This window comes from Mobula hypostoma, chromosome 7, assembly GCF_963921235.1.
Source record: "Mobula hypostoma chromosome 7, sMobHyp1.1, whole genome shotgun sequence".
NCBI classification, from domain to species: Eukaryota; Metazoa; Chordata; class Chondrichthyes; order Myliobatiformes; family Myliobatidae; genus Mobula; species Mobula hypostoma.
The window spans coordinates 171,773,468-171,917,646 of NC_086103.1; the positions used below are offsets into that span (position 1 = coordinate 171,773,468).

General features: G+C 43.2%; 1 protein-coding gene across 5 annotated transcripts; it reads right to left on the reverse strand.

Moving 5' to 3' along the window:
* Positions 1–20,386: 20,386 nt before the first annotated feature.
* On the reverse strand, positions 20,387–102,143 carry asmtl (acetylserotonin O-methyltransferase-like). Of its 5 annotated transcripts, none has more exons than XM_063054582.1 (14): positions 102,095–102,143; positions 96,572–96,680; positions 81,374–81,505; positions 70,766–70,813; positions 68,936–69,000; positions 65,968–66,032; positions 60,824–60,932; positions 50,206–50,623; positions 47,069–47,240; positions 40,948–41,132; positions 36,813–36,930; positions 33,692–33,835; positions 30,587–30,709; positions 20,387–21,586 (listed from the first exon to the last, which is right to left on the reverse strand). In XM_063054582.1, the coding sequence occupies exons 2-14, from the start codon at positions 96,662–96,664 to the stop codon at positions 21,372–21,374; spliced, it is 1,887 nt and encodes a 628-aa protein (XP_062910652.1). In that variant the 5' UTR covers positions 96,665–96,680; positions 102,095–102,143; the 3' UTR covers positions 20,387–21,371. The 5 variants fall into 5 exon arrangements, with proteins under 5 accessions (XP_062910652.1, XP_062910656.1, XP_062910653.1 ...); XM_063054586.1 differs by lacking the exon at positions 102,095–102,143 and adding an exon at positions 101,999–102,017; XM_063054583.1 differs by lacking the exon at positions 102,095–102,143 and adding an exon at positions 101,022–101,087.
* Positions 102,144–144,179: the final 42,036 nt, after the last annotated feature.

Consider the following 144,179-nt stretch of genomic DNA (forward strand, 5'->3'; position numbering starts at 1 on the left):
AGAAGGATGAGGCGGGATCTCATTGAAACATTTCGAATGTTGAAAAGCCTAGACAGGGTAGATGTGGAAAGGATGTTTCCCATGGTGGGGAGTCAAGAGGGCACAGCCTCAGGATAGAGGGGCATCCATTTAAAAGAGGGATGCAGAGAAATTTCTTTTGTCAGAGAGTGGTGAATTTGGGGAATTTATTATCGCAAGCAGCCGCAGAGGCCAGATTGCTAGGTGTATTTAAGGCAGAGATTCATAAGTTCTTGATTGGACACAACATCCAAGGTTATGGGGAGAAGGCTGAGGAGGGGAAATAAAAAGATCATCCATGATTGAATGGCGGAGTGACTCGATGGTCCAAATGGCCTAATTCTGCTCCCGTGTCTTGGTCTGGTCAAGGTGGTCATTCACAAGAGCAGTCTGCGGGCAATTGAATTTTCTGCACAAGCCAACTGCCTGCCTCCCTTCCAACAATATGTCCTTGCCCAGGTGTCCCTGGAAGAGGAATATGCGCCTGGTAGGCATCTCAGGATTGAGTGTGCTTTGGGCGATGTCCACATTATAACTTGAAATTGTAAATAATATTATAAAGTACTGTAATTACTGAATAAACTACCTTTGATTTACAGCCTTTAGAATACAGCCCAGACAATGCAGGGAAAGCCCACACTCAATTGAGCACCTCTACAAGGAGCACTGCCCATCAAGGACCCCCACCATCCAAGCCACGCTTTCTTCTCGCTGCTGTCAGAAGGAAAGAAGTATAGCAGCCTTCGGTTTGACACCACCAGGTTCATGAACAGTTTTTACCCTTCAAATATCAGGCTCCTGAAACAGCATGGATAACTTTACCCACCTCAACGCTGAACTAATTCCACAACCTATGGACTCACATTCAAGGACTCTGCAACTCATGTTCCCAGTATTATTTATATATTATTATTTTTTTTTTTTGTTTTGCACAGTTTGCTCTCTTTTGCATTTTGGTTGATGGTCTGTGTGTAGTTTTTCAATGATTCTATTGTATTTCTTTGTTCTACTGTGAATGCCCAAAAGAAAAAATGTTCAGGGTAGTATATGGTGACATTTATGTACTTTGATAATACATTTACCTTAAACTGCTTGAACTTTTTAGAAAAAGGAAAAAAAAATAGATGCAAAGGGTGACTATCTCCAAGCTCTAGCATGCAAAGCCTCCCCCCTGCCAAGTTACACACCACTCGAATTTAGGAATACACTTAGTGGCAACTTCGTGAGACCCTCCTGTATATCTGCTCATTTGTACAAATACCTAATCAGCCAGTCATGTGTCATGCAATTCAATGCATAAAAGAATGCAGGCATGGTCAAGAGATTCAGTGGTTCAGACCAAATATTAGAATGGGGAAGAAATGTGATCGAAGTGACACTGACAGTGGAACGATTGTTAGTTTCCGACAGGGTGGTTTGAGTATCTCTGAAACTACTGATTTCCTGGGATTTTCGTGCACAACAGTGCCTAGAAATTACAGAGAATAGTGTGATTCAGTCAGTGGCGGAAACACCTTGTTATTGAGAGATCAGAGGAGAAGGGCCAGACTGGTTCAAGCTAACAGGAAGGTAACAGTAATTCACATAACCACACGTTACAACAGTGGTGTGAAAAAGAATATTTCTCAATGCATAACAGATCAAAACTTGAAGTGGATGAGCTACAGCAGCAGAAGACAACAAACAGAGATACCATACACTCAGCGGCCGCTTTATCAGGCACCTCTTCCCTTTTTCAGTGGAAATAAATCGTCAAAGTCTCTTCCAACAGACCAGCGGAGCACTGCAGCAGTTTATGGCAGCTTATCACCACCTTCTCATGGACAATTAGGGGTGCTTCCCTTAACAGAAATGTATGGATCCCAATTTTTTTAATATCTAAGCCTCGAAAGCCTCCTCCACTGTCACCATGAACCTAAATACACCCCTGCCTCCCTTCAGAGCCACAAATGGAGTCCAAGGTAACAAAATAAGATAGTGAACTCCAGCAATAACTATTGCTTCAGTAAGGTATCCTGCTTAAAGATGTTTGCAGATGAGGGAAGAGATGATTAAAAACGGTGCAGAAAATAAGACAATCGACAGCATCAGGTAAAAAAACTTGACTCCCCTCATAATGAGTTAAACCAATTCTCCAATAGGTTTGACAATTGCCTTCCTCTTCACACCCTCCTCAGCACACCAGTCCAGGTGCCGAGGCACCCACGCTCCCTTCTGCCCCCTCCAGTTCAAACCATGGATGCACAACACAGGCTACCACTGTCTATGTCCCATCCTTGCCCTCACCTACCATCCACACCTCCACATACCAACTGCTATTGTCCCAACCCTAGAGAGGCTGGTCCTGGCTCACCTTTGACCTCTGGTCAGATCAGCCCTCGATCTCCTGCAGTTTGCCAACCAGCAGGACATTGGAATCGACCAAGTTGTCATCTACCTGCCAAACAGAGTCTACTCCCATTTGAATAAGCAGGGCAGTACTGTGAGGTTCATGCCTTTTGGCTTCTCAAGTACCTTCAAAACCATACAGACCTCATTACCGGCGGGAAAGCTCCGTACAATGCAGGTCAGCACTTCCATTGTATCCTGGATAATGGACTATCTGACTTGCAGACCACAGTTTGTGCGGCTTCAGAGCTGTGTGTCAGACATGGCCATAAGCAGCACTGGGGCCTGTCTCCTGTACTGGCTCCCTTCCTGTTTACCCTGTATACCTCGGACTTTAGATACGTTACTTCACTGAGTCACGTCATCCACAGAAATTCTCTGATGACTTAGCAATTGTTGGGTGTATAAAGCGGGGATGGGAAGATGAATACGGGGCCCTGGTGGAGGACTTTGTCAAATGGTGCAAGCTGAATCATCTGCAGCTCAACATTAGTAAGACAAAGGGGATGGTGATGGACTTTAAGAAGACTAAGAGTGCACTGCTCTGTGTTACTATTGATGGTGAGGATCTGGAAGTATCTGGGGTGCACCTGAATGACAGACTTGAGTGGAGCACCAACATAGAGGCTGTGTACAAGAAGGGCCAGAGTCACCTCTACTTCCTGAGAATACTGGGGTCCTTTGGAGTATGCAGGCCTCACCTACACATGTTCTACCAGTCTATAATCGCTAGTACAATCTTCTATGCTGTGGTGTGCTGAGGCATGGCATCAATACGGGCAATACCAATAGGCTCAATAAAATGATTATAAAGACTGGCTCTGTTATAGGAGTCAAAGGGGACACACTGGAAGCTGTGGTAAGACAAAGCACCCTACAGAAGATCCTGACAATTCTGAACAATGTTTCTCACATTCTGCATGCCACCTTGGCTGAACAGAGGAGCACTTTTAGTAATAGACTAAGACAACTACGTTGCTCCAAAGAGCACTATATGAGGTCATTCTTACTCTTGGCCATTTGGCTCTATAATGAGTCAACCTATAGACAGGAAAGTGATGATCCTCTTCTGTTAGATTGTTTGTGGTAACTTTTTTTGTATTCTTTCTTACTTCTCTTCTAATACTGGTATACTATATATCTGTGCACTTGTAACACTACTTTGACACTGTAATTTCCTTTGGAATCAATAAAGTATCTATCAATACTGTTATATTGTATGCAGATTATACTGCAATGACAAAGCTTTCATCTCAATATAGGAACATAAGAAACAGGAGTAGGAATACACCACTGAGATCATGTCAGACCAGAATTAGATGTCATAGGTCAAAGGGTGAAAGGTGAAATGCCAATGGAACATGTGAGGGTGGTGAGAGTGTAGAACAACCAGCCAGTGTAAGTGGTGGATGCACATTCGATTTCAATGTTTAAGAGAAGTTTGGATAGGAACATGGATGGGAGATGTGTGCAGGGCTGTGGAACAGGTGCAGGTCAATGGAACTAGACAGAATAAGTTTGGCATGGACGAGACGGACAGAAGGGTCTGTTTCCGTGCTCTATGACTCTACCTGGTCCTGCAAGTCTGCTCTGTCATTCACAAAGATATTGGCTGGTCTGGCTGTGGACCCAGCTCCATCTACCTGCTTTTCCACTATAACCCTTAATTCCCCTACTATGCAAAAAACTGTGTCTCAAATATATTTAATGAGGTAGCTTCTACTACCTCCCTGGGCAGAGAATTCCACAGATTCATTACTCTCAGGGAAAAACAGCCCTCCCTCATCCCTGTTATAGATGTACTCCCCCGAAACTTGAAGACTTGTCATAACTTTGACATAAATCAGATTGAACCTCACTAGAAGGCATATGAAGCAGAATGTCTCTCCTGCGCTATTTGTAAATGTGCAACAGTATCCACACAAATTGACCAAGTGTCACATGAAAGACCCTTTGTAAGTATTAAGATAAGAGTAGGTGATTCTGGTAGCAACACAGACATTGCAAAACACGAGACAAACCTTTGAACATAAGCCATCAATTTGCTAGCATCTCGGTTTCAAACGGTCTCTCGGGTAAAGACAAGCCCATTAGTTCCATTTTATGTATGAAGGCATTGACAATTGCTGTGGTAACACGTTTCTTGTGCAATGACTCTTACAAATATACTGTCAACAATGTTTCATTTACTTTTATTTAAGAAAGAGGAATACTTAACAATATGGACAAGGGGTGCGGGGAAGAAAAATCAAATTATCTGCTGTCACTTGTTCCAACATTTCAGTTCAGTCCCAGCAGGGTTAAGGGTTACCGCACTATCAGTGTTTCCCAGCAGTGTACCATCTCTTGGGACATCATTAAATCCTCATATCATGCATGCTTTATTACCCCCTCTCACCCACACTCATGTTGCTTTTGGGAGCAGGCTTGATGGTTTAAAAATTCTAGCGGGATAACAGAGAGACAATGTTTGACAAGAGAGTAGATTTCAAAAATTATGGTTGTTATCGGTAGATATCCTGGCAGATAAGGGGATAGGTTAATGAACACAGCATAAAAACAGATAGCACCCCGTGGAAGGAAAAAGCACATTAAAAACCCGTATGTTTGAAGAAATGAAGATACAAGAGACCCACTGAGTTCCTGTGCAACTTTACTGCTGTATTACAAGAAATGGTTTCAATGAAATCAGTGTTCGCAGTTCTGATCACCTACCTACAGAAAAGATATCAGTAAGAATCGATGGCTTTGTGGCCAAGTTTGTGGACGATAAGAAGATGGGTGGAGGGGCAAGTAGTGTTGAGGAAACAGGGAGGCTGCAGAAGGACTGAGACAGATTAAGAAAATGGGAAAAGAAATGGCAGATGCAATTCAGCATCGGGAAGTGTATGGTCATGCACTTTGGTAGAAGGAAAAGAAAGCACAGATTATTTACCAAATGGGAAGAAGATTCAAAGGAGGGTTACAAAAATGATTCCCAGAATGAAAGGCATCAGTTTATGAGCGTTTGATGGCTCTGGGCCTGTACTCGCTGGAATTTAGAAGAATGAGGGGGATCTTATGTAAAACCTATCAAATGTTGAGAGGCATAGATAGAGTGGATGTGGAGATGATGTTTTCTATAGTCTAGGACCAGAGAGAACAACCTCAGAATAGAGGGATCTGCTTTTAGAATGAAGATAAGGAGGAATTTCTTCAGCCAGAGGGTGGTAAATCTGTGGAATTCGTTACCACAGGTGGCAGTAGAGGCCAAATCATTGGATATATTCAATGGAGAAGTTGGAAGATTCTTGACTGGCAGGGCATGTAGGGACACGGGGAGAAGTCAGGAGATTGGGGGTGATGGAAAATGGATCAGTCATGATGAAGGTGGAGCTGTGTGGCCTCGGTCATAGTGAATTACTCCCATTTTAAATGTTCATTGATCTCCGTCTCTAAGAAGGCACAGAATAGTTTTTTTTTAATGGCACAGTTGCAGTCAAGTTGGTACAGGAGGCCTCACATAGGCTGGGGAGCATAGATTTTAAAAAGGAGCTGTAGTGGGATTTCAGCTTTTTACAGTGGCACAGACGGTTGGATTGGAGCAGGAGGCCTCGTGCAGGTTGGGGAAAGATTTTTTTAATAAAGGAACTTTGAAGTGATTTTGGCTTTTTTTGGTGGCATAGTCACAATTCATTAGTAAGGGCAAATAAAAATAAAGGAGCAGCCAATGTTGTAACAGTAATTATGTGAGTGGACCAGTGTTAAGAGTGGAAAGCTTTGCTTATCAGGCTTCAGTGAGAATAGGCTTGGGTGAGGAAAGTATCTGGTAAGTTTATTCTTCTTCATTCTTCATCTGTTAGGGCACAGTTAGAGCAGGGAGCATGGTTCCAGCGGCTGTGTTGTGTTCTTTGTGTAAGATGTGGGAATTTTGGGAGACCTCCAGCCTCCCGATTAACCACATCTGCACCAGGTACACCAAGCCAGCTCTTCAGAGAATGTGGTAAGGGACTAGAGATGCTCCTTCTGCTCATACGGGAATCTGAGATGATAGATAGGAGCTACAGGGAGCAAATCACACCTGAGATGCAGAAGGTAGGTAAATGGATGACTGCCAAGAGAGGGAAGAGAAATGTGTAGCCAGCCTGTGGTCATTCCCCTCAGTAATAAGAATACTGTTTCAGATACTGTTGAGGGAGACGACCTACTGTTGGGGGGGTGGGGTGGAGCGCAGTGACTGCAACTCTGGCCCTGTGGCTCAGAAGGGTAGACGTGAGATTGAGGATGCGATAGACACAAGCGGATGGTATGTTCCCTCCTAAGTGCCAGGGTCATGGATGTCGCACATTGGGTCCACAACATTTTAAAGAGGAAGAGTGAGCAGCCATAAGCCTTGGTATATATTGGCAACAATGACATAGTTAGGAAAAGGGAGGTGGTCCTGAAGAGAGAATTTAGGAAGCTAAGTAGAAAGCTGAGAAGCAGGATTTTCCAGGTAGTAATACCTGGATTCCTGTCAGTGACAGTGTGAGTAAGGGAGGGAACGTCGACTCAGACCAGTTTGGGCACGTGGCCAAGTGGTTAAGGCGTTCGTCTAGTGATGTCAAGGTCGTTAGTTCGAGCCTCAGCTGTGGCAGCGTGTTTGTGTCCTCGAGCAAGGCACTTAATCACACATTGCTCTGGTGTCTGTGCGAGGAGTGGCGCCCCACACAGACTTCCAATCTGCACCTTGTAAGGCATGAAAATGCCCGATGCAGTGTAAGAATAGAATTATTTGTGTGTCTGAGAAACTGGTGCAAGGGGCAGGGTTTCAGATTTCTAGATCACAGGTATCTCTTCTGGGGAAGGTATGACCTTTACAAAAGAGACAGATTTGCTAGAGCTGTTGGGTAGGATTTAAACTATTTTGGCAGGGGTGTGGGAACCAGAGTGACAGAGCTGAGAATAGGGTTGTTGGTTTACAAGCAGAAGCAGTGTGCAGTGAGTGTCAGGAAGGACAGGCAGATGATAGGGCAAAATTGCAGTCAGTGGGATCAGTTGTATTGTAAAATGGGGCAAAATCAAAAAGCTCAAAGTTCAAAGTACATTATACAATCTTGAGATTCATCTCCTAACAGGCAACTACAGAACAAAGAAACCTATAAAAAAGACCAACGAACACCCAAGGTGCAGAGATAAAATGGACAAATTGTGCAAACAATAAAAGTAAGCAGACAGCATTTAGAACGAAAGTGGGTCCTCAAACATGAAGCCTAGGGCAGCTGAAGCAAGCCGCATCCTCAGCTTCGGTGCAGTGCAGAGACGCGCAAACGTTGTGGGGCAGTTAGCGGAAACGACTTGACCATTGCCTCTGGTCCGACACCATGCCATTTCAATCCATCTGGCTTTTCAATCGTCCAAATGTCAGGTTGTTCCTCACTCTAAGACCCAGCCCATTATATTGATATGCTCTGGGCCTGCAGCGCCGCCCCCCACCCCCCACCACTGCCTTGTTTCAGCTCATACACAACCTTTCCAAATCTGCCTGATTGAGCAAACCTCACTTATCGGTTTGGGTGGATGGGCCTTGAATCTGCCTCTCCTCCACCCCAGCTGTGCTCCCCTCTGCTTACCTCACGTATGCCTCGACCTCATCCCCACACACTGCAACCCTTGACTCAGCCTTGCCTTCACTCACCTTTTCATTGTTTGCAGTGATCATTTACCATATGTTTTTAAGGAAAAATTGTTAGTAATAAAGTATTTAGCTGTATTCCTTGTTTTGTTATCTACCAGTAAGTAGTCGCTCGCCTTCAGCAGGGCCACAGTACTGAAGGGGTGATATTTGAATGCACACAGTATATAGAATAAGATAGAATACCTTTGAGTGCAGTTAGAGATTGGCAGGTATAACACTGTGGACATCCCTGAGCCGTGGCTGAAAGATTATAGTTGGAAGCTTAACATCTGAGGCTACAAATTGCATTGAAATGACAGGTAGGTAGGCAGAGGGGGTGGTGTGGCTCTGACAGTTAAAAAATGAAATTAAATCATTAGAAAGAGGACAGGTAGAATTGGAAGATGTAGGATCCATGTGAGTAGAGTTAAGAACAAGTAAGATAAAAAGACCCTGATGTGAGATATTAATAGGCCTCTGAATAGTAGCCAGGATGTGGGCTACAAACAACAATGGGAGATAGAAAAAGCATGTCAAAAGAGCAATGTTACAATTGTCATGGGGGATCTCAATATGCAGGTAGATTGGTAAAATCAACTTGGTGCTGGATTCCAAAAGAGGGATTTTCTAGAATGACTGTGAAATGACTTTAGAGCAACTCGTGGTTGAGCCCACTAGGGGACCAGCTATTCTGGATTAGGTATTGTGTAATGAACCAGATTTGATTATGGAGCTTAATGTAAAGGAAACCTTTGGGGTAAGTTGTCATAATATGATTGAATTCACCCCGAAATTTGAGAGGGAGAAGCTAAAGTCAGATGTGTCAGTATTGTAAAGGTTATTATAGAGGCATGATCAAGAGAAAATCTGCAAATGCTGGAAATCCAAGCAACACACATAAAATGCTGGACGAACTCAGCAGAAAAGAGTACAATCAACATTTCAGACCAAAATCCTTTGGCAGGACTGGAGAAAAACAGCTGAGGAATAGATTTAAAAGGTGGGGAGAGGGGAGAGAGAAACACAAGATGATAGGTGAAAGGTAAGGGGGGGAGGGATGAAGTAAAGAGCTGGGAAGTTGATTGGTGAAAGAGACAGAAGAGCATGGAAATAGAGGCATGAAAGAGGAGCTGGCTGAAGTTGATTGCAAAGGGACACTAGCAGGGATGATGGCAGAATGGCAATGACTGCAGTTTCTGGGAGCAATTCAGAAGGTGCAGGATAGATACATCACAAAGAAGATTTCTCCAAGCATAATAACATGACATGGCTGACAAGGGAAGTCAACGCCAAAATAAAAGAAAAAGAGAGGGCATCTAATAGAGCAAAAAGTAGCGGGAAGTTACAGGGTCGGGAAACTGAAAAGCCATTAGGCAGGAAAAGATGAAATATGAAGGTAAGCTAGCCAAAAAAGAGGGTACCAAACTTTTTTTTCAGATATATAAATTGTAAAAAGAGAGGTGAGAAGATATTGAACCACTGACAAATGACCGTTGGAGAGGTAGTAATGGGAGACAAGGAAATGGCAGATTAACTGAATAAGTATTTGGCATCGGTCTTCACTGTGGAAGACACTAGTGGTACGGTGGAAGTTTGAGTGTTAGGGGACAGAAGTGAGTGTGTTTGTGATTACTAGGGAGAAGGTGCTTGGGAAAGGTCTGAAGAAAAATAAGTCAGCTGGACCAGATGGACTACACACCACGGTTCTGAAGGAGGTAGATTAACAGACTGTAAACAGATCAGTAATGATCTTTCCAGAATCACTAGATTCTGTTGTGTTTCTGGAGGACTGGAAAATTGCAAATTTCATTCCAAGAAAGGAGGAAGGCAGAAGAAAGGAAATTATAGGCTAGTTAGCCTGTCCTCAGAGGTTGGGAAGATGTTGGAGTCAATTGTTAAGTGTGTGGTTTTGGAGTACTTAAAGTCACATGATAACAAAAAGCCAAAGTCAGCATGATTCCCTTATGGGAAAATCTTGCCTGACAAATCTGTTGGAATTCTTTGCGGAAATAACAAGCAGGATAGACAAAGGAGAATCGGTGGAGGTTGTACACTTGGATTTTCAGAAGGCCTTTGACAAGGTGCCATACATGAGGCTGCTTAGCAAGATAAGAGCCTGTAGTATTACAGGAAAGATCCTACATGGATAAAGCAGTGGCTGGTTTGCAGGAGGAAAAGAGTGGGAATGAATGGTGCCTTTTCTGATTGGCTGCCAGTGACTAGTTGTGTTCCAACAGGGGTTGGTGTTGGGACTTCTTTTTACGTTGCATGTCAATGATTTAGATGACGGAATTGATGGCTTTGTGGTCAAGTTTGTAGACAATACAAAGATAGCTGGAGGCACAGGTAGTGTTGAGGAAGCAGAGCGGCTGCTGAAGGACTTGAGATAGATTGTGAGAATGGGCAAAGTGGCAAATGGAATACAATGTCAGGAAGTGTATGGTCACACACTCTGGTAGAGGGAATAAAAGCATAGACTATTTTCTAAACGGAGAGAAAATTTAAAAGTCTGAGGTGCAGAGGGTCTTGGGAGTTCTCATGCAAGGTTCCCTAAATGTTAATTTGCAGATTAAGTCAGTGGTGACGACAGTAAATGCAATGTTTGCATTCATTTCAAGAGGACTAAAATACAAGAGCAAGGATGTAATGTTGAGGAACACACACAAAATGCTGGAGGGGCTCAGCAGGCTGAAATGACGACTGCACTCTTTTCCATGGCTACTGTCTGGCCTGCTGAGCCCCTCTAGCATTTTGTGTGTGTTGCTCGGATTTCCAGCATCTGCAGTTTTTCTCTTGTATGTAATGTTGAGGCTTTATAAAACACTGGTAAGTCCTCCCTTGGAGTATTGTGAGCAGCTTTGGGCATCTTATTTAAGAAAGGATGTGCTGAAACTGGAAAGGGTTCAAAAAAAAAGATCATGAGAATGATTCCAGAATTGAATGGCTTGTCATATGGAGAATGTTTGATGGCTCTGCTCCTTTACTCACTGGAATTTAGAAGAATGGGGGGGGGGGAGGAGGGAGATATCATTGAAACCTATTGAATACTGAAGGGCCTACGTGGAGTGAATGTGGAGAGGATGTTTCCTATGGTGGGGGACTTTACAACCCTCTACAGCTTTTTCTTCGATCCGGTGCATTGGCACCTCCAAACCAGATGGGCAGGGCCGGACTTTAGGCAGGGCTGGACTGGGCTGCAGCCCAGGGGCCAGAGCTGCAGAGGGGCCCAAAATAGGTAGCTATCATCATGGCGGACAAAAAAAATATGAGAGTGGAGCACAGAAAAGAAAAAAAGAAACAAGTAAAAGAGGACCGTGAGAAAGAAGCATTAAAAAAGACATTGAAGTTGACAGAACTTTTTAAACCTGTTCTCGATGATGCAGCAGTACCATCGCTCTTGTCACAGTCTGAGACCGGTGGACAAGTGGAGACTTGTTCAACAGATAGCGCTAGCACCAGCGTTAGCACAGGACCACCGTCCTTGCCACAGTCAGCAGCTAACGTTGAAGAGCCAGAGAGCATGACTTTGGGATTCCCGACCACAGAGGCCTCTGAACAGCCAAGTTGGGTCGCCATTAATGTTAACGTTACCGCTACTGAGAATCCTCACAGCATTGATCCTGCTCACTGGGGAAAGGAAACGTTAGACGATTCAGTCAGAGCATACTGGGCTAAGAAAGGGCCGGAGTCCTGTCAGAATACGGATGTGGATATCAGAGCTTCGGAACGAGTATACAAACAGCAGTGACCTTTTTTCTCCAAATTTCACTTCAAACGCAAGCTCGTAAATGGTGAGTACATATCAAGGCAATGGCTCTTATATTCCACTTCCACTGGCTGTGTGTTTTGTTTTGCATGCCGCATCTTCAGTGATGGTAACTGTCAGTCCATCTTCGACTCTGGCTTTAGCGACTGGAACATGCTGCTGAGCGCATAGGAGAGCATGAAAATAGGGAACACCACAGGAAAACGACACTGACCTACGTTACACTAGCACCTGACAGTGGAAGAATAGACACAGAACTGCAAAAACAGTTCGAGTCAGAGTGTGTCTACTAATAAGTGGTCTTTACTCTGCAAGCCACACAGCACAACAATAAGTTAGTATGTGCTAGATCTCATTTTTCAAAAAGATTGTTGGAGTATTGTCAAGTTTTCTAGTTTGCCATAGCACCATCTTTCTTGGCCTTTTTGTCTCTCATTTCCATTTTACTTTCTCAGAACATACGGTTGAGAAAAATACCAGATAAAAATGCTTTGGCATTGTTTGAGAAATAAGGCCTATGGTATGTGCAGCAGTAGCTAAATAAAGATTTAAGATTGGGTACATCATACTTCGTCTCCCTCATAACTTTACTAAGCCAACTAAGCCTAGGTCAATTTTTGAGTGCTTTAGATGCTGTCCTTCAAACTAAGAATCTGCATTACTTTCTGTCCTCACTCTTAAGGCCTGTAAGTTTATAGGCTAAACCAATGCCTTGGTCCACAGCTTTGATATTTAGACCAGTATGTCCTTCGCTCTTGCTCTTGCCTTTTTTCGCTTGGTACAGCAGCATTTTAGGGTGTCGGCAGGGGCCCATCAGGGCCTCCAGCCCTGCTAAATCTGGCCCTGCAGATGGTGATGCAACAAGTAAGAATGTTCTCCACAGTACATTTGTAGAAATTTGCTAGTCTTTGACATATCAAATCTGATCAAACTCCTAATGAGGTAGATGAAAGGTGTTGTGTATGTGGCCTGTTTACACAACTAAGTTATTAATACAAACGCTGAAGATGGGAACTAAGTTTCATGGTTCTTTACCGGTGGAGTCCGAACTTTGACACACACATACACATCAATATGCATCTAATAGTGCATGCAACAACATGTTACTACAACATAAAGTAGTCCCTTGTTATAATGTAGGCTATACAGTACACTCCTCCCCTTTTATTTTAACAGTGTATCAACTGATTTTTTACTGGGGCACTATGCTAAACAAATATGTTTACCCTTAACATACAAACGCCTACCATTTGTTTACAAATTATAACAAAGTAACTTAATAATATCAAATTATAACAAGCCTTCTTTTTCTTTTTTCTTTACTTTTGGCTTAAGACCCATTTAGAACTCAAGTCTCTGGGGAGGTCATCTCTGCCTCTCCGGGTAACATCTGTCCTGAAATGTTTGCTTTAGCAAATGAGTCTCCACAGGTACATCAGATGGGTCATCAGCACTGATAACAGGCTTATCTGTAGATGAGGCTGACGTGGGCACATCAAGAGTGTTTGCTTCTAAGTCAGGGGAGTCCAAGCAAGGTGTTGTTGTGTTTTTCACCTGAGTATTCAGGAATTGGTCCACATGACGTCTCCATACGTTCTCTCCCACCTCCACCGTATACATCAGTGGCCCGTCTATGGTGGAAATTATACCCGGCTGCCACTTTTCAGCCCGGTAATCACGTGCAAGAACTGACTGTCCCACACTGAAGCTCCGTGTTGACTTAGCATTCAAGTGTTTGAACTGTCTGTTGTCCACATCACGTCATACATCTGGTTTGAGAAGATCCATGCAGGACTTCAGGTTCCTGTTCAGAAACACCATCGCTGGAGTCTGACTAGTGGTTGTATGCACTGCATTACGATAGGCAAGGAGGAAGTTGTCTATCCTGTGTTACAGTGGTCGATTTTCGCTGTCCATTGCCTTGATGGCTTTCTTGAAAGTCTGCACAAATCTTTCTGCCAAGCCATTTGTGGATGGATGGTAAGGGGCAGATGTAAAGTGCTTGATTCCATTTTTCTTCACAAAACCTTGGAATTCTTCAGAGACAAATTGTCGTCCATTGTCTGTGCATATTTGTTCTGGAATGTCATTCCTGGCGAATACGGCCCTCAGAACTGTAATGGTCTTTTCTGATGTGGTTGTCTTCATTTTGATGACCTCTGGCCATTTGGAACGTGCATCAATAGCGATTAAAAAAATAGAGTCCATGAATGGTCCAGCAAAGTCGATGTGCACTCGTTGCCATGGTGATGAGGGCCACTCCCATGAGTGGAGAGGGGCTTGTGGTGGTGTGTTCTGAGTCTTTTGACATCCAGAGCAGTTCTTGGTCAAGTCCTCAATCTGTTTATCAATTCCTGGCCACCACACATAGGCACGGGCAAGAGTTTTCATTTTCATGGTACCCAGGTGCCCCTTGTGCAGTTCCTCCAGCACTCTGGTGCGTAGCTTGGGAGGAATCACAACTCGTGAACCACACATTAGAGCTCCCCGACACACTTACAACTGCTCCTTCCTCACTGAGAAGGCTGGAAACAGTGTGTTACCATGCGCTGGCTATCCCTTTACCGTGATGTCATACATTTTTGACAACATAGGGTCATTGTGTGTTTCTCTTTCAATGAGACTGCTTGTCACTGGTAATTGTTCAACTATTGTTGTGTGAAAGACCGCTGCTGAATCCATTTGTGTAGTTATCTCTGAAGTCAGCAGTGGTAAATGTGAAAACCATCTGTGTTGCCATGTTGCTTGGTCCCCTTGTGTTTAATGTCATACATCTGACCTCCTAAGAAAAGAGACCATCACTGCAGCCTTTGTGCTGTCATCACTGGAACGCCTTTTCTTGGGTTGAAGATTGACACGAGAGGCTGATGGTCAGTCAACAGGGTAAACTTTTGACCATACAGGTAGTGACTGAATTTCTTGACTCCCCGCACGAGGCTTAGGGCCTCCCTGTCAATCTGTGCGTAGTTGTGTTCAGCTGAAGTTAGTGTTTTTGAGGCAAAGGCTGTTGGTCTTTCTGAGCCATCTGGAAACGTGTGCGATAACACAGCTCCGATCCCATGGGGCGAGGCATCACAAGCCAGTCGGATTGGTAAGGAGGGGTCAAAGTGCGTGAGCACCCCTTCTGAAGTTATGAGTCTTTTAGTTTCTTGAAACGCTTTCTCACAGCTCTCAGTCCACTTCCATTGTGTCCCTGTCTGTAACAGTGCATTTAGTGGGTGTAGGACTGTGGATAGGTTAGGCTAGAACTTGCGGTAATAGTTCACTAGTCCAAGATACGCTCTCAGCTGAGACACATTTTCAGGTGGTGATGCCTTAAGCACCGCTTCTATCTTGTCTTGAGACATGTGTAAGCCATCCTTGTTGATCACATGCCCACAGTATGAGATTTCCTTTTTGAAAAACTCACATTTCTGTCGATTAACTCTGAGCCCATATTCTCATAATCTGGTGAGCACTTGTTCAAGGTTAGAAAGATGTTCGTCGTCATCTTTGCTGGTGACAATGATGTCATCCAGGTAACACTGAGTCTCTGGAATCCACTGCAGGACCTAGTCCATTGCCCTTTGCCAGATTGCAGGAGCTGATGCTATCCCAAACACCAACCTGTTGTACTGGTAAAGTGCTTTGTGTGTATTTATTGTCAGGTATTTCTTGGATGAATCATCGATTTCCATTTGGAGATAAGCCTGGGCCAAACTGATTTTTGTGAAGTGTTCCCTTCCTGACAGGGAAGCAAAGATGTCCTCAATACGAGGTAGAGGATATTGTACTGTGAGGAGAAGTGGGTTAACAGTCACTTTAAAGTCTCCACATATGCGCACCTTGCTTGGTTTTCCTGGTTTTGTGCTGGAGGTTTTCTTCATTACTGGAACAAGAGGCATGGCCCATTCACTCCAATCCACCTTTGACAGGACCCCAGTCTGCTCCAGATTTTTCAGCTCTGCCTCTGCTGTAGGACGGATTGAATATGGCACTGGTCTGGCTTTGTGAAATTTTGGACATGCATTTTCCTCAATCTCAATCTTTACCTTCATGCCCTGAAGTGTTCCTATTCCTTTCATGAACACTTCCTCAGAGTCAGCAAGTATTTGTGACAGTCTCTCAGATGTAGCCTTGCTGCCCTCCTTTGCGGACACAACTAGTGCCTTGATGGTGTGCCAATCCAACTGGATTTTCCCGAGCCATTCACATCCCAGCAACGGTGGTCATCCATTTTTCAATACATGGAGGTTCAGCTTCTGCTCTGTCTCTGTAGGTCACTGTCACTTTAATTTTACCTTTGAGACACACTCTCTGTCCTGTGTAAGTCTTTAGCAGTACTTTAGTTCGTTTCAGAGGTACGTGAGAAAACAGTCGTTTGTAGTCATGTACAGAGATCAGTGTTAAAGCTGAGCCTGTGTCCAATTCATTTTCAGTCTCACGCCTGCCACTTGTGGAGTGATCCATATTGCTCTTCGATCATCTGTCTCTTTCATGCTGTGGAGCTGCAGACAAGACAATTCACTTTTGTCTGAGTCATTTTCATTGGAGCTGTTTTCTTTCATTTTGTGTACGTTGTTGTATTTTCCTTTCTGCGGTTTCATGTTTCTCTGTATTTTGTTCTTTTTCTGCTGTTGCATACTCTGCCAGTGTGGCCCTGTTTGCTACAATTTCTGCATTCTTTGTCTTTAAACCAACAGTCATCAGGGTCATGTGACATGTTCCTACAATGGTAACATTTCTTTCCTTCATTTCTGTTCGGTGACATTTTATTTGTAGCATATTCCAGAGATTTTTGTTGTATCTTTGAAGCACCCCGTGCTGTTGTTTCCAATGATATTGCAATGTTCAGCGCCTTTTCTAAGGTATTTTTCACACAGGAGGTTCTTCTGTGTGGTTTCACAGTGCATGCCACACACTAACCTGTTGCTCAATGCGTCTAATAGACCAGCTCCAAATTGACAATGTTCTGATAATTTACGCAACTCAGCACAATATTCAGAAATGCTTTCATTTTTGGTCTGATTAAGTTTGTGAAATTTAAATCTTTCAGCAATGACCAGTGGTTGGGGTTTAAATGCTGTTGGAGAGTGTCTCCTCATGAACGTTTTGTCAGCTGGCTTTTCAGGGGTTAACAAGCTCTGCAGCAGCCCATATGTTTTTGCTCCCAAAACATTGAGTAAGACGCTGGCTTTCTTTTCATCATTAACACCATTAGCATCACAATATAACTTCACTCTTTCAATGTAAGTTACCCAATTTTCAATGCTACTATCAAATACCGTAATGGTTCCAATCATCACCATCTTTGTTGTGTTAATTTAGTCCCCTTTCTCCTTGTTTTCCTTTTAGCTAGCTCCTTGCAGTCACTGCATGTTCCACTTGACTCACACGTGCTAGCATGACGAGTGCACTCCGTCTAGATGCGTGTGTCGCTCCTTTCAATCTCCCTTCTCTCTCTTCTCCTCCGAGTGTCGTTTCAACTAAAACACGACGTTCCGATGAGATGTAGGTTCATAATTCTCGACGCCAATTTGTTGTGTATGTAGTCTGTTTACACAACTCATCATCATCATCAGGTGCTATGCCCAGTTTGAGCTTTGACTGCCATGGCCCACACACTCCTGTTTCGGGTCAAGTGGATCAATTCATTGGTATTCATTTCCAGTTCTCTGGCTGCTGTCTCCATCATCATTTGTCTTTGCCTTCCTCTTGCTATCTTCCCTTCAATCTTTCCCATAATTACCGTGCATTCTAACTCCTCTTTCCTAATCACATGTCCAATGAAGTCACGTTGCCTTTTCATGATCTCATACATTATTTCTCTTTTTGTGCTTGCTCTGTACATGATATCCTCATTAGATATTCGTTTCATCCATGATATTCTTTGCATCCTCCTCAAAAACATCTCTGCTGCTTCAATTCGTTTCCTTATGTTACTAGATATTGTCCAACATTCTGAGCCATATAACATAACAGGATAAACGTAACACTTCAGTACTCTGAGGCGGGTTGTCATGCCTAGTTTAGAACATAGAACATAGAATAGTATAGCCCAGTACAGGCCCTTCGGCCCACAATGTTGTGCCAACTCTCAAACCCTGCCTCCCATATAAGCCCCCACCATAGATTCCTCCATATACCTGTCTAGTAGTCTCTTAAACTTCACTAGTGTATCTGCCTCCACCACTGACTCAGGCAGTGCATTCCACGCACCAACAACTCTCTGAGTAAAAAACCTTCCTCTAATATCCCCCTTGAACTTCCCACCCCTTACCTTAAAGCCATGTCCTCTTGTATTGAGCAGTGGTGCCCTGGGGAAGAGGCACTGGCTATCCACTCTATCTATTCCTCTTATTATCTTGTACACCTCTATCATGTCTCCTCTCATCCTCCTTCTCCCCAAAGAGTAAAGCCCTAGCTCTAGTTTAGTGTTGGTCAGTATACTCTTCATTCTCGTAAAGGTGTTTTTTGCCATCCCTATTCTTCTTTTGATATCCATGTCGCACCTGTCATCTGATGTCACCCAGCTTCCTAAGTAGCAAGAGTTCTATACTTGTTTTGTGTCTTCCCCGTTTATTCTCAGCCTGCAGGTAGGATTCTCCTTTTTTCTGGCTATCACCATACATTTTGTCTTTTTGCAATTGATACATAGACCCATTTTTGCACTTTCTTCAACAACTATATCAATTAAGTTTTGTAGTTCTTCCTCCGTACTTGCAATTAACACAGTGTCATCTGCATATCTAAAATTATTGATATTTTCACAGCCAACTTTGATTCCCAAGATGTCTCTTATTTTTTGTAATATTGTTTTACTGCACACATTAAATAAATCAGAGGAGAAGACACACCCTTGGCCATCGCCTCTCTGGATTTTCATAAACTGACTCACTTCTCCATCTATTCTTACAGCGGCAGTTTCTTCCCAGTACAGATTTCTGATTAGGTGGAGGTCTTTCAAACCTAGATCTAGTTTCCTGTAATATTTCCAATAACTTATTGTGCTTCACTTTATCAAATGCTTTTGTGTAGTCGATAAAGCAAACACATCTTTTTGCACTTGAATAGCTCGATCTAATAGTATCGTTAACATCAATATCGCGTTTCTTGTTCCTTTGTCTTTCACAAAACCACATTGTTCTTTACTTATCTCAGCTTGTATCTTACTTTTAGCTCTTGTCATCAAAATTCTTAGAAGTATCTTAGTGATATGATTCATTAAACTGATGCTTCTATGCAATTCACATTCCAGGTTTCTTAGGAAGAGTGATAAATACTGATTTTTTCTTCTCTTCTGGTATTATTCCAGTCTCATAAATGTCATTGATCAAATCAGTAAGTTTTTCAATTACATAATCTTCAAGGGCGATAATTTGTTCTATTACTAATTCATCAGGACCTGCTGCCTTTCCTTTCTTCATCTTATTTATTGCATTATGAACTTCAGATTTTAAAATACTTGGACCTTCAATGTTCTTAATTTCTGCTTTTTCACCTCAATCGTCTTCAAACAATTCCTGAATATACTCAGTCTATCTGTTCATAATCTCATCTTTTTCCATAATAATGGTACCGTCCTTTGCTTTCAAACATCACCTGAAGAACAGAGGAGCTTTTTACCAGTGATATTCTTGATTTGTTGATGTAACCTTTTTGGATCAGTAATCGGGATTCTTTCTAATTGCTCACATTCCTGGTTTAACCATTCTTCTTTGGCTTTTTGACATAAACTTTTAACTTTTTTATCTAAGGACTTATAGTCTATAGGATTTGCTTTCTTCCGTCTCCATTCTTCGATTAGATTTTTGATTTCATCTGTCATCCATTTATTCTTCGTGCTTTTTTCTTTTTTAGGAATCACTGACTTTGCTGATTCTACCAAGGCATCCTTTAGAGAGTTAAACTTCATTTCAACATGATTGCTATCATCTTCAACAGATTCTATTTCTAGACTTTGAAATCTATTCCTTACTTCAACTGTAAATTTTTGTCTTTGAGTTTTCTTTAATTAATTGCAAGTAGTCAAGGGATTGTTCAGGTTTTTACTTCTTTAGTTTTTTAAGTTTTACTTTTACATGATGTATTACTGGGTTATGGTCACTACTACAGTCAGCACCTGGACATGTTTTGCATTGAGTCACTGAGTTTCTAAATCTTTGGTTTATAGTAATAAAGTCAATTTGATTTCTCATGTTATCACCTGGACTTTTCCAGATCCATAAGCGTCTTGGATGGTTTTTAAAGTAGGCATTCATAATGACCTGATTATTCATCTTGCACCATTCTACCCATTTCTCACCTCTTTCATTTCTTTCCCCGAGTCCAAATTTTCCTATGGTATCAAATGGTTGTCCTCTGAACCTAACAAGGAGCACTCTTTCTGATATTGCCCAATGTCCTAAAACACTTTTTGCCATGTTTTCATCCATAAGAATTCCTACTCCATTAGTATGGGATGCTCCACAAGAATAAATTAGTGTTTTATTTCTATTCTGACATGTTCCAGCACCTGTCCAACAAATTCCGCTAATTCCCATGATGTTTACACAACTAAGTTATTAATACAAACGCTGGAGACGGGAACTAAGTTTCATGGTTCTTTACTGGTAGTGTTCAAATTTTGACACACACATACAGATTAAAACGTGCCTAACAGCACATGCAACTACGTGTTACTACAACATAAAGTAGTCCCTTATTATAATGTAGGCTATACGGTACAAAAGGGAAAAACAGAACCACAGGATATAGTGCTGTATTTTCACAGAAGGTCAGTGCAGGCAGACAAAGTACAAGGACCACAACAAGGATGACTGGGATATAAAGAATTCATCTTTTAGTTTATGAGAGGATTGTTAAAGAATCTGATAACGATGGGATAGAAGTTCCTCTTGTGCCTGGTGATACATGCTCTCCCACTTTTGTATCTTCTGCCCTACAGGACAGGAGAGAAGAAGGAATGACCAGAATGGAAGGGTCCTTGATTATTCTGGTGGCTCTCCTAATGTAATTAAACTCTGAATGAAGAACTGAGTTCAGGGGTCAGAGCAGTGTTTCATACAGCTTCCCATCACTGGCACAACTTTCAATACAGATTTCATGCGTAAAGTTTTAGGTATACGATTCCATGCTGCAATGGCACCTGGTGTGTGGCTGCTTCATTGTTCCAAAGACAGGGCTATGCCCTGATCTCTTGTGCTGTTTCTATGGGCATTTTTACCAAAGGCACTCCGTGTTTCCTCCCACATCTCAAAGATGACCTGCGAATTTAGCGGGCAACTGTAAATTACTGCTGGTGTAGTTGGGTTGTAGGAGAATTGGAGGGAGTTGATGGTAAATAATTGGAAGAATGGGATTGATATGATTGTATGATCTCCATCTGTGTTACATATGGAAATATGAGAACAAAAATTAAAGTTTAAACAATTATTTAATAAGGAATTAATATTACAAAATGTGCAATTTTGAAAACACATTAACTAAGTTGATTGAATTTTATAGCCCTTCCCCATTGGGTACCAGAGGCGAACATAATTAAAGGCCAACCTTGAAAAGCTTCTGCAATACGTAGATAGAAATCTAATGCTTTTTGCAAAAAATGGCATCCAGAAGGGTTCCTGTGTGTTTGATCTGAATGTTTGCGAAGCCATGTTTGTGCAAGAGTTTCCTGTACTCTGACCCACTCCTCTCCTTCCCGTCGCTCTGCATCATCATACTGAGGGCCTGCAAGAGAGCGCTGCACGGTTTGGTCCTCCGATCGTACAGCACAAGCTCCATAAGGAGAAGGCTGCATCCTGGAAATCCAGAGAAGATTGTGTTAGTAATCAATCAATAAAATCTAACTACGGCCTAGAAAAAAACAGTATAATACAATTAGCTAGGTAAAGGAAAAAAAGAAAAATTGCATTTTCTCTGGTACAGGAGTATGAGAAGGATCTCAGATAAAAAGGGTGTTAACATTGGCAAAAAAGTAGGTACGTCTGTGCTTGGAAAAGGAATGGTAGGTTTTAATTGAACAGTTTTTTAATTAAACGACATGGAAAGAGAAACACCAACTCAACTCATCACTCCCAATCTAGTCCCATTTGTCTGTACTTCGCCCGCATCACTCAAAACTCATCCTAATCAAGAATATGTCCGAATGTCTAGAAATGTAATTGTACCTGCCACTACCATTTGCTCTGGCTGCTTATTCCAGTGGTCTCCAACCACCAGGCCGCAAAGCGTGTGCTACCGGGCTGCGAGGAAACGATATGATTTGGCGACGTGACCGTGTTGCTGACTTGCCGGTTAGCGCCTCCTTGTCCAGGCTCTTGGCGGCAGAAATATTGCCAAATGTAACTGACCAAAAAATATTTTTCTTAAAGGAAAATATTTTAGAAACAGGATGGTATGTAATTTTCGTGCAGATAATTTTAGCATGTAAAAAAGACAGGAAAAAGCAAAAAAAACACAAATGAATTTTCCGACGCCAACCGCATTGAGAAAAAGCCAGATTTCTGGGATTTGACGCCAGAAAACCCAATTTGGTAACCCTGTAATGATTCAGCTGCACCTTTCCTCATTCCCTGTCACGCCCACTGTTAAACTTGAACACACGCAAGGTCATTACACACATATCATCCATGTCAGCACAGGAAGAAGATAAACTCCTTCAGCTTGCAAATGACGGCGGGCTGAAAAGTATCTTTGACATAACATCTCTGCCGGCACTCTGGATCAAACTTGGCCCGAAATGTCGACTGTACCTCTTCCAATAGATGCTGCCTGGCCTGCTGCGTTCACCAGCAACTTTTATGTGTATTGCTTGAAATTCCAGCATCTGCAGATTTCCTTGTGTTTGCATCCCTGATAATGCTGTTCACCCTGCCCAGGCAGTGTTTATAGTAGATGTTCTCAATGGGGGGCAATTGGGTGCCGATAATCCGCTGGGCAGTTTTCACCACACGCTGGAGTGCTTTGCAGCCCAATACGGGACAATTGCCATACCACACTGAGATGCAGTTGGTGAGTATGCTCTCAATGGTACAGCGGTAAAAGTCCGTCAGTATCCTGGGACAGAAGTGAGCTTTCTTCATGCTCCGCAGGAGATAAAGGCACTGTTGCGCCTTTTTGATCAGGATGGAGGAGTTCAAGAACCAGGTGAGATCCTCGGAAATGTGGATACCAAGGAATTTGAAGCTTGATATACTTTCCGCTACAGTTCCGTTGATGTAGATGTGGACCGTGAGTGTGACTCCTGGCATGCCTGAAGTCCACAATGATCTCCTTGGTCTTCTGGATGTTAAGGGCCAGACTGGTGTCGGCACACCACGCAGCCAGGTGCTGGACCTCGTCCCTTTAGGCCGTCTCGTCATCTCCTCTGATCAGACCAACCACTGTGGTGTCATCTGCGAACTTGATTATGGAGTTAGAACCATGTACAGGAACGCAGTCATAGGTGAAAAGGGAGTACAGAAGAGAGCTCAGCACACAGCCTTGAGGCACGCCGGTGTTCAGGGTGAGAGTGGAGGAGGCGAGGCTGTCTAACTTAACTGATTGGGGTCTGTTAGTCAGAAAATCCAAGGTCCAATTGCAGAGGGATACGCTGATACCAGTGATCAGCTTGGAGGGGATCACAATATTGAATGCCAAACTGAAGTCAATGAACAGCATTCTGACGTAAGAGTTGGGGCTGTCCAGGTGGGTCAGGGCAGAGTGAAGTGCCGTGGAGATGGCATCCTCTATTGACCAGTTAGTGAAATAGGCAAATTGATGGGGGTCCAGGGTAGAGGGCAGACAAGATTTCAGATGTGATAGAACCAGTCTCTCAAAGCACTTTGCAATGATGGAGGTGAGTGCAACTGGACGGAAGTCATTCAGGCCCGTGGCAGTGGAATGTTTCGGCACTGGCACGATATCTCTGTGAAGCGGAACAGTCTGGACATAACAAACCCTCTTCCAGTATTGCTGTCTCCCATCACCCCTCGATGGGACTGTCTTGTTGCTGGAAACAAGCCCAGGGCTCCCACTGATTCAGACATATTGGTGTGTTGCAATGATTTTATATGTTCATACGTGGAAAACATGCGCTGTGTGTTTAATATCCTAATGTTACTTAAAATGTTATGATGCTATTGACTTATAAGTGACATAATTGACATCATTATATTCATGCCAGGAAAATATGCACTGTGTGTTTAATATCCCAATGTTACTTAAAATGTTATGATGCTATTGACTTATAAGTGACTTATAATTGACATCATCATATTAATGCCAGGAAAATATGCGCCGTGTTTAATATTAAATTTATTAGATAAACCCTTTTAGAAACAAAATTGAGTTTATTAGTCACTTATAAGTGACTTATAGTTGACTTATCACCTATATTCCAGACGTGATTAACACCCCCCCTGCCCCCCGATGACCGGTCCACAAGAATATTGTCAATATTAAACTGGTCCGCGGTGCAAAAAAGGTTGGGGACCCCTGGCTTATTCCAATGTACCCACTACCCCCTGTGGCCCTCTTCAAATGCTTCCCTTCTCACTTTAAATCTATGCCCTGTAATTTTAGCCTACTCTGCCCTGAGAAAAGGTCTTTGACCATTAACCCTATCAGTGCCTCTCATGATTTTATAAACCTCTTTCCTTTAGCCTCATTCGCTCCAGGGAAAACAGTCCGAGTCTGACCTCATAAATCTAGTCCTCTAGTTCCACAATATCCTTGTGAAATATTTCGGCACACTCTGCAATTCAATCATATCTTTCCTACAGTATAGTGACAAAAACTGAACATAATACTCTAAGTTTGGTCTAACCAACATCTTGTACAGATGTAATCTGATATCCCTACACTGTTGTACTTAGTGCCCTGACTGACAAAGGCAAGCATTCTTCACCACCCTGTCTATGTGTGTCGCCACTTTCAGAGGAATGTGTGCTTGAACCCCAATGTTTTCTGTTCTGTAACACTCCCAAGGCCCTGTCATTCACTGTGTGTGGCATTGTCTTAGTTTAACTTCTGAAAAGGCCTCACTTCGCCCGTGTCCAAGTTAACTTCCATCTAGAACAAGAGAAAATCTGCAGATGCTGGAAACCTAAGCAACACACACAAAATGCTGAAAGAACTCAGCAGGCCAGGCAGCACCTATGGAAAAGAGTACAGTCGACATTTCAGGCTGAAACCTTTCGGCATGACTGGAGAAAAAAAACAGGAGTAGATTTAAAAGGTGGGGATTGCTCCCTATGCGACTCCCTTGTCCATTTGTCCCTCCCCACTCATCTCCCTCTCCCAGTTTCACCTATCACCTCGTTTCTCCCTCCCCTCCCCCCCACCTTTCAACTTTACTCATCTTTTTTTCTCTAGTCCTGCTAATGACCCCAACAGACTCACGGGTGAAATGTTACCTCACCTGTAAGGACTTTATGGAGCCTTGAATGATACTGAGGGAGGTGGTGTAGGGGCAGGTGTGGCACTTGTTCCACTTGCAGGAGGGGATCAGTGGGGAGGGACAAATTGACAAGGGAGTCGTGTAGGGAGCGATCACTATGGAAAGCAGAAAGTGGGGGGGATGTGCTGGATGGTGGGATCCCGTTGGAGATGGTGAAAGCTTAGGAGAATTATGTGCTGGACACGTAGGCTGGTGGGGTGGTAGGTGAGGACAAGAGGAACCCTATCCCTGGTAGGGTGGCGGGAGGATGGGATAAGAGCAGACATGTGTGAAATGTGTGTGTTGTGTGTGTTAAATTCCATCTAGCATTCTTTTGGCAACTTTCCCAAACGACCTAGATCCTGCTGTAACCTTACAATATATACCGAATGGTCTACCTTCCACAATCTGCAATAACAAAAGAGAGCTTAAAAATGTAGTCAAAATCATAAATCTTTTGGAATTACATGACTGTAAATAGGTTTAGAACTTTAATTTGATGAATTATAATATCAATCCAAAATAGTCCAAGAAAAGTATTAATTTGATTCCTAATTCATTCCCACACTTATTATCTTTCTCCTTTCTGTATTTTCTCTATTTCATCTAATTCTTTTTTCCATTCCTTCACCCTTTCGAACTTTTGAATTCCCCAGCTCAATCAACCATGCTCACCTCTGGCCCTGAGAAAGGCTTCCACAGTAGTTTTGTAGCAACAGTGCTCCCTATTCCCAGAGATTTTTTGGCTGACTAAGCAGTTAGCAGTATTGAAGAATTCTCAGATAGCAACCAGATGGTAAACAAAAACTCAGAAATAACATTTTTACAGAAAATAATACTCTGACTGAACCACAAAAATAGGACTAATGCATTCTAGACACTAGAATACTACAGCACAGTACAGGCCTTTTGGCCCTCGCTGTTGTGCCAACCCATATATCCCTTAAAAAAAATGTACTAAACCCACACTATCCCATAACCCTCTATTTTTCTTTCATCCATGTGCCTGTCCAAGAGGCTCTTAAATACCCCTAATGTTTTCACCTCCACCACCATCCCTGGCAAGTCATTCCAGGCACCCACAACCCTCTGTGTAAAAAACTTACCCCTGATGTGTCCCCTAAACTTCCTTCCCTTAACTTTGTACATAACCTCTGGTGTTTGCTATTCGTGCCCTGGAAAACAGGTACTGGCTATCCACCCTATCTATGCCTCTCATAATCTTGTAGACCTCTATCAAGTCCCCTCTCATCCTTCTACGCTCCAAAGAGAGAAGTCCCAGCTCTGCTAACCTTGCCTCATAAGACTTGTTTTCCAATCCAGGCAACATTCTGGTAAATCTCCTCTGCACCCTCTCCATAGCTTCCACATCCTTCCTATAATGAGGTGACCAGAACTGAACACAATACTCTTGAGTGTGGTCTCACCAGAGATTTGTAGAGTTGCAACATGACCTCTCTACTCTTGAACTCAATCCCCCTATTAATGAAGCCTAGCATCCCATAAGCCTTCTTAACTATCCTATCAACCTGTGCAGCGACCTTGAGGAATGTATGGATTTGAACCCCAAGGTCCCTCTGTTCATCCACACTCTTAAGTAACTGACCATTAACCCTGTACTCAGCCTTCTGGTTTGTCCTTCCAAAATGCATCACCTCACACTTATCCAGATTGAACTCCATCTGTCACTTTTCTGCCCAACTCTGCATCCTGTCTATGTCCTCTTGTAACCTTCAACCACCTACAGCTCCATCCACAACTCCTCCAATCTTCATGTCATCCGCAAACTTACTCACCCATCCTTCTGCCTCTTCATCCAGGTCATTTATAAAAATCACGAAGAGCAGGGGTACCAGGACAGATCCTTGCGGCACTCCACTAGTCACCGACCTCCAGGCAGAATACTTTCCTTCCACTAGTACCCTCTGCTTTCTTCCTTTAAGCCAATCTTTTATCCAAACAGCCAAGGTTCCACTGATCCCATGCCTCATGACTTTCTGAATGAGTCTCTCACGGGGGACCTTGTCAAATGCCTTGCTAAAATCCATGTAGACCACATCTACCGCCCTACCCTCATCAATTTCTTTTGTTACCTCTTCAAAAAACTCAATTAGGCTTGTGAGGCACAACTTTCCCTTCACAAAGCCATGTTGACTATCCTTGAGTAAACTGTACTTCTCCAAGTGCTCGTAGATCCTATTCTTAAGAATCCTTTCCAATAATTTGCAGATCACCAACGTAAGACTCACCGGTCTATAGTTCCCAGGATTCTCCCTATTACCTTTTTTAAATAAGGGAACTATATTTGTCATTCTCCAATCCTCCGGCACCTCCCCTGCAGCCAAAGAGGATTCAAAGATCATAGCTACTGCTCCAGCAATCTCTTCTCTCACTTCCCACAGCAACCTGGGGTACATCACGTCTAGCACTGGAGACTTATCAATCTTGATGTTTTTAAGAAGATCCAACACTACTTCTTCCTTAATCTCCACATTGTCCAGCACACAGGCCTGTTCTATTTCGACCTCACCCTGATCAAGGTCCTTTTCACTCATGAATACTGAAGCAAGGTATTCATTTAGGACCTCCCCAACCTCCTCTGCCTCCAGGCACATGTTGCCTTCTTTATCCTTTAGTGGCCCCACCTTCATTCTTGTCATCCTTTTGTTCTTCACATACGCATAGAACGCTTTGGGGTTCTCCTTAATCCTACATGCCAAATGCCTTCTCATGCCCCCTTCGAGCTCTCCTAAGTCCTTTCTTAAGCTCCTTCCTGGCTACCCTGTATTTCTCATGAGCCCCTCCTACTTCCTGCTTCTTATATTTAACATCTGCTTCCTTCTTCCTCTTGACGACTTGTCTCACGTGTTTTATCAGCCACGGTTCCCTTTTCCTACCATTTTTTCCTTGTCTCAGTGGGACAAACCTGTCCTGAATCCAGCACAAGTGATCCCTAAACTTCCTCCACATTACTTCTGTGCTTTCACCCTTGAACATCTGTTTCCAATTTACTCTCACTAGTTCCTACCTCATCCCTTCATAGTTAGCCCTTCCCCTGTTAAGCATTTTCCCATTTTGTCTGTTTTTATCCTTTTCCATAGCTATGCTGAAGCCAAAGGAGTTGTGGTCACTCTCACCAAAATGCTCCCCCGCCAAGAGGTCTGCCACCTGACCAGGTTCATTCTCCAGAACTAGATTCAGTATGGCCTCTCCTCTCGTCGGCCGGTCCACATACTGTGTCAGGAATCCTTCTTGAACACACCTGACAAATTCAGCCCCATCTATCCCCCTTGCAGTCAGGAGGTGCCAGTCAATATGAGGGAAGTTGAAATCACCCATAACTACAGCCCTGTTTTTCCTGCACCATTCTAAAATCTGCCATTCTAAATCTTTATTCGGTTTTGTATAAAGCATTTTTACCATTTTTCACAGCAGACTGTGTCCATCAGATTACTTACTGACAATTGTTTTCAAGCCTCTTTTAAAAAAGTTAAGCTTGACATTAACAATTGCCTTTAAATTCCATTACCAGATCCATTTCTTGCATTCACTGATAACTTTGTTCTTTTACTGGTCTGTTTTTAATATTTTCCCCATTAGATACCCATCTCTATCAAGATTATGATGCCTGCTTGTTAAGTCCATCCAAGGTACAGAAACAGTTAAGCTGCTCCACAGCACAATGCAACAGAATACGTAAGATAAATGTGCTGTTCTACTTGTACTTGGGAAACTATTGCAGATTTGGATGTGCAGGGTGAGAAACATTGCCCAGAAATGCCAGGATTTTCTGTAGGGTTCTTTGTTCTACTACAGCCTCCAGTGTGTCCAGCTGGACTCCCATAACAAGCCAGCCTTTCTAATCAGTTTATTGAGCCTGTTGGCATCACCCACGTTGATGCCATTGCCCTAGCACACCAGCACATAGAAGATTGTACCGGCAACGACAGACTGGAAGAACACGTGAAATAGAGGCCTGAATACTCTAAAGGACCTCAGTGTCCTCAGGAAGTAAAGGTGACTCTGGCCTTTCTTGTACACAGCCTCGGTGTTAGTTAAGGTTATCTTCTTTAATTCAAGAGCCTGGTTGAGGGGAAATAACTGTTCCTGAACCTGGTGGTCTGAGTCCTGAGGATCCTGTACCTTCTTCCAGATGGCAGAAATGACAGGAGAGCATGATGTGGATGGTGGGGGTTCCTGATGATGGATGCTGCTTTCCTGTGACAATGCTCTGTTTAGATGTACTCAGTGGTGGGGTGGGCTTTATCCACGAGGGACTGGGCTGCATCCACTACTTTTTGAAGGATTTTACGTCCAAGGGCATCAGGGGTGCAGTGCTAGCCGGAGCGCACCGGAGCGCGTCTGGCACCTCTTTAAGAAAAAAACCGAAATAAATGATAATTAGGTGCTTTCCAGGGTGATTTGAGTATCTCAGAAACTGCTGATCTCCTGGGACTTTTATGCACAACAGACTCTGGAGTTTACAAAGAATGGTGCCAAAAACAAAAAAACATCCAGCGAGTGACTGTTCTGTGAGCGAAAACATCTTGTTAAATCCACTCGCTGGATTTTTTTTTGTTTTTGGCACCATTCTTTGTAAACTCCAGAGTCTGTTGTGCCTAAAAATCCAAGGAGATCATCAGTTTCTGAGATACTCAAATCACCCTGAGCGGTACCTAATTGATTAGCTTGTTTATTGTGGCTTTTTTTTAAAGAGGTGCTGGACGCGGTCCGGCTAGCACTGCACCCCTGAAGGGCATTGGTGTTTTCATACCAGGCTGTAGAATGACAAACAACCATGTGCAAAAGAAACCAAACTGTGCAAATAAAAATAATACTGAAAATGAGTTGTTTAAAAGTCCTTAAAAGTGAGTCAGAATCATTTCAGAGCTGTGGTGAGTGAAGTTATCCACGCTGGTTCAAGAACCTGATGGTTGTAGGGTAATAACTGTTCCTGAACCTGGCGGTGTGGGACCTAAGGCTTCTGTACATCCTTCTCAATAGTAGTCGCGAGAGGAGGGCATGGCGTAGACGGTGGGTCTTTGACGACGGATACTGCTTTCTTGTGGCAGCATTCCATGTAATCTTTTTCAATGGTAAGGAGGGCGTTTCCTGTGATAGACTGGGCTGTATCCACCACTTTCTGCAGCCTTTCTGTTCACTGGAGTTGGTGTTTCCATACCAGGTCATGATGTAACTAGTTAGGATACTCTTCCCCGTGCAACTATAGAAGTTTGTCAAAGTTTTTGGTGATGTGATGAATCTGCGCTAACTTCTCAGAGGGTAGACCTTGAGTGGGGAATGGCACAGGTGTGGAGCTGATAAAAAAAAGAATAAAAACAACTTTCAATATAGAAGAGATGCTGAAACACCGTATTACCTGGTTTGCACATCTGAGAGAGTCTGCTTAATAGGAGATTAATCTTGTCTTCTTTCCAGAAATGAAGAACATTTACGAGAATGTAAAGTTCAGCCTCTGGTATGTCGTCTGTGAAGATGTCTCCTTTTGATCAGAACAGAGAAAACAAAAAGAAATATTAAAGTCTTGTCTGAGCAGTGGTGCATTTTTAACATTCCCCATTTTATTTTAGATTTCTAGCATCCACAATATTTTGTGCTTGTTTTACATTGAAACTATATGCCTATACATTGAATCTCACCCATCCTTCTCCCCACAAACACTAATTGAGTGTTGTGCTTAACTCTGATGCCTAATCTAACAATATGAAACAAAACAAACTGCTATGTTGGTGAAATATAAGACATAGGACTAGAATTAGTCTATTTAGCCCATTGAGTCTGCTCCGCCATTTCATCATGGCTGGTCCAGTTATCCAGTCTCCTGCCATCTCCCTGTATCCTTTGATGCTACGTCCAATAAAAAAACGATCAATCGCTGCCTTAAATACACCTAACGACCTGGCCTCCACAGCTGCCTGCGGTAACAAATTCCACAAACTCACAACCTTCTGGCTAAAGAAATTTCTCTGCATCTCTGTTTTAAATTTATCTAAGAAAAGATGTGCTGCACTGGAGAAGCTATAAACGAGGTTCATGAGAATGATCCCAGGAATGAATGGGTTAACATATGAGGAGCATTTGATAGCTCTGGGCCTGTACTCAATGGAGTTTAGAAGAATGAGGAGGGATCACATTGAAACCTATTGGATACTGAAAGGCCTAAACAGATTGGGTGTAAAGAGAATGCTTCCTTTAGTTGGGAAATCTAGGACTAGAGTGCATAGCTTCAGAACTGAGGGAGGTCCATTTAGAATAGATATGAGGAAATATTTCCTTACCAGAGGGTGGCGAATCTGTGGAATTCATTGCCACTGAAGGCTAAGCAGGCCAAGTTACTGGGTACATTTAAGGCAGAGGTTGACAGGTTCTTGATTTATCAGGGCATCAAAGAATATGGGGAGAAGGTGTCAGAATGAGGTTGAGAGAGATAATAAATCAACCACAATAGAATGACAGAGCAGACTTGATGGGCTGAAAGCCCAATTGTGCTTCTAGTTTTTATGGTCTAAAGGTGAAATATTTAAAGGGAACCTGAGGGAGAACTTTATCATTCAAAGAGTACTGAGTGTGTGGAGTGAGCTGCCAGCAGAAGTAGTGGATATGGGCTTGATTTCAACATTAAGAGAAATTTGGATAAGCACATGGATGGGAGGAGTATAGTCCAGATGGGACTAGGCAAAATATTAGTTTGGTATGAACTGGATGGGCCACAGGGCCTGTTTCTGTGCTGTTGTGCTCCATGGTGAGATCTTGCGAGCTTTCTCTTGTTTGATTTAGGGTTAAAATCGTATGTTCATTCTATTTCCTGTCACACTTCACAAGTCTGTGTCACGTTTGTTAAGATGTAATATAATAGAGAAAAATATTATAGTGTAAATCTAAGGATAACTAATTATTAACTAGCATCAAAGTTCCTCATGAAGATTTGCAGCATCTGCAGGATGTCAAGAATTCTATTGCCATTCACCGTTCTGTGCCTTCTCCCATCCCGCTCCCACGCAAGTCGAGCCACATGGCTCCAGCTGCCCTGCTGTGCAAAGGAAAGCTTGGCTCTTCACACTATTGGCTTAACCCTTGCCCTGCCACAACTTCCACAGCACTCCAGTAAAGTATATTTGGGTTGCCATCTTTTTAATTCTCTCAGGTGAGCTCAGAGGACTCCAAGGCACTATTCCAAAGAGCAAGGACTGTACTTGATATTTTCTTCCCAATCAATATCAGTAAAAGGCAAATGACATGGTTGCAAATGACAGATCAGGAACATTACTTCATTTTTATGATTTATTTATTGAGATACAGCGTAGAACAGACCCTTCCAGCCCTTCGAGCTGTGCCAGCCAGCAATCACTGATTTAACCCTAGCCTAATCACAGGACAATTTACGACGACCACTCAACCTACCAACCGGAAAATCTTTGGGCAGTGGGAGGAAAATGCGCACTCAGAGGAAACCCACATGCTCACGGGAGAATGTAGATTCCTTACAGACAGTGGCGGCAACTGAATTGCAGTTGCAGGTACTGTAAAGTGTAGTGGTAATCACAATGCTAAATCAAAAGTCTTCCTCTTTGCACTACTGTACAAGTCTTGGTCTATAACTGGAAATGCAATTCAGATTGTAAAATGTTATTTCAGGATTCTGTTTGGTAATCCAATTGTGTGATAGAATCAATTTATGAAAACCATAGAATACAAGAGCAGAATTAGGCCATTTCGCCCATTAAGGCTGTTCAGCTATTCAATCATGCTTACTCAAGATTCAAGCTAGTTTATTGTTACTCTTCAGTAGACAAATGTAAAGGAGAACAAAATCATTGTTACTCTAGAACCAGGGGAACTGTTTCTCTGCCACAGGAAACAGTTGAGGCCAGTTCATTGGCTATATTTAAGAGGGAGTTAGATATGGCCCTTGTGGCTAAAGGGATTGGGGGTATGGAGGGAAGGCTGGTACAAGGTTCTGAGTTGGATGATCAGCCATGATCATACTGAATGGCAGTGCAGGCTCGAAGGGCCGAATGGCCTACTCCTGCACCTATTTTCTATGTTTCTAGATCAGAAGAAGCATAGAAAAACACAATAGCATACAGAACACAATAGAAATACATAAAATTAGCTTATATACAGTACATTGACTGTACATGCATAAAGCAACAGTAGATACAGGAGTATCTGTACATAAGGTGACTGAGAGGAAATGATAAAGTAGTGGTGGTGGGTGGATGTGTTGATCAGCATGACAGCTTGGGGGAAGGAACTGTTTCTGAGTCTGGTGGTCCTGCTGTGGATGCTGCGTAGCACCTTCCCTGGTGCAGGTAGGACAAACGGTCCATGAGCAGGGTGCGTGTGATACTTCATGATATTGCTGGCACCTTTCTATATATGTCCTTGATGATTTAGAATCAAGTTAGAAAAGCACTTGAAACAAAAAATGGGAAGAAAGCAAGCAGTTAATATTCTTACTGACCTTCTTTGAAAGAAATTCGACTTGAGCTTTGATTTTTTTGCTGGAAAGGTTTAAATTTTTCCAACAAGTTTGATGAATGAAAGACCGTGAGTACCATATCTTGATATGCATTTGCCATTTCATAGGCCAAAGCTCCAGTAGTTTCTGCAATATAGAAATATTTTTATCAAAATTACAGAAAAAAATAGCTAAGATATACCCTCTTCGCTATCTAAAAGTTCACCTAGATTTATGTAGAAAATTAGTCTTTCAACATGATATAAGGCTCTAGCACGATTCTGTGAGAGTTGGTTAAAACTGAATTTCTACACTATAGTTAATATGGCCAGTTTTGCTTAGTTGGCATTACTTCTTCGAATCATACTCTTCTTCTCCCTGCGTAGCCTTCAAGATATGCTGATACCTCCCATAGAGCCAAAGAGTTATACAGTGTGGAATCAGACCCTTCAGCCCAACTTGACCATGCCTGTCCACCCAGTTATATCTCCTCAAACCCTCACCTCCCACTTAGTTTCTATCTTCTCTGGTACTTAGTCTTGAACCCATGCTCAGGCCTCTAATCAATGCAAAGAAGATGGCAATGAATCTGGTAAAAAAAAAATTCTGCAAGCCTTCAACACATTAAAGGAATTTTAAGGCATGAACATATGATACTAGAAGTACTTGACTATAAATAAATGAACAACTTCTTAGAATAAAATGCAGCAGGCCATAAATCAAAATAAAAACAGCTCCATCTATAAACTATGGATACATTGACCTTATTAGCTTCTACATGACTTACAAAAATTACATCATAGAATGAAGCTCAGATAGCATTAACTCCACTATTACAATTTTTTCTTTGCTAAGTGCCAAGACCAGTCTAAAACAGAATTCTTGGAGGGAGACAAAAATCTACCTGCTCCATTTATTAAGGCAGTGGTCCCCAACCACCGGGCTGCAAAGCATGTGCTCCCGGGCCGCAAAGAAACGATATGAGTTAACTGCACTCATTTCCTCATTCCCTGTCATGCCCACTGTTGAACTTGAATGCACGCGCGGCCATCAGTCGGTCATTAACCTACAACTACTCGATGAGTAAAAAACAAACATCGCTTGAGAGTTTCTTTGGAAGAGATGGTAGGGGACATAAATGGCCTAATGATGATGATAACGCAGAAACAATTGAGGCCAAGACTGCAGAAAAAAAGAAAGCTTCCTTTAACAGAAAATACAACAAGTCATACGTAAAATATGGCTTTATTGCGACTGGTGACTCGCACGCTCCAAGCCCCCTGTGTGTGATATGTAGAGACAAGCTGTCTAATGAGGCAATGAAGCCCTCAAAACTGCTTCAGAAGTTCCAAGCACCCTGCACTTAAAGACAAACGCGTTGAGTTTTTTGAGCGGAAAAAACATGAGCAAGTGGGTCAGAAACAAGTGCTGAGAGCCACCACTTCTACAAATTCTGCTGCTCTGAGAGCGTCATACTTAGTGGCTAGCTGTATTGCAAAGGCTAAGAAGCCTTTCACTGTTGGTGAAGAATTGATTCTGCCTGCTGCCAAGGACCTGTGCCGTGAACTGTTGGAAGAAGCTGCAGCTAACAAGATGGCACAGGTTTCTCTTTCAGCTACCACAGTTTCAAGGAGAATCGAGGACATCGACGCACAGCTGTTGGCACGGCTTAACAAGTCTGGTTTCACTACTCAAGTCAAAGAGGTTGCTCCTTAATGCCAGTCTACACACTGGGAAATGCTGGCTCGCCAAAAAATGTCACCTGATCTTAACAGCGTTTTGAGTGACATTGTTGAAGTTCAAATCAAAGTAAAAGCCCTTAATTCACGTGTGTTTGAGCAGCTTTGCAAGGAAACAGATGCAGAGCATAAACGCCTTCTCCTACACACTGAAGTCAGGTGGTTATCAAGGGGGAGAGCCCTGGCCAGGGTTTTTGAGTTAAGAGAGCAGCTACTGAGATTTCTTTCAGGAAAAAGTCACCACTGGCAGCACACTTCAGTGACGAGGAGTGGATAGCAAAACTCGCTTATCTGTGTGACACCTTCAACCTGCTCAATGAACTCAATTTGTCACTTCAGGGGAGAATGACAACTGTCTTCAAGTTGGCAGATAAAGTGTTTGCTTTCACAGCCAAACTGGAACTGTGGGGATGGCGAGTGGACAGGGGCATATCTGACACGTTCCCAACATTAGCTGGGAATTTGGTAGAGACTGAGGCTGCACCGTCCTTCTCACAGCTGGTGTGTGATCACCTAACTTCGCTGTCGGCTGAATTTGAGTGTTACTTCCCAACCGCAAATGACTCAAGACGTGCAAAGGAATGGGTCCGTGACCCACTTGTGAATGTCCCCGGTGAATCATCCATGTCAGCGCGGGAAGAAGATCAACTCCTCAAGTTTGCAAATGACGATGGGCTGAAAAGTATGTTTGACATAACATCTCTGCCAACATTCTGGATCAAAGTCAAGGCTGAATATCCTGAGACAGCCACGAAAGCACTGAAAATGTTGCTTCCATTTCCAACATCATATCTCTGCGAAGTGGAGTTTTCTGCAATGAATGCAACGAAAACTAAATTGCAGAATAGACTGGACATAAGGAACCCCCTTATGACCTATAATTGACTTATCACTATATTCATGCGAGGAAAATATGCACTGCGTGTTTAATATTAAATTTGTTAGATAAACCCTTTTAGAAACAAAATTGAGTGTATTAGCCACTGATAAGTGACTTATAGCTGACTTATCACCTATACTCCGGCCATGATTAACACTCCCCCCCCCCACTGCTCCGCAAGAATATTGTCAATATTAAACCGGTCCGCGGTGCAAAAAAGGTTGGGGACCCCTGTATTAAGGTACACAATGAAATATCAGTATAAAAAGTTTCACCTCACATTCTATTTTCTCTGTTTTCTTTATCAATTTCTTGGTTATCCTTTCCTGAATTATTTCAAACTGCTAGATAATCTTCAGGTTTACTGATGATTTTCTTTCTTTTCAATTCTTATCCTTTGTTAAGCTCTCTCCAAGATTAGTCTACAACAACATTCTTAGGAGGGGGACAAAAATTTACTCATTTGTCATGAAGGTACATCATTATATTTTTAAAAATGTCATACCTCCTAAGTCACAAGCAGTTTTAAATGACGAAAGATCAAATGCCCTGACAATGTCCTTCCCAACAACTTTGACAACATTGTTAATTGCTGACATTAGAGACAACAATTGTTCTGAATTCTGTTGATGGAAAATTAGATGTTAATGTAGCACATTAAAATAAGAAATGAAACAAATAATTAGCCAAGTGGTTAAGTGACAATAGGAAAAAACATTCAACTAGTAAATATACACAACATGGCACTTTCTGTAGGAACCAAGACCAAATGAAGTCTTGAAGTGAAACTGCTGGAGGAAATGGTTTATACAGATATTTGGTTTATTACTGTCACATATACTCAGTGGCTACATTATTACGTACAGAAGTGGAGCTCAATGTGGTCTTCTGCTGCTGTAGCCCATCCACTTCAAGATTCAACATGTGTGTTCAGAGATGTTCTTCTGCACACCAACGTTGTAAAATGTGGTAACTTGAGTTTCTGTCACTGTCCTGTCAGCTTGAACCAGTCTGGCCATTTTCCTCTGACCTTCCTAATTAACAAGGTGTTTCCACCCATAGAACTGCCCTCATTAGATTTTTTTAATTTTTACCTCCTTTCCCTGTTAACTCTAGAGACTGCTGTGTTTCTGAGATACTCAAACCACCCTGTCTGGTACCAACAATCATGCCGTGTTCAAAATCACTTAGCTCATATTTCTTCTCCATTCTGATGTCTGGTCTGAACAACTGAACCTCTTGTCCATGTCTACATGCTTTTACGCATTGAGTTGCTGCCACATGCAGATTACACATTTGCATTAAAGAATAAACTGGTCACTGAAGATACATCAAGGTAAGAGTGGAAAACTGTATTTTGCATACTCTGCAGAGATATTGACCCAAGCATAAGTACATCTGGGTAGTATAAAAGGAAAGCAGTAACAGAATGCAGAACATAGTGTTACAGCTACTGAGAAAGTGCACTGGCTGGTAGGTAGTAGGCAGAGGGTCACAATGGCATAGTTTGTGAGATTAAGAGTTCCACTCTTATAACAGCAGGTCAGAAGGTTAGTGGCATGACTTGTCAAGCTTTTATATCTCTTGTCTGACATAAAGGGTTTGGGAGGAAGGGGCAGAATTGATCAGGGTGGGATGGGTCTTATGTTCGCTGTTTTGCCCGAGGCAACGGGAAGTGTATGCAGAGTCACGAAGAAGAAGCCAGTTTTTGTAATAGACTGGGCTACATTCACAACTCTTTGCAATGTCTTCCATACCAAGCTGTGATGTGTCTAGATAGGTTGCATAATTTTCTCTTCATCTTAAATCCATATCATATTAAAATTTGTAATATGTTTAAAAACTAAACTGGCCCTTGAAAACAAGGCATTCTGTACAAAACCCTCTCACCATCAGTGGCACTACAACACCTCTACTGAGGGGAAGACAGAATTAAAGCCGCCCAAGTTTCCTTGAACAGGTTTTCAGATACATACTGAAAATGGTGGCTTTAATAGTAGTGGGAAAAGTAACCGCTTTTAAAGAATCCACTACCCAAGTGCAAACTCCAAACTCACAACAGTTATAAAGCTCATTTAAGTTTACAATGTAATGAGATAAGCAATGCTACTACTTCCTCTTAACAATGACCTAAATCTACATTGATTATATGCCAAGTGATCTTTATCATCAACTTAGTTAAATCTTCAAAATGAAATGATAGAACATAGAGCATTGTAGCACAGTACAGACTCTTCAGCCTACAATTGTGTGCTGATCTTATAACCTGCTCTAAAGATCAATCTAACTCCTTACTCCTACATAGCCGTCTGTGTTCCTATCATCCATGTGCCTGTCTAAGAGTCTTCTAGATGTTCCGAGTGTATCTGCCTCTACCACCACCCCTGATAGGGCGTTCCACGCACCCACCATTCTGTGTAAAAAAAAACTTACCTCTGACATTCTCCCCCCCCCCATATTTTCCTCTAATCAAGTTAAAATTATATCTCCTCATTACCTGTAAAATATTTCCAATACACACAAGTTTTAATTTTAGGTAGGTGGAATAATAAATATTTTACTTTCGAACGTAAATTAGAAATCCAAGTAGATTTTGTATTTAAGTGAACAATCACGTTATAATGGCTTTCTCCATCACTGATTCTGAGCTGAGAGGTACACATGTCACCACCCACCAGTCAGACTTCCGCAATCATATAAACAAGGATTTCTGCAGATGCTGGAAATCTAGAGCAACACACAAAAACTGCTGGAAGAACTCAGCAGGTCAGACAGCATCTATGGAAATGAACAAGTAGATGACATTTTGGGCAGAGACCCTTCTTCAGGACTGGAAAGAAAGGGGGGAAGGCACCAGAAGAAAAAGGTGGAAGGAGGGGGAAGCAGAATAGCTGGAAGGTGTTAGATAAGGCCAGGTGGGTGGGAAAGGTAAAGGGCTGGAGAGGAAGGAATCTGATAGGAGAGGAGAAGGGGAAGGAGGAGAGGCACTATTTCCCTAATCAGAATTAATCAGATCATAGAATTATCCAATTAATTCCATATCCCTAGTTTACCCCATGTGCAATCATGCTTCCTTCCAAATTACTCTTACAATATTCTTTTGAAAGCTAATGTAACATCCTGGTTAAGATTTTACTGCTAATGTTGTAGGGTATTTCTCTTAATGATTTTCTGTAGAAGCAGTGTGGTCTGCTGGCAGTGTCTGGGTTACCATAAAAAATAAGGGGTTGTGATGTTCATACTTTGGAATGTAGTGTCATCCAATCAAATGGTGGAATTGGGAGAAGGTTCTAGATAACACTGGGCGGGAAGGTTTTTGTGATGGACACTGGGGTGGGTCGAGGTCTTTTCGTTGTGAGATGGAGAAAGAAGAAGCTCGAGAAAACTGGCCGTAGAATTTGATCTGATGGGAATGCGTGATTTGATGGGAGTCCAAGAGGGGAAATCCTACTGGTGATCAGTGAATAGGAGTTGGTACCATGAGTACATCAGATACATCAGCTTTTGGAAGATTTGAGCTCGAACCTTGAGCACATTTGACTGTTTTAATTATTGTGGGCCCTTTTGTTTTTTTTCTTTTTTTCCCTTTCTTCCTTAATAATGATTTGATGAAGTTAACATTCATAATTCTACTTTCTTTATAATGTATGTAGTATATGGTCTGATATTTCTTGCTTGCTGACAGGTGATTGCATGCGGGCAGTAGTTACACAGAATTCAGACAGATCGTTGTTCAGGTGGGCGAGACATCCCAACTTCCCGCCCGGGTTTGGTGGAACCCATGTCATATCGACCCTAGACGTATGGCGTCTGAGAGAAGTGGATTTCTCACTGCTACGGCTGGTGGCTGTGAGCCAGAGGTAAGCCTGGTAAAAAGGGGTTTCACTAATATTAATTTACTTCCATAAATATTTCAGGCAGCAGTGTGATCATAACAACTCACGGCATTGGGAAAAAAATAATCTCATTGTGCTTCAGACCCTAGTTATAACCTTACCTGAAAGAAAACATTTAGAGACCTACAATACTTATATCAGTACTGCACTGTCATTAAGTCACCTCTTTAAAGAATCCACTACCTCAATGCAAACTGCAAACTCACAATTATAAAGCTCATTTCAGTTTATAATGTAGTGAGATAAGCAATACTACCAGCTATTTCATCTTAACTACAACCAAAATCTATGTTGGCTGCATGCCAAGTGATCACTAACAACAAACGCAAGCTTTTTTTATTTAGAGACACAGCACAGTAACAGGCTGCTCCGACCCATGAAGCCCCTGCTGCCACATCATACCCATGTAACCAATTAACCTACTGACCCATACGCTTTTGGAATGAGGGAGGAAACCAAAGAATCCAGAGGAAACCCATGTGGTCACAGGGAGAACCTACAACCCCTTTACAGACAGCGACGGGAATTGAACCCTGGTCACTGGAGCTATAAAAGCAATACAGTAACCACTATGCCACTGTGCCACACAAACCATCAGACTTAAATCAGTGGTAATAATCAACAGTTTGTTAACAATGACTCACCCTCCAAAGAGATTTCTCAACAGTACAAGATTGATGGTGTGGAAACATGTGCCCAATCATACATGGAAAGTCAGTTCTGAAAAAAAACAAGGTACTTTACCTGAAATAAGTCTTCAGCCTTTCCCCCAGGAGCTGATAGGCAATGACCTGGTCCCTCTTTAATGGCTGTATCCAGATGAGTGAAAAGTGGCCAAATGTAGTCATTATTATAAAGAATATAGTCACTCATGGAATTTGCAGAGCCTGATACCAGGAACATGTTGGCAAATTTTGTGTTCTTATATACTGCAAAAGCAAATTTAAAGAATACAGAAGCAGGTTATTTTGTTTTTCAAGGTACCAAAGCTTTAAAATACTCCACACCTTTTTTTTTACATACAGACCACACAGAAATTTATGGTTTACTGTAATCTATTTCCAAGGAAATATTCAAAACTGTTTTCAGATTAACAGACAACTGGTACGTGCAATTTTGAGAACTCTTTCATTAAATCATTGGTTGCAAAGGTAATTTTTAAACATGAGGTGATATCTGAGAAATGTTATTATGGATCCCATCACTCAGGTCATGCCCTGTCTTCATTGTTACCATCAGGAAGGAGGTACAGAAGCCTGACGGCACACACAACGATTCAGGAACAGCTTCTTCCCCTCTGCCAACCGATTTCTGAATGGACATTGAACCCATAAACACTACCTCACCACCTTTTTATTTCTACTTTTTGCACCACTTATTTAACTATTACATTTTACACACATGTATTTACTGTAATTCACAGTTCTTTTCCTATTATTATGTATTGCATTGTACCACTGCTGTAAAGTCAAAGTCAACAAATTTCATGACATATGCCAGTGTATTAAGTCTAATTCTGATTCTGGACAGCAATGTGACTGCCTCCATTTCAGCAACCTGACTTGGATGCTGAAGTTTAGAAGTGAATAGAAAACTGCAGGTGTTGTAAATATAAAATGAAAACAGAAAATGCTGGAAATACTCAGCAAGTCAGCTGACATCTATTGGAAGAGCAACAGAGTTAATGTTTCAGATGAAAGATCCTAAGAACACTGAGGCTGTCTACAAGAAGGGTCAGAGCCGTCTCTATTTCCTGAGGAGACTGAGGTCCTTTAACATCTGCTGGACGATGCTGAGGATGTTCTTCGAGTCTGTGGTGGCCAGTGCTATCATGTTTGCTGTTGTGTGCTGGGGCAGCAAGCTGAGGGTAGCAGACACCAACAGGATCAACAAACTCATTCGTAAGGCCAGTGATGTTGTGGGGATGGAACTGGACTCTCTGACAGTGGTGTCTGAAAAGAGGATGCTGGCTAAGTTGCATGCCATCTTGGTCAATGTCTCCCATCCACTACATAATGTACTGGGTGGGCACAGCAGTACATTCAGCCAGAGACTCATTCCTCCGAGATGCAACACAGAGCGTCATAGGAAGTCATTCCTGCCTGTGGCCATCAAACTTTACAACTCCTCCCCTGGAGGGTCAGACATCCTGAGCCAATAGGCTGGTCCTGGACTTATTTCCTGGCATAATTTACATATTACTATTTAACTATTTATGGTGCAACTGTAACGAAAACCAATTTCCCCCGGGATCAATAAAGTATGACTATGACTATCAGAAAAGTGTCTTCAGAATAATTGTGAGTAAGGATCTTTGACTAGAAATAGTAACTCTGGACTTTATAAGTTCTCCCTACAACTGTACATGCTCAAATCCTTCACACGTTCCAAAATATATGATGGCTGGCACTTATTTAGCCACTGTAATGCACTGTAACACATACAAAATGGTGAAAAAGCTCATCAGGTCAGACAGCATCTGTGGCGAGGAATAAAAAGCTGACATTTCGGGCCAAGACCCTTCATTGGGACTGTAATCTACTCCAGGTGTGGGTGAGAGAATAATAGGGAGTGGGTAAGCACAAGGTGGAGAATAGGTCCCAAAGAAATAAATGGGGTGGATGAGATTGCTTTCAAGATAGGCACAGACTCAAAGAGCTGAACGGCCTCTCTCTCAACCAAAAAGAAATCAGAAAATATGGGAACTGAGAGAAAAAAATGGGGCTGTGTTCACTTCAGCAGAAATACAAAGTATGTACAGTGTAATGGGAACTCCTGAGAGCAAACAGTGATTTTATCTCCTGCTGGTGGATAGGTCAATACGTTTATAATCATTTAGGCAATCCTAAGGTCACTGCATATTTGGACTGCTGCTGATATTAGGTCACAAATATCAGCCGTGGTCCAATTATGAGGCATGGAAATGTGAAAATTAATCAAAAGCATTATCAAACTTAAGCATTAAATGCCTTTAAATATTGTGGTTACTGTGAAGACACAAATGATAATTTCTTTAATTTTTATATTAATGAGTATCAATCTGAAGACACTAGAATTAAATTTATAAAAACAATACAATTTCTCCCCTGTACTTCCTCAACAGTTAACTTCACTTTCTCAATATCTAAAAGCAATTTAGGCAACTTTAAGTTGTTTATATTAATTTTCTCAACACAGTGCTGCAACTAATAAGAACTGCTGACTCACTGTATCAGTGAATTAGTTTCGACGCAGACCTCTGATGCTACCTGTGTGGAATTTTCAACTTCTTTTTGTTGATTTGCCTAAATGGTCTGGTCCAAGGATTTGGTAACCACAAGACTGTCCAGAAGTCATAAAGAGGTACAGTATAGAAACACACCCTTTGGCCCAGCAACTCCACACTGACCATCAATCACCCACTTTAACCGTCCAACATCATTTCCACTCCCCACATTTTCTTCAACTTGCCCCAACTTCTACTAGTTACCTGCACACTAGGGGCAAAGTCCTCTAGATTTGGGGGTTCAGCTCAGGGCTAACAATCCTGAACGGTCAAACAAAATTGTACAAAAACAGGAATAAAGAATCTTTCTATATCTGTGTGACGGTATTCCTGAGTCTCCACGTGGGACTTGGATGACCGACAGTAGTGAAAACAGAGAGAAAGCTACTGTAGTGATGAAAGAAGCCCTGAACACTGCCAAGATCAAGACCAAAATTGCTTTTGATGGACAAGGACAGGCAGAGAGGGAGGACCTGTTACGCTAACTGCAGTGCAACGGGTAGTAAGGCTAAGGGGCAATTAATCTACTAACCCATATAGTGGTGCTATAAAGTTTGTAAACCCTGTAGAATTTTCTCTATTTCTGCATAAATATTACCTAAAATGTGATCAGATCTTCATGTAAGTACTAAAACTAGATAGAGAACCAAATTAAATAAATAACATAAAAACATTATGCTTGTTCATTTACTTAATGAGAAAAATGATCCAATATTACATGTATTTGTTAGAAAAAGTATGTGAACCTTTGCTTTCAATAACTGGTGTGTACAGCAATAACCTCAACCAAATGTTTCCAGTAACTGTTGATCAGTCCTGCACATCACCTTGGAGGAATTGGTGAACGCAGCAGGCCAGGGAGCATCTCTAGGAAGAGGTACAGTCAACGTTTCAGGCCGAGACCCTTCCTGACGAAGGGTCTGGGCCTGAAACCTCGACTGTACCTCTTCCTAGAGATGCTGCCTGGCCTGCTGCGTTCACCAGCAACTTTGATGTGTGTTGCTTGAATTTCCAGCATCTGCAGAATTCCTGTTGTTTACCTTGGAGGAATTATTGTCATTCCTCCTTATAAACTGCTTCAGCTCTGGGATGTTGGTAGGCTTCCTTGCATGAACTGCTTGCCTCAGGTCCTTCCACATCATTTCTATAGGACTAAGGTCAGGAATTTGACTCGGCCATTCCAAAACACAAATTTTCTTCTTTTTAAACCATTCTGTATTAATTTATTCTTGTCTTTCAGATCATTGTCTTGTAGCATTATCCAACTTCTATTAAGCTTCAGGTGACGGACTGCTACCATGACATTCTCCTGTAAAATGTCAATACAATTTGGAATTTGTTGTTCCCTCAACGATTGCAGGCTGTCCAGTCACTGAGACAGCAAAGCAGCCCGAAACCATGATGCTCCTTCCACCATGCTTCACAGTTGGCATGAAGTGTTGGTGTGGTATGCAGTGATCTTTTTCCTCCAAACATTGCAATGTATATTTCTGCTAAAAAGTTCAACTTTTGTCTCATCTGTCCACATAACATTGTCCCAGACGCATTGTAGAACATCCAGGTGGTCTTTTACAAACTTGAGACGTGCAGCAATATTTTTTTTTGGTGAACAGTGGTTCCCTCCATGGAGTCCTTCCATGAACATCATTCTTGTTCTGTGTTTTTCTTATCGTGGACACATATATTTGGGTTCTTTTTCAACTCCTTCAGCATTATTGCACTTTGTGCTCTTAGAGTGTTCTTTGCAGGATGTCTACTCCAAGGGAGAGTAGCAACAGTATTGAGTTTCTTCCATTGCTAGACAATTTCTCTTACTGTGGACTGATGAACACTGAGGTCTTTAGAAGCCTTTTCTAGCTTCATGCATCTCTATAATTCTTCTTCTCAGGTCCTCTGAAAGTTGTTTTGATTGAGTGATAGTGCACACAAACAAATCTTTCTTGAGAAAAACAGGTTATTAACCTGACTGGTGCGTCTTTTTTTAATAAGGTAGGGCACCTCTACAACCCACACCTCCAATCTCATCTCATTGATTGGAACACCTGATTCCAAATAGTTTTCATAAAATGCACTGCCCCAGAGGTTCACATACTTTTTGCAACAAACACATGTAATATTTGATCATTTTTCTCAATGAATAAATGAAACATTATAATGTTTTTGTGTTGTTTATTTAATTGGGTTCCCTTTATCTAGTTTTAGGACTTACGTGAAGATCTGATCACATTTTAGGTCATATTTATGCAGAACTAGAGAAAATTCCACAGGGTTCACAAACTTTCTAGCACTACTGTACATCTTTGGGAAGGAAGAGTAAACAAGAACACCTGGAGAGAATGGGCAGGGCCACAGGGAGAACATGAAAAATATACATAAATCTGTATCATTACTACAATGAATGATTCCTTTGAGATAATTGGTTGAATTCTGCTGCTCCTCTGACTTTCAACTCCATCAACTGATCCTCATTGAGAAAATTGGGTACACATGAGAACGTGTGCAAAAGACATTAGAATGCAGTTCATTTCACAATTGTAATTGCTCCTTTCATGAATTTTTGCCAAGTTTTGAAAAAAAAATTGAGGTGGAACAGTAGAAGTTTCCACATAAAATGCATGTAATTACTTGCAGGACCAACGAACATCAATAAAGCTTTCTCCGGCAAGTAAAATTTTGCTAGCTTTCCTCTCCCCAGTTTTCTCTGCTTTTGGTCCTATAGAGTCACAGAATCATAGAAAATTACAGCACAGGAACAGGCCCTTTGGCCCATCTAGTCTATGCCAAACCTGTAGCCCTCCTTACCCTTACCATCCATGTACCGATCCAAATTTCTCTTAAAAATTGAAATTGAGCTCGCATGCACGACTTGCGCTGCCAGCTCGTTCCACACAATCACAAACCTCTGCATAAAGAAATTCCCCTCATGTTCCCCTAAACTTTTCACCTTTCACCCTTAATCCATGACCTCTAGTTGTAGTCCCACCCAACCACAATGGAAAATGCTCGCTTGCATTTATCCCTCAACCTTGTATATCTCTATCAAATCTTCCCTCAGACTTCTACGTTCCAAGGGATAAAGTCCTAACCTATTCAATCTACCCTTGTAACCCAGGTACTCCAGTTCACGCAACATCCTTGTAAATTTTCTCTTGATCCTTTCAACCTTATTTACTTTCCTGTAGGTAGGTGACCAAAAATTAGGAGTACTGTTAATTTTAATTTCTTTTTCATATGCTCAAGTACATGTATGCACAGGAGCAATTAAAACAGCAGCAACAGTACAGGCACATAACATTAGAGGTGCATCATGTAGGAGAAATACATAACTATATATAAATTATACAAGAATTGTATGAGAAAGACCGTAATTTGAACCAAAAAAGCAAGATTCATTGTCTTGTAAAGTGCTCATTGTGTTTACAATATTATACTATGAAAGCACTCTAAGGAAGTGTGTTCTGCAAAGGACTTCATACATCTCCATTTTGTTTCAAAGATACAAACATCCACACGAGACAGGTGGATTAAAAATCAAAGACAAATGAAGACAAACTTTACACAGAACCCAATCAACAGAAGCATGGTTATTTGAAAACTTACATTGTGATGTTCCTGGTGTTTTATCTAGTAAACCAAGTGATACACAGGCATCTAAGAGACGCTCTGTCGCATCCACTGTTGTCTTTAATCTCTGAGCAATGTCTGAAGTTTCTAAGCTTCCCTGTAAGCTCAATATATCAAATACCTTCAGTTTGGTAGCTGTGAATAAGACCTGCAGGATAAAACCACAGCAGTCACCATCAGGTAAAAGTTAGTACTGTAAAAAATCAGAAGAATATGTGAGAAACCTAAATACAACTACATATGATAAAAAAAAGGTACAGTATAAACACAGAGATTCTGAAGATGCTGGAAATCCAGAGTAACACACACAAAATGCTGGAGGGCTGTTTATTCCTCTCCATAGATGCTTCCTGACCTACTAATTCCCTCCATCATTTTGTGTGTATTACTCTGAAAACAACATTGCATCACATGAGAAGGCTGTATTTACAACGGTCCCATTTAAAATGCATCACAAGGTTAACAGATGGAATTTTGACCGTACAAACTTCAATAGTTAATGAAAGTCTGAAAATTAATTTCAATGCCAACATAAACAATTGTGGCCCAATGCTATTTAAACAAGGGGTGAAATATTTACCCTGTATTTCTTTTTTTTGGGACTACTTATTTATTTGTAATTTACAGCAATTACACATTTATGCTCTGTGCATTTCTACTAAATAAGAAATTTCACATTATGGAAGTTAGTGATATTAAACCTGATGCTGAACATAAAAAGCAACAACAGACCTAATGCGCTAAACTGTTGAATGAACATTTTGCTTATTTGCTTTTGACAATAGATTTCTTCTTGATGCTGAACGTGAATTTTGTCACTGCAACAATTGCTGAAAGCCTCCCCAGAAACCATGAATTTGACAATGCCCCATGAGCGAACAAAACTCTCGTCATGGTGGGCAGGGGCAAGTTTGTGAGAGCAGGGTCTATGTTGGACATGAACATCAGTTTCTTCAACTTTGGGTAATTTCTTCCAGCCCACTCTCACTTTTTCATTCCCCATTCTGGTTTCCTTCTTACCCCTTCTCGTCTCCTCACCACCCTCTATTGCCTCTGCTCCTTCCCTTTCTCCCAAAGTCCACTCTCCTCTCCTATCAGATTCCATCTTCTTCAGCCCTTTACCTCTTCCACCGATCACCTCCTAGCTTCTCACTTCATCCCTGCCTCCACCTCCCTACTTTATCTCTCACTTGGCTTCACCAATCACCTTCCAGCCTGTACTCCTTCCCCTCCCCCTCAATATTCTTATTCTGGCCTCTTTCCCCTTCATTTCCAGTCCTGATAAGGATCTTGGCCTGAAAGGTCAACTGTTTATTCCTCTCCATCGAAGCTGCCTGCTGCACTCCTCCAGTATTTTGCATGTGCTGCTCTAGGTTGTAGTGGTGTTCACATGTAGTGTGTGCACAGTCACACTCTGTAGTTTTATTTTAATTGTACATAGAAGAGAAACCATTGGTCAAAAGCAAAGGGTTAGCTGACTAACCCTAAAATTACCTTGGACTATATGACTATATGTTTTTTCTCTGCCTTAACCTGTATAAAGATATTTTGTTTATTTTGTTGTATAGTTTAACCAATGTTAATTTAAGCAACACACACAAAATGCTGGTGGAACGCAGCAGGCCAGGCAGCATCTATAGGAAGAAGTACAGTCAACGTTTTGGGTTGAGACCCTTCGTCAGGACTAACGGAAAAAAAGAGATAGTAAGAGATTTGAAAGTGGGAGGGGGATGGGAGACCCAAAATGATGGGAGAAGACAGGAGGGGGAGGGATGAAGCCAAGAGCTGGGAAGTTGATTGGCAAAAGGGATACAAGGCTGGTGAAGGGGGAGTATCATAGGACGGAAGGCCTTGGAAGAAAGAAAGGGGAGGGGAGCACCAGAGGAAGATGGAGAACAGGCAAGCAGTTACTGTGGGAGGGAAAGAGAGAAAAAGAACTTTTTTTTATGGGGTAAGAAGGGAAGGAGGGGCATTAACGGAAGTCAGAGAAATCAATGTTCATGCCATCAGGTTGGACACTACCCAGACGGAATATAAGGTGTTGTTCCTCCAACCTGAGTGTGGCTTGCTTGAATTTCCAGCATCTGCAGATTTTCTCGTGTTTGCAAATGTTAATTTAAGTATATATTTGCTTTCATTTATCAAATTTGTACTGTATTTTGTGGCTGCTGAAGATAGCTAATTTTCATGGCATTTATATCCTGGGTATGTACTTTCTTAAACAATGAATCAATTTGACCTTATCATCATTGTGTGCTGTGTTGTATGACATGGTTTATTCACCATGATTGTTCTTGGCAAATTTTTCTGCAGAAGTGGTTTGCTATTGCCTTCTTCTAGGCAGTGTCTTTACAAGGCAGGTGACCGCAGCCATTATCAATACTCTTCAGAGATTGTACATTTGGCATCAGCAGTCACATAACCAGGACTTGTGATGTGCAGCAGCTGCTTATACGACCATCCACCAGCTGCTCGTATGGGTTCACATAATGTGACTGGCAGGGTGGAGTGGAGGCGCTAAGCAGGTGCTACACTTTGCCCAAGGGTGACCTGAAAGTTAGCGGAGGGAAGGAGTGCCTTACACCTCCCTTGGTAGAGACGTATCTCCACCCCACCACTGATCTTACAGAAGTCTATAAAATAATGAGGGGCATAGGTAGTGTGAATGGACTGTATTTTTCCCGGGGTTAGGGAATCAAGAACTAGAGGGCATACTTTTAGGGTGAGAGGGGAGAGATGTAATGGGAGCCTGAGGGACAAATTTGTTCAGCCAGAGGGTGGTCAGTATATGGAGTGAGCTGCCAGAGGAAAAGGTTGATTCAGGTACAATAACAAAATTTAATAGATACATGGACAACAAAGGTAAAGGGATATGGGCCAGATCAGGCAAATGTGATGAGCATAGATGGCAATCTTGGTTGGCATAGACCAGATGGATCGTTTCTGTGCTGTATGACTCAATGAAATTATCAAGAACTTGAACTTAAAAATCAAAAGCTCTAATTGAACTCAGAAACATTTTCTGCACATGAATAATGCATTAAACAATGAGGTCAAGTCAAATTACTTCAATGCCGTCAAAATAAAATCCATTCACAGTTTAATTTCTGCACCTTTGATGCTTTGAAACCATCCACTAGGTCTGCAACTTTATGGAGGCACTCGTTCATCTCAATGTGGGTAGATATCCTTGGGAAACCATGGTGCACTTCCACCAACTCTTGTGCCTTTGCAGTAACGTTTGGTAGAGCTGAAGCCGAACCTTTTAGTGTCTCGTCCATCGGTGCAGTTTCGTCAGATTTCAGACTCATTTCTGCAGCTACGTTCTTCTTGTGGTTGACAGATTCACTCTCCAGATCACTAGGCTTGGTGTTACTTGCAATACACTGGCTTTCTAGTGAACTATAGATTTCATCCAGCTTCTTGCAGAAGTGATTTAGGGGAAATCCCACCACGTTCAAAAAGTCCCCATGAACGTATTCCACTAACATTCCGCCAAGTGCTTGAATTCCATAGCCACCTGCCTTGTCCCTTAAAACAGAAGTAAAACAGTGGTAATATAATTGACTGCGTAGAATTAATCAGAAGCAATGCGGCTGAATCAATTGAATACAGGGGAAAATAGGTAAAACAGGACAGGAAGATTGAACATGAGATGAAATGGTACATTAAATGATATTTGACTCCCTTTCAAACTGATCAAATTGCCATCTCAAAATCACTACTGTACTGTTAATCTGGAAAGTAGATAGACCTATAATTTACAATGGAATAAATATAAAATGACAGATCTAACCACAAGTCTAAACAAGTGAAACTAGGTTTCAATGTCTGATAGGAGGAGGATTTTTGCTGCCCAAACATACCACCCCACTGTTTACAGAACAAAAGTATATATTTTTTAATTGTAGGAAACATTTGGAGAGAACAAATTTTGCTTAATGATATGGTTTAGAAAAACAAATTTATAATCAACCAAATTTAAAATGAGATATCTAACTGTAGGCTAAGCAAGTGAAACTAAGTTTCAAGCTCTGAAAGAGCCTCTTTTTAAGACAAAACAAAATGAATATACTTAAAAAGGAATTCTATAAATGCAGGGAGCAAATTTCCAAAAAGACATAGTTTTTATATAAATAAAAACAGAAATTAGAACAAACTGTGATATAAAGAGTCATCAATCTGAAGCATTAGCTCTACTCTTTCCATAAATGTAGCCAGATCCACTAAGATCATCCACCATTTTAGTCATAGTAGCCATAGCCATACTTTATTGATCCTGGGGGAAATTGGTTTTCGTTACAGTTGCGCCATAAATAATAAAGAGTAATAGAACCATAAATAGTTAAATAGTAATATGTAAATTATGCCAGTAAATTATGAAATAAGTCCAGGACCAGCCTATTGGCTCAGGGTGTCTGACCCTCCAAGGGAGGAGTTGTAAAGTTTGATGGCCACAGGCAGGAATGACTTCCTATGACGCTCTGTGCTGCATCTCGGTGGAATGACTCTTTGGCTGAATGTACTCCTGTGCCCACCCAGTACATTATGTAGTGGATGGGAGACATTGACCAGGATGGCATGCAACTTAGACAGCATCCTCTTTTCAGACACCACCGTGAGAGAGTCCAGTTCCATCCCCACAACATCACTGGCCTTACGGATGAGTTTGTTGATTCTGTTGGTGTCTGCTACCCTCAGCCTGCTGCCCCAGCACACAACAGCAAACATGATAGCACTGGCCACCACAGACTCATAGAACATCCTCAGCATCGTCCGGCAGATGTTAAAGGACCTCAGTTCCCTCAGCAAATAGAGACGGCTCTGACCCTTCTTGTAGACAGCCTCAGTGTTCTTTAACCAGTCCAGTTTATTGTCAGTTCGTATCCCCAGGTATTTGTAATCCTCCACCATGTCCACACTGACCCCCTGGACGGAAACAGGAGTCACCGGTACCTTAGCTCTCCTCAGGTCTACCACCAGCTCCTTAGTCTTTTTCACATTAAGCTGCAGATAATTCTGCTCACACCATGTGACAAAGTTTCCTACCGTAGTCCTGTACTCAGCCTCATCTCCCTTGCTGATGCATCCAAATATGGCAGAGTCATCCGAAAACTTCTGAAGATGACAAGACTCTGTGCAGTAGTTGAAGTCTGAGGTATAAATGGTGAAGAGAAAGGGAGACAAGACAGTCTCCTGTGGAGCCCCAGTGCTGCTGATCACTCTGTCGGACACAGAGTGTTGCAAGCACATGTACTGTGGTCTGCCAATCAGGTAATCAAGAATCCATGATACCAGGGAAGCATCCACCTGCATCGCTGTCAGCTTCTCCCCCAGCAGAGCAGGGTGGATGGTGTTGAACGCACTGGAGAAGTCAAAAAACATGACCCTCATAGTGCTCGCTGGCTTGTCCAGGTGGGCATAGACACGGTTCAACAGGTAGACGATGGCATCCTCAACTCCTAGTCGGGGCTGGTAGGCAAACTGGAGGGGATCTAAGTGTGACCTAACCATAGGCCGGAGCAGCTCCAGAACAAGTCTCTCCAGGGTCTTCATGATGTGGGAGGTCAATGCCACCGGTCTGTAGTCATTGAGGCCACTGGGGCGTGGCGTCTTCGGCACAGGGACGAGGCAGGATGTCTTCCACAGTACAGGAACCCTCCGGAGCCTCAGGCTCAGATTGAATACATGGCGAAGTACTCTATATAGCTGAGGGGCACAGGCTTTGAGCACCCTGGTACTGACATCATCCTGTCCTGCAGCCTTGCTTGGTTTGAGACGTTTCAGCTGTCTTCACACCTGTTCAGCTGTGATGCCCACCGTGGTGGTTTCATGTGGGGGAGGGGTATAGTCATGAGAGCTGGGTGGGGGACTATGAGGAGGGGTAGGAGGGGAGAGTGGAATATGTGTTGGTTGGGGGCCGACAACAGATGGCTCATGTGTGGGATGGGCAGGGGCCACAATGTTAAATCTGTTAAAGAACAGGTTAAGTTCATTGGCCCTGTCCACACTGCCTTCAGCTCCTCTGTTGCTAGTTTGCCAGAACCCAGTGATGGTCTTCATCCCCCTCCAGACCTCTCTCATGTTGTTCTGCTGGAGCTTCCACTCAAGTTTCCTCCTGTACCTGTCTTTAGCCTCCCTGATCCGGGCTTTCAGGTCCCTATGAGGCCCTCAGCTCCTCCTTATTTCCATCTCTAAACGCCCTCTTTTTAACGTTCAGGATGTCCTTAATGTCCTTTGTTACCCATGGCTTGTTATTTGAATAACAAAGGACAGTTCTTGTTGGAACATTGCAGCCCACACAGAAGTTGATCAGTGATGCACTCTGTGAGCTCATCAATATCCTTTCCATGTGGCTCACAGAGTGCCTGCCAGTCTGTCACCTCAAAACAACCCTGGAGCGTCTCATAACCTCCTCCAACCATTTCCTCACTGTCCTCGAGGTTGCAGGTTTACTCTTCACCAGAGGCACGTAGCAGAGTTTTAGGTGCACCAGCTTGTGATCTGACCTTCCCAGTGGGGGGAGGGGAGAGGAGCTGTATGCATCCTTAACGTTAGCGTACATCAAATACAGAGTCCTCTCCCCTCTGGTTGTACAGCTCACGTACTGCGTGAACTTGGGCAGTGTTCTAGCCATGGTAACCTGGCTGAAGTCACCCGAGATGGTAATGAGGGCACTTGGGTGCTGGGTTTGTAATCTGGCTATGGCGGTGTAGATAATGTTACACACTGACGTCGGGTTGGCAGAGGGAGGGATGTACACAACAACCACAATTGCATGCGAGATTTCCCTTGGCAAATAATATGGCCGGAGTCCAACAGCAAAAAGTTCAATATCCGGGCTACAGACACGTTCCTTGATCGTAATATGCCCAGGATTACACCATCTGTTGTTTACCAGAACAGCAAGCCCCACTCCTTTACGCTTACCGCTCTCGGTGCAATTCCGGTCAGCTCAAACGGTCTGGAAGCCCTCTATGGAAACACTTTGATCGGGTATGTCCTTGTGTAGCCACGTCTCAGTAGAGCACATGACACTGCTCTCCTGAAATGTTCTCTGACTCCTGACAAGCGCAGTCAGTTCGCCCATTTTATTCCCCAGTGATCTCACATTTCCCATGATGAGAGAGGGGAGACACGGCTTATAACTTCTCTTCTCCATAAGCCTCTGTTGTCTCGACCTGGTCCTCTTCCCTCGCCTTTTTGATCCCTCTCTGCATCCTCTGTGTGTTTTCCTCCAGATTTCAGCCGGTCTGTCCGCTGCTCTGTTCGCTAAACCGGCGGGCATGAGTGTAATCAATTGGTCCCTGGAATAAACAATACAGCCATCCTGCTGCCACGCTAACGAGAACTGTCCGAATGTAACTAATTCCAGTGCTAAAAAAGCAAGTTAAACTCTCTCCACCAGCATGTTACTGAGGGTGCAACTTGAATGTGTTACCGGGAGAAAAAAAAATACAACAAATAACTAAGTTAAAAAGTTTAAAAGTAAGAAACTACAGAGCAACTGTAACCGGCTGCATGCACGACCGGCGCATGCGCACAGAGATTTTCAGTGATTAGTAGAATTTCAGTCATTTTACACCAACAGAATGAACATTATTCAGTCCTGTAAGCACTGTTAGAGACCCACACGTAAATTTGGAGATTCAAGTGACTGAAGATGCTGGAAACAAAATGATGGATGAACTCATCTGGTCAGGTAGCATCTGTGAAGGGAAATGGACAATTCTGGCTGAGATAAATCAGGACTTGAAAGGGGCTCAACCCAAAATATTGACTGTGAATTTCCCTCCACAGACGCTGCCTTACCTAATGAGTTCTTCCAGCATTTTGTTTATCACTCAGCAGGTAAATATTCCCAATTAGTAACTAACTGTGAATAGTGTGGAAGGTTGTCATAGGTTGCAACGGGACATTGACAGCATGCACAGCTGAGAAGTAGCAGATGGAGTTCAATCTGGACAAGTGTGAAGTGATTCACTTTGGAAGGTCGAATTCAAAGTCAGAATACAGGGTAAATACAATTGGAGTTCCGAGTTCAATTCTGACGTCTGTTAGAAGTTGTATGTCCTTCCTGTGAGCATCCGGGTTTCCTCCAGATGCTCTGGTTTCTTCCCACATTCTACAGACATACTTGTTAATAGGTTAAGTGGTCATTGCAAATTGCCCTGTGATTAGGCTAGGGTTAAGTAGGTGGATTGCTGGGTGACATGGCTCTTTGGGCTGAAAAGGCCTGTTCCGTGTTGCATCTCTATGTAAATAAACAAAATGCCATGCCTTGTGGAGGACAGAGGGACCTTGGGCTCCACATACATAGATCACTAAAATTTGCTTCGCTAATTAATAGGGTTGTAAAGAAGGCATATGATGTATTAGCCATTAGACAGAGATTCAGTTCAAGAGCCACAAGGCAATATTGCAGCTCTATAAAACCCTGGTTAGACTGCATTGGAATATTATGCTCGGTTCTGGTCACCGTATTATAAGTAGGATGTAGAAGAGAGATGCAGAGGGTGCAGAGGAGATTTACCAGGATGCTGTCTGGATTAGAGAGCATGTTTTAGGAGGTTGGGTTCAGTGAGCTAGAGCTTATCTCTTTAGAGCAAAAGAAGATGAGAGGCAACTTGATAGAGGTGTACAAGGTGCTAATAGGCAGAGGTTAAGTGGATAGCCAGACTTTTAGTGGATACCAAAGAGCATCATTTCAAGGGGATTGGAGAAAAGTATATGAGGGATGTCAGAGGTATGTTCCTTTACAAAGAGTGGTGGGTGCATGGAACACCCACCCAAGGGTTTTGGTAGAGGCAGAGTGGTTAGGGGCAGAAACTCTTAGAAGGGTTAGATTAATCTCAGAGTAGGTTAAGAGGTAGGCACAACATTGTAGGCTGAATGGCATCTAATATGCTGTAATGTTCCATGATCCTACTGGGTGTCAAGCTAGTTACGACTGTTGACTTGCTCTAAGGTAATACATTCAATGATTCACCATTATACATGCATAAGGATTTGATGTAGGAGGGAGGGAGAGCACAGATTTTTGGATCATTAAGCTCTTTTCCAGATAAGGTGGGACCTGTACAGAAGGGATGGTTTGCACCTGAACTGAGGGGGACTAATATACTTGTGGGCAGGTTTGTTAATGCTGCATGGTGGAGTTTAAACTACAGTTGCAAGGGGACAGGACCCAGAGTGCCAGAAGTTGTGGAGGTAGATATTGGTAAGACCTCAAACTAAATTAGGAATCAAGAGATTGAGTATGGAGCAACTAAGTGTCCTGTGCTGCATATATTTCAATGCAGAAATATTGTAAGGGAGACGGATGATAATGCTGAAGATGAGGTAGCTGGATTACAAACTGAGGCAATGTGTAGTGAGGAGAGGCTATTGACAGGGCAAAATTGCAGTCAACAGGATGAGCTGCAATGCAAAAGACAGTCAAAATCAAAAAGGGTGAATACAGGACTGAAGGTGTTATATTTGAATGAGAGAAATATAAGGAATAAGGTAGATGAACTTGTAGCACGGTTGCAGATTGGCATATATGATGTCGTAGGCATTACTGAATCACGGCTGAAAGAAGATTATAACTGGGAGTTTAATGTCCAAAGACACACATCGTATCAAAAGGACAGGCAGGAAGGCAGAGGGGGGCGGTGTTGCTCTGTTGGCAAAAAAAAATCCAATCCTTAGAAAGAGGTGACATACAGTTGGAAGATGTTGAATCATTATGGATAGAGCTAAGGAACTGCAAGGGTAAAAAGATCCTGTTGGGAGTTGTATACAGACCCCCAAACAACAGTAAGGATGTGGTTTAGAAATTACAATGTGAGATAGAAAATGCATGCCAAAGGGGCAATCCTACAACAGTCATAAGAGATTTCAATATGCAGGTAGTTTGGGAAAATCAGGTTGGTGCTGGATTCCAAGAGGGGGAATTTCTAGATTGCATATGAGATGGCTTTTTAGAGCTGATCATGGTTGAGTCCATTAGGGGATCAGCTATTCTGGATTGGGTGTTGTGCAATGAACCAGAATTGATTAGAGAGCTTAAGGTAAAAGAACCCTTAGGGGAAAGTGATCTAATATGATTGAATTCAGCCTGAGATTTGAGAAGGAGAAGCTGAAGTCAGATGTATCTGTATTATAGTGGAGTGAAGGGAACTACAGAGGCATGAGAGAGGAGTTGGCCAGAAATGATTGGAAAAGAACACTGGCAGGGATGACAGCAGAGCAGCAATGGCTGAAAATTGGTAAGCAATTCAGAAGGCATAAGATATATACATCACAAAAAGGAAATAGTATTCTAAAGACAAGATGCCACAACCACAGATACCAAGATAAGTCAAAGCCAACATAAAAGCCAAAACACAATACAAATCCTCTTGGACCTTATCAAAAACTCCAGCACTACAATCACACTGGTGTGTCAATGAATTGTTAAAGGTGAAGGTGCCTGGAATGCACAACCTGGGGTTGTGATAGAGTCAGACAGATTAGAAACTTTTAAGAGACATTTAGATAGCCACATTCATTTCAGAGAAATGGAAGGATATGGTCTTTGTATAGACAGAAGAGATTAAGTATGTTGGCTATTTAATTACTAATTTGAATTGGTTTGGGGTGTATGGGGTGTCAGGGAGGGGTAACACCTCAGGTGGGGGAACATGTCGCGTCCTTTTCATGGCGGTTAGTCCACCTTTGGTCCCCACTTGGCACTCAGCTCTCACCTGTGGCTCCCCATAGCTGTTTGCATGCGACAGCGGCCACACCCCGGGCAATGGCTTAACAAGCCGGCTAAACCAGGTGAGGGTAGCCGACGGGTCTCAAACCCTCTGTGAGATAGGGAGTCGTCTATCCCAGCATGTGAAGACAGACTCCGGCTGATTGAGCGGACGAGACCAATGGAAGGTCCAACGGTCAAGAAGGCAGTCTCTGCAAGCGTTGTGGAATATGTAGAGCAGGACTAGACACAGGAGACCTCCTGGTCATCCACTGTGCCCAGTCCTATCTCCAGCCGTCTCAACTCTGTCTTGCCACTGGATCCAGATGGGAATTGGGAAGAGAGAGTGAGGCTGATGCTGCACATTCTCCCTCATTTAAATCCAAATCACGCGCTAACCGAGGTCCTCATCGACGTTGACGATGGACGAACACTGTTAATTGGTTTGGCACATCATTGTAGGCCAAAGGGCCTGTTCCTGTGCTGTCCTGTTCTAGGTTCTCTTACAACTCTGGTTACTATCCACAGTTGTAATACAACATACTTTTTAATTTGGAGGAAGGCCAACTTTGATGGTATCAGATAGGATATGACAAGTGTGGATTGGGACAGGTTGTTTTCTGGCAAAGGTGTATTTGGTAAGTGGGAGGCATTCAAAAGTGAAATTTTCAGAGCACAGGGTTCGTGTTCTTGTCAGAATAAAAGACAAGGATAACAAACTTAGGGAACCTGTTTAGGAATTCTTGGTTTTCGAGAGATACTGAAGCCCTGGTTAAGAGAAAAAAGGTGTACAGCTGGTACAGTACATGCAGGTAGGAACAAATAAGGTACTTGAGTAGTATAAGAAATGCAAGAGAACACTTCAGAAGGAAATTCGGAGGACTGAAAAAAAGCATGAGGTTGCTCTAGCAAAGTGGAAAGAAATTCCAAGGAATTCTACAGAGCAAAAGGATTGCAAGGGACAAAATTTTTCCTCTGGAAGATCAGAATGGTAACCTATGTGTGGAGCCAAAAGAAGTGGGAGATATCTTAAATGGATTTATTGCATCTGTAATTACTCAGGAGACAGGTACAGAGTCTATAGAAGTGAGGCAAATAGGCATCAACTTCATACACCCTATACAGATTGCAGAAGAGGAGGTGTTTGCTGTCTTGAGGCAAATTAGGGTGGACAAATCCCCAGGGCCTGACTAGGTGCTCCCTCAGACTCTGTTTGAGGCAAGTGCAGAAACTGCAGGGCCCCTAGCAGAGTTATTTAGATCATCCTGAGAGTGACAAATGAGGTACTGGAGGATTGAAGGACAGCTAATTTTGAATAAGAAAGACACTAAGGACAAGCCAGGAAATCATAAGCTGGTGAGCATGACATCAGCAGTCGGAAGGATAATGGTAGGTAATCTAAGGGATCGGATATATGAGTATTTGGACAGGCACGGACATAGACAGCATGACTTTGTGCATGGTAGGTCATGTCTAACCAATCAGAGTTTTTCGAGGAAGCTGCCAGAAAAGTTGATAAAGGCAAGGCAGTGGAGATTGTCTGTATGTCTTCAGTAAGGTATTTGACAAGGTCCTGCATGGAAGGTTGGTCAAGAAGGCTCCCACTTGGCATTCAAGATGAGGTGGTAAATTGAATTAGACATTGGCTTTGTGGGAGAAGCTAGGGAGTGGCAGCAGATGGTTGCATCATTGACTGGAGGCTTGTGACTGGTGGAGTGCTGCAGGGATCAGTGCTGGGTCTGTTGTTTATTGTCATCTATATCGATAATCTGGTTGATAATGTGGTTAACTGGATCAGCAAATATGTAGGTGACACCAAGATTTGGGGTGTAGCGAACAGTGATGAAGGCTATCAAAGCTTGCAGCAGGATCTGGACCAGCTTGAAAAGTGGGCTGAGAAATGGCAGATGGAATTTAATGCAGACGTGTGAGGTGTTGCACTTTGGGAGAACCAACCACTGTAAGTCTTACAGTGAATGGTAGGGCGCTGTAGAGTACAGTAAAACAAAGGGATCTGTGAATTAATTGAAAGTGGTATCACAGGTAGATAGGGTTGTAAAGAAAGTTTTATTACACATTGGCATTCATAAATCAATCTATTGAGTACAGATGTTGGAATGTTATGTTGAAGTTGTATAAGATGTTGGTGAGGCCTAATTTGGAGTATCGTGTCACCTACCTATAGCAAAGATGCAAATAAGATTGAAAGAGTGCGGAGAAAATTTCCAAGGATGTTACTGGGACTGGAAGAACTGAGTTAAAAAGAAAGATCAAATAGATTAGGACTTTATCCCTTGGAACATAGAAGTTTGAGGGGTGATTTGATTGAGGTATACAAAATTATGAGGGATTTAGATAGGGTACATGTAAACGGCCTTTTCCACTGAGTTTGGGTGAGACTACAACTAGACGTCATGGGTTAAGGGTGAAAGCTGAAATGTTTAAAGGGAAGATAAGGGGAAATTTCTTCGCTCAGAGGGTGGTGAGAGTGTGGAACGAGCTGCAACTTCAAGTGGTGGATGCGATTTGGATTTCAACATTTAAGATTAGTGTGGAAAAGTACATGGGTAGGAAGGGTATGGAGTGCCATGGTCCAGTGCAAGTCGATGGGACTAGGCAGTTTAAATGGTTCAGCATGGGCTAGATGAGCTGAAGGATTTGTTTCTGTGCTGTAGTTTTCTATGACTCTTTAAATCCAAAATACTTCTGCAGCGTTGGGTTTGAACACTTTGTATGAAAGTGCAAATCCATTACTGGATGTTTATTTTGGATATGTAAGCAGATAACAAGCGATAGTCGATGTGAACCGCTGAGAAAATTTCAGTTGCTCTTTCCAAGAATTTTATCCATGGTTATTGACCATGTAAGCAGCTACATGGAATGTGCAGACACAAGGCATCAAAATTATCGGAAATACATTGTCTTTTGCCCAAGAATGGAAATAAAATCACTGCAATAATGTGCTATACAGTACACTAATTCTGGTCATATACGTCTGCTGCACCTACATTGGCTCACCGCTGTGTACGTATTCCCAAAGAAGTTCCTCAGACAATTCTGAAAACTTCACCTTTGTTTCTTCATAAAAAACCGTAACATTGGTCTCCAGCTGGTTTCCTGGAACAATAATGTTAGCTTAAGTTACCTTGTTAAAATTTACAATAAAACCATAAGATATACGAGCAGAATTAACCCATTCAGTCTGTTTCTGTGCTGTAGTGTTCTGTGACATATAATAGCTGCAAGCTCTGTAATAACTTGGGAGGTAATATATTGTTTTGTAAATCTAATATGTAACATACTGCAGGGGCCACTATCATTGGAGGATATACAAAACTCTAGAATAAACCAGTACCAAGTACAAAAGTATAAAGGGATAATTGCCTTTCAGCAACAATATCCAATAGAGGAGATGGTCGAGAGGTTAAGGCTATGGACTGGTGATCCATTGTGCTTTGTGCACGTGGGTTCAAATCCTATCCTTGAGAAGATTTAAGACAGATGAGGAGAAACTGTTTTTCTCAGAGAGTGGTGAATCTGTGGAATTTAAGAAACAGTTGGATAGGTTTTTAGAACATAGAACATAGAATAGTACAGCACAGTACAGGCCCTTTGGCCCACAATGTTGTGCCGACCCTCAAACCCTGCCTCCCATATAACCCCCCACCTTAAATTCCTCCATATACCTGTCTAGCAGTCTCTTAAACTTCACTAGTGCATCTGCCTCCACCACTGACTCAGGCAGTGCATTCCACGCACCAACCACTCTCTGAGTAAAAAACCTTCCTCTAATATCCCCCTTGAACTTCCCACCCCTTACCTTAAAGCCATGCCCTCTTGTATTGAGCAGTGGTGCACTGGGGAAGAGGCGCTGGCTATCCACTCTATCTATTCCTCTTATTATCTTGTACACCTCTATCATGTCTCCTCTCATCCTCCTTCTCTCCAAAGAGTAAAGCCCTAGCTCCCTTAATCTCTGATCATGATCTATACTTTCTAAACCAGGCAGCATCCTGGTAAATCTCCTCTGTACCCTTTCCAATGCTTCCACATCCTTCCTATAGTGAGATGACCAGAACTGGACACAATACTGCAAGTGTGGCCTCACCAGAGTTTTACAGAGCTGCATCATTACGTCGCGACTCTTAAACTCTATCCCTCGACTTAAGAAAGCTAACACCCCATAAGCTTTCTTAACTACCCTATCCACCTGTGAGGCAACTTTCAGGGATCTGTGGACATGTACCCCGAGATCCCTCTGCTCCTCCGCACTACCAAGTATCCTGCCATTTACTTTGTACTCTGCCTTGGAGTTTGTCCTTCCAAAGTGTACCACCTCACACTTCTCTGGGTTGAACTCCATCTGCCACTTCTCAGCCCACTTCTGCATCCTATCAATGTCTCTCTGCAATCTTTGACAATCCTCTACACTATCTACAACACCACCAACCTTTGTGTCATCTGCAAACTTGCCAACCCACCCTTCTACCCCCACATCCAGGTTGTTAATAAAAATCACGAAAAGTAGAGGTCCCAGAACAGATCCTTGTGGGACACCACTAGTCATAATCCTCCAATCTGAATGTACTCCCTCCACCACCACCCTCTGCCTTCTGCAGGCAAGCCAATTCTGAATCCACCTGGCCAAACTTCCCTGGATCCCATGCCTTCTAACTTTCTGAATAAGCCTACCATGTGGAACCTTGTCAAATGCCTTACTAAAATCGATAGTAAGGGAATTAAGGGTTATGGGGAAAAGGCAGATAGATGGAGCTGAGTTTACGGACAGATCAGCCATGATCATAATGAATGGCGGGGCAGGCTCGATGGGCCAGATGGCCTACTTCTGCTCCTATTTCTTATGTTTTTATAATCTGGCGCTTTATTGTTGCCGAGGGAGTTCAATGAGGTTTCAAGCGAAGTGGCCAGACCGGAGGCCAAGAAGCCTGGAGACAGTGCATGAGCTTATGATCAATTCTATTCTCACTGAAATCACCAGTTAAAGCTTCGAGGGAGATTGAAATCAATGAGGAGAAAAGCAGAAGGCAAGTGGGTGGTTCAGCACCATTTGCCTGTGTTTGACCAGTCTCACTATCCCTCTCATACGCTGCTGCCAGAAGAAGGTGCCGGCATGTGAGACTGGTCTCACTCTCTCGCTGTTCCCGGAGGAAGGTGCCTGCGTTTGACTTGTCAGTCTCTAACTTTCCTTCTCGGCCAATGCTGCTGGAGTATGAGGTCTTGGGCAAGGGTTAAGCAACATGGTTTGTAGATTGATCTCTGTAGTTCATGTTATGATGTGTTTCTGGTTTCTGATTACTCCTTTTTTATTGCTATTTTGTGCAATTTTGGTCGGGGCAGACTGGCTATGCAGCCTGCAGTCAACAAGCAACACAGTGCTAAATTCAACTGAACTGAACTAATTTGAATATTCCTAAACTGTTTCAGTGACTTTCTGGTTTGATGTTTAGTATTGTGCATTTCTTGCAATTTTTTTTGCCCTTTGCATGACTTGTCCTTTTTTATATGTGTTGGTGTTTGATGTTTTTTCTTTGAACGGGTTCTGTTTCATGGCTGTCTGTGGGATGACGAACCTCAGGGTTTATACTGCATACATACTTTGATAATAAATGTACTTCAAAACTACTTTATAGTTGTTAGTGAGAAATAAACAGCAAGATAATTCTAAACTGTTTTGCTCAATATGGATTCAAGCATTTGGGCTTGGAGATGCCAGAAATGGCCAGCATTGAAAATGAAATGATTTCACTATTTCAACAAGTTAGGAACTATGAAGAATTTGAAGGTATTGACAGTTATGTTGAATGTTGCAATGAAAATAAAGATTTGGAAGATGCAATCGTCGAAAGCATTGTATGGAGGTCATCCATCACCTGCACTAGGTGTCTGTGCTGATTTTGTTCATTTACAGTTGATCAAAAGAAAACACTAGATGAATTCTAGATGAACACTAGATGAATTCCTCTGTCGTTAACTACTAGGAACTAACAGAATTTTATAGTACTGTAGTAGTATTGGTAGTGTTCTAATTTCTTCTGTATTTCATTTACTGTAAATATATAATTCGTTACTTCAGTTAAATGGTAGTTTGTTTTTTTTTAATATACCTTTTTAACTATATCCATGAAACTTCAGCTAATTGGGGCAGCTGCTTAATTAGGTCAAAATGGACAGGTTCCGATGTGTCCCAATTAACTGGAATCCACTGTATTTGGGCAGATTACCCAAACACAAATCAGAGAGAAACATTTTATAAAATATCTTAAATGAGAAGAAAGGGGTAGGGAGGTAACGAGGTTTTGAGAGAGTTCCAGAGTGTAAGACTTTGGTAGCTGAAGGCATAGTTGCTGCTGATGTAGCAAATGTATCAGTGAGTGATCCAGAGACTAAAATTAGAGGTGACCAGATAGCTGGGGGCTTGAGCTCAAGGGGAATCAGAAATAAATAGGACAGAATGGATGTTTTAGTTATACATTCCTGAGGTCGACATCATTTGAAATATTGTACATGACAGTACAGAGTGAACTAGTAAATATACCACTATATTAGGTATACTTGCTCGTTAATGCAAATATTTAATCAATCATGTGGCAGCAACTCAATACATAAAAGCATGCAGACATGGTCAGGAGGTTCAGTTGTTGTTCAGACCAAACATCAGAATGGGGAAGAAATGTGATCCAAGTGACTTTGACCATGGAATGATTGTTGGTGTCAGTAGGGGTGGTTTAAGTATTTTAGAAACTGCTGATCTCCTGGGATTTTTGCGCACAACAGTCTCAAGTTTACAGAAAATAATAAAAAGATTTAAAAAGAAAGAAAGTTTACAGAAAATAGTGTGAAAAAAAATCCAGTGAGTGGCAGTTTTGTGGAGGGAAAATGCCTTGTTAATGAAAGAAGTCAGAAGAGAATGCTGCTTCAGGCTAACAGAAAGGTGACAATTGCATTACAACAGTGGTGTGCAGGAGAGCATCTCTGAATGCCCAAAACATTGAATCTTGAAGTAAATAGATGGGCTACAGCAGCAGCAGAGGACCACACCGCGTTCCACTCCTGTTAGCGAAGAATGGGAAACTGAAGCTTCAGTGAGCACAGGCTCAGCAAAACTGGACAACTGAAGACTGGAAAAAATATGACATTGCATGATCTAACAAATCTCAATTTCTGCTGTGATGCGCAGATGGTAGGGTCAGAATTTGGGACAAACAACATGAATCCATGGATCCATCCTGCCTTGTGACAATGGTTCTGGCTGGTAGTGATGGTGTAATGGTGTAAGGAATGTTTCCTTGGCACACATTTGTTCTTTAATAGCAATTAAGTACTGCTTAAGCTCCACGTTGTACTTTACCATGAGGAATTCAGGCTGTTCTGGGGAAAAGGCCAATTTGACCCAGTACTAGAAAGACCTACCTTATAAAATGGGTGCTGAGTGTATACTTCCCTTGGAACAGCTTAACATAAATTCACAAGATTAATACAATGCTAATAGATCTAGATTAGGAGGGCAGATCACACCAACATGATTTGTTATTCTTTGTCAGAATGTAGTCCACTCAAGCAGCTAAAAAGATGGAGGGCAAAGGCATGACCATCTATGGTTCTCCAATGTTTGTAATACAAATTCTCTCTAATCTAAATAAAAACCGAAATGAAATATACCCTGATTTTATTTCAGAGAAAAAAAACCTGTGCTTGCACTACTGGCTTCAAGCACTGGTTACAAAAAGAATATAAAGTTATATAAACATATATTTAGTACTCATTAATAGATTCAGATGACTAAAATGGCATGGATATTATGAATAGAATTAGAAACGATTGGGTGAGATTTGAATACTTCTGTTACTTCACTCAGAAACTTCAATGGACAGAACAATAGATTAGTTAGGTAGTGGTATCAGGCTTATTTGTGGAGCAACGTCAAGTAAATAAAGTGGAAATTAACCAACTAAATAAGCTTCTGTAAATCCAACTAATAATTGATTTGGTTCAGCTATGCAGACAAGTATGGGTAGGTATATTAAAGATACAAATGAACTACAATTCAATGTATGCATCTAAAGTATTATTCTCAAAGCATAATTTACTTTAAAAACAGAAAAATATTCAGAAAACAAAAATAAAACCTTACCACTTTTGCAGAGACATTGGACAATTGCAACTCCCGTGAAAACACTATGTTCATTATTGTTGAGTCTAAGAAAAATACAGCAAATACACAAGCTAGTATATAATTTCCATACTTTGTACAACCAGAGCTTTATACCTTACAAACTAGTAGTACATCTCCATATCTAATCTTTATAGTTTGACATAGTCAAGCAACCCAAACACTTTAATTCCCCTCCTCCACTGTCCATCACGTTCCATTTCAAAATGGAGCACTTCTACAATCGTTTTTCCTTTCATCCAGTACTCAGCTACAAAATTCAATGGATCTATCCTATTCTCCTTTCTGCACATATTACCCTGGCAAAAGGTTCCACATACTTCCTGAAAACACCATGCCTTCCTTTCCACCTTCAGCCCCTGCTGCTTCTGCTGTCAAGTATTTTTAATGTTGTAGATCCAATCTTCAATCCACTGCAACTTCTTGTACGTGTCCCGGACAAAGAAGTGGGCAGGAGAAATCATTGTACTTCCCATTCTGCAAACTCCCTTTTCCAAAAGCTCCCTTCTGGAAAGCACTATAGGGCTGTTAAAAATAAAACTTCACACCATCTTAAAAGTTTCTTCCCCCACACAGTTAATTTGATCACAAATTCTAGTTAGTCTCCCCACCCCCTTCTATTTATTACCTCAATCTCTGCACCATAATCCATTTGTATAATGCTGTTTACATTGTAAATCCGTGCTGGTATTTATGTACATTTTATTCTTTATCCATACTTTAACCTCTAACTTTATTTTTATATAATTCTTTATAATTATTTCGTAGTTTTATTTTTTTTTAATTGAAATACAGCCTCTCAAGCCACACCACCCTCAATCCCCAATTTATTCCTAGCCTAGTAACAGGACAATTTACAATGACCAATTAACCTACCAATCAGTACATCTTTGGATTGTGGGTGGAAACCAAGGCACCCAGAGGAAGCCCACATGGTCATGGGGAGAATGTACAAACTCCTTAAAGGCAGTGGTAGGAATTGAACTCAGGTCAACTGTACCGTGTGTCATTGTGCTAACCAACAGGCTACCATGCCAGCCTAAAGAGTTGTATGTGGTGCCACCACACCACAGCAAATACCTTATCCATGCAAATGTATATGGTAATTAAGGTTGATCCATGATCCTTCCTTTCATCACTGGGAAGGACAAAGCCATTATTCTTAAAATCTTTCTAAAATTACATATGGCATACTTATATGACCCATCCTGGTCACTATTTCAGGTTGCGAACTTGTCACTCTAGTTAAGTCACATCTGACCTTTTAAATCTACATCCAATCAAAAGATAGTCCACTTGGATTTGTTTTATTATTACTGTCACATGTACCGAGCTACAGAGAAAAGCTTGCTTTGCATACTGTGTATCCATACATATCAAATGACACTATTGAAAAATCCATTCTCACCTCAAAGCAGACAAATTTCAAGGTTGTATAATTTATACATGCTTTGATAATAAATGTACTTCAAATCTTTGAATCCATCTGTTAATGAAGGCCTCAACCAAGCCTTTGTAGATAAAGGCATGATCAAACCCAAGTCTTGCTGGGCAGTCTTTAACATTCTCAAAAGCAGCTCACTCATAAATCATAGAACATAGAACAGTGCAGCATAGGAATAGGCAATTCAGCACACAGTGCTGTGCTGAACCAGCTAAAAAGGAAATCAAAAACACCCACACACTAATCCCTCCTACCTACACACCATGTCCATATCCTTCCATCTTCCTTACATCCACGTGCCTTTCTAAACATCTCTTAAAAGCTCTTGATGTATTTGCCTCTACCACCATACCAGGCAGCGCATTCCACTCATCCACTACTCTCTGAGTAAAAACTTTACCCCTCACATCCCCCCCTCACCTTCATTGCATTCTCTCTGGCATTAGACATTTCAACCCTGAGAAACAGAAACTCACCTTCCACTCCATTGATGCCTCTCATGATCTTGTAAACATCTATCAGATCTCCCTTCAGCCTCTGGTGCTCCAGAGAAAACAACCCAAGTTTATCCAGCCTCTCGTGATAGCACATACCCTCTACACCAGGCGGCATCCTGGTAAACCTCTTCTGCACCCTCTCCAAAGCCTCCACATCCTTCCTATTGCGGGGCGACCAGAACAGTATGCAATACTCTAGATGTGGTAGGCCCAGAGCTTTATAAAGTTGCAACATAATCATAATTCTGAATCCAAACAGCCAATTCACCACAGACCCCACGCACTTTAATCTTCTAGATCAGACTCCCATGAGGGTCTATATCAAATGCCTTACTAAAATCCATGTAGACAACATCCACTGCCCTACCCTCATCAATCTCTCTTGTCATCTTGTTAAAACCCTTTTCAGATCAACCAATCTCTTTGATTGAAATCCACCTCTTTTTCAACCTACACTGGCAGCCATTTATTCTGATTCATTTTAGAATTTTGTTCTCTCTTTATCTGCCCCTTTATAATCTCTACAATTGACAAACTCTTTCAAAACGATTGCGAGAATGTGGCAAGTGTGCTTACGGCAGGTTGATCAGGCAGTGAATCGATTTGGCCTCCTACGTAAGGAGGGCTCCCTCCCTCTTTTTCGCACAGGCAATGGAGTGGATATGCTTTTGTCCCATCGGGCCCAGTTTTGTCGCTGCATTTACCGTTCCTAACATGCTTCAGTAAAAATTGTTTTATCATACAACTTCGTTGTCGTTCTTGTTCTGCGCATACGTAATATTACAAAAATATACTGTCTTTTTTTAAACTAACTTTAATCTATCTGGAAATCAAAACTAACAAAAAAATTATAAGTTTTATCCTTTGCCTGGTTATTTTTTTCACCTCATTTGGCCTGCCATCTTTGCCCATATAAATCATCTTGAGATACATCAATGTCAGATAAATACAAATTAATCTCCTATCTTCAAGCAGAAAAGAAACTTACTTCGATAGCATATTGTACGCAACTTGCTTATTTATGGGTTTCTCGAGAATTTCGCCATGAAAACCCTGAAAAAATGAATATAAAGATTGAAATCGCATCTCCAATCAAGTTAATTATAAACTCTAAGAGAGATCACATTCACAAATCAAATGCCTGCAGATATTGGAATCTGGAGAGAGAGAAAATTGTTTATTTATTAAGATAAAGCACGCAACAGGCCCTTCTGGCCCTTCGAGCCGCCCCACCCAGCAAGCCCCTGATTTAATCCTAGCCTAATCACAGGACCATTTACAATGGCTAATTAACCTACCACATCTTTGGACTGTGGGAGAAAACTGGAGCACCCAGAGAAAACAGACACGGTCACAGGGAGAATGTGAACTGTCCACACAGGCAGCAACTGGAATTGAACCCGGATTGCCTGGACTGTAAAGTGCTGTGCTAATTACCACACTACCATCGTATCTGGAGGAATTCAGCAGGCCAAGCATCTGCTGTAGAGGGATATGGTCAGTTGACGCTTCATAGTCATTCTTCCACACTAATTCAGAAAAATATTTATACTTTGACTACGGACAGTAAAGAAAACACAACTGACTAGGGACAGAGTTTGTCCATTCAATCAATATCATTTATATTACAAACACAAGAAATTCTGTAGATCAAAGTTGCTGGTGAACACAGCAGGCCAGGCAGCATCTCTAGGAAGAGTTACAGTCGACGCTTCAGTCCGAGACCCTTCGTCAGGACTGTCGATGAGTCCTGACGAATTGTCTCGGCCTGAAACATCGACTGTACCTCTTCCTAGAGGGGTCCTGACGAAGGGTCTCGGCCTGAAACGTCGACTGTACCTCTTCCTAGAGATGCTGCCTGGCCTGCTGCGTTCACCAGCAACTTTGATGTGTGTTGCTTGAATTTCCAGTGTCTGCAGAATTCCTTGTGTTTGTGTTTTTAAATTCTGTAGATGCTAGAAATCCAAAGCACCACACATAAAATGCTGAGGAGCTCAGCAAATCAAGCAGCATCCATGAAAAGGGACAAACAGTCAATGTTTTGGGCCAAGACACTTCTTCAGGACTGGAAAGGAAGGGGGAAGGTTCCAGAATAAAAAGATGGGGGGAGGAGAAGGGGGCTAGGTGACACCAGGTGTACGGGAAAGGTAAAGGGTTGGAAAGGAAGGAATCTGATTGGAAAGGAGAGTGGATCACAGGGAAAAAGGAAGAAGGGGACCCAGTGGGAGGTGATAGGTAGGTGTGAAGAGATAACAGGCCAGAATGGGGAACAGAAGAGCGGAGGGGGTAGGAATTTTTTTTACCAGAAGGAGAAATCGATATTCATGCTATCAGTTGGAGGCTACTTAGACGGAATATAAGGTATTGCTCCTCAATGTTGAGGATAGCCTCATTGTGGCCCAAAAGGAGTCCATGGACCGACATGACGAAATGGGAATAGGAATCGGAATTAAAATGTTGGGCCACCGGGAAGTTCTGCTTTTGGCATTACAGACAGTGTAGAAGTCAAAACCCTGATTTTAGCTGGCGTTATAAAGAAATGCAGTAACCACTACATTATTATCTATCCACTGCTTTGACAGAAGATTTGAAAAATAAGTAAATTAAATTAATCCTTATCCATATCTTTCCTTCAATAATCATCAAACAGATTAATTAGAAAGGAATGCAGAAACTGTTTCTACTATTACAACAATTAAGTCATAATTCTTTCAATACTGGTGCTAGGCATTTACTCTGGAATGGAACTGTAACAATTAAAATGACCTATCTACTCTTCAGGGATATTTTTCAGGCCATATTTTCTATGTTTGCTTACCACAACAGTGTCTGCGCCAATAACGATGTCTGGAGTCTTGAAGTGTTTCTGTTGGAGAAGTAAAATGGAGACATTCTTACTGCACAAAATTGATGAGGTCAAGATCGAAGAATATGGAAGTGAAATTTTACTAAACATATTTTGGAATAAACAGATTTTTGATGCAGTTTTTAAAGAAATAGTACTTGGATGCAGCAGAAGCCAACAAATGAAGCTATAGTGCAGATTGCTAGATGAACAATTCAAGATTCAAGGTTGTTTATTTTTATGCTTCAGTATACTAGCGTAAAGGAGAACAAAATGATTGTTACTCCAGATACTATACAGCATAAAAAACACACAATAAGCATAGAAACCTTCAAGAGGACCACAGCCTTGTCGTGGTTTGGAGGTTTGCATGCTTCAATGAACCGGAGATCTATGTTTGCTAGAATCAGGGCTTTATGCTTTGGCTCCAGATTCAGGGGTTCAGCTCAGGGTTAAAAAACCTGACTGGTCAAACAAAATTGTTACGGAAACAGCAATGAAGAATTCTTATACATCTCAGTGTGATGGCATTCCTGAGTCCTCCACCCTGGACTTGCATGACTGGCAGTAGTGAAAACTGAGAGGAAGCTAATGATGCGATGAAGGAAGCCCTGAACATAACCGGAGCTGGAGACCCTTCATTGCTGCACCTACATGCCAGCCGCGTAATGGGGAGTACGTAAGCCGAAAGAACGCAATAACATTACTCAGACTGATTGTATGAACATAAAGTGATGCTAGGTGATGTGAACGTAGTTGTGGTGGAGTGGGTTAATGGGTGAAGGTGTGGATCAGTCTCATGGCTTGGGAAAAGCTAGTTTTTGAGTCTCGTGGTCCTGGCGCGGATGCTGCGTACCCTCTTCCCTGATGGTGTCAGAGTCAGAGCGCTTCACCGGAGGCAGGGTGGCACGGTCTACAAGCTGGAGCCGATGCTGCCCCCACCCCACCAACTGTTTGCTCAGCAGAAGACAAGCAGTATTGTGTTTGATTGCAGACTGCCGCAATATTCATGGACTCTGGGTCTTGGACTATATCTTTTTTGTGCGACTCTATTTTAATGATATCTTATATGTGCCATATGTGTCTTGTGCTGTGTATGACTGTTGATACTGTGTTTTGCACCTTGACCCCAGAGCAATGCTACTTCAATTGGCTGTACTCATGGGTATTCATGTATGGTTAAATGACAATTAAGCTTGAACTTGATGGGAGTGGGGCAAACAGTCCGTAAGCAGAGTGGGTGGGATCCTTTGTGATCTCACTGGCCTCTTTCCAGCAACTTTCTGTATACATGCCCTTGACGGCAGGCAGGTTGGCATCGGTGCTCTAATCTTAGACAAAATCAGAAAATGATGGAGATACTTTGTAGGTCAGGCAGCAGCTATATGGAAAGAGTTTCAGATTATAGAGTCATAGAGCAATCTCACTGATACAGGCCCTTTGGTCCAACTAGACCAGGCCATCCATGATGCCTACCCAGCTAGTCCCAATTTCCCATGTTAGGCCCATATCCCTCAAGTCCCCCAACCATGTACCCCTCCAAGTGCTTCTTAAATAAAACTATTGTGCTTTGTCTGGCAGCTCTTTCCACATACTTACCAACCTCAGCATGAAAATGCTGCCTCCTCTAGTCCCTTGTAAATCTTTCCCCTATCACCTTAAATCGATGTCCGCTGGTTTTGAACTTCACTACCCTGGGAAAAAGATTGTCACCATTCACTTTATCTATGCCTCTCATAATTTTAACCATTTCTACAAGGTCTCCGCTTACTTTTGCAGTTTAGTAGAAGGAATAAATTTTCTAAACAGGAAGCAGATTTGGGAGTCCTGATGCAGGATCGAAGATAGATTGGGAGACTGCTTCACTGGGCGCCTTCTCTCCAACTGCCAGAGAAAGCAGAATCTCCCAGTGGCCACTCATTTCAATTCTACTTTCCATTCCCATTCCGAAATGTCAGTCCATGGCCTCCTCTACTGCCACGATGAGGCCATGCTCAGGTTGGAGGGGTCACATCTTATATTCTGTTTGGGTAGTTTCCAACCTGATGGCATGAATATCGATTTCTCAAAATTCTGGTAATAGCACCTCCCCCCTTCACCTCCTTCACCATTCCCCATTCCTGTATCCCGCTCTCACCATATCTCCTTACCTGCTCCACCCCCTTTCCTTTCTTCCATGGTGTTCTGTCCTCTCCTAGCAGATTCCCCCTTCTCCAGCCCTTTATCTCTTTCATTAATTAACTTCCCAGCTCTGTAGTTCACCCTCTTCCCCACTCCCAGTTTCACCTTTCGCCTACCACCTTGTACTTCTTCCTCCCCTCCTCCCACCCTTCTTACTCTGACTTCCTTTTATTCCCCAGTCCTGATGAAGGGTTTGGGCCCAATACATCAACTGTTTACTCTTTTCTATGGATGCTGCCTGGCCTGCTGAGTTCCTCCAGCAGCGTGTGTTGCTTTAGATTTCCAGCATCTGCACACTTTCTGGTGTTTGAGTCCCTCGAGGTTAACTTGTAGGCTGAGTTAGTAGTGTAATCCCCAGGTTCGGCCAGTGCCGTTAGTCTAGGGAAGACTGTCTCTGGCCCTGCCTAACGTGTGAAATTTGAGGTGCAAATCTCTCATTTGTCTGGATGCTGTGTGATTTGTTCCCATTACAAATCAGCACCACAAATTAACAGACAGTACACCATATGCAATTAAACGATTTAGCTTTATAATTCTCAATTTGACTAAAGGGTTAGTAAAGTAAAACAAAAAGAAACGGGCCCATTTTAACGGAACAGTCTAACGTTGCACAAGTTAGAGCTCACGCTGTCCCTTCCGCTGGTCCTCCACTGACTTCCCCGGGCTTCGTTGACTTCCGGCCCCACTCCAAGTACACTCCTTTCTGAGGTGTATGACCACGCCTTTCTGGCATCTTCTCTCTCCATCCTCCGCCGAACAAAAGGCCCAGATCCCTTTGGTGTGAGCCACACAGAACGAAAACACACTCCCCTCATTGGACGGCTCACATTCCAAAGCCCCCGTCATCTCTAACCATAACCCAAACACTACTCCTACAGAAAGACCATTACATTAACAGTGAAACCTTTCCCAGGGTGTTACAGTAGCAAGAAAGTCAAATATAATGTTAGCATTCATTTCAGAGGACGAGAACCTATGAGCATGGATTAATGCTGAGATGTTATAAGTCACTAGTCAGACCACATCTGGAGTATTGTGAGCAATTTTGGGCCTTATATCTAAGAAAGAATGTGCTGCCATTGGAGAGTCCAGAGGCTAATGAGAATGATCCCGTGAATGAAAAGGTTCATGTATGGGGAATGTTTGATAGTTCTGGGCCTGTACTTACTAGAGCTTAGAAGAATGGTGGGGGTGGTGGAATCTCATTGAAACATACCAAATATTGTAAGGCCTAGATGGCGTGGATGTGGAGGGGATATGGAAATAGTAGGAAAGTCCAGGACCAGAGGGCATAACCTCAGAATAGAAGGACGTCCCTTTAGAACAGAGATGAGGAGGAATTTCTTTAGCCAGAGAGTGATGAATCTGTGGAATTCATTGCCACAGACGGCTGTGGAGGCAAAGTCATTTAAAGTGGAGGTTAATAGGTTTTTGATTAGTAATGGTGTCAAGGTTTATGGGGTGAAGGTGGGAGTGTATGTATGTATGGGAGTGGGTGTATGGATGGTTCAGAAGGTTAATAAATCAGCCATGATCAAATGGCAGAACAGACTTGAAAGGTCAAAAGGTCTATTTCTGTTCCTATGCATTATGTTTTCATTCCAGCCTAGCCTAAGCATACCTCTCCCTAAAACTCAGGCCCACTGGTCCTGCCAACATCTTCATAAATCTTCTCTGCACTTTTCCAGTTTAACCACATCCTTCCTGTAACAGGGTGACCAAAACTGTACACGGTACTCCAATGGCAGCCAATGATTTATGCAACTGCAACATCACATCACAACTCCTGTGTACCCTTTCCGTTTGAGCCTTAGCTGATCACAGTGCCAGAGACCTGACAGCTGCTGCTAGCCCTTGAAAGATCATTCCCTACACCCTTCACCTTTCACCTAATAGTATGCAAAGACTTTAATCAATTTAACTGAGAATTTCTATTTGTGAATCACATGCTCCTTTTTTAATAGCAGAGCCCAAAAAACAGGGAATATTATAAAGCCTGATAAACTAAAAATTCAAAACCTGAAATGTCAGCAGGTCAAAAGAATTCATCCCCCTTTGCTCACTACTTAGTTGAACCACCCACCTCTCACAGCTATTACAGCCAGCAGTCTTTTCGTACAATGGGATGGAGCAAGATTTGCCCATTCCTCCTTGCAAAATTACTCAAGCTGTACCAAGTTAGTTGGGGATTGGCAGTCATACATGGGGATACATGGGTGTTTCTTTGTTTGGCAGTCAGTGGTGAGCAGTATGATGCAGGAGTTGGTGCTGGGCCCACACATGTTCACGATATACATTAATGACCTGGAACTGTGTGTAATGTATCTAAGTTTGCTGATGACACTCAACTGAGAGGAAAAGCAAATTGTGCAGACAATACAGAGAGTCTGCAGAGAGATATAGATAGGTTAAGTGAATGGGCAAGGGTCTGGCAGATGAAACATAGAAACATAGAAAATAGGTGCAGGAGTAGGCCATTCGGCCCTTCGAGCCTGCACCGCCATTTATTATGATCATGGCTGATCATCCAACTCAGAACCCCGCCCCAGCCTTCCCTCCATACCCCCTGACCCCTGTAGCCACAAGGGCCATATCTAACTCCCTCTTAAACATAGCCAATGAACTGGCCTCAACAGTTTCCTGTGGCAGAGAATTCCACAGATTCACCACTCTCTGTGTGAAGAAGTTTTTCCTAATCTCGGTCCTAAAAGGCTTCCCCTCTATCCTCAAACTGTGACCCCTCGTTCTGGACTTCCCCAACATCGGGAACAATCTTCCTGCATCTAGCCTGTCCAATCCCTTTAGGATCTTATACGTTTCAATCAGATCCCCCCTCAATCTTCTAAATTCCAACGAGTACAAGCCCAGTTCATCCAGTCTTTCTTCATATGAAAGTCCTGCCATCCCAGGAATCAATCTGGTGAACCTTCTTTGTACTCCCTCTATGGCAAAGATGTCTTTCCTCAGATTAGGGGACCAAAACTGCACACAATACTCCAGGTGTGGTCTCACCAAGGCCTTGTACAACTGCAGTAGTACCTCCCTGCTCCTGTACTCGAATCCTCTCGCTATAAATGCCAGCATACCATTCGCCTTTTTCACCGCCTGTTGGTAAATGCGAGGTCATCTACATTGTTAGGAAAAATGGAAGATCAGATTATTATTTAAATAGTAAAAGATTGCAGCATGCTGCCTTGCAGAAGAACTTGGGAGCACTTGTCCATGGATCGCAGAAGGCTGGTTTGCAGGTGCAGCAGGCTGTCAAGAAGGCAAATGTAATATTAGCCTTCATTGCTAGAGGGATTGAATAAAAGAGCAGGGAGGTTATGCTGCAACTGTATAGAGTACTGGTGAGGCTGCATCTGGAGAACTGCAGGCAGTTCTGGTCTCCTTACTTGAGGAAGTATATACTAGCTTTGGAGGCGGTACAGAGAAGACTCAGCAAGTTGATTCCAGAGATGATGGGTTTAGACTATGAGAGATTGAGTCACCTGGGACTGTACTCGCTGGAATTCAGAAGGATGAGAGGAAATCTTATGTTGTTTCTACTGGTAGGTGATACGAGAATTAGGGGACATAGCCTCAAGATTTGGGGGAGTAAATTTAGGTTGGAGGTGAGGAGGAACTGCTTTTTGCAAAGAATGGTGAAACCCTGCCCGATGAAGCAGTGGAGGCTACCCGAGTAAATATACTTAAGACAAAGTTGGATACATTTTTGCATAGTAGGGGAATTAAAGGTTATGGGGAAAAGGCATGTGGGTGGAGATGAGTCCATAGTCAGATCAGCCATGATCTTATTGAATGGTGGAGCAGGCTCAACGGATCAGATGGCCGACTCCTGCTCCTACTTCTTATGTTCTTAAGGACAGGAATCTTGAGGTCTTGCCAGAGACATTTGATCAGGTTAAGGTCAGAACTCTGACTGAGCCACCCAAGGACTTCAATTTTCTTCACTTGAAGCTACTCCATGGTTGCTCTGGTAGTGTGCTTTGTCTCACTGTCCTGCTGAAAGACTAACTTCCTCCCCAGTTTAAGCTTTCTGGCAGAGACTAGCAAGTTTTTATCCAGGATCATTCTGTATTTAGCAGCATTCATCTTTTCATAAATCCTGACCAGATTTTGAGTCCCTGCTGCTGAAAAGCATCCCTATAGCATGATGCTACCTATCTCCACCATACTTTATACTAGGGATGGTGTTATCTGGCTGATGCACAGTATTAGATTTACACCACATGTACCACTTCGTGTTGAGGCCACAAGGTTCCAACTTAGTCTCATCCGACTATAAGACTTCTCCCACATCTTTACAGTATCTTCTAAATGACATTTTGCGAAGTCCTTAAAGGCAAGGGTATGTTTTCTTCAGCCAGAGTTTCTTCCTTGCCACACTTCCACAAATACCCTTTTTCTGCAAAGCCGTAAGAGATTTCGGAGCCATGAACTTTATCTCCAGTTGCAAACAAAGAATTCTGCTGCTCACTCAGTATGACGGATGGTATCATAATTGCTTCTCTTACAAGTGCCCTTCTCCAGTGACAAAGTATAGAGGGATGGCCTGACCTAGGCAGTGTGGCTGCGGATTCATATTTTTTCCACTTTTTCACGATGGACTGCATTGAGCTTCAAGGTATGTTCAGTGCCTTTGAGATGGTCTTGTATCCTTCCCCAGATTTGTGCTTCTCTAATTATCATTTCCCTGACTTGTATTGAAGGCTCATTTTTGGGTTAGTCCATTGAAAATGTACCATATTGTTGGGCCTTACTGAAAGAGGGGGCATTTATTCTTATGAATTAATTGAAAATAGATGATCCTCCAATTTTCTGCATCAACAAATTGTGTGAGTTGGTAAGGTAATACCTGTATATTGCACCTGAGGAAAGTTAGTTGTAGGAGCTGAATACTTTTTCAAGGGACTTTCTATATACATAAATATAACTGATTCTGAATCTGAATTGATGAGTGACCACCAGGAAAAGTAAGATATAATAGTTAAATTAAATAAGTAGTGCAAAAATAGAAATTAAAGATTAGTGAGGTAGTTCTCATGGGTTCAATGTCCATTCAGAAATCTGATGGCAGAGTGGAAGAAGCTGTTCCTGATATGTCAAGTGTGCGCCTTCAGGCTCCTGTACCTCATTCCTGATGGTAGTGTTATAAGGATATACCCCTTAGTAATAATGATCAGGGAGGCAGATAGAGAATCTGTATGTACCAACAAGTAACCTTTATTGTCTCAACAAAAAAGCATGTGGGTTGGCAAGCTAACAACATGTGTGCACAGCCACTAGGATTCCCTAATCCTTCACGAACAGTCAATGAAGAGAAAAGGTATTACCTGGGAGAGGAGACGATGCTGCCAGGCATTCCTTGTGGTCCCAATCTCACTTGTCCATAGGCTCCTTCTCATCTGCGAATATTGGTCTCAGGAGAATTATCGTTGTCTCGTATTTGAAGCTCCTGACTCTTATGGTGTTCCTCAAGAGTACAACTAATGCATCTCCATTCCATTGGCTCAAGGTCACCCGACCTACCTGGGTCACCTTCATATGGGCTCTAGTCCAGCATTATTCTACGGTCTCCGACCCTCAGCCTCGTGTCTTTGTTTCTTTCAACTCTGACTGGTTCAAACCAGCCAATCTAGGTGACCCAGACACAGAGTCTAACGAGATTACAGGTTGCTTCTCCAGCAGGCCCGCCATGATAGATAATAAATAGTCTGAGAATGGTCTCAGGTTTAGCCGGTTAAGACACAGAGTCTAACGAGATTACAGGTTGCTTCTCCAGCAGGCCCGCCATGATAGATAATAAATAGTCTGAGAATGGTCTCAGGTTTAGCCGGTTAATAGCTGAAACTCCTTGTGTCCATATTCAACTGCTCTGATCAGATTATCCTAGAGCAAGAATCAGTTCATCAGAGTTCACAAAATTGGAAGAGGAAGGGTGCTGCAAGGACAGTCTCACAAAATGACCATCTCCACCTCCCTCAAGCAGATAGTAAGAACAACAATTGTTTTGTCTACTTCCACTTTCCTTATTTCATTCAAGTTCACTGATTTGTAGACTGTAGTTCTTTCTGGCCAACAGAAGCAATGAGAACAAGACATAACCTGAGTGATTGCAATCCTTAATGAAGGATGCCGCCTTTTTGAGGCATCGCTCCTTGAAAATGTCCTGAATACTACGGAGAATAGTGTCCATGATGGAGCTGACTAACCTTACAATTCTCTGCGGTTTATTTCGATCCTGTGCAGCAGCCACCCCTCCCCCATACTAGACACTGATGCAGAGTTACAATGCTTTCCATAGTACATCTGTAGAAACTTGCCAGTGTCTTCGGTGATATACCAATTCTCCTCAATCTCCTAATGAATAATAGCCGCTGTCTTGTCTTCTTTATAGCTGCATCAATATGTTGGGTCCAGGTTAGGTCCTCAGAGATATTGACACCTAGGAACTTGAAGTTGTTCACTCTTTCCACTTCTGATCCCTCTATGAGGACTGGTGTATATTCCTCCGCCTTATTCTTTCTGAAGCCCACAATCAGTTCTTTAGTTTTACTGACGTTAAGTGCAGGGTTGCTGCTGCAACAACACTCAACTAGCTGGTATATCTCACTACTGTACACCCTCTCATCTCCATCTGAGATTCTGCCAACAATGGTTGTTACATCAGCAAATTTATAGACGACATTTGAGCTGTGCCTAGCCACACAGTCATGGGTATAGAGAGGGTCGAGCATTGGCCCAGGCCCACATCCCTGAGGTGCAGCAGTGTTGATTGTCAGTGAGATATCAGTGTTATTTCCGACCCACACAGACTGTGGACTTGAGTTCATCAGCACTATCAGAAGGGAAAGAGATGGGGAGATCTGTTCTAGAGGATGTTTTGGTGAACATAAAGGCTGGGGGAATGGAAGGCAAAGACAGAGTGAGCCTTTGCCTGGGAGAGGCAAAAAGGGCTCAGAGAAAAGAAGGAAAATGAATAGGGCCACAAGCACGCTCAGCTAAGCTGAAGGAGAAGCCATTAACCAAGAGGGAGGAAAAAAAACAAAAGCATTCCGGAAGTATTGGTATAGAAAATAAATTTAAACTGTACTTTGGTGAAACTTTATCTTGTGGCTTTGTTGGTTCCAAAATTCTGTGTCCTTTTGACAATCGAAAAATTTCACTTAGTCACTTTTGAGCTGCTTGTGGTAGCTTACTGGCTTATGTGAAATACAGAACGGTTGCCAAAATCAGAACTGTTAATTTGAAGAGAAATATGCACTGAAGAAAATATGGATGTAATTATATGGATTATTTAAGATTTGTCACAAAGTGACGTTGGCTTAACCTAGAAAGCACATATTAATTTGTCGAGTAACACGCACAAAATACTGGAGGTACTCATAGGGTCAGGCAGCATCTTAGGAAAAGAATGTACAGTAAATGTTTCGGGTTGAAGTTCTTCATCGAGACAAAAAATGAAGGCAGAAGAAGCTGGAATGAGAAGGGGGAGCAGAAGGTTTCTAGGTGAGTACATGGTTGAATAGTCGGAGAGCAGCAGAGACCAGCGAGGCGAAGCGATGAGAGAGGATCTCACTAAACTTCTATTAAAGAGAACATTTCAACTTCTTCTGGGTAGGGATACCTCGAATAGACTCCGCAGTGCAGCAGCGGATCAAAACACAAGAGATTTTGCAGATGCTGGAAATCCAAAGTAACGCACACAAAATGTAACATGCCACTCCATGGAAAATTTGAATATTTAACTAAAGTGTTTAGTTTATATTTTGTGTTTCTCAGACACTGTTTGAATACTTTTAACTTGCCATTTTGCTCTTTCTAAGATGATTATCACTCATATTTGCTAACTTACATTTCGTCATCTCTTTTGGTAACACTTCAACAGATGACCACTTTGAGCAGAGCCAACTGTCTGAATACACTCAATCACATACAGCAGGGGTTCCCAACCTTTTTATGTTAAGGATCCCTACCATTAACCAAGGGGTCCGTGGAACCTAGGTTGAGAACCACTGAGAAAGAGCAACATCTATTTATTTATCTACAAACGTTTGTATTTCTTTATTATTGTTGTATTTTCAGTTACTTTATTGTGCCTATTGGGTGGGTGCGTGGGTGCATGTAGTTTTTCACTGAAGCTATTGGATTACTTTGTTCTACTGTAAATGCCTGCAAGAAAATAAATAGGAAAATAGATATGGTGACCTTCACATACTTTGATAATAAATGTACTTCAAAGTTTTGTACATTTTTCTCTGCGATTTCAGTAGAATTTTCTTTATCGTTTATTCGGAAACATTTATCTCTTAACCTCCCACTGAAATAACTCAAGAACCCCATGAGGAATATCTCCTACACCATTTAAGTGAAATGCTAAAAAGCTTAAATACTCACCAAGTGCATTCTTGTTGCCACCTCAAGGGCTTTCTGCTTTGCAGTTTCCTTCGCATAATCATAGGGTGTTTGAAAAGCAGACTTGTCAAGACTCTCCTTAAACCATGAAGGCACCACCTCAAATCTAAGACCCTGTAAGGAACAAAAGGGTCAATTGAGAATGCTATCTTTCCGTTATTCTGTTCTCACACTACAATTTTTTGCACCATTTGGATGTTTTGAATTCATTGCTGTATTCATTACTACTAAGTACATGGTTCAGTCTGGGACTTTGCATAATCAAGGAATTTCATTACATCCTGACAATATATTAACCCTAGGAAACATAAGTATAAAAAAGATCTTAAGGGAAACAAAGGTTTAAGACCATAAGACAAAAGAGCAGAATTAACCTATTAAGTCAGATCTGCCACTCCACCATGGCTGATCCATTATCTCTCTCAACCCCATTCTCCCTCCATCTCCCCATAACCTTTGACACCCCTACTAACCTATCAACCTCCTCTTTAAGTATACCCAATGTCCTGACCTCCACTGCTGTCTGTGGCAATGAATTCCAAAGATTCACCACCATCTGGCTAAAGAAATTCCTCATCTCTGTTCTAAAGGGACATCTCCGTATTGAGGCTGTGCCCTCTGGTCCTTGACTTGCCCACTAGAGGAAATCAAATTATGTGGACAAGTTAAATAGACTAGATTAAGAACCCCCACCTCCTAGGACATGCCTCTTCTCATTGCTACCATCAGGGAGAAGGTACAGGAGCCTGAAGATACACATTCAAATTTATAGGAAAAGATTCTTCCCCTCCGCCATCGGGTTTCTGAATGGACAGTGAACTCATGAGCAAGACTACCTCACAATTTTTTACTCTTTTTGCACTACTGATTTAACTTTTTTCTATAATTCTTATTATAATTTATAGTACTTGTTGTATACTAGACTGTACTGTCCCAAAGCAACAAATTTCACAATATATCTCCTTGAAAATAAACCTGATTCTGATCCGCATCCCCTTCAATGTGGGATTTCAAATTGGGTAATTAAGAGAACTAAAGGGCAGATAAAAAAAATTTAGAAGACAACAATGCCTTAAAATTAGAAGTGGATGATCTCTGGTCATGACATGAAGAGTGGAAGTTATCTGCAAATCATTCTTTAAAGAGGAGAAGAAAGGATGTCAGGGTTGCAAGAGGTCCTTGGTTACGCTGGCTGCTTTACCATGACCATGAGAACTGTGGACAGAATCCACGAAGGGAAGCCTAATTTTCATGATGTGCAGAGCTGTAACCACAACTCTGTAGTTTTTTGCAGTCACAATTAGAGCAGTTCCCATAACAAGCCATGATGCATGAACAAGCCCGGTAGCAGTAGAGATACAGAGGAGCAGATTTTGGAAAGGTGCAAAAATAACAGGGTTGTTATCATGGGTGACTTTAACTTCCCTAATATTGATTGGCACCTGATTAGTTCCAAGGGGTTAGATGGGACAGAGTTTGTTAAGTGTGTCCAGGACGGATTCCTATCACAGTATGTTGACAGGCCAACTAGGGGAATGCCATACTAGATCTAGTACTAGGTAACGAACCGGGTCACAGATCTCTCAGTGGGTGAGTATCTGGGGGACAGTGACCACCGTTCCCTGGCCTTTAGCATTATCATGGAAAATGATAGAATCAGAGAGGACAGGAAAATTTTTAATTGGGGAAGGGCAAATTATGAGGCTATAAGGCTAGAACTTGCGGGTGTGAATTGGGATGATGTTTTTGCAGGGAAATGTACTATGGACATGTGGTCAATGTTTAGAGATCTCTTGCAGGATGTTAGGGATAAATTTATCCCGGTGAGGAAGATAAAGAATGGTAGGGTGAAGGAACCATGGGTGACAAGTGAGGTGGAAAATCTAGTCAGGTGGAAGAAGGCAGCATACATAAGGTTTAGGAAGCAAGGATCAGATGGGTCTATTGAGGAATATAGGGAAGCAAGAAAGGAGCTTAAGAAGGGGCTGAAAAGAGCAAGAAGGGGGCATGAGAAGGCTTTGGCGAGTAGGGTAAAGGAAAACCCCAAGGCATTCTTCAATTATGCGAAGCACAAAAGGATGACAGGAGTGAAGGTAGGACCCATTTGAGATAAAAGTAGGAAGATGTGCCTGGAGGCTGTGGAAGTGAGCCAAGTCCTCAACGAATACTTCTCTTCGGTTTTCACCAATGAGAGGGAACTTGATGATGGTGAGGACAATATGGGTGAGGACAATATGAGTGAGATTGATGTTCTGGAGCATGTTGATATTAAGGGAGAGGAGGTGTTGGAGTTGTTAAAATACATTGGGACGGATAAGTCCCCAGGGCCTGACAGAATATTCCCCAGGCTGCTTCACGAGACGGGGGAAGAGATTGCTGACACTCTGGTTATGATCTTTATGTCCTCGTTGTCCATGGGAATGGTACCGGAGGATTGGAGGGAGGCGAATGTTGTCCCCTTGTTCAAAAAAGTTAGTAGGGATAGTCCAGGTAATTGTAGACCAGTGAGCCTTACGTCTGTGGTGAGAAAGCTGTTGGAAAAGTTTCTTAGAGATAGGATCTATGGGCATTTAGAGAATCATGGTCTGATCAGGGACAGTCAGCATGGCTTTGTGAAGGGCAGATCATGTCTAACAAGCCTGATAGCGTTCTTTGAGGAGGAAGTTTGGCCAGGTGGATTCAGAACTGGCTTGCCTGCAGAAGACAGAGGGTCGTGGTGGAGGGAGTACATTCAGATTGGAGGGTTGTGACTAGTGGTGTCCCACAAGGATCTGATCCGGGACCTCTACTTTTCGTGATTTTTATTAACAACCTGGATGTGGTGTTAGAATGGTGGGTTGGCAAGTTTGCAGATGACACAAAGGTTGGTGGTGTTGTAGATAGTGTAGAGGATTGTCGAAGATTGCAGAGGGACATTGATAGGATGCAGAAGTGGGCTGAGAAGTGGCAGATGGAGTTCAACCCGGAGAAGTGTGAGGTGGTACACTTTGGAAGGTCAAACTCCAAGGCAGAGTACAAAGTAAATGGCAGAATACTTGGTAGTGTGGAGGAGCAGAGGGATCTGGGGGGACATGTCCACAGATCCCTGAAAGTTGCCTCACAGGTAGATAGGGTAGTTAAGAAAGCTGATGGGGTGTTAGCTTTCATAAGTCGAGGGATAGAGTTTAAGAGTCGGAATGTAATGATGCAGCTCTATAAAACTCTTTTTTTTAAAAGCTTACAAAAGGAAACTAAGAAGGTCATTAAGAGGGAAAAGATTATGAAAGGAAGCTAGCAAATAATATCAAAGAGGATACTAAAAGCTTTTTCAAGTATATAAAGAGTAAAAGACAGGTGAGAGTAGATATAAGACCGATAGAAAATGACACTGGAGAAATCGTAATGGGAGATAAGGAGATGGCAGAGGAACTGAACGAGTATTTTGCATCAGTCTTCATTGAGGAAGACATCAGCAGTATACCGGACACTCAAGGGTGGCAGGGAAAAGAAGTGTATGCAGTCACAATTACGACAGAGAAAGTACTCAGGAAGCTGATAAGCCTAAAGGTAGATAAATTTCCTGGACCAGATGGAATGCACCCTCGTGTTCTGAAGGAAGTAGCTGTGGAGATTGCGGAGGCATTAGCGATGATCTTTCAAAAGTCGATAGATTCTGGCGTGGTTCCGGAGGGCTGGAAGATTGCAAATGTCACTCTGCTATTTAAGAACGGGGCAAGGAAGCAAAAAGGAAATTATAGACCTGTTAGCTTGACATCGGTAGTTGGGAAGTTGTTGGAGTCGATTGTCAAGGATGAGGTTACAGAGTACCTGGAGGCATATGACAAGATAGGCAGAACTCAGCATGGATTCCTTAAAGGAAAATCCTGCCTGACAAACCTATTACAATGTTTTGAGGAAATAACAAGTAGGCTAGCCAAGGGAGATGCAGTCCTGACGAAGGGTCTCGGCCTGAAACGTCGACTGTACCTCTTCCTAGAGATGCTGTCTGGCCTGCTGCGTTTACCAGCAACTTTGATGTGAGATGCAGTGTATGTTGTATATTTGGATTTTCAGAAGGCCTTTGACAAGGTGCCACACATGAGGCTACTTAACAAGATAAGAGCCCATGGAATTACAGGAAAGTTACATACATGGATAGAGCGTTGGCTGATTGGCAGGCAACAGAGAGTGGGAATAAAGGGATCCTATTCTGGTTGGCTGCCAGTTACCAGTGGTTTTCCACAGGGGTCAGTGTTGGGGCCGCTTCTTTTTATATTGTACATCAACGATTTGGATTTTGGAATAGATGGCTTTGTGGCTAAGTTTGCTGACGATACGCAGATAGGTGGAGGGGCCGGTAGTGCTGAGGAAACGGAGAGTCTGCAGAGAGGCTTGGATAGATTGGAGGAATGGGCAAAGGAGTGGCAAATGAAATACAATGTTGGAAAGTGTATGATCATGCACTTTGGCAGAAGAAATAAACGGGAAGACTATTATTTAAATGGGGAGAGAATGCAAAGTTCTGAGATGCAAAGGGACTTGGGAGTCCTCGTACAGGATACCCTTAAGGTTAACCTCCAAGTTGAGTTGGTGGTGAAGAACGCGAATGCAATGTTGGCATTCATTTCTAGAGGAATAGAGTATAGCAGCAGGGATGTGATGTTGAGGCTCTATAAGGCGCTGGTAAGACCTCACTTGGAGTACTGTGGGCAGTTTTGGTCTCCTTATTTAAGAAAGGATGTGCTGACGTTGGAGAGGGCTCAGAGAAGATTCACTACAATGATTCCGGGAATGAGAGGGTTAACATATGAGGAATGTTTGTCCGCTCTTGGACTGTATTCCTTGGAGTTTAGAAGAATGAGGGGAAACCACATAGAAACATTTCGAATGTTGAAAGGCATGGACAGAGTGGATGTGGCAAAGTTGTTTCCCATGATAGGGGAGTCTAGTACGAGAGGGCATGACTTAAGGATTGAAGGGCGCCCATTCAGAACAGAAATGCGAAGAAATTTTTTTAGCCAGAGGGTGGTGAATCTATGGAATTTGTTGCCACAGGCGGCAGTGGAGGCCAAGTCATTGGGTGTATTTAAGGCAGAGATTGATAGGTATCTGAGTAGCCAGGGCATCAAAGGTTATGGTGAGAAGGTGGGGGAGTGGGACTAAATGGGAGAATGGATCAGCTCATGATAAAATGGCGGAGCAGACTCGATGGGCCGAATGGTCAACTTCTGCTCCTTTGTCTTATGGTCTTATGGTTAGGCCACACTTGGAGTACTGTGTCCAGTTCTGGTCGCCTCACTATAGGAAGGATGTGGAAGCATTGGAAAGGGTACAGAGGAGATTTACCAGGATGCTGCCTGGGTTAGAGAGTATGGATTATGATCAGAGATTAAGGGAGCTAGGGCTTTTCTCTTTGGAGAGAAGGAGGATGAGAGGAGACATGATAGAGGTGTACAAGATATTAAAAGGAATAGATAGAGTGGACAGCCAGCACCTCTTCCCCAGGGCACCACTGCTCAGTACAAGAGGACATGGCTTTAAGGTAAGGGGTGGGAAGTTCAAGGGGGATATAAGAGGAAGGTTTTTTACTCCAAGAGTGGTTGGTGCGTGGAATGCACTGCCTGAATCAGTGGTGGAGGCAGATACACTAGTGAAGTTTAAAAGACTACTAGACAGCTATATGGAGGAATTTAAGGTGGGGGGTTATATGGGAGGCAGGGTTTGAGGGTTGACACAACATTGTGGGCTGAAGGGCCTGTAATGTACTGTACTATTCTATGTTCTATGTTTGATGTATACATCCAGATAAAATGCTTTCTATACTGCATCGATAAAACTTGAGGATCAATGGGGACATGCCAAATCTCTCTAGCCTTCTGAAGAAGTACAACCACTGGAGAGCTTTCTTGGAGGTGGCACCACCGTGGTTGGACCATGACAGGGTATTGGTGATGTTCACCACTAGGAGCTTGAAACTGCTCACTCTATCCACTGCCACCGCCCCCACCCCACAATGAGGACTCGTGTGTATTTGTGTATTCTCTCAACTTTGCCATTATCTCTTAAGCTAGTCGTTTGAACATTTCAAAACTGAGATAATTATTTTGCTTGGCAACGATATCAAGACCAATGCAGTTAAGATACAGATTAGCAATAATTTATGTAAATATTGGATGAGACTCAGGATGTTGAAGGGCTTAATTCTTTAAACAACATGAACATAGTCATTGCAGATTGTTAGGTAGCAAAGATTCCTGGTGAGACTCTTTTGCTTCCGTATAAGAAGGCTAATACCAAAACAGGCTATGGAAGAAGGAAACTGAGGTTTTAGCAAGAAAATTGTATAAGAACATTATAACAATCTATTCTTTAGCCACAGCGTGCTGAATCTCTGGAATTTGTTGCTATAGGCAGCTGTGGTGACCAAGTCATTGGGTATAGTCAAGGCAGAGGCTGATAGATCCTTGATTAATCAAGGCATGAATGGTTTCAGGGAGAAAGCAGGGGATTAAGTCTGAGAGAGAAATGGATCAGCCATAATGAAATGGCGACACAGACTCAATGGGCCAAATGGCCTAATTCTGCTCGTATATCTTATGGTCCTATCAATTCAAAATGCAGCCAAAACAGTAAGTGGTAAATAGAACACATCCATGTTAAAGTTCATGGATTAGTGAATAGTTTTAAATTAAAATAATATTAAAAAGGCACGATTCACTATAATTTTAAATTGTCTTTACTATTTCCACATTACTTTGCATGACAACTTGTCTTTCAGTCCTGAAGTTGATGGCAACCAATGCTGGAGTTTGGGGTCATGAGAAACAGGAGCTAGTAATTTGCAATCATTGCACTCTCTGTAGGAAAATGAACTGTTAATTTCAACTGTCAAAGGGTAATGATAGCGATAAAGGAGATTTACTACTGCCCTCCACTGCCATCTAGTGTCAAAACAATAGATAAAGATTAGCTTTCTTTGTCATGTGTACATTGAAACATACAGTAAAATGTGTTGTTTGTGTCAATGACCAACATAGTCCGGGGACGTGCTGGGGGCAGCCTGCAAGTGTTGTCATGTGTCCAGAGTCAACAGAACATGCTGACTTGGAATTCGGGAGGAAAATGGAAAATCCAGAAGAGTCCCACGGGGTCACCGGAAGAATGAACAAACTCCTTACAGACGGTGGCAGAATTGAACCTGGCTTGCTGGCACTGTAATAGTGTTTTGATAACCACTATTTTATGGTGCAGTCCAAAAATACCAAAATGATGGTTCAGTACCACATCCTAAAAAGATTTCAAGTAACAGATGTCTGCTCCTTGCTAGTTCAAATAAAGCAGTTCTACAGCGTTAAATTTTCAATGACACAGGTTGTGTTACAAGAAAAACTTTATCTATGGTTGAGAGTGCTTAGCCTACTGTTCTACTCTCATGACTATGTGGCTAAGTGTAGCACAAATGCCATCAATAAGTTCACTGACGATGTCGCTGTTGGCAAAATTTCAGATGGCAATGGTCAGCTGCTTGAGTGGTGTTGCAACAACAACCTCATGCCCAACCTCAGCGAGACCAAGGATTTGATTGCAGACTTCAGGAAAGCGAAGTTGGGAGAAGACACACAAGTCCTCATTGAGCAGTCATGGTTACTTGTAGTGAACATCATCTGTTATGGTCCAACCAGTGATGCCACAACAAAGAAAGCGCACCAATGATTATACTTCCTCAGAAGGCTAGGGAAATTTACCCTCATTGACTTTTAGCAATGCACCAAAGAAAGCATCTTATCTGGATGCATCACAACTTCACGTGACAACTGATCTGACCATGACTGCAAAAACCTGCAGAGAATTGTGGTTATAGCTCAGCACATCATGAAAATTAGGCTTCCCTCCATAGATTCTGTCCACACTTCTCGTCGTCATGGTAAAGCAACCAGCATGATCAAAGACCTCGATATTCTCTCCATGTTATCAATTACAGTACTGTGCAAAAGTTTTAGGCACATATATATAGCAAGGATGTCCAAGGTTTATGCACAGTACTGTAATTTTCAATGTGGAGCAAAGAGTGAATTTGTAAATCTGGCAAGAGCAAGTTAGTTTGGGAATGACAAAGGTGGAGTGCCGGGTCAGGGGTGTGGGATAGGTGGCAGAGGAGTACCACCCTCTGGAGGGGGCGGGTGCAGACATACCCAGCCCTGAGACAACGGACAAGATCATTTGATTCCAAACAATTGCTTTATTGATCTGGTGTTTCCCAATCTCTCCTCTCTCCCTTCCCCTTTTCACAACCATGAATCCCCTCTCCCTGCCCCCTTCCCACTCTCAGTTCACAATAGAGACCCAAATCAGAATTAAGTTTATCATCACTCACATATGTCATGAATTATTTTTTGCAATAGTACAGTGCAATACATAAAATTACTACAGTACTATGCAAAAGTCTTAGGCACCTAGCTATGTATATATGCTACGATTTTTGCACAGTACTGTAAGTTTCTTCCCTTTTGATCTAGCCTTTCCCTTATCTTGCCATTCCCGTAACCTTATGTAGATTATTTTCAAAAGCTGAAGATGACATTCGGGCTATCTTCAGGTGTGTAAATCCAAGGACAGCATCTAGTTCACACAGAGTACCTGGCCGAGTATTGAAGACCTGTGCTGACCAACTGGCTGATGTGCTCACGGATATCTTCAGCCTCTCATTCCGGCACTGTGTGGTACCCACCTGCTGCAAGCAGGTTTCAATCATACAGATGCCCAAGAAGAGCCTCAATGACTTTCACCCAGAGGTACTTACAACCACAGTGATGAACTGTTTTGAGAGGCTGGTGTTGAAGCATATCAGCTCCTATCCGAGTGGCGACTTGGATCCTTTCCAATTTGTCACCGAAGCAACAGTTCTACAGCAGATGCCATCTCATTGGCTGTTCAAACAACCTTGGAACATCTGGGGAGCAAAGATGCATACATCAGGATGCTCTTTATCGACTACAGCTCAGCATTTAATACCATCATCCCCTCAAAGCTAATCAGTAAACTCCAAACTTGGGCCTCAATATCCCCTTGAACAATTCCAACCAGGATTTCCTCACTTGCAGACCTGTCAGTTCAGATTGGCAAAAACATCTCCTCCACAATCTCCATCAGCACAGGAGCACCGCAGGGTTGTGTACTTAGCCCCCTGCTCTAATCACTTTACACCTATGACTGTGGCTAAGTACAGCTTCAACACCACATACAAGTTTGCTGATGACACCGCTGTTGTGGGCCATATCAAAGGTAGTGATGAATCAGGAGGGAAATCGAAAATTTGGCTGAGTGGTGTAATAATAATGACCTCTCACTCAATGTCAATAAGACCAAGGAACTGATTGAAGAAAAGGGGATAAGTACACGCATTCTACTTCTGGTGCATCTCACTTTAAGGACTCTTTGTCTTGTTACTTCATGCTCATTATTTAATGCTATTTATTTATATTTCCATTTGCAGTTTGTTGTTCATTGATCCCATTTATAGTTTCTGTTCTATATTTGCTAAGTATGCCTGCAAGAAGAATAAACTCAGGGTTTTATATGGTGACATATATGCATTCTGATGATAAAAAAACTTTACTTTGAACTTTATCTGAACCTATCATGTTTTTTTTAGATTATGAGGACACGCAGTCCTCTTTTATTGTCATTTAGTAATGCATGCATTAAGAAATGATACAATGTTTTTCCAGAATGATATCACAGAAAACACATGACAAACCAACTTAGAAACTAACAAAAACCACATAATTATAACATATAGTTACAACAGTGCAAAGCAATACCGTAATTTGATAAGAACAGACCATGGCACGTTAAAAGTCTCTAAGTCTCTCGAAAGTCCCATCATCTCATGCAGACTGCAAACCTCCAGCGTCGCAAACTTGCCGATGCAGCATACTGGAAGCATCCGACCACAGTCCCACTCCGAGTCCGTCCGAAAACTCCGAGCCTGCGACCAGCTCTCCAGCTCCAAGCACCATCTCTGCCGAGCACTTCGACCCCGGCCCTGGCAACAGGCAATAGGCAAAGCCAGGGATTTGGGGCCTTCCCTCTGGAGATTCTTGATCGCATAGTAGCAGCGGCAGCGAAGCGGGCATTTCAGAAGTTCCTCCAGGTGTTCCTCCATGCTTCTCACAGCTGTCTCCATCAAATCCGGATTGTGCACGGCACCTAGTTAACATATACGATATTCATTCGGAACGCTCGCGTGCGCTGCGCCATGCCGCCATCTTCTCTTCCCTGTATGTTTCAATGCTTCGATATACAGTACATGTGATAAAAGAGCTAATCTTTTATCTTTAATTGGGCGCTTTGATTACACTCTCTGTGAAAGATTGTTTGAAAAGCCAAATATAAATATGTTCCAAAAACTAACTTGGCAAATAAATGAACTAACTTTTCAATATAAACTACTGCATCAGGAACGCAAACACAAGGAAATCTGCAGATGCTGGAATTTCAGGCAACACACATAAAGATTGCTGGTGAACGCAGCAGCCAGGCAGCATCTATAAGAAGAGGTACAGTCGACGTTTCGGGCCGAGACCCTTCGTCAGGACTAACTGAAAGAAGTGATAGTAAGAGATTTGAAAGTGGGAGGGAGAGATCCGAAATGATAGAAGAAGACAGGAGGGGGAAGGGATGGAGCTCAGAGCTGGAAAGTTGATTGGCAGAAGGAATGAGAGGATCATGGAACGGACAGGAGGCCTAGGGAGAAAGAAAGGGGGAGGGGGGAAGCCCAGAGGATGGGCAAGGAGTACAGTGAGAGGGACAGAGGGAGAAAAAGGAGAGAGAGAAAAAAAAAATAATAAAAAGATAAATAAATAATGGATGGGGTACGAAGGGGATTAACGGACAGAGCGAAGGTGTTCAGCGAAATGGACTCCCAGCCTGCGTTGGGTCTCACATACTGTGTCCGGTGCTCCCGATGTGTGCTTTCCACAGGGATCACTCCCTATGCGACTCCCTTGTCCATTCGTTCCCCCACCCCTTCCCACTGATCTCCCTTCCGGCAGTTATCCTTGTAAGTGGAACAAGTGCTACACATGCCCTTACACTTCCTCCCTCACCACCACTCAGGGCCCCAGACAGTCCTTCCAGGTGAGGCAACACTTCACCTGTGAGTCAGCAGGGGTGATATACTGCGTCCGGTGCTCCCAATGTGGCCTTCTATATATTGGCGAGACCCGACGCAGGCTGGGAGATCGTTTTGCTGAACACCTATGCTCTGTCCGCCAGAGAAAGCAGGATCTCCCAGCGGCCACACATTTTAATTCCACATCCCATTCCCATTCTGGCATGTCTATCCACGGCCTCCTCTACTGTAAAGATGAAGCCACACTCAGGTTGGAGGAATAACACCTTACATTCCGTCTGGGTAGCCTCCAACCTGATGGCAGGAACATTGACTTCTCTAACTTCCGTTAATGCCCCACCGCCCCCTCGTACCCCATCTGTTATTTATTTATCTTTTATTATTATTAATAATTTTTTTTCTCCCTCTCCTTTTTCTCCCTCTGCCCCTCTCACTATACTCCTTGCCCATCCTCTGGGCTTCCCCCCTCCCCCTTTCTTTCTCCCTGGGCCTCCTGTCCCATGATCCTCTCATATCCCTTTTGCCAATCAACTTTCTACCTCTTAGCTCCATCCCTTCCCCCTCCTGTCTTCTCCTATCATTTCGGATCTCCCCCTCCCACTTTCAAATCTCTTACTATCTCTTCTTTCAGTTAGTCCTGACGAAGAGTCTCAGCCCGAAACGTCAACTGTACCTCTTCCTATAGATGCTGCCTGGCCTGCTGCATTCACCAGCAATCTTTATGTGTGTTACTGCATCCTCTCCTGGGTATGAGGATAAACTATATCTGTCTGTGGAGCATTTGCTTTGGATAATGAGGTTACCATTAACCACAGCTACCTCCAGGTCACCCTTAGGCAAGGTGTAGCACCTGTTAGCCTCCCTACTTGGGTTACAGTGAAGCCACAGAATGCAGTTGGTGGATGAAGCAGAAGGCAAGTTGTGACTAACACAATCAATGGTTCCTGCTTCTCAGATGCTGAGCAGTAGATCCTTTTAATAGGACAATGTTCAGGGTCACCCATCTTGTAAAGACACTGCAGCGGAAGCAAGCAAGGGGAAGCTACTTCTTGTATTTTATCCCTAGTACAACCATGGTTAATACATACACAAATGTAAAAGACAACAGCGTAAATGACAGCCCACTTCCAAATAGTGCTGACACCTCGCTCGGTACGAGATATCGTGTAAACAGACAAGTGAGCCCGGATCGTCATACCTCTACTGTCTGCAAGAACAAGAGACTGCGAATTGCCACTTGGAATGTTCGAACCCTGCAACAAGCTGGTAAGCTAGAAAACGTAAAATTAGAGATGAAGAAGCTAGAAGTCAGCATCCTAGGCCTACGTGAAATAAGGTGGAAAGGCACTGGAGTATTCCAATCAGACGACTACGAGATGATATACTCTGGTGGAGATAAGCATGAAAAGGGTGTTGCTATCATCTTAGACAAAGAAACATCCAAGAGCCTGCTAGGATACTGGCATATCTCAGACAGAATGATGCTAAGCAAACTAAAAGGACAACAAAACAACATCTCTATCATCCAAGTATCTGCACCCACAATGGCAAGCTCAGGGGAAGAAATTGATGCTTCTACGAACCTCTAGACAAAGCACTAGAAGCTATCATAGTCATGGGTGACTTCAATGCAAAAGTTGGTGAGAGAAGAGAAGACCATATTGTTGGAGACCAGGGATTGACAGAAAGAAATGAAAGAGGAGAAAAGCTTATATCATGGTGTAAAACAAACAATCAGATAATCACCAACACTTGGTTTAAACAACATCCAAGAAGAAAATGGACATGGAGAAGCCCAGATGGGAACAACAGAAATCAAATCAACTACATAACAATCAATAACAGATTCAAAAACTCGATAACTCAATCTAAAAGCCACCCTGGAGCAGACTGTGGAAGCGACCACATACCAGTAATACCAAAAATTATTCTCAGAGTAACCATGATGAGATCAAGACGCCGTATAAAACCAGAAATCAGTAAAGAACAATGCGGCTTTGTGGAAAACACTGGAACCAGAAATGCAATTTTCATGCTACGGATGACCTGTGAAAGAGTCATCCAGGTACAAAAAGACATCTACCTATGTTTCATTGACTGTATACAAAGGCTTTTGACACTGTCAGACAGCAAGATCTTCTGGAAATGCTTCAAGATCTTGACATAGATGGGAAAGATAGACGTTTCTTAAGAAACTTATACTGGGACCAGACAGCATCCGTCAGAATAGAAGAAGAAGTGAGTGAGTATGTGATTATCATGAGAGAAGTCAGGCAAGGTTGTGTCTTTTTGCCAGACTTATTCAAACTACACAGTGAAAATATCTTGAGAAGTATCAAAGACATCAAAGGATTCACAATTGGAGGCCATAATATAAATAACATCAGATATGCTGATGACATCATACTAATAGCTGACTCAGAAACAAAACTTCAAGAACTACTCACTATAGTGGCAGCAGAAAGTAATCGCAGAGGCCTCTCAATCAACACCAAGAAGACAGAAAGCATGGTCATCTCCAAAAAGACAAACATCCCACAATGTGTGATCAAGATCGGAAATACAAACATCAAACAAGTCAACAAATTCAAATATCTTGGCAGCCTAATAACAAGTAACGGCAGGTGCAACACAGATATCAAATACAGAATAGCAATGGCGCAAGAAGCTTTCCAAAAAATGAAGACCATATTAACAGACAGAAAGATGAGCACGTACACCAAAAACAGAATACTGCAGTGCTACATTTATTCTATCCTGCCTTATGGAAGTGAATGCTGGACCATTTCTCCAGCAATGGAAAAGAGACTAGAAGCAGCTGAATTATGGTTCTACAGGAGAATGTTAAAAATATCAAGGACCACACACACATCAAATGAAGAAGTTCTCAGAAGAGCCCAAGCAGTTCGATCACTCGTACCAACAATAAGATAAAGACAACTCAGATTCCTGGGACACATCATGCGGAAAGATGAACTAGAAAAACTCGTACTCTCTGTAAAGATTGAGGGGAGTAAACCTAGAGGAAGACCTCGGCTTATGTACAGCAAAAGCATAGCCAGGTGGCTACACATCGAGGAAATGGAAGTCATCCAAAAAACGAATGATAGATCTATATGGAAAACCATGGTCACCAAAGTCCGCATCGGATATGGTACCTAGACAGACAGACAGTTACTGCATCAGGAAAATCACTTCAGATTTCTACTAATCAGCTGAACACAGAGAACACCATGCTAATCACATTATCAAATGTTCTGGAAAAAAAACCCTATTTAATCTAAACTCTCTGTACAATCAACAGCATGATATTAATTGCATGACACCTCTCTTACTTGACAGCAATATTGCATTTTATTCAGCAATCTTGCAAAAGAAGGGCGCCACAGTAGCAAAGCGGTTAACTTGACGCTATTACAGTGTCAGCAATCCGAGTCCAATTCTGTCGGCGTCTCTACTTGACTGCATGGGCTTTCTCCAGGTGCTGTGGTCTCCTCCCACATTCCAAAAACGTGTGGTTTTTGGTTACATGGGTATAATTGGACGACGAGAGCTCGTTGGGCCAGAAGGTGTGTTACTGTGCCGTATCCCTAAGTAAAATCCAAAAATCCCTTGGGATTAAAGATGCTCTGTTTATGCCCCATTTGCGTGGGTTCAGAAGTTGATAATGAGGCTAATATGGGAGCTGTGGGCTCTTCCACAGATGGCAGTGCGGTGGACAGATGGTAGTCTCAGGATGTGAGCCATCCATGGTCTTGGTATGCATCACCCCAAAGTTCCCATCATCACTAAATGTTCCTTCTCCATTCTACGTAACCATGGGTCAGGGATGCCCAAGAACCAGTGGGAATGATGCACATTTTCCCAGGAACCTTTAAGCGCATCCACACATCTCAGATTCAAGTTTATTTAATCACATGTACTGTTGAGAGAAGACCTTGTGAATATTGAGTGTATCCTGTTGGATGCTTCAGTGAACAACTTGATAATATCCAAGGGCTAATCTTCCACTTTGGAATATAAGATGTACACTAGTGAACATTGAGTAACAGTAAACCACCACTCACAACATTGTTCAAAATTTCTCTTCTGCGTGGTGAAGCACTGGCAAGGACCACACATTTCCCAGCTAGTTTGGAAATCACTGCATTCAATACCATGTTTGTCTTACAGGATCTGAAAAGCAATAAAGGGTAATTGTTAGTAACTATACATACAGGTGTCTATTGTATTAACTTTAACAACCTTTACATTAGAACACAAGTCACTTAGAAGTATACAATCTACTTCATTATGTTCTTGCACCTTATTGTTTACATACACTGCACTTTGTCTGCAGCTAATACACTTGATTTTGCATTGTTATGGTTTGACCCTGTTCTCCTACAATGCACTCTGTAATCAAGACAAGTTTTTCACTGTACCTCGGGACATGTGATAACAACAAACCAACACCAATAGATGAAGAATTAAGTCATTCAAGTCAAAGTAAATTTATTATCAAAGTACAAACTTGTCGCCATATAAGACCACAAGACATAGCAGCAGAATTAGGCCATTCAGCCCATCGAGTGTTCTCCATCATTCAATCATGGCTGATCCTGGATCCCATCTAAGCTCATACACCTGCCTTCTCGTCATATCCTTTGATGCCTTGACCGATCTGGCAGAGCATTCCACGGATTTACTATTCTATGGCTAAAAAAATTCTTCCTTAGCTGTGTTCTAAAGGGTCGCCTCCAATTCTGAGGCTGTGCCCTCTAGTTCTGGATAGCCCTCACCATAGCAAACAACCCTCTCTACATCCACCCTTTCTAGTACTTTCAATATTCGGTAGGTTTCAATGAGATCCCCTCACATTCTTCTAAATTCCAATGAGTACAGGCCCAAAGCTGCCAAATGCTCATATGTTAAACCCTTCATTCCCAGAACGGGAATATTTAAGGGGTAGTGGAGGTATAATTTGTCCGTCTGTGCTGATCACCCCATCCTTGACTAAGCTGTTCCACCGTGAACACGATCTGTTATGAGTCAACATTTTGCTTTCAGATCAGGTCATGCGTACCACATACCTCCGCCGCACCGCTCAGGTGTGTTCCTGGGGTACAGGGGCTAGCGACCCTTGTGCCTGTTATCGATGAGCAGCAGCGAACCATCTGATTGGCCTATCAGAGCTCTCTTTGGGAACTAGTTGACTTGATCAGCATTTCTGATCTGGCTATTGTTCACGATTGCACTTAATAAAAAAAAACATCCTCATGAACATCCTCTGGACTCTCCCCAATGACAATACAGGTGTCCCCCACTTTTCAGATGTTAGCTTTATGACACCTCGCTGTTACGAAAGACCTACATTAGTTACCTGTTTTCGCTAACGGAAGGTGTTTTCACTGTTACGAAAAAAGGCAGTATGTGAAAAAAGGCAGCGCGCGCCCCGAGCAGCCAAGCTCCTCCCCCGGAACTGCATTCTAGCCGGCATTGCTTAAACACGTGCCTGTGAGCATCTGTGCTTTATGTTGGTTTATTTTGAGCATCCGTTAGCAAGATGAGTTCTAAGGTATCGGAAAAGCCTAAAAGGGCTCGTAAGGGTGTTACACTTAGCGTAAAACTAGACATAATTAAGTGTTTCGATTGTGGTGAACGAAGGAAGGACAAAGAGAGTTTGGCTTGTTTTGGAAGTTGACGAAGATGATGTTGAAAAGGTTTTGGCATCCCATGACCAAGAACTGATAGATGAAGAGCTGATGCAATTGGAAGAGGAAAGGGTAACAACCGAAACTGAATGCAGTAGCGAACGGACCGAAAGTGAAGTCGTCCAGGAACTGAATGTGAAGCAACTGTGTGAGATTTTCGCTGCAATTGACAATGGTGCAATGATTGCAGAAAAGTACAACCTTAATTTTGAAAGGGTACATAGGTTTAGGGCATACTTGCAGGATGGTTTGAGTGCTTACAAAGACTGTATGATAGAAAAATGTGCGAGGCTAAGCAGTCAAGAATACTGTCGTTTTTCAAGCCTTCCACATCAGCCACAGCAGACGACAAACCTCGACCTTCGACATCTAGGCAGGCAGACATAGAAGAAGATGACCTGCCTGCCCTGATGGAAACAGACGACGATGAGATGACACCCCAGTGTCCCACCACCCCAACCTCTGACAACTCAGCCTAACACACCATCATCAGTGTGCTCGCTGTCTTCCCGATTCCGGTAAGTGATACTACACTGTACATATATTATTTCTACTTTATATAGGCTGTGTATTTTTATGTGTTATTTGGTATGATTTGGCAGCTTCATAGCTTAAAGGTTACTGGAGAGAGTGTTTCTGCCGAGAGCGCTTGTGCCGAGTGTTTCTGCCGAGAGCACACGTGTGAGATTTTCGCTACGGTGGACAGTGCAATGATTGCAGAAAAGAATTTCTACTTTATATAGGTGGTGTATTTATCATATCATTCCTGCTTTTACTATATGTTACTGTTATTTTAGGTTTTATGTGTTATTTGGCATGATTTGGTATGATTTGGTAGCTTATTTTTTGGGTCTGCGAACGCTCACAAATTTTTCCTGAAGTCAATAATCAGTTCCTTGGTCTTGCTGACATTGAGTAAGAGGAAAACAACAGGAATTCTGCAGATGCTGGAAATTCAAGCAACACACATCAAAGTTGCTGGTGAACGCAGCAGGCCAGGCAGCATCTATAGGAAGAGGCGCAGTCGACGTTTCAGGCCGAGACCCTTCGTCAGGACTAACGGTAAGAGTAAGAGGATATTGTTACCGCACCACTTAGCCAGATTTTCAACCTCCCTCCCATACACTGAATTGTCATCAACCTTTGATTCAGCCTACAACAGTGGTGCTGTCAGCAAACTTGAATAGGTCATTGGAGCTATGCTTAACTGCACAGTCATAAGTGTAAAGTGAGTAGAGCAGGTGGCTAGGCACACAGCCTTGTGGTGCATCCGTGCTGATGGAGACTGTGAAGCAGATGTTGTTTCCAATCCGAACTGCCTGGGGTCTGCAAGTGAGGAAATCGAGGATCCAATTGCACAAGGAGGTAGTGAAGCCAAGGTCTTTGAAGCTTATTGATTAGTTTAATAATAATAACCCAGTACGAATAGGCATAGAAGTCAGTCATTCAATATGATCCCGACAGTTCCTTTATCTCAATGCCATTTTCCTGTACTAACTCCATAATCACCCAACATCTCTAAATTCATCCATCTCCCTCTTGAACACACCAATGTTCTGAGCCCCAAAGCTTTAATTTTGGTTGAGAATTTCAAATACTCACTACCATATCAGAAAAGACTTTTTTCTTCAATAGCACCCTGAATGACCAACCCTTTCCTCTGTGATTGTGATCCCTGGTTTTAGACACTACAGACACAGAAAGCACCAACTACTCTGCCAAGCTCCTTAAGACTTTCTACATGCCAACGTAATCCCCTCTCATTCTTCTAAACTCAAGAGAGTGTGAGCTCAATGTGTTTAATCTCTCATCATATGTCAACACGACTTACTAGGAATCAAATCAGCAATACTCATTCTATTGAAATGACTTTCTTCCTTAGTAGGCAGCAGACCTACATTATGACCTAGAAACAATCCAAATAGGTGTTTATAATTGCAGCTGTGTGAATCTATACTTACACTTAAATTCAATACAGCAAAAGGCAGCATCTAGCTTACTTACTATCTTACTAACACAAACATCCTTCATAACCTTAAAACTGTAGTCATAGGTTTTAACCCAAAATATTGACCAGTCTTTCCACTAAGTAGAGCTGCTATGGGTATTGCCAGCTTTTAGTTTTCCAGTACAGTATATTTTAACACTGCTTTACCACCTTAAAGACATACATCCTGACAGGTAAATGCATAATAACAAAGAATTGGGTGCATTCAGTGGCAAACACAAGAGATTCTGCAGATCCAGAGTAACACACAGAAAATTCTGAAGGAACTCAGCAGGTCAGGTAGCATCTGAGTCCTCTCTTTTTGCACCAATTATTTAATTTACTTTTTTTTAATATGCAGTACCATGTAAAAATCTTGGACACATATATACAGTCAGAGTGCCTAAGAATTTTTACACAGTTACTGTGTATACTTCTTATTGTAGTTTATATATAATGCATTGGAATGTATTGCTGCCGCAATATGAATTTCACGACAATGCCAGTGATATTAAACATGATTCTGTTGGAAGCCTGATGAAGGGTCTCAGCCTGAAATGTCGACTGTTTATTCATTTTCATTGATGCTGCCTGACCTGCTGACTTCATCCAGTATTTTGTATGTGACATTCATTGACTAGGAGCCACACGGACTGTTAGACCCAAAGACACTCACAGGCGCTGACACTAATGCAAACACTTGAAGGTGAACAACTTGACACTGACCCACAAACTACCACATGGATACTGATGTATTGATAAGATGCACACTCAATGCCAGCAAGATGAAAGAGCTGATTGTAGACTTCAGGAAGAGTAAGATGAAGGAACACATACCAATCCTCATGGAGGGATCAGAAGTGGAGAGAGTAAGCAGTTTCAAGTTCCTGGGTGTCAAGATCTCTGAGGTCCCAACATATCGATGCAGTTATAAAGAAGGCAAAACAGTGATTATACTTCGTTAGGTGTTTGAAGAGATTTGGTATGTCAACAAATACACTCAAAAACCTCTACAGATATATGGTGGAGAGCATTCTGACAGGCTGCATCACTGTCTGGTATGGGGGGGGGGGGCGGGATCAGGACCTAAAGAAGCTGCAGAAGGTTGTGAATCTAGTCGGCTCCATCGTGGGTGCTAGCCTACAAAGTACCCAGGACACCTTCAAGGAGCGGTGTCTCAGAAAGGCAGTATCCATTATTAAGGACCTCTAGCACCCAGGGTAGGCCTTTTTCTCACTGTTACCATCAGGTGGGAGATACAGAAGCCTGAAGGCACACACTCAGCGATTCAGGAACAGTTTCTTCCCCTCTGCCATCCGATTCCTAAATGGACATTGAATCCTTGGGCACTACCTCACTTTTTTAATATGTATTATTTCTGTTTCTTGCACAATTTTTAATCTATTCAATATGCGTATACTGTAATTGATTTACTTATTAACTTATTTTTTTTCTTCTTCTATATTATGTATAGCATTGAAGGGCTGCTGCTAAGTTAACAAATTTCACGACACATGCCGGTGATAATAAACCTGATTCTGACTCTGAAAGTTACAAGAATCCAAGCACCATCAGGCTCACAGATTGATATAAAACCATGAACTATTACACACGCTGAATCACCGATGCTGACAAGGAATACGTACATAAACTGAGACAGACCTGCATACTGACAGACAGACCCACACACAGTCCAAGCAAAGTGCACTCTCAAATCATTGATGACTACACACAGAAGTAGTACACACTCACTGGTACACGTACAGTGGTACGAACATCCCAAAACCCTCCTCCCTACTGTATCTTGTACCAACCTCACCCTTTTGCCCCTCTACCTTCTTCTTCCCCTTTCCCCGTCGCCCTCCTTTCACTCCTCTCCCGCCTCTCCCCTCCAACCCCGGATCACTCACATCTTCCTCGACCAGGGACACCAGTAAGCATGCGCAGTCTAGGCCAGGGAGCAGGAGGAAACTAGTACGCATGCGCGTGGAGTGACACTCCGGCTGCGATGGTCAGCGCCGAAGGGGGTGGGGTGGTGCCGACGCCAGCACGCAGGCGCAGTTCCCCGACCCCGGTACAGTAGTTCCAGTTTTGCTCCAGCTGATCGTGAGATGCCGCGCTGAGCAGCAGATACAATCCAGGTTGGAATTACAAACTAAAAACTCTGCTGATGTTACAAGTCTGCAACTGAAACGGGAAATATATGGGGAAAAAAATTCAGCAGATCAGTCACTTTAATATTTGTTTCTCATCAATACAAAATCAGGGTCTGGTTTTGCATATTTTTTGAAAATGCAAAAACCATAAAGCATGGGAGCAGATTTAGGCCATGGTAAAGTTTACATTCAAAATTTATATTGTCATAGGTATACGTACGGGGTGTAAATACCGTGAAAATTAGCTTTATATAACAGCACAGTAAGTCACAAGACAAGGACAAACCTAAATCAAACAACAGGAATTCTGCAGATGCTGGAAATTCAAGCAACACACATCAAAGTTGCTGGTGAATGCAGCAGGCCAGGCAGCATCTCTAGGAAGAGGTACAGTCGACGTTTCAGGCCGAGACCCTTGGTCAAACCTAAATCAAAATCAGATTTGTTCCCACTGGCATATGTTGTGAAATTTGATATCTCCAGCGGCAGTACGTTGTAATACATAATTTTTTAACTATAAATTATTATAAGAAATATATAATTTAATTAAATTTAAGTTCTAAAATTTGCTCTCAGAAAGAGAACAAAAAAAAGAAAAAGCAAAGTTGTCTTCATGGGAGGTTCAATGTGGATGGGGAGAAGCTATTCCTGAATTTGCAACTTTCTGGAGCTTTTTCCAATCCTCTGCAGTGGCCCCTCCATACCAGATGGTTAGAATGCTCTCCACTGTATATATCTGTAGAAATTTACAAGAGTCTTTGATGACATACCAGATCCCCTCAAACTCCAAATCAAAGTTCAAAGTAAAACTATTTCACTCTGCCCCCTCCCGCAGCTGCCTATCACCTCCCTCATGGTTCCGCCTCCTCTACTACCCATTGTGTTTTCCCCTATTCCTTCTTCACCTTTCCCACCTACCACCTCCCTGCTTCCCCTCCACCACCCCTTTATCTTTCCCCTTGCTGGTTTTTCACCAGGAATCTACCAGCCTTCTCCTTCCCACCCTCCCCCACCTTCTTTCTAGGGCCTCTGCCCCTTCCCTCTTCAGTCCTGACGAAGGGTTCCGGCCCGAAACGTCGACTGATCATTTCCATGGATGCTGCCTGACCTGCTGAGTTCCTCCAGTGTGTTGTGAAAGTAAAACTAGACATGTCATCACATACAACCCTGACATTCTTTTCCCTCAGGCATACTGAGCAAATCTATAGAACAGTAAATGTAAACAGGATCAATGACCAACAAACTGGGCGATCTGGAAGACTGTGTAAGGAATCTGGAGCAGTACCTGGATGACCTTCGACTCATAAGGGAGAATGAGGCAGTCATGGATGAGAGCTATAGGGAGGTAGTCACACCTAGGCTGTCGGAAGCAGGTTGTTGGGTGACAGTCAGAGGGGGGAAAGTGAAGGTGAGCAGACAGGTAGTGCAGAGCACCCCTATAGCCACTAAGTTTACCGTCCTGGATACTGTTGATACGGACGACTGACCAGGTGTGAGCCACGGTGGCAGGGCCTCCGGCACTGAGTCTGACTCTGTGGTGCAGAAGCGTGGGATGGAGAAGAGGAGAGCTGTTGTCATTGGGGACTCTATAGTCAGGGGAGCAGACAGGAGATTTTGTGGACGTGAGAAGGATACCCGCATGGTTTGTTGCCTCCCGGGTGCCAGGTTCCGGGATCTCTCTGTCCGGGTGCACGACATCCTGGTATGAGAGGGAAAGCAACCGGAAGTCATGATACATGTTGGGACCAACGACGTAGGCAGGAAGAGGGATGAGGTCCTGAAGTGCGAGTTTCGGGAACTAGGCAGAAGGCTGAAGAACAGGACCTCAAGGGTGGCGTTCTCAGGATTGCTGCCAGTGCTAGGTGACAGTGATGGTAAGAATTGGAGGAGATGGCAGTTGAATGCATGGCTGATGAGTTGGTGCAGGGAGCAGGGTTTTAGATTTTTGGATCATTGGGATCTCTTCTGGGGAAGGTGGGACCTGTACAGATTATATGGGTTGCACCTGAACTCGAGGGGGAGCAATATCCTTGCAGGTAGGTTCGCTAGCATGGTTCGGGAGGGTTTAAACTAATTTGCAAGGGGGGATGGGACCCAGAGCGATAGAGCAGTGAAAGAAGTGCATGGAGTAAAGCCAGATCTAACATACAGAGAGGCTTTGAGGAAAGAGAAGCAGAATAAACGGTGTAAAGACAGTAAGGTAGAAGGGCTGAAATGTGTGTACCTCAATGCAAGAAGCATCAGGAACAAAGGTGGTGAACTGAGAGCTTGGATACATACATGGAATTATGATGTAGTGGCCATTACAGAGACTTGGCTGGCACCAGGGCAGGAATGGATTCTCAATATTCCTGGATTTCAGTGCTTTAAAAGGGATAGAGAGGGCGGAAAAAGGGGAGGAGGGGTGGTATTACTGGTCAGGGATACTATTACAGCTACAGAAAGGGTGGGTAAGTAGCAGGATCCTCTTTTGAGTCAGTATGGGTGGAAGTCAGGAACAGGAAGGGAGCAGTTACTCTACTGGGGGTATTCTATAGGCCCCCTGGTAGCAGCAGAGATACTGAGGAGCAGATTGGGCGGCAGATTTTGGAAAGGTGCAAAAATAACAGGGTTGTTATCATGGGTGACTTTAACTTCCCTAATATTGATTGGCACCTGGTTAGTTCCAAGGGTTTAGATGGGGCAGAATTTGTTAAGTGTATCCAGGATGGATTCCTGTCACAGTATGTGGACAGGCTGACTAGGGGGAATGCCATACTAGATCTAGTACTAGGTAATGAACCGGGTCAGGTCATAGATCTCTCAGTGTGTGAGCATCTGGAGGACAGTGACCACCGCTCCCTGAAAAGGATAGAATCAGAGAGGACAGAAAATTTTTTAATTGGGGAAGGGCAAATTATGAGGCTATAAGGCTGGAACTTGCGGGTGTGAATTGGGATGATGTTTTTGCAGGGAAATGTACTATGGACATATGGTCGATGTTTAGAGATCTCTTGCAGGATGTTAGGGATAAATTTGTGCCAGTGAGGAAGTAAAGAATGGTAGGGTGAAGGAACTGTGGGTAACAAGTGAGGTGGAAAATCTAGTCAGGTGGAAGAAGGCAGCATACTTGAGGTTTAGGAAGCAAGGATCAGATGGGTCTATTGAGGAATATAGGGAAGCAAGAAAAGAGCTTAAGAAGGGGCTGAGAAGAGCAAGAAGGGGGCATGAGAAGGCCTTGGCGAGTAGGGTAAAGGAAAACCCCAAGGCATTCTTCAATTATGTGAAGCAAAAAAGGATGACAGGAGTGAAGGTAGGACCCATTAGAGATACAGGTGGGAAGATGTGCTTGGAGGCTGTGGAAGTGAGCGAGGTCCTCAATGAATACTTCTCTTTGGTATTCACCAATGAGAGGGAACTTGATGATGGTGAGGACAATATGAGTGAGGTTGATGTTCTGGAGCATGTTGATATTAAGGGAGAGGAGGTGTTGGAGTTGTTAAGATACATTAGGACGGATAAGTCCCTGGGGCCTGACAGTATATTCCCCCTGGCTGCTTCACAAGGCGAGGGAAGAGATTGCTGAGCCTCTAGCTAGGATCTTTATGTCCTCGTTGTCCACGAGAATGGTACCGGAGGATTGGAGGGAGGCGAATATTGTCCCTTTGTTCAAAAAAGGTAGTAAGGATAGTCCGGGTAATTATAGACCAGTGAGCCTTACATCTGTGGCGGGAAAGCTGTTGGTAAAGATTCTTAGAGATAGGATCTCTGGGCATTTAGAGAATCATGGTCTGATCAGGGACAGTGAGCATGGCTTTGTGAAGGGCAGATCTGGTCTAACAAGCCTGATAGAGTTCTTTGAGGAGGTGACTTTGAGGAGATGAGGGTAGTGCAGTGGATGTGATCTATATGGATTTTAGTAAGGCATTTGACAAGGTTCCACACAGTAGGCTTTTTCAGAAAGTCAGAAGGCATGGGATCCAGGGAAGTTTGGCCAGGTGGATTCAGAATTGGCTTGCCTGCAGAAGGCAGAGGGTCCTAGTGGAGGGAGTACATTCAGATTGGAGGATTGTGACTAGTGGTATCCCACAAGGATCTGTTCTGGGACCTCTACTTTTCGTGATTTTTATTAACGACCTGGATGTGGGGGTAGAAGGGTGGGTTGGCAAGTTTGCAGACGACACAAAGGTTGGTGGTGTTGTAGATAGTGTAGAGGATTGTTAAAGATTGCAGAGAGACATTGATAGGATGCAGAAGTGGGCTGAGAAGTGGCAGATGGAGTTCAACCCGGAGAAGTGTGATGTGGTACACTTTGGAAGAACAAACTCCAAAGCAGAGTACAAAGTAAATGGCAGGATACTTGGTAGTGTGGAGGAGCAGAGAGATCTGGGGGTACATGTCCACAGATCCCTGAGAGTTGCCTCACAGGTGGATAGGGTAGTTAAGAAAGATTATGGGGTGTTAGCTTTCATAAGTCGAGGGATAGAGTTTAAGAGTCGCGAGGTAATGATGCAGATCTATAAAAACGCAAACAACAGGAATTCTGCAGATGCTGGAAATTCAAGCAACACACATCAAAGTTGCTGGTGAACGCAGCAGGCCAGGCAGCATCTCTAGGAAGAGGTACAGTCGATGTTTCAGGCCGAGACCCTTCGAGAGGAGATTTACCAGGATGCTGCCTGGTTTCGAGAGTATGCATTATGATCAGAGATTAAGGGAGCTAGGGCTTTACTCTTTGGAGAGAAGGAGGATGAGAGGAGACATGATAGAGGTGTACAAGATAATAAGAGGAATAGATAGAGTGGATAGCCAGCGCCTCTTCCCCAGGGCACCACTGCTCAGTACAAGAGGATATGGCTTTAAGGTAAGGGGTGGGAAGTTCAAGGGGGATATTAGAGGAAGGTTTTTTACTCAGAGAGCGGTTGTTGCGTGGAATGCACTGCCTGAGTCAGTGGTGGAGGCAGATACATTACTGAAGTTTAAGAGACTACTAGATAGGTATATGGCGGAATTTAAGGTGGGGGCTTATATGGGAGGCAAGATTTGAGGGTCGGCACAACATTGTGGGCCGAAGGGCCTGTACTGTGCTATACTGTTCTATGTCCTATGTTCAAACTGCAACTGCAAATATACAGTAAATAAATAGCAACAAATAACAAGGGCATGAAATAACAAGATAAAGAGTCCTTAAAGTGAGACCATTGTGGGAACACCAGAAATAGAATGAGTGTGGTTATCCCCTTTTGTTCAAGAGCCTGATGATTGAGGGGCTGTAACTGTTGTTGAACCTGAGGCACCTGTACCTTCTACTTGATGGCAGCAGTGAGAAAAATGCATGGCCTGAGTGCTGACGATCTTTGATGATGGATGCTGCTCCTCTCCTGCAATGTTTCATGTCGACGTGCTCATTAGTCGGGGTTGGGAGGGCTTTACCCGTGATGTACTGGGCCAGTGCACTGCCTCTTCTAGCCTCTGTCATGGCTTCAGAATCAGGTTTAATATCACTGGCATATGTCATGAAATTTTTTTGTTATGTGGCAGCAGTACAATGCAATGCATGATAATAAAATAATTATAAATTACAGTAAGTAATTTTGAAAGTTAAATAAATAGTGCAGAAAGAGAAAAAAAGTAGTCAGGTAGTGTTTATGGGTTCAATGCCCCATGCATTGCACTTTCTACCATCAGGCAGGAGGCTCCGATGCATAAAGACAAGAACGGTCAATGGTGGGAAACAGCTTCTGAGGTTTCTGAACTCCCTGCCGTGTCGCATTTGAAGTTCACCGGTTTATTTGTTCTGTAGCCCACATTATTTAATTTATGCACCTTACTTTGTTTATTTATGCATAAATCATTTCTAGATTTAATTCTTACTTCCCAAAGTTATTGTGTGTTATATGTACACCCTGGCCCAGGGAAATGTTGTCTCATTTGGCGGTATACACGTATATAGTTAAATGGCAATAAACTTGACTTGACTCTTGGTAAGGGGAATGGCCACAGGGGCATTCAGCACTGACTGCCTACTCGCCCTTGCTTTTCCTGGTGGTCACCCATTTTCTTCGGCAGTTGAACGGGGCACGACTGTGCAAGTGCATGTAAGTGAGGCAGCGGGAGTATATAACAGAGCGGGCGATGGAGTAAAGGGAGACAGAGTAGGAAGGCTTTGGCTCCTGAGGCTTTGGCGAGCAGAGGCTGAGGAAGAGCTTCACTCCAAGTGAGGTAAGGCTGGGTAAATTCCTTTAATAAATCTAATTACCTTAAGAGTAGGTAATGGAGGCAGCAGTTAGGGCAGTTGAGTGCTCCGTTTGCAGGATGTGGGAAGTCAGGGCGAGCACAATCGCCCCTGATAACTACACCTGCGAAAGGTGCATCCAGCTGCAGCTCCTGACAAACCGAGTTAGGGAACTGGAGCTGGATGAACTTCGGATCATTCGGGAAGCAGAGGCAGAAAAAGAGAGGAGTTACAGGGAGATAGTCACCCCTAAGAGTCAGGAGACAGGTAGCTGGGTGACTGCCAGGAGAGGGAAGGGGAATAGACAGAATGAGCAGAGCACCCCTGTGGCCGTTCCCACCAATAATAAAGACATCGTTTTGGATACTGTTGATGGGGACGACCTACCAGGGACAAGTTGCAGTGGTTGCGTCTCTGGCACCGAGACGGGACCCTCAATTCAGAAGGGAAGGAGGGAAAAGAGGAGAGCAGTAGTGATAGGGGATTCGATGGTTAGGGGGACAGATAAGAGGTTCTGTGGAAGAGATCGAGAATCCCGGATGGTCTGTTGCCTCCCTGGTGCCAAGGTCCGCGATATCTCGGATCGAGTTCTCAGTATTCTCAAGAGGGAGGGTGAGCAGCCGGATGTTGTGGTCCATGGGGACCAATGACGTGGATAGGAAGAGTGAGGAGGTCCTGAAAGGTGAGTTTAGGGAGTTAGGTGCCAAGTTAAAGGACAGGACCTCCAGGATAGCAATCTCAGGATTGCTACCAGTGCCAGGTGCAGGCAGGTTTAGAAATAATAAGATAGCGCAGATCAACACGTGGCTGAAGACATGGTGCAGGAGGGAGGGCTTCAGATTTATAGATAATTGGGCAGTTTTCCAGGGAAGGTGAGACATGTTCCGGCGGGACGGTCTACGTCTGAACTGGAGGGGGACAAATATTCTTGCAGGTAGGTTTGCGAGAGAGGCTCCAGTGGATTTAAACTAGATATGAGGGGGGAGTATGCAGATGATACTAAGATAGGTGGAGTTCTGGATAATGAAGTAGGTTTTCAAAGCTTGCAGAGAGATTTAGGCCAGTTAGAAGAGTGGGCTGAAAGATGGCAGATGGAGTTTAATGCTGATAAATGTGAGGTGCTATGTTTTGGTAGGACTAATCAAAATAGGACATACATGGTAAATGGTAGGGCATTGAAGAATGCAGTAGAACAGAGGGATCTAGGAATAATGGTGCATATTTCCCTGAAGGTGGAATATCATGTGAATAGGCTGGTGAAGAAAGTTTTTGGTATGCTGGCCTTTATAAATCAGAGCATTGAGTATAGGAGTTGGAATGTAATGTTGAAATTGTACAAGGCATTGGTGAGGCCAAATTTGGAGTATTGTGTACAGTTTTGGTCACCGAATTATAGGAAAGATGTCAACAAAGTAGAGAGAGTACAGAGAAGATTTACTAGAATGTTACCTGGGTTTCATCACCTAAATTATAGAGAAAGGTTGAACAAGTTGGGTCTTTATTCTTTGGAACATAGAAGGTTGAGGGGGGACTTGATGGAGATATTTAAAATTATGAGGGGGATTGATAGAGTTAACATGGATAGGCTTTTTCCATTGAAAGTGGGGAGATTCAAACAAGAGGACATGAGTTGAGAGTTAAAGGGCAAAAGTTGAGGGGTAACATGAGGGGGAACTTCTTTACTCTGAGAGAGGTAGCTGTGTGGAACGAGCTTCCAGCAGAAGTGGTTGAGGCAGGTTCGATGTTGTCGTTTAAAGTTAAATTGGACAGCTATATGGAAAGGAAAGGAATGGAGGGTTATGGGGTGTGTGCAGGTCTGTGGGACTAGGTGAGAGTAAGTGTTCGGCATGGACTAGAAGGGCCGAGATGGCCTGTTTCCGTGCTGTAATTGTTATGCTTAGGGAATCTTCTTTTCCACTCAGACCCAGGTATTGGTTAGGAGACTCTTTATTTACGTGAGATGGAGGGCCGTCCCTCCAGAGAGCAATGACTCCGCTTACAATCTGTACACGCATCTTCTTTACAGTTGATTCTAACAGGTAGGGTTTGATCAACATTTCCAAGTTTGGTATTGTTCTAAGCAAGCTATAGGATAAAAGACAACTCACGTAGCTTCATGGTTAACAGCAGTAGGCTTTAGGGCAGTACCACCTAGTCTTGTGTTTATAGCAGTAGGGTAAAAGGCACCACCAGAGGTAGCCTTACGGTGTGCATCAGGAAGCTACACGGCAGTACCGCGATTTTGTCTCAAGGTTGAAATCTGCTGTATGCATAAATGAGCAGGTTCCAATGAACTGAACTGGTAAACATTTTGTTTGCGTTTACAATGAAATAGGTCTCATTTACTTTAGGTTTATCTCAAATGTTTCATGTTTGTTACTTATATTTAAATTGTCAAGATGTATTTTATAAATCAATAGCGAAATACTTACATAGTTCATCAAGAATAAAGGTAAAAACAGTGAAATGCATCATTTAAGACCACAAGACCATAAGATATAGGAGCAGAAGTAGGCCATTCAATCATGGGCTGACCCAGTTCCTTCAGTCATTCCCACTGCCCTGATTTCACCCCATACACTTTGATGCCCTGGCTGATCAAGACAAACCAGTCGGATAAAGTGAAAAGGTGACTCCTGTGTAGCAGCAGGCCTTATGAAAACGCAGGGACTGCGTCAGTGAAGGTATGAGGTGTGAAGTGTAAGTATAGAGTGGCAGTGCGTGGGGGATGAAGTGTGCTGAGGGACTGTGGAGAGGAGCGGCTGATGAGGATGTAGCAGGACCTGAGGAGTGCTGGGAATGGGTTCACAGGTGGAGGTGTTGATCAGCCTGGCCGCTTGTTTTTTTGAGTCTAGTGAACATGGTGTGGATGCTGCATGGTCCCTTCCCTGATGGGAGTGGGAGAGTCAGCCCGTGCGCAGGGTAGGTAGGATCCTTCATGTATCATTGACTTTTTTCCGGCACCTTTCTGTATATATTGTACATCAATGATTAAGGGTAGGCAGATGCCTTGTGGTGCAATGGGCAGTTTTAACTACCTGTTGTAGAGCCCTCCTGTCCGCCGCAGTGCATTTTCTGCACCACACAGCAATGCTGTATGCTAGGATTCTCCCAACTGTAGAAGGTCATGAGTATCGAATTAAGCAATCTCTAAATTTGTGAATGGATAGATTGGTTTATTATTGTCACAAGTACCAATGTTAAAGGTGGTTTAAGATGTAGCCGGTTTTAGCACAGCAGAGACTTCCGGGCAGCAAACAAAGCAAAAAAATTACTTTGTTAATCACACATTTTCTTGGATACGATCACTGCGATCAATAGCTTGTAGCTTCCCTTTTGGAGCTGAGCTGTTGAACCGCCTATACAACCTGGCATTTTTGCTGTGTGAACTGAAGTCTCAAAGGTGCAAGACAGTTGCAGCGTGGCGAGAACGGGCTGAAATCAGGCAACTCGGCCCGGGTAAGAAAGGGCGGAGTGAGCCGGTATTTGGCCATTGCTGGAGCGGACTTGGAGGTGATTCAACGCGGCTGAACCGAGGCAAGGGGAGAAGCGGCGATGCAGAGTTGAGGCAGCAGGGCTCAGGTCCAGCAGGGAAAGACCCAAAAATTAAATTGATTTAAGCACTGGGCTGATGTGGGAAGATCAGTTACAGGCCAGATCGAGGTGACAGGGCCTGAACCTGAGAGCGTATCAAAGCAACAGGGCCTGAGTCCGAGAACGTGGAACGACTCAAGGTTTGGACGATTTAAGTGCAGGGCCTGATTGAAAAGGAAAGGTTGTCAGGGCCGGTTCAGCCCACTACTCTGCAAGGTTTACTCATCTATGCTCTGAACTGAGACTGTGGCCGATTTAGCTAATGGGCTCCTGAGTCGGCTGCAGTGATGACTGGCTTCGTCGCTTTGGACTCACTTTCACAAACTTCAGTTCTGAATGTTATTTGCTTACTTTTATTGTTTGTACAATTTGTTTTTTTTCTGCACATTGGGTGTTTGGTGGTTTTCTTTTGTTTTAGTGTGTTCTATTGGGTTTCTTTGTTTTGTGGCTCCTTTGATAAGAAAAGTACTTTATACTGTGGAAAAGAAGAAATGGTGGCTGTGTCGACCAGATCATGCTCTATAACATAATGAAACAAGGTTCATTTGTTTTCAAAGTATACAATTCTGAAATTCTTCTTCTACATATAGCCACGAAACCCAAGAAAGAAAAGAATGGCAGCACAGTCATTAGCTCCCAAATCCCTCCTCTCCAGTGTTACGTACCCCGTAACTGGGTTGTCAAACCAGCGGAAATGGAACACTCATTGGAGTCTGTGATTACTAGAAACTAATAAAGTTTTATTAACAAAAATAAGTAATACAGTACACTAACCGCAAGGATATAAGTGTAACAGGTTAGCAATGATAATATACACATATACACAGAAATAGGGTAATAGGAATCAACCAAGCTCTATCGCAGTTAGGGGTAAAATGATCGTTCTTAAGGTGAAGCAGAGTTCAGTTCAGTCTAGTGTAGTTCGAAGTAATCGCTGTTGTTGTACCGTTGGAGAGAGAGAGAGAGTGAGATATACAGTTGAGGTTTCAGGCAAACCTTTCGAGGCCTTCTGATCCTGTTGTGGTCACCGACTGTGACCCCTCTGTTCCGGATGCTATTGTTCTTCCGTGGTGAACCCGGCACCCAGGCAAGGGTGGACACACAACAGGTTCCCACTGGTTGTACCTTTACACTCAGTGAGCCTCTGACCAATTTCCGCGAATCGGTCCTCCAGACTCCCACCAACTTGTGGGGCACAATGCTCTTTCCAGGGTCTCGTGGCGTGTGTCCTGTGCCTTAGCAAACCCGCTATTTTATCCCCCCACCCATGGGGTATCACCTGTCCATCAAACTTCACACTTCCTGTTGTCTCAGCAGGATTGTTATGAACAGTTCAGGTTCAGAGTAAACTGTCTGTTTCAGACGCCAACATATTGAATTATGTGTCTCGCTCTTGTTATCTCTCTCTTCTCTCGTATTAGCATTTTGAATGGCTCTCCTTTGTCTCTCGTTACCTCTCTCTCATTAACAGCATCCGTTCTGCAGCTCTGCTTGGCTTCACACATGACACCCCCACCCTTAAAAGAATTTTTACCAGGGCTAAGGTGCAGGCTATCTCTGAAGTTCCCATTACAAAATACACACTAATATACAGGTAGTCATCAGCTATTCAGCTAATACAGAGAACTTTAAATTTTAACAGCTGGACAGACAATCAGCAATCACATTGTCGGTTCCTTTTACATGTTTTATCTTTATATCAAATTCCTGTAATATCAGACTCCAACTTAACAAGCGTTTGTTTTTATCCTTCATTGTGGTCAAAACCACTAATGGATTGTGATCAGTGTAAACTATCAGTGATTTCCGTGTCGGGCAAATATAAACCTTAAAATGTTGTAATGCCAGAATGATTGCCAGTAATTCTTTTTCCACAGTGGAATAATTTCTCTGATGGACATTAAATTCTTAGAAAAATAAGCCACTGGGTGTTCATTTCCCTCCTTGTCTGTCTGCAACGGCACCGCCCCTACGGCTTCGTCGCTAGCATCTGTTGTTAGGGAGAAGGGTTTTGAAAAGTCAGGCGCACTCAATACAGGGTGTTGGCACCAGTATCGCCTTCAGACTCTTGAAGGCTTGTTGACAAAGGTCGTTCCACACAAACTTCTCATTCTTCGGCAAGAGCTTAGTAAGAGAGAGGGTAATATCCGCAAAGTTTTTACAAAACTTCCGATAGTACCCCACCATCCCCAAAAACCTTCTCTGGGCTCTCTTGTCCGTCGGGATGGGAACTTCAGAGATAGCCTGCACCTTAGCCTGCATCGGTGCCAACTTCCCCTGTCCTACCACATACCCCAGATATGTGACCTTCGCGTGGCCGAACTCACTTTTCGCAAGGTTCACTGTCAGGTTGGCTTCAGACAGCCGTTTAAACAGTTCCTGTACTGCCACAATGTGCTCATCCCACATGTCACTTCAGACCACCAAATCGTCAATATACGCTTCTACGTTCTTCAACCCTTTTATCACTGAATTAATCATCCTTTGGAAGGTCCCTGGGGCGTTCCTCATGCCAAAAGGTAAGACATTGTACTCGTATAACCCTGATGGAGTGACAAATGCTGAGATTTCTCTAGCCTGGTTAAAGGAACACACCAGTACCTTTTCAGCAAATCGATCTTTGTGATGTTCTTAGCCCTCCCCACTTTATCAATGCAATCGTCTACCCTTGGGATGGGGTCAGCATCCGTTTTTGTGATGGCGTTCACCTTTCTGTAATCTGTAGAGAATCGTATGTTCCCATCGGGTTTCGGGACAACCACACAGGGAGAGGCCCATTCCGATTTGGATAGCCTAATAATGCTTGTGGCTAGCATGTGTTCAATTTCTTTCTCCACTCGCTTGCCCTTCTCCAAGTTCATCCTATAGGGGTGTTGCTTAATAGGCTGATCTGACATAACAATAACATCATGTACCATCCCTTTGCATTGCCTCGGGACATCCCGACATACATGCCGGTTAATTAGCTTTATCAGCGGCTCGCTCTGTTCAGGGGTTAAGTGAGAGACCTTATCAGCAAAGTTGGCCAAAACAATAGAGTTCTCCAATCTGGTCGGCACCATGTTTATCTTTTCAAGACGTGTTTTCCCCTTATCATTTGGCACCACAGCCTCATTTATTTTTGTGATAGCACTGACTAGATCTGCTTTCTCATCGTAGTAAGCTTTTAGCATATTGATATGCACTAATTGTGTTGGCTTACGTCTGTCCGGAGTTTCAATAACGTAATTCAAAGAGTCTATCTTTTCAATCACTTCGTACGGACAGTGGAATCTCACCTGAAGGGGGTTGGTTACCACTGGAAACAGAACTAAGACCCTATCACCCACTTGAAACATTTGCTCTCGGGCTCGCCTATCATACCACTGTTTCATTTTTGTTTGGGAGTCTTGTAGATTTTCTTTGGCAAGGTCACAGATCCTTTTAAGCCTCTCACGAAATTTTAAAACATAATCAATCACATTGACTTGCACTGTCGGGCTGGACCATTGCTCTTTCAGTAAGGTCAGAGGTCCTCTGGGCCTATGAGCGAAGACGAGCTCGAATGGGTTGAACCCCAATGACTCCTGAACCGTGTCCCTTATGGCAAATAACAAGAGAGGCAAGGCATCATCCCAGTCTCTAGTGTTCTGTTGACAATAAGTTTTAATCATGGTCTTTAACATTGCGTGGAATCTCTCCAATGCCCCTTGAGACTCCGGGTGGTACGCGGAGGCCAAAATCTGCTTTGCACTCATCTCATCCAGCATCCGTCGGAATGTGAGAGATGTGAAGACACTCCCCTGATATGACTGAATTTCCCTTGGCAACCCCACCGCAGTGAAAAATTTCACAAGCGCCTTTACCAGAGCGGGAGCCTTGACGCTTGCCAGGGGCACAGCCTCCGGAAACCTAGTGGCGGCGCACATCATAGTCATCACATACTCTTGCCGACTCGCAGTTCTGGGCAGGGGACCGACAAAATCCACAATTATTCGGGAAAAAGGTCCCCTGAAAGCGGGTATCGGTCGAAGGGGCGCTTTAGGCAGGACCTGGTTCGGCTTACCTAGCACCTGACAGGTGTGACACTGTCTACAATATTCAATAATATCCTTCCTCATGTTCGGCCAGTAAAACTCTGTCATAATTCTAGCGACTGTTTTCCTCACCCCAAAATGTTCACCGAGAGGTATCTTGTGGGCCAGGTTAAAAATCTTGTCCCTATAAATTTTCGGCACTACCACCTGGTGTACCACCCCCCCACTCCTCATCTGCGGGCACGGTACTTGGTCTCCACTTCCTCATCAGTACTCCCTCCTTCCACCGGTTCCCTTTTTATTTCTGCTTCAAAGAGAGCTGTCGCCGTCAAGACCATCTCGTCTCATTCCTGTGCCTGTATAAGTTCCTTCCTCGCTAATAATAAACCTACCTCAACTCCCTCACTTCCTTCCACTCCACTATGCTCCTTCTTCTCACTTTCTAACCCCTCCTGGTACAAGGCTGGTAAAAACATCTCAGCTAAATCCACATTCGCTTCGGCAGCCTTTCTCGACATGCGTCGAGTTACTGCGCAAGCGGGATAAACCTGTGAGTCCATGGGCGGGTCCTCAGTCCTGGCAGGCTTGCTCGTCAGCTTTACTGCTGAGTACACATCTCCGCCTGCAAGGTCGTTACCGAGTAAGACCTCCACGTCTTCCATTGGTAATTCGGACCTCACCCCTATTGTGACCGGTCCGGAGACCAAGTCACTTTTCAGGTATATCTGGTGCAAAGGTACTGCTTCAGTCCCTTTCCCAATGCCTTTTATCACACTGACCTCCCCAGCCTCGGTCTCTGCACTAAATTCTAACACCCTCCTTAAGATCAATGATTGACAAGCCCCAGTGTCTCTCCAGATCTGTACTGGAGCTGGGGTTGACCCCTCCTTCACCGACACCAACCCGGCCAAAGTAAACTTCTCGCGCCCTTACTGAACTGTATCAGACCTCTTCTTCCCTAGCGGTTTGTTTGCCGGCTCAATATAGCCAGTCAGAGCCGTTGTTTTTCCTTTCCTCGTCTCCTTCTTTGGGGCAAAACAGCTAGACGCATTGTGACCGGCTTTCCCACAATTATAGCATACGAAACCAGGAGACTTCCTACCAAACTGCTTCCCATCTTCTTTATCCTTCTCACCAGTCCCCAGCTTACTTTCTGGCTTTGCCGGTGGACTTTCTCCACCCTCTCGACTACCCTTCTGGTAGCTCTTACTCGGGGTAAACTTTGCTTTGTGTGTTAACGCGTACTCATCCTCTAACTTAGCAGTTGCGGCTAAGGTTTCTGCCTCTTTCGCATCTAGATAGGGCCTCATACCTTCAGGGACACAACCTTTAAATTGCTCAATCAGTATTAGCTGTAGCAGTTTTTCATAATCCCCAGTGACCCCTTTCGAGGTGCACCAACGCTCACAGTACATTTGCATCTCACGGGCAAACTCTAAATACGTGCAGCCCCACTGCTTCCTCACATTCCGGAACCTTTGCTGGTATACCTCCGGGACCAACTCATAAATCCTGAGTCTAGCCTCTTTTACCACATCATACTTCTGTGCATCTTCTGCTGACAACACTGAGTAAGCTTGTTGAGCCTTCCCCTTAAGCACACTCTGGAGTAAAACAGTCCACTTATCCCTCAGCCAGTCCTGACTTGCAGCGACTTTTTCGAAATGTAGAAAGTACCGATCAACATCGGCCTCCTCAAATGGGGTAACCTCCTGGGTTGCCTTGAACCCTCCACCTTGATCCGGTATTTGGCCCTCCTCTAGCGTTAGCTTAAACTTCTCCAGCTCAAACTCCCTTTTATTCTCTCTTTCCTCCCTTTCTAGCTGCTTTACTCAGAACTCATGCTCGAGCCTTAATCTTTCCATCTGCAGCTGCATCGCCTCCCCACCAGGTTTACTCATAGACACCACCTCCAGCTCCCCGTGGGGAAACACATCTTTAGATACATAATACTCAACGATGGCTCTGTGCATCTCTGCTCTCCTCATTGTCTGCTTCCCCTTCGAAAGATTCAACAGTTTTGCAACAGTCGCCAATTCTGATTTCTTGGCATCCTCTAATGCCTTCAAGGTTGGCACCTTTAGAAATTCCTCAATCTCCATTTCTGCTGTTTGCCCTTTTTTTAATTCCGGAACTTAACCCAGTCAATTTAACCCGTCCCAATTTTGGCATTCAAAATCCTGGACGAGCCCCCACTTATGTTACGTACCCCGTAACTGGGTTGTCAAACCAGCAGAAATGGAGCACTCGTTGGAGTCTGTGATTACTAGAGACTAATAAAGTTTTATTAACAAAAATAAGTAATACAGTACACTAACCGCAAGGATATAAATGTAACAGGTTAGCAATGATAGTATACACATATACACAGAAATAGGGTAATAGGAATCAACCAAGCTCTGTCACAGTCTAGGGGTAAAATGATCGTTCTTAAGGTGAAGCAGAGTTCAGTTCTGTCTAGTGTAGTTCGAAGTAATCGCTGTTGTTGTACCGTTGGGGGGAGAGAGAGAGAGAGAGTGAGTGAGAGAGAGATACAGTTGAGGTTTCAGGCAAACCTTTCGAGGCCTTCTGATCCCGTTGTGGTCACTGACTGTGACCCCTCCATTCCGGATGCCATCGTTCTTCCGTGGTGAACCCGGCACCCAGGCAAGGGTGGACACACAACAAGTTCCCACTGGTCGTACCTTTACACCCTGTGAGCCTCTGACCGATTTCCGCAAATCGGTCCTCCAAACTCCCACCAACTTGTGGGGCACAATGCTCTTTCCAGGGTCTCATGGCGTGTGTCCTGTGCCTTAGCAAACCCGCTATTTTATCCCCCCACCGATGGAGTATCACCTGTCCATCAAACTTCACAGGATTGTCTCAGCAGGATTGTTAATGAACAGTTCAGGTTCAGAGCAAACTGTCTGTGGCAGACGCCAACATACTGAATTATGTGTCTCTCTCTTGTTATCTCTCTCTTCTCTCTTATTAGCATTTTGAATGGCACTCCTTTGTCTCTCGTTATCTTTCTCTCATTAACAGCATCCATTCTGCAGCTCTGCTTGGCTTCACACATGACACCAGATATAAAAAAAACTGAAAAAACAGAACAGGTACATTGACCTCCAAATCTTCCTCCCCTGCACACACAAAAAAAAACAAGAAAAATCAGGTGAGAAACACAAACATTAAAAAATTATAAGACTGATAAAAGTTTGTAGTCCACGTCCATATCCAAAACATAGAAAACCTGGGTAACATTCTCCGAGCCCAGCAGTAGACCTTTTGTCTTGGTAGCAGAGCGATCCCACCAGCAATCAGAAGGCAGGCAGCTAGCGCTCACCATCCACACTCGCCTCCCATGTTTCAATATTCCTCATAGCTATAATTGGCAAAATGGATTCGAACGTCGGCTCGCAGCCTTCTCACCATGAGATTCGCCCACACTGCCTCTGCCTCCTAGGATCCTCTCACACCCGATCGATCTCTGATGCACCTTCAATACCTCCAAGAGACTGAGGTTTGGTAAAATACTGAAAGGCTTTTATTTGCTGTACAATACGGTGAGTGTCTGCCCCGGACTGAGGGGGAGGGGAAAGGCGAACACCTTTATACAGGACTCTGTGGGAGGAGCCACAGGGGCAGTCAGCAGAGGGGTGTGACCAGACAGTTAACTCAGTTACAACATATATATATGGTTTACCACAATCTCCAAGCTACAAATCACAGGCTCCAACAATTCCAGAATCACATTCAAGCCAGTCCACAGAGTTGCAGAGACAAACGTGTGTAAATTTTGTGCACTTTGAAAAGGCTTTTGATAGCATCCACAGGGAGAGCCTCTGGCAAATTCTCAGATCATACAGGATTCCTTCCAAAATCGTCCAGGTCATCCAGTGTTTCTATGATGACTTCAGCCTCACATTTGAAGACTGCAATTTGAGCTTTGAAGTCAAGACAGGAGTCAGACGAGACCGTGTGATGTCTGCAGTATTAATTAGCCTGGTGATTGATTGGGTTACGAAGCAAACAGCGAAAGATAAACTGAGAGGCAATAGTGGGACTCTATTCTCTACTTTAGAAGACCTTGACTTTGAGGATGGCCTTGCATTACTATCACATACAGACTAGCACATGGAAGAGAAAGCTCAGCACCTGTATACCTTTGGTGGACAGGTTGGACTCAGAGCCAGCCAGAGAAAGACTGAGACCATAACCCTCAATGTAGAGTCTTCTCCTCCTGTCAAGAATATGGCATCGACTTACCCAGCACTGCCTAGGCAGCAATTATTTGGCAGGACATTGGGACCAAGAGCAACATCCAGTGCAGATTCAGCAAATCTAGGAACGTCTACAGATTAATGAGTAACATATGGGGATCAAACAAGAACAGCATCCACACAGATAAATCTGTACCAGAGCTGAGTTCTGTTCACACTGTAGCATGGATCAGAATGCCGGTGCATGACAGAGAACGACTTTGCCAAGCAGTTGTCATTCCACACCCCCAGAAGGTCCTCTGTATTTTCTGGCCAAGAAAGGTCTCCAGCCATGCCCTACTCCTTCAGAGCCACCAAGCGGACATGGCCACAATCATCATGAGGAAATATATGTCGGAGGGAGGAGAAGATGGCGGCGTGACACAGCGTGCACGGCCGCTCCGAATGATATTGTATGTGTTAACTAGGATGCCGTGCACAATCCTGATTTGATGGAGACAGCCATGAGAAGCACAGAGGAACACCCAGAGAAACTTCTGAAATGCCCTCCTCGCTGCCGCTGCTACTGCGCGATTGGGAATCTCCGGAGGGAAGGCCCCAAATCATTGGTTTTGCCTGTTGCCTGTTGCCGGGGCCGGGGTCAAAGCGCTCGGCAGAGATGGTGCTCGGTGCTTGGTGTCGGAGGGTTGGTCGGAGGCTCAGAGTTTTTGGACGGACTCAAGAGTCGGCTGTGGTCGGGTGCTTCCAGGATGCTGCATCGGCAAGTTTGCGGCGCTGGAAGCTCATGACAGGAAGAGTTTTTTTTCTTCCTTCTACCGTCTGCGTGAGATGATAGTACTTTCGAGAGACTGAGATTTTTTTTACCGTGCCCATGGTCTGTTCTTCATCAAATTACAGTACTGCTTTGCACTGTTGTAACTATATGTTATAATTATGTGGTTTTTGTCAGTTTTTCAGTTGGTTTTTCTTGTGTTGCTGTGATATCATTCTGGAGAAAGATTGTATCATTTTTTAATGCATGCATTACTAAATGACAATAAAAGAGGAATGTGTGTTCTCAGAATCTAATCTAATCTAATCTAATGTGATGAGAAGAGGAGCCAACTCTATCATCAAGACAGAACTTTATTGGACCCCTGAAGGGCGGAAAAATGCGGGAGACCAAAGACAACTTGGCACTGTAGCATAGAGGCAGAAATGAGGCCCCTGAAACACACCTGGAGTGTAATAGAATAGATGGCGAAGGACAGACTGAGATGAGGATCTTCATTGCTGCATTAAATGCCAGCAGCGTAAAAGGCAGTAACTACTAACTACTAGAGTGGAAAACTTGTCTTGCAACCCATATATGCAGACCATTCATTACAACAGTGCATTGAGGTAGAACAAGATAAAACAAAACAGAATGTAGTTACTTAGGATTAAAAATGACTTGCTCCCCCCAGATCTGTCGTTTAGGAGATAATTTATGGGGCCAAAATGACAGACCTAAAGACTATCCTGTTGGGGGTAGTAGTAGGTGCCTGATGGGGTAACAGGAGGGTAGTCTGGTCAACTTTATTGTCAAGTGCACAAGTATGGTGAGGTGCAGATACAATGAAAATCTTGCTTGTTGCAGCATCACAGGCTTGTAACCATATAACCATATAACAATTACAGCACAGAAACAGGCCATCTCAGCCCTTCTAGTCCGTGCCGAACTCTTACTCTCACCTAGTCCCACCGACCTGCACTCAGCCTATAACCCTCCATTCCTTTCCTGTCCATATACCTGTACAATTTAACTTTAAATGACAACATCGAACCTGCCTCAACCTGTAGATTCAGACAAAAACACACAATATAAAATATACATAAATTAAACATGTTATGCATAATTTATTCATAAATGATATGAGAAGAGAACAAAAGTATACAATGCCAAACAAGTCATTAGTGCAAAAAAAAACATAATCAGACACAAATCCAGAGTAGTGCAAAAGGTGGTCAATAATATTCCTTTGCTGAAGTAGGATTAGGACTAATGCAAGTTGGTTCAACAACCTGATGGTGGTAAGAGAGTAACTGTTCCTCAGCCTGGTGGTGCGAGCTTTCATGCTTCTCCTGCCTGACCATAGCAGTGAGAGGAATGCATGACCCAGATGCTGGGGAGCCTTGATGATTGACGCTGCCTTCTTGAAGCAGCATCTCCTTTAGATGGTGTCATTGGTGGGGAGCACTGTGCTAGTGATGAACTGGGCTGTGTCCACTACTCTCTGCACCCTTTTACATTTCTGTGCATTTGAAATGCCGTACAAAGTCATGATGCAACCAGCCAGGATAATTTCAACAGTGTGCCTATAGAAGATTGTTGGAGTATTCGGTGATGTGCCAGATCTCCTTAAGCTTGGAAGGAAGTAGAGGCATTGGTACGCTTTCTTCATTATGGCATCTCTATTAGTGGGCAAAACTCTAAGGCGCATGGATATAGCTAGGGCACCCAAGACTTTTGCGCAGTACTGCCTGTGGGAGGCTGAATCTCAGAGTTGTATTCCATATACATAATTTGGTAATAAATGCACTTTGAATCTTTGAATCAGTACTGTGAGCTGCTTTTTTATGTCATTTTATGCATGGGTTAATTTGGATTTCTTTTTGAAACACATGATGGAAAGACAGCCATCTCCATCCTCTCTTAATTTGCCCTTGAAACAGCAATATCTGTGAGTCCTAAGTTTTTGTTAATACTGGTAAACATTTAGTAGATAGAGTTCTGTGCAAAAGTCGTAGGAGCCCTAGCTATGTATCTGTGCCTTAGACGTTTACACAATACTGTTTGTGCTGGGCCCAGGACAGGTCATCCAAGATGACAATGACCTGGCATTTGGAGTTGCTTACTTTCCCCATCTATGGTGCACCATGTAGTCTCTCAAATTCTCTTACTGAGTCAACTATTGGTTCCGCCGATACTGAAAATGAGGGTCTTATAATGGCATCTCTCAACCAGGTTTTGTAACTCACTCCTGTATGCTGAATCATCAGTACCCATGAATCATTCAGAAATGGTGATACTATCCGCAAATATCACCATTTGCTGATATCGACTTCCTAACCAGAAAACCACAATCTGTGCGGATTGGTGATAACACCTCCTCGCTGGCGATCAGAGGTGTGTGCTTAGCCCACTGCTTGACTCCCTATATACCCATGACTTTGTGGCTAGGCGTAGCTCAAATACCATCTACAAATTTGCTGACCATGTTGGTAGAATCTCAGGTAGTGACAAGAGGGCGTGCAGGAGTGAGATATGCCAACTAGTGGAATGGTGCCCCAGCAACAACCTGGCACCCAATGTCAGTAAGATGAAAGAGCTGATTGTGGACTTCAGGAAGGGTAAGATGAAGGAACACATATCAATCCTTGTAGAGGGTTCATAAGTGGAGAGAGTGAGCAGCTTCAAGTTCCTGGGTGTCAAGATCCCTGGTCCCAACATTTTGATGCAGTTATAAAGAAGGCAAGACAGTGGCTATACTTTATTAGGAGTTTGAAGAGATTTGGTATGTCAACAAATACACTCAAAAACTTCTATAGATGTACCACGGAGAGCATTCTGACAGGCTGCATCACAATCTGGTATGGAGGGGCTACTGCACAGGACTGAACGAAGCTGCAGAAGGTTGTAAATCTAGTCAGCTCCATCTTGGGCACTAGCCTATGAAGTACCCAGGACATCTTTAGGGAGCGGTGTCTCAGAAAGGCAGTGTCCATTATTAAGGACCTCCAGCACCCAGGACATGCCCTTTTCTCACTGTTACCATCAGGTAGGAGGTACAGAAGCCTGAAGGCACACACTCAGCGATTCAGGAACAGCTTCTTCCCCTCTGCCATCGGATTCCTAAATGGACATTGAAGCCTTGCACACTACCTCACTTATTTCTAATATATAGTATTTCTGTTTATTGCACGATTTTTAATCTATTCAATATATGTATACTGTATAAAGCATACCGAATAAGATTTACTGGTTTATTTATTTTTTTTTCTTCTATATTATGTATTGCATTGAACTGCTGCTGCTAAGTTAACAAATTTCACATCACATGCCGGTGATAATAAACCTGATTCTGATTCTGAAATTTATAGATAGTATTGGAGCTGTGTTAAGCCACATATTTGTGGCTGTAAAGAGACCAGAGCAGCAGGCTAGACATGTATCGTTGAGGTGGACAATGAGGGGGAGATGTTACCAATCCATACTGTCAGGGCTGCTAATGAGGAAGACAAAGAATTAGTTACAAAGGGAAGTACAGAGCCCTGGGTCTTGGAAACAAGAGGTTCTGCAGATGCTGGAAATCCAGAGTAACACACACAAACCGCCGGAGGACTCATGAGGTCAGGCAGCATCTATGGAGCTTAGCAGATCTTGGAGCTTGGTGATAAGTTTGGATGGGGTGATTGTGTTGAACACTGATTTGTAGTTGATATATGCATGGCTGTTGTCCAAATATTCCATAAAAGACTGAGACCATGGATCTGTGCCTGGAAACTCTTCACTCTCCAGGGCGCAGGCCTGGGCAAGGTTGTATGGAATACTGGCAGTTGCCCATGCTGCAAGTCTCCCCTCTCCACGACACCAATGTTGTCTAAGGGAAGGGCATTAGAACCCATACAGCTTGGCACCGGTGTCATCGCAGAGCAATGTGTGCTTAAGTGCCTTGCTCAAGGACACAACACGCTGCCTTGGTGGGGGCTCGAACTCACAACCTTCAGATCGCTAGTCGAACTTAACCACTTGGCCACGTGCCCACACAAAAGACTGAGGACCCACTGAAATAGCATCTGCTGTCGACCGATTGTGGCAAATTGAAGGAGATCCAGGTTGTTTCCGAGACTAGCTTCCTCATACTCCTGATGAAGGCTTCAAAGTTCTCGATGCCATCCTGAAGACTTCAAGTTCAAGTTCATTTTTATTGTCATTCAACTGTACACATGAATACAGCTAAACAAAACAATATTCCTCTGGGACTATGCAAAACACAGTACATATATCACATACGGCACATAAAATAATATTAACACATATTATTAACAGATAATTAAAATATTTTGTTGAAGTACAAAGTTGACATAAGGTGCATAGATGGGACTTCCGAGAGACTCTGTGATTTTACTGTGCCCATGGTCTGTTCTTAGCAAATTACAGTATTGCTTTGCACTGTTGTAACTATACGTTATAATTATGTGGTTTTTGTCAGTTTTTCAGTCTTGGTTTGTCATGTATCTCTGTGATATCATTCTGGAAAAACATTGTATCATTTCTTAATGCATGCATTACTAAATGACAATAAAAGAGGACTGTGTGTCCTCATAATCTAATCTAATCTAATATATGACATCTAGTTAAATATACAACAGTGTAGTGCTACTGGCACTGTCATAAATAATGTGTACTGGGTGGTAGCAGGGTATTCAGAACTCTCACAGCCTGGGGGAAGAAGCTGTTATCCAGATTAACAATCCTTGTTCTTATACTACGGTACCTCCTGCCTGACAGTAAGGTGTCAGAGATTGTGGGATGGATGGGAGGGGTCCTTGCAAGGTGTGGTGCAGCTGGTCAGTGCAATATCAATGGTGCTCTGGTAGAAAGGCGGGTGGAGAGTGTCACTCGCCTCTTCACTAGTCTGAACAGTCATGAACCAGGTACATGTATTCCCAAGAGTCAGTCCTTATTAACCTGAACGATCAGTTCAATTTCAGCAAGAGAAGACTCATTGCTCTTATGTGCTCTCTTGTACTTTGCACTCAGATATACTGACACTGAATGAACAAGACTTGCAAGTAACTGCTGGACTCTTTCCAACTCTACTGGAATATGTTGACATGCTGATTTATGGTGCATTGCCAGATCACATTAATCTGACATAGTTTGCCTCGAAGTAGGTAGCCATGGTAACGCCGACAGTGCCTTGGGAAGACCAGATTGAGGAAGCATTTGAGTGTAAGAAAGCCGAATGCCAGGAGCTGGTAGACCAGTGCCAGAGATAGGTGGGGGGCACGATGTGAGCCTATAGAGGTGGGGTTAGCGGTTTTGCTGGCTGCTTGCTGTGCAGAACCTATTCTCTCCTTGGCATTAAGGGGGCTGCAAAGAAAAGAGCCATTAGGACAGTCACAGAGGCTGCTGAGCATGTCTCCAGATGGCTATGGATCATGAGGTGCGACTCATGGACCAATGCTGATGGAACACAATCTGGGGCCTGATCAACCCTGGTTGGGTTTCCTGGGAGTTTGATGTTGAAAGACCCGAAACACCCAATGACCCTGGATTACATCACGGACGATGTGTCCCAGCCTGTAATAGAATGTATCTCAGCATCATAAGTACTGGACAGACATTGAATGTCTACCTCGCTGACGATAGTTTCATTGGATCACAAAATAATCCCTGCAGGTCTAAGCACTGAGGTATAGTAAATAAAAAAGAAAATGCAGGAAACATGTGAGGCGGTATCTGCTGAAAGAGAAACAGAGTTAATGTGTCACATTGAAGGCTCTTCATCAGAGCTGAGAGAAAACAAGTTAGTTTTCACTTGTGGGTAAAGTCAAAAGAGTTGTGTCAGCCCAAAATCATTGACTGTCCATTTCCCTCCACAGATGCTGCCTGACCCATTGAGTTCATCCAACAGTTTGCTTTTTTTTGCTCTGGATTACAGCACCTGCGGTGTCGTGTCCCCGGACTTAAAAATAACTTGCCCTCCCTTGCGGGACAGTTTACAATACAGGAATAAAATTATGTGGAATCTTGGTGAGAAGACCATAAGACCATAATAGCAGAATTAGACCCATTGCTTCTTTACGTCACTTTATTGTCACCAAACAATTGATACTAGAGCATACAATCATCACAACGATATTTGATTCTGCGCTTCGCGGTCCCTGGAGTACAAATCGATAGTAAATATTAAAAATTTAAATTATAAATCATAAATCGAAAATAGAAAAGGGAAAGTAAGGTTTGTGCAAAAACAAAACCGAGAGCCAGGTCCGGATATTTGGAGGGTGCAGCCCGGATCCGGGTCAGGATCCATTCAGCAGTCTTACCACAATTGCTCATCGAGTCTGCTCCTCCATTCGATCATGGCTGATTTTTAATTATCCCTCTCAACCCATTCTCCTGCCTTCTCCCCCACCTCTCAACTTCCACTTTAATTATACCCGTTCCATCCAGAGACCTTTTTTATTCCATGAACCAATGCCATTAAGCAAGGGGCCCATTGACCCCAGGTTGGGAACCCCTGATCTATTGTGCACAGGAGTGGTCTCCTTATTGAAAGTAAAATATATAAGTGATACATGCAAGTACATTCTGCACGTTACCTCCAGGGATGGTGGATATATAGACTTTTGAATTTTGAAGATCACATGAAAATGTTGAAGATAAATAACTTTGGACTTACTGGAGTGGGAGCAGTGACAATGTTTCCATTGGTTTACATATTCAGAAACAGGGATTAGGGGAACTTCAGAATTCTGTATCCTGGGAGGTTGAGAGAGTATGTTCAGGAATGAAATCAATGTGTTTTATGTATTAGGGAACATGGGCTTAGTGCTGAATGTGGTACTGAGATAAAAGATCTTAAAGAATAACAGAGAAGGCACAAGAGGCAAAAATGACGTACTCTTACATCCATTTTCTATGATTATAGGAATTTTAATTTATTACTGTGAAACCAAAATAATCCACTAGCTAATAAAGTTATCAATTTCCAGTACTGTGTAAAAGTCTAAGGCACATATATATATCTAGGGTGCCAAAGACTTTCACACAGTACTGTAGTAATTTTATGTAATGCACTGTAATGCTGTGACAAAAATAATCATGACATATATGAGTGATGATAAACCTGATTCTGATACGGGCCTCTATTGTGAACTGAGAGTGGAAAGGGGGTAGGGAGAGGGGAATCATGGTTGGGAAAAGGGGATAGGAGAGCGGGAAGCACCAGAGAGATATTTTGTGATGATCAATAAACCAATTGTTTGGAATCAAATGACTTTGCCTGGTGTCTCAGGCCTGGGTGAGTCTGCACCCATGCCACCCATACACCTGGCACTCCTTCTGTGCCACCTGTCCCAGACCCTTTCCACCAGATTTACAAATTTACTCTCCACTCCACGTTGTCAAACAAGGTACTGTGCAAAGTCTAAGGCTATATATAAGTGCCTAAGACCTTTGCACAGGACAGTATATCCTGCTTATGCTATTTGCTTTTTCTGCCATAAGATGGGGATGTTGTAAATGTCAAGGTCAAGTATTTCTGCAAGTTTTATGTACAAATAGTACCTTATATAACTTATAACGTGTTCTACTTCCATTTCGTAAGTGATGAAATTTCCAAGGTTCAAATAGCCTTGTCTATTCATTAGTTTTCAAGTTCTTTATAGAGTGTGTCATCGGCTAGCCTGTGATTTATGACCCATAACTACATTTCCAAGAAGAGCTGTAATTACTTGCAATCATACATCATAGAACACAGTGATGGGTGGTTTGTCTTGTAGTAGGATTAGGCAAATAAAAGTTAAAGTCAAAGTTGAGTTTATTATCATATGCACAAGTACGCAGGTGCCATGGTAGCATAATGGTTAGCATGACACTACCGCAGCTTGGGGAGTTGAGTTCAGAGTTCATTTCCAATGTCATCTGTAAGGAGTCTGTACGTCCTCCCTGTGGAGTGCATGGGTCTTTTCCAGGTATTCCAGCTTCCTCCTACAGTCCAATGATGTACCAGTTAGTAGGTTAATTGGTCATCGTTAATTATCCTGTGATTAGGCTGGGGTTAAATCGGGAGCACCTCGAGGAAACCCATGGGGAGAAATTACAAGTTCCTTACAGGCAACAGTGGGAATTGAACCCATGTCACTTGTACTGTAAAGCATTGTGCTAACCATTATGCTACTGTGAACTTCTAACGTGTGGTCATTGATATAAAATTGTAAACATGAAACACAATTTGTGTTGCCAAACTTCTATTGGAGTAATGGTATTACAGTGCCAATGATCATGTTACAGTTACAGGAACAGATCCCGCAATCCACCTGGGTCATAGGGGTGCTGTACAGATGAGCGCTGCACCAGTTGCTTCCATCTCTCACGGTTGTGGGCGAGTGCCTGGGTTGCGGCAAAGCTCTCTCCGGTCCATTCTGCAATGTTGTCAGTCCACTTCTTCCTCTATCTGCCCCTGTTTCTTTTCCCCTGCACTGTAATCTGAAGAATGGTTTTTGAGAGTGGTTTGATCTTGTTTTGAGGCCATACCTTATCATTTTCCTCTTCTTTACTGTGGACGTTAGATTAGATTAGATTAGATGATGAGGACACTCAGTCCTCGTTTGTTGTCATTTAGAAATGCATGCATTAAAAAATGATACAACGTTCCTCCAGAATGATACCACAGAAACACAAGACAGACCAAGACTAAAACTGACAAAAACCACATAATTATAACATATAGTTACAACAGTGCAAACCAATACCGTAATTTGATAAGAGCAGACCATGGGCACGGTAAAAAAAAGGTCTCAAAGTCTCGATAGCCCCAACATCTGACGCAGACGGTAGAAGGGAGAAACTCTTCCTGCCACGAGCTTTCAGTGCCGCAAACTTGCCGATGCAGCATCCTGGAAGCACCCGACCACAGTCCGACTCTGAGTCCATCCGAAAACTTCGAGCCTCCAACCAGCCCTCCGACACCGAGCACTGAGCACCATCTCTGCCGAGTGCTTCGACCCCAGCCCCAGCCGCCAAGCAACAGGCAAAGCCAAGGATTCGGGGCCTTCCTCTCCAGAGATTTTGGATTACACAGTAGCGGCGGCAGCGAAAAAGGTGTTTCAGAAGTTTCACCGGATGTTCCTCTGTGCTGTCACATCTGCCTCCATCAAATCAGAATTGTGCACGGCATCCTACTTGACAGATTACAGATATTCGTCACCGGAGAGGCCGCGCGTGCTGCGTCGTGCCGCCATCTTCTCCTCCTGCACTTTATTCATAGTGTCTCATGTGCTGGGTGTTGGTTCGTTGTACTTTGTCGTTTGAGACAACGTCTGTACAGGGGATGCTGAGGAGCCTTCTGAAGCATGTCACTTCTACTGCCTGGATCTTCTTTTGCAGTTCTGCTGTCAAAGTCCCTGATTTGCATGTATACAGGAAGATGGAGAGCACAAGAGCATGCAGAAGTTTCAACTTGGATCTGAGAGTGATGTTAGTGTCTCTCCAGATTGGTTTTAGCCAGCGTTGCTGTTGTTTGGGCTGTCCTTGCAAGGACTTTGGGCTTTGATCCTTCTTGGTTGATGATGGCGCCTAGAGATTTGAACCATTTGACAGTCTCTAGTTCCTGTCCACTGACTGTGATTTTTGTTGTGATTGGCTCCTCACTGTTTCTCGTCAGTTTGGTTTTCTCTGTGCTGATCTCTATGCCACATCTGGTAGATGTATCATCCAGACAGTACACAGGGCAGGCCAGTTCATCCTCACTTCCTGCCAGCCCACCAATGTCATCCAGATGGTTCACATGGCAGGTCAATTTATCCTCAGTTCCTGCAAGCCCATCAATATCATCAGCGAACCTAAGGTTGGTTATGATCCGTCCTCCGATGCTGACTGTGCCAGTATGTTCTTCCAGGGCATCTGCCATTATTTCTTCCAGGAAACTGTTGAACAGTGTGGGTGAAAGGATGGAGCCTTGTTAGACTCCAACAGATGTGTGGAACCACTCTCCAACTGAGCCTTGAACAAGTACTGCACTGCTACCTTTGGTGTCAAGCTGCTTGATGGTTTGGATCAGCTTTTGTTCCATGTTGTATCTCTTCCTTTTTGCCCAGAGTACATCACTGTAGCCCAAGGAGACTGCAGTGTACTCGCAAGCCAGGACGTGTCCAACAATGATGACTTTCCAATTCTGTAGGAAGAAGTAGAAGCAGCCATAAGATTTCTGAAGAATGGAAAAGCTGCTGGCGGGGCTGGATTTAGTGGGACCGGGCCCCTGGGCTGGAGGCCCTGATGGGCCCCTGCCGACACCCTAAAATGCTGCTGTACCAAGCAAAAAAAGGCAAGAGCAAGAGCGAAGGTCATACTGGTCTAAATATCACAGCTGTGGACCAAGACATTGGTTTAGTACAATACATAGGCTATAAACTTACAGGCCTTAAGAGGGAGGACAGAGGTAATGCAGATTCTTAGTTTGAAGGACAGCATCTAAAGCACTCAAAAATTGACCTAGGCTTAGTTGGCTTAGTAAAGTTATGAGGGAGACGAAGTATGAAGTACCCGATCTTAAATCTTTATTTAGCTACTGCTGCACATACCATAGGCCTTATTTCTCAAACAATGCCGAAGCATTTTTATCTGGTATTTTTCTCAACCGTATGTTCTAAGAAAGTAAAATGGAAATGAGAGACAAAAAGGCCAAGAGAGATGGTGCTATGGCAAACTAGAAAACTTGACAATACTCCAACAATCTTTTTGAAAAATGAGATCTAGCACTTACTAACTTATTGTTGTGCTGTGTGGCTTGCAGAGTAAAGACCACTTATTATTTACTAGGTTTGTAAGCAGTCAACTATTAGCCTATTGCCACAAAAAATAACACACAAGCCTAAATATTTACAAAGTCAGATGCCTGGTTTTTCAAAATTAAAGCCTAGTTCTTCTGGATTTCTTCGCAGCAAAGTCCTTGATCAGATCACTAAAATCCAGTTTCCGAACAAGATCCCTTTCAAGTGATATCAGAGTAAGATGATTCAGCCTGTCCTGTCCCATTGTGGATCTGAGCCTATTCTTCACTAGCTTCAGCTTGGAGAAAGTTCGCTCACCACTTGCATTTGTGACAGGGAGAGTCAGGTAAAGCCTCAAAGCGATGCTTACATTTGGGAAGATGACCTGCAAGTTTTTTTTCTCTGAGCAAACATAAAAGCTCTGTATCTATTCTTCCGCAGTCAGACGCTAGCGTAACGTAGATCAGTATCAGTTTCCTGTGGTGTTCCCTATTTTCATGCTCTCCTATGCGCTCAGCGGCGTGTTTCCAGTCGCTAAAGCCAGTTTCGAGGATGGACTGACAGTTACCATCACTGAAGATGCGGCATGCAAAACAAAACACACAGCCGGTGGAAGGGGAATATAAGAGCCATTGCCTTGATATGTAGTCACCATTTACGAGCTTGCGTTTGAAGTGAAATTTGGAGAAAAACATCTCTGCTGTTTGTATACTCGTTCCGAAGCTTTAATATCCGCATCCTTATTCTGGCCTCCGGCCCTTTCTTAGCCCAGTATGCTTGGACTGAATCAGCTAACGTTTCCTTTCCCCAGCGAACAGGATCAGTGCTGTAAGGATCCTCAGTAGGGGTAACGTTAACATGAATGGCGGCCCGACTTGGTTGTATGGAGGCCTCTGTGGTCGGGAATCCCAAAATCATGCTCTCTGCCTCTTCAACGTTCGCTGCTGACTGTGGCAAGGACGATGGTCCTGTGCTAACGCCAGTGCTAGCGCTAGCTGTTGAACAAGTCTCCATTTGTCCACCAGTCTCAGACTGTGACAAGAGCGATAGTACTGGGCAGGGCGAAAAGCATTATCAGGGATGCATCTCACCGTAACCATGGACTTTTTACTCTCCTCCCATCCGGTAGGCTCTATAGGAGCCTCCGCTCCCACACCAGCAGGCACAGGAATAGCTTCTTCCCTGAGGGAGTGACACTGCTGAACCTCTCATCACAGTGCTAAGCAGTATTGCATCTGTGTTGTACTGTCTCAGTACTTTGATATTTGTGTGCTGTAGCACTTATTTTATTCACAGTTATTTTGTAAATAACACTATTCTTTGCATTTCTGGTCAGATGCTAAATGCATTTCATTGGCTTTGTATCTGTACTCGGCACAATGACAATAATGTTGAATCTAATCTAATCTAATCTAATCACTGAGATTTTATTTTAAAAAGTTCTGTCAACTTCAATGGTTTTCTTAATGTTTCTTACTCACGGTCCTCTTTTTCTTGTTTTTTTTTCTTTTCTGTGCTCCACTCTCGTATTTTTTTTGTCCGCCATGATGATAGCTACCTATTTTGGGCCCCTCTGCAGCTCTGGCCCCTGGGCTGCAGCCCAGCCAAGCCCTGCCTAAAGTCCAGCCCTTGCTGCAGGGATAGACAACGTCCCAGCTGATCGGATAAAACATAGAGGAGAGACAATGATTGACATCCTCACCAATATCTGCAACAAAATCTGGCAGACCGGGAAATGACCAATACCTCGGACAAAATCACTCATCATCACTCTCCCCAAGAAAGGCAACTTCTAGCAGTGCCAGAACTATAGAACCATAAGTTTTATCAGCAATGTAAGCAAAGTGATATTGAAAGTCATCTTGAACTTATTGAAATCACAGGCAGAAGAAATAATTGCCAAAGAGCATGCTGGATTCAGAAATGGAAGAAGTACAACTGAACGGATACTCAACCTCTGAGTACTGTGTAAGAAAAACAACAAACATCAACGGGACATCTTCCACATGTTCATAGACTTCAAGAAGGCATTTGATAGGATGTGGCATGATGCACTCTGGGCCAATGAAGCAATCACATACCAGAGTTCAATTCCCGCTGCTGTCAACAAGGGGTTTATACTTCTCCCCATGAATGTGTAGGTTTCCTCCAGGTTCCCTGGTTTCCTCCCACATTCCAAAAATGTACGGTTAAGGTTGTGAGCTGTGGCCATGCTATTTTGGCTGCCCAGCACAATCCTCACTGATTTTTGAAGCAAACAATGCATTTTGCTGCAAATCTTTAAATAAAGAAGCTAACCTTTTATACAATTATGGGAAACTAATTTGTATTATTTTGTTATTGTTGTAAAGAGTTGCCTGAACACTTGAAAGAGCAGGCAGCATCTCAGTTTGATGTCTGCAAAATAGTACATTCCTTCATTCCAGAATTGGAATGGAAGTGAGTACGAAAGTCACTGAACTGTAGATCAGGCCATGGGCCATGTGAAGTGACCTGGAGGCCAGGTTATATGAATAAAATATTTAATTTAATTTATTTTTTGTTTATAGATACAGTGCAGAACAGGCACTTCCAGCCCAACACTCTGCACTGCCCAGCAATCCACATATTTAATCCTAGCCTAGTCGCTGGACACTCATGACCAACTAACCAACTAACCAGTATGCATGTGGACTGTGGGGGGAAATCGGAGCATCCAGAAGCTCGCGCACCCAAGGAAAGGCTGTACTGTACTGTGCAAAAGTCTGAGGCACAGATCTATAGCTAGGGTGCCAAAGACTTTTTCACACTGCGGTAGTAATTTTTTGTACTGCTGCTGCTGCAAAAAAATCAGATTTCATGCATATGTGAGTGATGACGCACCTGTTTCTAATATGGGTCTCCATAGTGGACAAAGAGTGAGGAGGGCACAAGGAGAGGGGGATCATGGTTGATCTCTGTCTCGGAGGCTCATGTTAGACTGTCTTTAAAGAGGGTGAACCCTCGCAAGGCGGAAGGCCCCAATGGAGTAACTGGTAAAGCTCTGAAAACTTGTGCGAACCAACTGGCGGGAGTATTCAAGGACATTTTCAACCTCTCACTGCTACGGGCAGAAGTTCCTACTTGCTTCAAAAAGTCAACAATTATACCAGTGCCTTAGAAGAATAGTGTAAGCTGCCATAATGACTATAGCCCGGTAGCACTCACATCGACAGTGATGAAATGCTTTGAGAGGTTGGTCATGACTAGACTGAACTCCTGCCTCAGCAAGGACCTGGACACAGTGCAATTTGCCTATCGCCACAGTAGATCAATGGCAGACGCAATCTCAATGTTTCTTCACATGGACAGTACAAACACCTATACCAGGATGTTGTTCATCAACTATAGCTCAGCATTTGACACCATCATTCCCACAATCCTGATCAATAAGTTACAGAACCTGGGCCTCTGTACCTCCCTCTGCAATTGGATCTTTGACATCCTAACCGGAAGACCGCAATCTGTGCGGATTGGTGATAACATATCCTTCTCGCTAATGATCAACACTGGCGCACCTCAGGGGTGTGTGCTTAGCCCACTGCTCGACTTTCTATATACCCATTGACTGTGTGGCTAGGCATAGCTCAAATACCATCTTTAAATTTGCAGATGATAGCACCATTGTTGGTAGAATCCCAGGTGGTGACAAGAGGGTGTACAGGAGTGAGATATGTCAACTAGTGGATTGGTGTCGCAGCAACAGCCTTGCACTCAATGTCAGCAAGACGGAAGAGCTGATTGTGGACTTCAGGAAGGGCAAGACGAAGGAACACGTACCAATCCTCATAGAGGGATCAGAAGTGGAGAGAGTGAGCAGTTTCAAGCTCCTGGGTGTCAAGGTCTCTGAGCACTTAACCGTCTGCAGATTGGACCCAACATATGGACGCAGTTATAAAGAAGGCAAAACAGCGAATATACTTCATTAGGAGTTTGAAGAGATTTGGTATGTCAACAAAAACACCCAAAAACTTCTATAGATGTACCGTGGAGAGCATTCTGACAGGCTGCATCACTGTCTGGTATGGGGGGGCGGGGCAAATGCACAGGACCGAAAGAATCTACAGAGGGTCGTAAATTTAGTCAGCTCTAACCTGGGTACTAGCCTAACAAAGTATCCAGGACATCTTCAAAGAACAGTGTCTCAGAAAGGCAGCGTCCATCATGAAGGATCCTCAGCAGCCAGGGCATGCCCTCTTCTCACTATTATCATCAGGTAGGAGATACAGAAGCCTGATGGCACACACTCAGTGATTCAGGAACAACTTCTTCCCCTCCGCCATCTGATTCCTAAATGGACATTGAACCTGTGAACACTACCTCAATTTTTAAATATATATTTCTGTTTTTGCATGATTTTTAATTGGTTTAATATACATATACTGTAATTGATTATTATTTTTCTTCTATATTATGTATTGCATTGAACTGCTGTTGCTGCTATGTTAACAAATTTCACGACACATGCAGGTGATATTAAACTTGATTCTGATTCTGTAAAGGGGAAGGGAGAGGGGAGGGAGCAGGAAACACTAGAGAGAGATTCTGTAATGGTAATAAACCTATCGTTTGGAATCAAATGTCTCAGGACTGGGTGTGTCTGCACCTATGCCACTACCTGCCCCTGTCATTCCTTCTCTGCCACCTGTCCCACGCCTCTCCTGTGATGCTCCTCCCTCACTATTCCATCATCCTTTTGCACCTGCCAGATTTACAAACTCGCTCTCCTCTCCACATTGACAAATACAGTACTGTGCAGAAGTCTTAGGCACCCTAGCTACTGTATACATATGTGCCTAAGACTTTTGCACAGTACTGTGCAAACTTCTTACAGAGGAAATGAACTCCAAATTCCAACATCCCAAGGTGTAATAGTGTCGTGCTAATTGCTATGGTACCGTGGCACCCTAAAAATTGAATGTGAAATATGAAAAACTGAGTCAACAGTAGGACAGGTGGAAATTGTTGGATCTAACATAGACAGAAGTGAAGAATGAGATGGAAAGATTGAATGGTTTGAATCATTTGAACCATTGCCTTAATGGTTCCTCATTATAATGCACCCACTATAGAAATCAATGTGGTCTTCTCATTTTATTAAATGCTGAAATAAAAACTCTTGACCTACTAAGCATCTGACTATCTTCCATGTTTGCATAGATTGTGACAGTGTTAGAATGTGTACTTTGCGCAGTTTGCTAAAGTTATTTGTTAAATAAACGTACACAAACACATTATTGCAAGATTAGATATCTTCTGAAGTTTACACAACTAATGATGTCACTGAAAGGAAAACGCTGCTCCTTTATCCCAAAACAATACTGGAAATAATTATTCTTTTCCAAATCTTGCACTTTTGCTTGAAATGTGCTCAGTGGCCACCTGTAAACCTGCCCATTAATGCTACTATCTAATCAGCCAATCACGTGGCAGCAACTCAATGCACAAACGCATGCAGACATGATCTAGAGGTTCAGTTGCTGTTCAGACCAAACATCAGAATGGGGAAGAAAAGTGATCTAAGTGACTTTGACAATTGAATAATTGTTGGTGCCAGATGGGGTGGTGTATCTCAGCAATAGCTGATCTGAAAATTTCACGTCTCTAGAGTTTACAGATGTAAATCTTGCTTTGGCTAGCAGCTTAATACAGGGGGTGATAGCCCCCAGACCAGCCAAAGTCAAGAAATCTCGTTAGGGTGGATGCTGCGTCATGTGTCCCCTGTTACAAATCAGTACCCCGAAATAACAAACAGTACACAATATGTGATTAAATGATTAAGATTAACAATTCTTACTTTGGTTTGTAAAGAATCGAAAAAGAGAAAAAAACAGGACCCAATCTTATTAGACAGTCTGTTGCACAATATTGGAGCTCACTGATAAGCTGATCGTCCACCATCAACCTCCTCCGATTGTCGCTGCCCTTCGGACCCTCACTCCAAGTCCACCCCATCCGGCGGTCTACCAACTCCCTCTATTCGCGTCTTCTCTCCTCATCTCTCCTCATCTCTCCTCGGCCAAAAAACCGCGAAAATCTCTCTTCCAGCTCACAAGAAAGAGCAGCATCATTCTTAACCCCGTTATCTCTAGTCATAGCCCAAACATTGCTGCTACAGAGAAACCAGTACATTATCAGTGAAACCTTACAGCATGTTACACAGAGAATGGTGAAAATGCAAAAAAAATCCAGTGAGTGGCAGTGGCAGTCCTGTGGGTGAAAATGCCTTGTTAATGAGAGAAGTCAGAGGAGAATGGCCTGACTGTTTCAAGCTGACATGGAAATAAATCAAATAACGATATGTTACAACAGTGGTGTGCAGAAAACCATCTGAATGCACAACACATTGAAACTTAAAGTGGATGGGCTACAGCAGAAGAAGACTACACCGGGTTCCACTCCTGTACCTAATGACTGAGTGTAATTAGTGAATATACTCAGTTGAGTTTATTTCCTTGAACTTGCTCTTCTATGGCAGTATCACCAGTACCAGCTTACCCACCATCAAGGACATACATATGGAAAGGTGCAGGAAAAAGGCCTGCAATATCATGAAGGATCCAACCCACCCTGCTCATGGACTGTCTGTCCCGCTCCCATCAAGGAGGCAACATAACACCACTGGACACAGTAACTTTGCCAAGCTGTCAGGCTGATCAATATCACCATCCATTAACCCACACCACCACCACGGACGGTATCCATATCAGCCACTCCTCTCCAGAGCCCCTCAGTACTCTCATCCCACGCTCTGCCACTTTAAGCTTGTGCTCCACGCCTCATGTTGTTGTTGTTGTTGTTCATCCATTGTACGTCGATGAGGACCTCGACACCATTATGATGGTGTCAAGACTAGCGCGTGACTTGGATTTAAGTGAGGGAGAGTTGCGCAGCGTCAGCTTCACTCTCTCTTCCCAGTTCCCATCTGGATCCAGTGGCAAGACAGAGTCTAGACGGCTGGAGATGGGACTAGGCGCAGTGGATGACCAGGACGTCTTCTGTGTCCACGCCTTATATCTACACTGACACAGACACTGTCCTTCCATTTTCATGTGTCCTGCTGATACCTAGAAGAGTTCCTCTTGTCTAGAGTCACTATCACTTTATCATTTTCTGTCAGAGTCACCTTATGCACAGATACTCCTGCACTGAGTGTCACTTTATATATCTATAGTACTGTGTAAAAGTCTTCGGCACATATATATAGCTAGGGTGCCTCAGACCTATGCACGGTACTGTAGTAAATTTGTGTATTGCACTGTACTGCTGCCTCAAAAACAAAACAAATTTCATCACATATGTGAGTGATGATAAACCTGATTCTGATATGGGTCTCTATTGTGGACTGAGAGCGGGAAGAGGGCAGGGAGAGGGGAATCATGGTTGGAAAAGGGGAAGGGAATGGAGAGGGTCAGGAAACATCAGAGCGACTTTCTATAGTGATCAGTGAACTAATTGTTTGCAATCAAGTGACCTTGACTGGTGTCTCAGTACCCTTTTCGGCACCTGCAGGTCTTCTCATGCCTTGACTTTGTCTGGAGGCTTTAATCCGTACCTAATGGTAACAAAAAAGGATTTAGTGCTGTCCTGGCATATATGATGAATAAACTCTCTTTGGGCTTCCAGCCAGGTACAAGCACAGATTACGACTGCCGTTTCGATGACAAACTCTGCCATCCTCATCAGGGATGATGCCTGGGCAAGTCTAGTCTGGTGGTATTCATAACCCTGTAGTCTGAGCCTCCTGATTGGTTAGACCTCATCCAATCAGGATTCCGCTCTCCCACCTTGTTTACAATCTAATTCCAGTTCTTACTTAGAGCGAGGCCTTCGTTTTTGTTAAAATTCTCTTCCTCTAATTTTATTTCAATAGCTTTCTTTACCAGGCAGTTCTGAAAGCCACTGGCGTGGCCGCGTAGTTTTGTGCCATCAAGGTCAACCCTATGGGCATTGCGAATCCAGTGTTCTGCTACCTCTGATTTCTCCAGGTAACCCAAACGGATACACCTCCTGTGCTCCTTGATGCAAGTTTTCAGGTCTGGACGATATTCGCTGCTCCACATTCATGGGGATTCTGGTAAACGCCAGCTGACCTGAGTACCAGGTCATCTTTGATCTGCATAAGCTGTGATCTGAGCTTCCTTACAGGTTTGTGGATGGTAGTATCCAGTATTTCTTCAGGATCCTGGTGATCCTTCCAGAAACTGTGGAAGTATAGGGAATTCAGGCAGTAGCGATGGGTTTCAAGCAACACACATAAAAGTTGCTGGTGAACGCAGCAGGCCAGGCAGCATCTCTAAGAAGAGGTACAGTCGACGTTTTGGGCCGAGACCCTTCGTTAGGACTAACTGAAAGAAGAGCTAGTAAGAGATTTGAAAGTGGGAGGGGGAGAAGGAGATCCAAAATGATAGGAGAAGACAGGAGGGGGAGGGATGGAGCCAAGAGCTGGACAGTGATTGGGAAAAAGGATATGAGAAGATCATGGGACAGGAGGCCTAGGGAGAAAGAAAAGGGGGAGGAGGGGAAACCCAAAGGATGAGCAAGGAGTATAGTGAGGGGGACAGAGGGAGAAAAAGGAGAGAGAGAAAAAGAATGTGTGTATATAAATAAATAACAGATGGGGTACGAGGGGGAGGTGGGGCATTAGCGGAAGTTTGAGAAGTCAATGTTCATGCCATCGGGTTGGGGGCTACCCAGACGGAACATAATGTGTTGTTCCTCCAACCTGAGTGTGGCTTCATCTTTACAGTGGAGGAGGCCGTGGATAGACATATCAGAATGGGAATGGGATATGGAATTAAAATGTGTAACCACTGGGAGATCCTGGTTTTTCCATCGGCTCTATTAAGGGCCCAATTGATTTCCTTCATCTTGTAGCCGTTCTGTAGGAATGCCGTGCGTAATCATCTTATTTTCTCGGGGAGATTCTCCGGGTCTGAAATAATTTTCGTAGAGTTAATCAAAGTAGCAAGAACCACCCCATGTTGGGCGGCACGATGGTGGCTCTTACTGTTGAGGTATAAGTCCATGTGAGTGGGTTTCTGATAGACACCATGTCCGAGGCTACCGTCTGGTTTCCATCATATTAGAATGTCCAGTAATGGGAGACAACCATTCTTCTCTATCTCCATTGTAAATTGAATGTTTGGATGTATGCTGTTCAGATGGTCGTGGAACTGTTGGAGTGCTTGGAGTCCATGACGCCACACTACGATGGTGTCATTGACTTATCTGAAGAAGCATTTGGGACATAAGGATGATGAACTCAGAACCCTCTCCCAATGGCGTATCTAAGGTATGGCAGGTATGGCACGTGCCCTGGGCGCCACTTGAAGGGGGGGGCGCCACTGAGCAGTTTCTATTAAAGTCAGACAAGCCATCCTTGGATAGTGAAAAAAGAATTTTCTTCAGATGTATGATCTGCCTTTGATTATCACGGGTGAGAAGCACTAGGATGGCCTTATTTCAGAGCATTGTGTAAGAAGACCATGAAACGTTTCTTCATGAAGAAGAAGGAAAGTGGAGCTGAAGGACGGAAGAGACAAAAGTTGGAGGCGGAGGAAGCCAAGAAGTCGAGCAAGTTCTTCATGCCCTTCTTTGAAAAGCCTGGAACAAGTAGTTCAATGCGTTCCATGGAGTCGCCTGCACCTGCTACAAGTTAGTTAGGATCTGGAGGTGGATCAAGTACAAATGCGCCACAAGCCGAGGAGGAAGTCAAGTCAGATAAATCTGAGTATGACGAGATTAAGAGTGAGGCTGCCACAGAGAATGTGGACATAACAGGAGGGGGAGACAATGGTGGCGGTGATGTTGAGTTTATTGACGAGATTGAACCTGACGACTCTGAACCGAGTGAACTGGATGGTGTCAAAGAGCCTCGAACTGTCATACCAGAAGTGATTGAACAGCATGACGTTGGACTTCTGAAGTTCAACAAGGATACTGGAAAAGCAACTCTGCCTGACGCGTTGAGAACAGAAATAGTAAGGCTGGGTTTGAAGTATTTCCAGAACAGTGAGGGGCCTTTCCTATCAACAAATAACTGCTCAATGATCAAAACTTGGTTCAAGAGGAAATTGGGAAATGGTCGTGGTGAGGAAGCGACTCGCTCATGGCTGGTCTATTCCCCTTCTAAAAATTCTGCATTTTGTATCTGTTGTCTTCTCTATTCCCAGTCAGACCATCAATCCTCATTGGAGCAGGAAAGCACCTGAAAGGATTAGTGTTCATGAAAATTCCAAGAATCATCGAGAGTGCTACACACAGTGGAAAGTAATGGAAAAAACTATAACTGGAAACAGAGGAATTATTGACGCGGTATTTCAGTCACAGATTGAGAAGGGAAAGCAGAAGTGGTGTGATCTTGACGAGAATCCTTCACTGCATATAATTCCCTTGCGACTCAGAACCTGGCTTTGCGAGGACGCAGGGAGTCACTTCAGCTAGATGATGACTCCAATGTGGGAAATTTCCTTAGCTTACTGAAACTACTGGCCATCTTTGACCCTGTCATAAAAGAACACCTCACTCATTTGGATAGTCATCCTGGATCCATGTCTTATCTTTCTCCGGGTGTCCAGAACGAATTCATCCACATGATGGCATCCATTGTTCGCCAGAGTTTACTGAGAAGCGTTCATAAAACCAAGTACTATGGTCTCATGTTCGACTCAACTTCTGATCAGGCACACCGTGAGCAGATGTCAGAAGTAGTGAGGTATGTGGAAGTTGATTTTGAGAGGAAAACAGTCCGTGTTAGAGAGTCCTTTCTTGGTTTTATCCAGATAAACCAGAAGGATGCTGAGAGCTTGGTTGAAGACATCTTGAAACAGCTAGAGAAGGACAAAATGGAGCTACAAGATTGTCGGTCACAGTGCTATGTCAACGCTGCTGTGATAGTTGGACACAGAAGTGGTGTTCATCAAAGAGTAAGTGAGAAAAACAACCTGGCGACAATCACTCAACTTGGTGGGTGTACATGCAGCCAAGCAGGATACAATGATGGTCACGTTTTTTGGAATCATCGAAGCTCTCTACGTATTTTTCTCTGATTCAACACAGCGCTGGGAATTCTCAAAAATGCTGTGCCTGTGGGTGTTAAGTCGGAGTCTGAAACCAGGCGGAATGCAAGGACAGAAGCAGTGAAGCCCGTCAACAAGTACCTTGAGGAGATACTTCAAGTTCTCCAGGACATGATAGACAATGAAAATGAGACCAGTGAAACAAGAAGTGACGCAAGGCAGCTGTACAACCACATGTTGAGTTACGATTTTCTGATTCTGCTAGGATTTTGGAACGAAGTACTCATTTGCATTGACCGTATTCAAAAGAGGCTGCAGAATCCTAGCATGAACTTCCATGATGCTGCCCCGGATTTGAAAGCCCCCTGAGATCATTTTTATGATGAAAGAGAAGTGTTGGTCAGTGAGTCACTCGAAGAAGGAGTCGGTCTCTGTCAAGAATGGAATATTGAAGTTGAAAGATGTCAGAGATGAAAGAAATGAATGGCTGATGAGAACTTGAGAGAAGCTGGGTTAACAGCTAAGGACGAAATGGAAAGAGTTATGAAGGGAACACACGACTGTCTTCACAGAGAAATGGATGAAAGGTTCACTCGTTTGCATGACACTGACGCCAAGTTTGGGTTCCTTCTCGATGTCGAGGGACTGTGTTACGGCACCGACAGTAATGACCCAAAGAAGAAGTGCGAAAATTTGGGCGAATTGTACAGCTCTGATGTTGTTGGACAGCAGCTATATAAGGAAATTTTGGATTGCAGAATGTTGCTATCGAGGCAGGTCAACGTGAAAGTATCAAGATCTGAAGAGCTTCTTGAATTTATTGTGCAGTATGGAGATGAGAGCATCTTCCCCTTTCTCTGCATTGCTATTCAGATAATGCTAACTATCGCAGTTTCCATCACCAGCTGTGAGAGATCATTCAGCAAGTTAAAACTAATACTTTCAAATTTGAGAGCCTCCATGAGTCAAGGCAGACTCTTGATCTTGCTTTGCTGACTGTAGAAAGAGAAGAAACTGAAAAAGCTGACTTTGATCACATCATAGACCAATTTGCGACAGTAAAAGCAAGGAAGGTGCAGTTATAATTTTCATGTAGTGCCATAATTTGTTAATTAAAAGGTTAATGAGCTTGACTTGTATTTTTGAGCTGATATTATGGTAAAGTTATCTAAAAGATGGGTGTCAGATGTTTGGACAGGGGCACAATTTCAGTGCTTGTCATAGGCACTATTTTCCGTGGATATGCCC

What these genes read in the sequence shown, in the direction of transcription:
- asmtl (XM_063054582.1), bottom strand. Translation starts at nt 96,664, where the DNA reads ATGGTATTGAATGCAGTGATTTCCAAACTAGCTGGGAAATGTGTGGTC. An exon ending in GTACACAGCGGTGAGCCAAT is followed by an intron (nt 50,624 to 60,823) that starts GTAGGTGCAGCA and finishes TTCTGTTTTAAG; the next exon opens with GGACAAGGCAGGTGGCTATG. An exon ending in TCGAATTTCTTTCAAAGAAG is followed by an intron (nt 30,710 to 33,691) that starts GTCAGTAAGAAT and finishes TCTGATCAAAAG; the next exon opens with GAGACATCTTCACAGACGAC.